The sequence below is a fragment of the Ammospiza nelsoni genome, chromosome Z (assembly GCF_027579445.1).
Source record: "Ammospiza nelsoni isolate bAmmNel1 chromosome Z, bAmmNel1.pri, whole genome shotgun sequence".
NCBI classification, from domain to species: domain Eukaryota; kingdom Metazoa; phylum Chordata; class Aves; order Passeriformes; family Passerellidae; genus Ammospiza; species Ammospiza nelsoni.
Genome location: NC_080669.1, coordinates 23,038,035 through 23,163,025, shown reverse-complemented (window position 1 = coordinate 23,163,025; position 124,991 = coordinate 23,038,035). Strand labels below are relative to the sequence as shown.

The window sequence follows — 124,991 nt, the reverse complement described above, 5'->3', positions numbered from 1 at the left end:
CAATCTGCAGCACAGGTGAAGTGCCCCTGCAGCAATGCCCACAGCACGGTAACTGCAACAGCTGGAAACCTCTGTGCAGCTGGAACACCGTGGTCTAATCAGTGCCACTGAGATGTGACTGAGGGACAAACTGCACGGCTGGAGCGCTGCATCAGTGCTATAGGCTGTTCACAAGTGACAGGCAAGGAAGGAGGAGTGGGCAGCAGTGGGGATCATGTTACCCTCTGTGTGGAAAATGGGTGAACTACAGAGAGCTGCCATGGAAAACCAGCAATGAACAGGTGAAATGGGTAAAAATTTATAGGTAAAATTTGGGGTCAAGCCAACAAGGGAAACCTCATGGTTGATGTTTACTACAGGCCACCAGACCTAGGGGAGGTTATTAATGAAGTGTTTTTCCTTCAGCTACAGGAAGATTCACACTCCAGGCTCTGATCCAGATGGGGGATTTCAAATACTCTGACATCTACTGGGAAAGTAGCACAGCAACTTCTGTCTCCCGTAAACACGCCAGGAGACTCCTGGAGTGCTGCACTGAGGTCTTAATCCAGGTGATAGCCCAACCAGAGAAGAAACTTTACCACAATAATAAGAATAATAATGACTTCCACAGGTATGTGGTCAGAAAAGGAGACCAAAGAAAATGTAAGCCTCCAATAAATGAGACAGGACAACTGGTCTAGTACAGAAAACATTTTTTTACCTCAGTTTTTAGTGGTAAACTCTCTTCCCACATTTTTTAAGCCCCTTGTACCTAATCTAAACTAACCCTTCTTTGGTTTAGAGTGACTTTTCTCTAATAAGTTTTGATTTGTAGGGAAAAAATACATGGTTCGAATGAGTATGAGAAATACAATGTGGAAGGGACAGTGCAGTCAAAAGGATAGGTGTTTTCATCATGCATTTTATTTTGTCAGTGGCAGGATGTTTCTCATCCTTTCAGTAGCTGCTGTGGATTAACCCTGACAGTCAGGCTCTATGTAGATTATAAGATTTTTGACCTGTGATGGCACAGGTTTTCCACAAGAAAACCAGGTAAAACAGCTTCAGTCACTCTAAATTTCTTATACTCTAGTCTTCAGATATATTAAAATGCCCATCAAAGAGGAATGTTGTGAAGCTCTTCCATGTTACAGTGGAGAATATGACATTGTTTGTAGTACGTAATGCAGCTTTATCCCACACTGTAAAACACCATTCATGCATCCCTTTGTTTCTGAACAAGCAGTAGCAGAAATACAGACCTGCTTTTTCAAATGACTGTTAGACATGGTGGCTAATATTTAAACCCAATGTGAAGTTTCATGATTGTCATAGCTAGTAATAGTAGAAGAGTGTAGCCAGACTGAAGGGAACATGAAACTGAAGAAAAGTGGACCTGCTATTACAGATTTAAAAGCTAACCTTTAGGCAATTAGATTCCTGGACTATGTTCACTCATCTCCTGCTCAGATTTTAGCTAGTGTGTATTCAGGGGACACTCACGGGTGGTCTCATGGGGAAAGTGGAAAAAGGGGCACCACACCCTTTGACTCACAGTTTGCCTTATGCAAATACATCCCTGGCTGTCAATCTGTTGCGAGCAGCTGCTCCTTTATCCCATAGCAATCTAGTTGACATTTCACGTTGCAAGTTTCCTTCTAATGCTATCCACCTGTGGATTGATGAAAGAATTAGATAATTGAATTTATATTATTTTGAATTTATGTTGATAGAAGAACTGATATATTAATATTATCATAATTGATAAAAGAACTAGAGGTGTGGGGAATTGTTATCAAGTCTCATTGTCCCTGTATAGCTGACGGTAATCTCATGGCACATGGTGACTGCCAGTAGATTACAGAGCCTTGAACAGTGTCCCTGAACTACTCACTGCAGCTGTTCCCAGGAAAAGTGATATAGTTAATATTCTTAATGAATAGGATGCATGTACCGAACAACACCAGCATTATACTTTAAATATCTTGGTGTGATATTCAGGAAATCAGGAGAGGATTCAACACCTATCACTCAAAAAACACAGAGTCACTTTGATGGACTTCAAGGGAAAGGAATAAGGGAAACTGTGAGAATGAAACTAGTCATTATTGAGGCTTGGATACAATCCAAGACTTCTTTCTCCTCCACTAGGAACTGATAAATGAATATGTGAAAGCTGTCATTCGGTTTGCATACTACAGGAAGTAACTGTTTAGAAAGTATACTAAGTGTTCCTTGGAGCTTTATTAATACACTGATGATGAGGTGTTATAACTGGAGACAGTGTTGACAACATCTGAAAAGATAGGAAGCATCATATATCAGACAATAGCTAACCCTTGCATTGAGAAGTCTGATATTCTACATTGTAAACCCACAGAAGTTGGTAAATTCTGCAGACAGTGAGGTCCAAATATCAAAAAGCTCACATCAATGCTGGCAGAATTCTGGACTTCAACTTGGCCTGTAGCCTTAGGACCAATATGGAACACAACATGCTCTCAATTTGAAAAACTAGAAACCTGAAAAAATAGATATTAAAAGGCTATTATGTAACAAAAACAAGTGACTATTGCAATCAGCCATAATACCTGCTAGAATTTTTTGAATCACAAGAGAAATTGAACAAACTGCTGGACATCATTGGTGTGATATTTTTAAGGAATTCACACCATTTGTATCTGGCATATTACATCTTATATGCTATGATTCATTGTAATATTGTGTTCTGTTTTATTAGCTTTTATATTCTTGTTCTGGTATATTTGCATATTGTTTTTCTCTCCATGTCAAAAATATATCACATTTAACACATCAATTTTTAAATGATTACCTGCCAGTGAGAATACTATCTCCTTCCTGATGTTGCATCGTAGTGTCTAAGAAATGTATGTATAATCAATGGAAGACCTGCAAGGAGTACTCTGAAAGCTAGGTTTGTATTTGCTTATTCACTGACAGAGCTTAAGAGCCAGGTTTAAAGAAATAATCAGTATGCAGTCTTGACCTGTGGCCAAATTTTTTTTTTTTTCCACCAAATGCCTTTAAATATCATTGTACCTTCCCTAAAGAATTAAAAGGTATGGGAAAAGAGGGAGGAACGAACAACCATTTGGTTTGGAACAGAGGTGTTATCAATTATAGTGACTGGAGTTTAGTTACAGAGCAAGAAGAGGACAGGCAAGAGTAATAAAGCTTGAGCTAGAGCATTGACAGAATATTAGCACTGGTGTTTTTGTTTATATGTAACAGAATTTATTATCTGCCTTGTTTAATGTTTTCAGGCTTTGTGTGTAGTTTCCCATCAAATGCTCACTGAAGTAATTTCTCCTATCCCAGGCTAAAGTTTCTTGGAGGAATAAAACCAGGAATTTAAAAATAGGTTGGAATGACAGAACCCATCATCAGTGACTGTGTGGGTCTGAGGCACAAAGAGAATTTACAAGATGTCTACATTCAGAATTGACAGGCTCTGTCTCTCAGCGCCTCTGGAGGCTGCATTTCACTCTTAGGCATATTTAGCAAGAAGCAGAGAAATTATTTATTCATCCACCAAAACCAGAAAACACAACTATAGAGACACTGATTACTCTGTGATATTTATCTTCTCACTTGACAGAGCTACATATTTCATTGATGTACATGCTTTTTTTTTTTTTTTTGCTTTGACAGGCTGCATTCGGTGAAAAGAAAGGATTCTGCCAACAGAGCAGGAGAATATCTGTCTCTCTTAAAGGAGAACCTGTACTGAGTTTCCTTCTTTTCTCCAGTGAGACCCCATCATGTCCATGCATACAGAGAAACAAATCTAGGATGAGGTGGCAAAGATTGACATTGCTTATTTTGCCTACTAGTCTTTGAAGGCTTTGCTATTTACAAACTTCTGGAACTAGTGTGGGGTTCTCAAAGCCAGTTAATTTCAGTGGGTTAATTTAGGTTCAGACTAAGGCTCCTGTTGGAGTCTGGTAAATATCTGTAATGGGGGGAGAGGGTGTTGTTGTGTGTGCATGAGCATATGTGAATGTCCATGTGTACAGTCCGGATAGCTATTTTCCATCCAGAATGAATGAAAAAACAAACCTCCTTGTGGATGGAGAAGGAAAAACTCCAGGCAATTCCAGAATCCATTTTTCAAGAAATACAGAGGAAGGAACTAAAAGAAAACTTTGTGATAAAGTATTGGCTGACATATGAGCAAAAAAGCTGATAACCAGTTAAACCAGTTCTGCAGTTAAATCTTCCTGTGAACTATGCCAGGTAATTCCTCTGTCACAAATTGCCATTGCTGAGCAATTTCCATTTGAATTTCTCCTTCATGACAAAAACCCCTTTTGGTTTGATCAGGGGAGATCCTCCAGATGGCCACAGACTGGCTGTTTAAGGTGATGTAAGTGGTGTACAGTTGTAGCCACGAGGTAAGTACATAGTTCTGTGGGGAGGTAGAATATGTTGTCTGCTTTGACTTTCAGAAAGACCCCTCAGGTGCATTCAGTCAACGTGTGGAGACAGTTAAGCAGTGAAGTGTACAATAGGTTAAGTGTGCTGTATCTTACCCAACTTCTTAATGGTTCTCTCTGTGGACAGCCCTTTTTCTTCTGTGAAACCATTTCCAGAGCAAGGTGCTGCAAATACTTCTATTAAAGGAGGCAGGACAAGGCTCTAAAAGGACCCTCACTGGATGACATGCTTGAGATATAATGAATATTTTAATTCCTCTTTGACTAAGATGCCTTTCCCTCCTGATCAGTACAACCCTGTCATATCTCACAATAGTAGATTTTCTAGATGAATTTGGCCAAACAAGTGCCTTTTTTCCTGAGGCAGCTGGAATCACTGTCAGCATGTCTGTTCTTCCACTGAGCCCTTACAAAGCCACTCTGCTTAGCAGATGAAAGGGACACACTGAAGGACCACAACTCCTTGATTAGTACCTAAAACAAAATGTCATTCGACACTTTATCAGCATGGCTTATGAGTAACATAATGTGATAACGGCTGGTGCTGAAACAGATTGAGCAGCTCAACCCCTGTGATGTTTGTTAGAAGATGTTTGTTTGCTGGTGTTTGATTTGCTGCAGCCTTTAGTGACTCAGAGTGCAAGGCAAGGTACTGCAGTAACAGATAATAGATCATGAGTCTGCATGCAGCAGAACTGGGAGCATGCAAGTTTCTGAGAGGGTTTTGTGACAGAACACACGATGTATCCAGACAGTGAGGAGCAAATACTCCCAAGCAAGAGCTTTTACTTGTGTATCAATAGAATACAAATCTTCAAGGGTCTCCAAAGGTCAATTTCCTGTATCAGTGGTCAATAATATATCAAAAGAGACTCCAGAATCCCTGCATCAGACATATTTTTCACAAAGATGAAAGAACCTTGCTGAAATCAGAGACATCGAGAGCTCGCTATGGGGATTGATGTGGGGAGGAGAGCTCAGTTGGTGTTCCACATTTGTGCCAAGAAATACATCAGACCCACTCAGTGTTTGCTATAGTGTCTGCCTCTTACATCATCATGTCCAGGAGACAGAAAAGAAAATGCAACTGTTGTGGTCCTGAATTAACTGTGTTGGGAAGGTGTTGGTGCTTGAATCAATTAAAATTCCTGCAGAAAATGCTTGTCCTGTAAACATCTGCCTGGCCAAGTCATCACAATGCATTAGTGCAAATAACCTCACTTCAGGCTCCAAGTAGGTCTGTCCATAGTGAGAAGGGCCATGGGTACATATAGAGCAATAGACAGGACAGAGAGACAAATCATCCCAGTGGGCAGTGGGAGGAGGTGAAAGGGATGAGGTCACACACAGGTATGATTCGGGCCATTTGATTTGTTTGTGACATATAGCCAAAAGATTCCTGAAGATAGGCCTGTCAGTCATTTGTACTGGGCACTTTATAGAGAGCATCACAGGATCCATGAGGTGCACAAACCCTCACTGGAGTTTTCCACTGAACTAAGGCATGGGCAAGCAAAGAGGCAGAGGAAAGACTGGTGAGTGACTGAGCCACAATCTTGCCAGGCTCAGGATCACCACTATGATTCCCATGCTTGAAACTTGGGTGAAAACCTAGCATCAGCTTAAATGGGAGCAGCAGCATTGGCATTTCATTCTCTGTGTGTGACACACAGCTGAAAGACCTTGACTGAGTCTAGGGAAGAACAAGCTCCTAAAACTCCCTCTGCCCATAAATATGTGCAAGGATTCTTGCTGGAGGGTCAGGATGATGGTGCCCAAGATGGCATAAGAACTCTCAAGCCCAGCTATGAGGTAGAGCTAAGTCCCCCAAATCCAATGTAGCATGTACTTGATAATATCTTCCATTATAAAAGCCTCGCTGTACCTCACTGACTGTAGAGAAGATGCAAATGGCAGGAGCTTAATACTGGAACAAGATCCAGAATCAATTCAGACAGTCCTGCAGGAAGAGAAATTTTAGGAAATCCTCTTGAATTTGATTTAATAAACCGTACTCTGGAACTGCTGCTGTGTTGGCCATGTCTTCTGCAGATCAAGAAATTATGAGACTTCATGTTATGTCCCAGCTGTTTCCAGTTGGTAATCTCCACTCTCCACCCCAGTTCTTCTCTTCTACAATTCAGGAAGATTTACAACATGGAGGACTATGAAGCTCTGAGGGATTGTGGTATAACATTCTTGCACAAACCAAATCTCTCTTCTATTTGACTCCAGCAAACCAACTAGGTTCCACTAGTACGTATTTTTCATCTCTGCTCTCACCTCATTTCTGATGCTATGTGAAGACCTTGCTCCCAGTGAGAAACTTCAGGACCTGTGCAGCTTTACCAAATGGAGCTCCCTGAGGCAACTTAAAAATGTACAGGGACTTCCTCTGGGTTGCAGGAAGTACTGGAGAATTATTTTATTTGCAGCAGAAAAACTGAAAAAGAGGCAGGAGATGTCAAGGCTAGATGGCACAAAGAATGAACTACCACATTTTTAACAGGTGATGTTCAGTTTTTGAACTAGCTTCCAAAAAATCTAGCAGCAATTTTTTTTTTAAGACTCCAAAATTGGATTAGATTGTTTTCCTGAGAAAATTGCAAGACAAGCATTTGCTCCTCTATATTTGCTTCTCTGGTCAAACCTGCAGAGCTTTCTAGAGTTATGCATATGACCACAGGAAGTCCTGGCCTTTTCTTGAAAGAATTTCGCAGCAATCCTGGAATATATGGAATATACTCCTGCTGTGTGTATACATAAATACAGAAATACATATATGCACTTACAGGTACGTGTGTACTCAAATACACCCAGAAGCATAAAAGGATGAAGCAAAGGATATGTAGAAACTTCATAATCTCTGAAAACTTCTCTGTAAGTAAGATGTTAGTTCCTTTTTTGGTTAAAAAAAAAAAAATCCAAAACATCTTTTTCCAATAAGTAGTCATAATCACTGCTAACTGGGTCATAAATTCCACTCTGCTTATTGATGCTTCTTAGCTCATCACTAAAAATGACCCAAGCAGATGAGTGCTGCTCTCTGCAAAATGCAAATTCCAAATCTACAGTGCTGGCTATAGCTTAGTGCTAGGAACTCTAATGCTGTTCATGCTTTCAGCACATAGAAGAACATCAGCCATGAAGACTGTTACAGTCTTCATTTTGAAGATGTGGGCTGATTAGTGCAGTAAAAGTTGCTTACTCTCCCCCTTCTCCTGTCCTCCATTTAGGCCGAGGAAGACCAAGTTTGGATTTACTGATGAGAAACTGGAAGTCATTGGACAACCCTCCTCACATGACAAGTTTATTAGTCTTCCAAACATCAGAAGCAGGTCTGCATATTAGTTGACTAAACATGAGAGGAGTAAAAAGGTCCAGGTAGCTGGAAAAGATTTATGAAGGAAATTTTAATTTATGTTTTGTACATTGGTGATGATTATAGGGGAAAGACACATGATGGAGCTCTGTTTTCCTAGAGCCTGCTAAGGGGAAGTGATGAATGAATACTTTGGTTTTCTTTGCTTGCCCGTGCAGACTTTGCTTTACTGATTAAACTATTTTTATCACAATACATTATTTTTCTGCCTTTAAGACTTCTGATTGTCTTTCCCATCCCACTTGATGGGAGTGGATATTTGGGCTTTAGCTGCCTGCTGGGGTTACTCCATCCCAATCTGCCAACAGTAGGCTCCTGCCATGGTTTCTGAGGTGGGGAGCTTTCAAACAAAGAAAAAGAGCCATAAGACATGGATATGTGATTTTTTTTTTCTCTGATGTTGCTAATTTTAACTTTTAATGCAGGCCTGTAATTTCTAAGCAGGAACTGTGGCTGTTGTCCGCAGACACTTGTGGAGCTATGGTGACATTCTGGCAAACCACTGGTTCCAAATTCTTCAAGCACAGTCAGAGGTGTTTTCCTGAGTAAAAACACAGGTCCAGACTACAAAGTAGCATCTTTTCTTGCTTCTTGTGAACAATGGCACACACACTCACATCTTCTTCATCAGCATTATTAGTTCAATTCCTTCACATGTGCAGGGGACCCTGAAATCTAGCATTTGTGGCACAATGATCTGTTGAGCCTTGAGGCTCAGTGTGATTGTTAATGAAAATTCCACAAGTAGCTCCATGTACCTAGTGGGATTACTTACTCAGGATTCACCAAGAGGGAGCTCTATAGGCCTGCCTATCTTTTTCAAAAGTAAAAGGTTTAGATGGAAATGCTTAAATGCCTGCATGACTCAGGCATCAAAATCCTATTCAGAGATGTTGTGGTCCAGATCTTCAATGGCTTTCATGTGCCAAGCTGAGATTTGAGCAGTGATTGTGCCAAGCAGGAGTTCCTCCCACTGGCTAGATGAATGCACAGCATTAAAATTATGCCCTTCAGGAATCTAACAAGACTTTGTGAAATTGGCATTCTCAAAGTAAAAAAAAAATTAACCTTCTTCTAGTTCTTTTCATGGTTATCTATAAATTATCAGTATTTTAAAAATCTATATAGGACCTCCATTCAGCAAAACAATGTTAAATGTTTACTACCTCCAGAAATCATACTTTGAGGAGCTGTAACAAATGGAATTAATAATGTTAATTAAATATTTAATGCCTTTAAACAGATTGAAAATTCAAGGCATGATTAAACAATTAATGACAAAATCCTGCAAAAATGAGCAGTGCTAAAATTTGGGAATTGATCTTTGCTAGCCTCAGCATTATCATGGAATCATAGAGTGGCATGGGTTGGAAGGGACCTTAAAAGATGATTCAGTTCCAGACCTGTCTACCATGGGCAACAATGCCACCCACTAGATTAAGGTGCTCAGGGCTACATCTGACCTGGCCTTGGGATGGGGCATCCACAACTTTTCTGGGCAATCTGTTCCAGTTTCACACTACCCTCTGAATAAAGAATTCCTTCCTACCATCTAATCTAAATTTCCCCACATGCACGCTTTTTTTAAAAAAAAGTATTTCTAAAGTTTCAAACCATTTGTCGTCCTTTCACTACTTGTGTAAGTTGCCATTAGAAGTGTGCTCTGCCCACCACTGACCTTTCCTTTGGCCCTGTACAGAAGTACATTGCAGCCCTGTCTGTCACTATGAGGTTTTTTCTCATAGATGAGGTTTTTTCTCATAGACCATTAACCTTCCTCATCATATATAATGGACATGCTCTGGGTGTGAATAGTGGTTTCCCCACCCCCCTACCCTTTTAAAAAAAAAGCTTATGACAGCATGTTTGTCAGTTTTTACCATTGTTACACAAAACCTCAATTCTCTTGTTAAAAATATTAACAACACAATGCAAAACATCTGCATTGTCTTAATCAGCAGAGATACTTTTACACTTTCATTAAACAGAGAACGTCTTGGAGGCAAAGAAATATTGTGACATTTATATGTAGCTGCTCAGCTGGCACTGGAAGCTGTGTAAAGCATTTTGCATTTCCTCTCCATCACCTTCACACTCCTTACTAAGGATGAGTGTTGATTATGCTGGTACAATTTCCCCTGGTACTAGGGACTGCCTTTTCCCTGTTTCTTTCTGTTTCTGGATTCTGATTTTTTTTAACATCTAGTGTTGATTACGGAATAATGTTGTGTGGGCCTTCAGCATATAAAAAACTCTTGTGGGTGCCTTTGGTGGAACTGTACTTTTCCTTAAGTGGGAGCCCAGAGATGAATTAATGAAATTATACTAAATGGGAGGCTGAATCAGAAATATTATTGAGCATGAACACACCTATATACGGAAGTACATAAAGCTATTATATACTTTCCTCTACAGTGGTCAGACTTGACCTAAATCCATTAAAAGTTTATTACTACATTTTCTTCAGCAATAGAGTAGAAATGCCTTAGACTGTGGTTTACACGTTACAGGAGGCTTTTGAAGCCACACTGTTATTTGGATGCTGTAGTAATATAAATGAAGATCTTCAGTGCATGGCAGTTCACAACCCCTTGCGGTTTATGATAAACACAACCAATCAGCAAATCAAAGCCTGGAATAAACCACAAACTTTTCTACAAGCTGTGCTTGGTAAGCTGAAAATTTGCTTCAAGCAACAAATAGTTGTGAGCTGCAAGTGTAAGACAAGAGTTCAGTTCTTAGAAGATATGTTTCCAAAACTGGTCTGCCTGTTGGATGTAGTACCACAGAATGCAAGAGGAAGTGGTAAAGAAAGGAGAGGATCTTACTGGTGAAACAGTATTTTACCTGAGCCTAACATTGACTACAAGATAGACTTTTCACTCTAATAGCAGCTACATTTATTCTACTAACAGCATTCAGGGGGAAAATGAGATATTTGGCTCAAATGTTAAACAGTTGGTAATTTCATTAGTCTGTTAGAGTATTTCTCTATCAATAGCTGTACAGCAGTATTTTCTCAGAAATGTCTCAGCATAAGAGAAAACTGCAACAAATTCTTGCACAAAATAGGCATGCATCAACAGTCAGAGATCATCAAAAATGCAGGTTCAGCACAATATGATTCTGTGCATCCTGAGATTCTTATCGCAAAATAAGTGAAAATAAGTAGCTATTGATATAAACTAATTGCCACTGTTCTTGTATTCCCACTGCCAATGTGCTGTTTAACATTAGATGTGAACACAGCAGTCAGCCAGACGTGACTGTAAGTCTGGAGCCTTTTTAAAAAGATGCAAAATCTACAGTATCCACACTGGTATTATAGACCTGGGTAAGCCATCTGCCAATGTATTAACTTGAAAGTTAGCAGTTTTCACTCCAGTGGCTGGTGCTTGCCTTGACGGAATAATGGTTTGGTATCTTTTGCTCCCAACCTGGAGGCTTAGCACCTTGCTAGACCACATTCCTATCTTGCTGTCCAGAAGAGGAGATGAAAAAGACCTTCTTCTGGCAGCAAGTGCACTGTGCTCCATAAATGGGAGACTACTAAAGCCTGGAAACCATGGGTTTAAAACCAGGCATAGACACAATATGTGTCACAAACACCTCCGGGCAGATCCAGCATCAGAGTCAGGACTGGTATCTGCTCACAGCCCTGGAGCAGACGCTGTCACGTACTGGCAGTGGAGACTTTGCAGGAAATCATGCAGACTGCCCTAAGCGCTGGACTGGTAACTGCCTCTGCATGGTGCAGAGGCTTCCAGCTTCTCCATCAGCTCGTGGACCCCTTGGCACGTGAATGTTGTGTTTCTCAAAAATGTGCCTGCTTTTTCAAATTGGACCTGATTTTTTTTCATCAGGCCCTGGAAGCTCAGGATTTCATAAAATCATAGAATGGTTTGGGTTGGAAATGCCCTAAAGATTGCCTTGTTTCAACACCCTGGCATGGGCAGGGACACCTCCCAGGTGTCTCAAAGCTCCATCCACACGGATAAAATGGGGCATCCACAAAATGTCTGGGCAAGCTGTTCCAGTGCCTCACCACCCTCATGGTAAAGAATTTCTTCCCCATATCTAATCTAAATTCACTATCTAAATTTACTATGTAAATGTAAAATTACTATGTAATATGTAAACTTACTATAAATTTGAAAGCCTCTCATTGTCCTGACATTGAATGCTGTTGTAAAAAAACCCTCTCCAGCTTTCCTATAGGGCCCTTTTATGTACCAGAAAATTCTGTAAGATTTGTTGGGAGAACTCTCTCCTCCAGGCCTAAGAAATGCAACCCTCTCAGTCTATTTTCACAGGGAAGGTGCCCTATCCCTCTGATAATCTTTGTGCCTTTGCTAGTCTCATTCCAACAGGCCTGATTCTTTCTTGTGTTGGGGGTCTTGTGTTGCATGAGTCTAATGGTTGTCTGGCAGTTTGCTGCTAGCTAAACTGACCTGTGTTCTTCTGCCCAATAACTCAGAACCATAAATTTGAATCCACGGTCAGATCTTTTAGGAAGTCAGCTGGGAAACAACTCCAGGGCATACCTTTAAGTCAGGGATTCGTGATTCTCCACCTTCTCTCTGTAGGCAACATCACTGAAAGACTTATTCTTCCAGCAAGAAAAGTTAAGAACATCAGGTATATTTTAGACTTTTGAAATAACAAGCTCTTAGACAACACATTAATTTCAGACCAAGGATTCATATGTTAGAGAACTGAGTTTTTAGGAAACTGAGAAGGTGGCAGATTGTATACTGCATATAAAGTATTGCATACTTGGATATTTATTTGTATAAACCTGTACTTTCTAGAAGAGATGGTACTCTTTGCAAACTTTTTCATTATCTGCCTCTTAAAAACACAAATGTCATCACCTATTTGAATGCTTGTCGTTCGGAAGAAGAAAGCTTGAAAAAAAAAAGAACAAAACCTAAAAAGGATAATCCTGTTTAGGACTGTAGTGCTGGTTTGAACTTTTTCTCATATATTATGGTTTTTGGAAGAACATGGTTTAGATGTTGAAGAGATGCTACATGTTAGACTGAATTTTAGGAAGCTGAAGAATTTTAGATGTTGGCATTCTTGTGGGAATTTTTGCCATGCAGGAGCAGTCTGCCTTCAGAGAATAATGATCAACAGTCATCTTGGTATTTGTTTTAAAATTTGGTCCTTCCTGAGTTATTGTCCACCATTATCTGAACTTCTATCAACTAGATAAAGTCAACTTTTATAGATGCTTCAGGCTGGTCTTACTCTGGGATATGTCTTTCATCCGACCATAATTTCCATTAGGGCACTATTTCTGTATTGTCTACCAAAAAAAATTGATTTGACATTTTCATTTTGTTGAGTAATTCCTTTTACCCCTACAGACTAAACTTGGGCTGTTTTAAACCTGGGCCTTTTCTCCTTGAGTACAAGTCAGTCAGAGACTCTCCTGTCATATCATGGTAACTAAAGAAGAAACTGAAATGTGTAGTGAAACAAAGTGCTCACAAGAAGGCTTACCTGTTCAGTCTTGAAGAAACTCTTGTACTAGATCTACCTATATGAAGAGCAACACAGAAATGTTCCTCAAAATTCAGAGTTTGGCCAAAACAGCTCCTTCTCATTTATGCATGAATTGCCATGATTATCCAATTGCAGCAAAACACAGCACTGTAAGTCAAGTTTCCTACACCAGGAGATAGTGTTTTCTCTTACTCTAAATAGATGTGGTTGGTCTGCTCACCCGTTGCAGAGCAAGTGGCTTTATAGCCTGAGTGAGGGCTATCAGTACTGCATCAGTGAGTGTGGCTGTAGAGACTGTAAATTACAGGTAGCAAATGAGGCTGATTAAAAACATCTGTTTGCATATAGATACCAGTTTCTGGCAATAAGCAACAAAAGAAGTAATAAGTTGAGTGAGGTTTGGTAGCTGTTTGCCTGCTTGTGGTACTGGATCTCCTTTTGTGCTCATGTTCCAACTTTGAATAAATATTTAGATTCTCTCTCTAGTTATAAGAAAAAAAAACTGAATAGAAAATGGCACAATATCTCTGATTTCCCATATTGATACTTAGGATTGAACTGCAAGCTGCACAGTCTTCCAGAGAAAACAGGAAATAGTATGAGTCCCTTAGGAATGAGAAATACATGTTGTCTAAACTATCCATAGTCTGGCACAAAACCTGCAGTACAGCTCCTTTTTTAATGTGAATGCCATTGAAAATTATAAGCCAAGTCAATTTTGCAATATTCCTCTGTTTTAATACAGCCATGCAAAGTTTAACCCAAAACCTTCAATCACACAACAGTACGCCAGCCTTCCTCAGATGACTGTCACTTTACACAGAACCTCTTACACATTTCTTCTAGAAAAATAGCATGTTCTCATAAGAATATTAAATTTTTTCTTCTCCTTCTAGAGCTTTTTCTTCTCCTTCTTCTCCTTCTCCTTGGCTATTAAATACATTCCAGGTGGGATTTCTTTATCTATATGAACAATATCTTTTTTCCTAGTACTTGTGCAAAAACCTTTTGTTACAATAATATGATCAATCAAATACTGCTGCTGTAGATAACTTGGAGCAGTAAGAAGTTGGAACTTTTGCATTTCCTCTTCTGAATGAAAATACCACTGCTTTCTTTTATCAAATCCCTCACTTTCACATTTGGAAAGTCCTCAGAAGGGTAACATCCTAGTCTCAGATGAGTGGCGAGTTTCCTATCTCAGTTTTTGCCTTATTTTTTCCCTAGAAAAAGGAAAATTGGAACTTCACCTTATTTTTTTTCTCTTTATTATAATCTGCTGGTTCTGTCTTGAAATATTCAAACAGAATAATCAATCTTAGAACTGAGAAATTATATTGCTAAGGTCTATATGTAAGAGTGTAATTGCTGATCTAGTCAAGAGGATATTTACTGATTACTGCCATGGAAATCGGCATAGATCTGAAAGGACCACCTAAGGACTATTGCTGTTATTTGAGTCTGAAAATTTTCCAATTTTTTTTCCATCATTCCAGATGGTGGGAGAAACTCTGATTGCTTCAGGACTGCCAAAAAATTAAAATGGAAAATATGTGACCAATTCCTTGGTGTCAGCCTTTGCCCTGCACATTCTAATTGCATTACTTCTGCTTGGGGTGGAAATATCTGGTGGTGGTGACTTTGATCTTGCAAGCTGGAGATTTTACTCCTGATTGTGAGATTAATTTAGAAACTTTTTGCATAAAGGTCTATCTTCATCTGTCCTCCTAGCCTGGTTCTCACTGAGGTTCATGCAAACCCTTTCCTGAGCAAGAGGAAGGAGGTTCCCAATGTAAGCCTTCTTAGCCAGTAAGTTCCTTATTACACATTACAGGTCTGTAAGGAAAAACAACTTAGGGAGAGCTAGTTTGTAAGTAGAAAACTAACATTTCTGTCTTTTGAGATGAAAAATAACTATGATTACTCAGCCAGGGCTGGCAGAAAGGGCACAATGCCTGAGGAAGTGAAAAGTGTTGAGGTAACAAGCAGTCAGATGGAGAGAAAGAAACTTGGAGCTTCTCCAAGCAGTTTCTAAACTGCTGTTTCTCCAAGATCAGCCTAAGGACCCAGGATCTGGTGCCTGCCTGAGGTAAGCACAGTTCCTGAGTGAGGCCATCTGGTACTCTAAGGACACAGTTTTCCTCTCAGATTCATACTGCCATCCTGAGGACGTGCAGTCCTCGCACATGACCTGTAAGAAAAAGTTTTTAGAGGCAATGTTTTTTGTGGAAATCTCTCTTTTAGAACGTGATGAGAAACCTGCACCATGAAAGGGAGTGTGAGGTGAGCTGTACCCTGTTATGCCTACATTGCTGCAGAGAAGAGAGGCAGACTTTGTCTACACACTGATCAGCATCCCTTTCCTTTCTTAATACTGAAAATACGCAGTTGAGCCATGCACACAGGGGCATAACAAACACTTTTTCACTCAAATGGTGAAAGAAATGTAGTCCTTTTACCCAGGGAGGTTTCAAAGCTTACATCAGAGAAACTGTCATACTTCTTCTCTTTGTTTTCCCTTACAGATTGATGGTATGAATCCTGTAGCTACTCTGACAGAAGATTTGCAAAATAACAGTGTGTCTTCAGTGTGCTTATCCTTCTCTAAGGATAAGCACATCTCTGTGACAGAAAATATGCCTGACCTTTAGTGATGTCAGCTGCAAGCATTGCCTCATGGCTGATCACAGTAGCTGGACAGACTACAGGCAGCAGAAGTGGCCAGAGGTCTGCATTTCAGGCTGCTATTAACAATACAACCTAGGACAAACCATGTGTGAAAATCTCTTGTATGTGTCATATCCAGTTAATAATTCCTGAAAAATAAACTTGCTATTTCAAGTCCTCAAATTGAGAGCAAGGAAGCAGTGTCTCATCTCCACTTTAAGTAATGTATTCTGAATATAGAAATTGCCATATATTGGAGTGCCAAGCAAATGATTTATAGTCAAGAGATGCCTTTGCTGATAAGCTTTGAGGTAAAGAACCCAGACTGGCACTGGTTCCTGGCTTAGGAGGCCTCATTCCTTCTGGCACCTCATCAAACTGCCCTCTGAAAAATTCAGCTCTGCTTCTCTCAAAAGCCAGACTGGCAGCCTCTCTCTATCAGTTCTGGGGGCAGGCACTGCTGGAACCTTGCTGCTCCAGTGACCTTCCCAAATGTCTGTTCTAAACTTAACTGATAACAAATCTGTATCCATTTGTTCTTAGACCAACATCAGGTTTTAGCTCAAAAACTTTCTCATACAACACTGCATTTTGTAATCGGATATTTTTACAGAAAGTAATCAAGTGTCTTCAAGCCTTTTCTTTACTGGGAGAAACAACCATGCTCTTTTTGTCTTCTTTCAGAAGATCTGTGGGTCTGCCCAGAACCCTGGCTGTAGCACTGGGCAGTACAGGAGGTATTAGGAATTGTTTGAGACCAGGTTTGCTTCAGGCTGTAAACTGAGGTTTCTGAGCCTCATGCTGTGTCTTTCAATTTTGTAACTGCCTTTTCCTCCATTGAATTTTTCCGTCTTTTCTCATATTTCAGTATCCAGGATACTCTGAGGTGTGTGAGTGGCATGAAGAAACAGTTATATCTCCATTTTGAACAAGCTGTTTTCTTTCAATGATGTCACAAATGAGTCCTTTAGGTCATTTAAGGAATCACCATTGAGGGTATTGGCAAATTCAATACAAATTTGTGAAAGCATGACTTAAAAAATTTGGTGGCAAGGTCCACTCTATGTCCTAGCATATAGATGAAGCATACATGGAAAACTTGCATTATTGGATTAATTGGATCAGAATCCAAGGCATAATTTGATTAGAATCAGTTTAGAATGATTCACACATAGTCTGAAGATGCAAAATGATAAGGATGCAAAAGGGTAAGTGAGACACCACCCCTGTTGAGCCATGAAGTTCAGTGAGGACCCCGTTGCTTTCTAAACTCCTGATGGAGCCTAGGTGCAGCTGAGCACACTCTTAGTCCCAGGCCCTTGGCCAATGGTTTATGTATAAAAGATTTGGCAGTGCACAATAATTGATAAATTTAACATTTAGAAAGAGAAGCAACAGGGTTTACTACAGTTACAACAGTGACTTGATAATAGATTCAAGATGGCAGACTCATGCTATACTTCATAGAGGATATTTAAATGAATTCAGACGCACACAAACACAGATGTGTATATGGATGTGTAAAAGGTACGTGTTCAGATTGACACAAAATGTGTTTGCATCTCTGTGGATGAAGGGTTGAGCCTCAAGGAGCTGGGTACCCACCTGAGCCCTGTTCTCAGTTTTCACTTACTGTTTTTAGTTCTCAAACCTGTGAATTAGGGAACTACAAGAGACCCTGCACAAGACACTGGAGCAGCCACTGCAGCCCAGGGGAGCTCAAAGGGCCTCACTTGGGACTGTTGTTCATGGGGTTGCGAGTTTCTTGGCTTCAGTCATCAGTCAGTCTCCATCCTGGCCTCAATCCAGACCAGTAATTTTCCTCAAAATTTTAGTAACAATAATATTATTCCACTTGGGCTATGATTCAGGAAGTTAAGTTCCAAGGCATTCAGAGTTATCCCTTGTCCCCTTCCTTGGTTAGGCAACAGAATTTCCTGCTATGGACCAAGATAAGATGTTTTTGATAAGTTCAAGGGAAGATTCATCACCCCAGAGCAATTTATCAAGGACAAAGCCTAACAAGAATTCCTGAGATCTCAAAGCAATCTAGGAGATAGCAGGAATGTACACCACACGTGGTAGAAGTCTCTTTTAAAATGGTGAATTTACATGGGCTACTGATTAGCTGATCTGAAAGTAGACTGAAAAACTAAAATACACTGCTTCACACCTGGAAATGTATTTTGTATAAATAATCTGGTATATTGGCTAATAACCTTATTCATATGAATAATCTCTGGTTTTATCCTTTGTACAGTGTGAATATGGAATAAACAGAATGAAAATAAGGAAAAACAAATAAAATAATTTATCAGTGTAGTATTAATTCCCTGGTATTACAGGTCTTCCATTCCTTACTAAGGAAGATACTGTTTCGGAAAACAGTATCTTCTCTCCTACTCAAGCAATTGCAATAAAAACAATAACCCGGAGATTCATTGACATCCAGATCTTAAAAATCCTGGCCATTATAGTATCACCTTTTCTTCTCCTGAGAATGGGGGAGGAAGGAAGAATCTCCATTGTTTTGAGTGGGAGCTGCTAGGTTCTGAGTTTAACACTGTGATGTCAGTTGAGTTCTGTAAACTAAGAACTTTTTTTTTACGAGTGATTCCCTGGCCCTGCAAATACATCCACTAAATTATCCCAAAACTTTTGTGATCCAGGAAATGCTACAGCGCATGCCTCTGCTGGAAAGTTTGCCCACTGAGCTGGTCATTCATACTGCTGTAACAAAGGGGACAAGAGGCAATAAGAAAATTTCCCCACAAACGAGGTGCACCTGGCAGGAAAGCTGCTCTTTTGATACTGTCCTGGCGTGAAGTTTCACTTGAACTTTTCTGTAACATAGCTCAAACTCAAGTCTTCTGATTGCATTATTCAAAGCAGAGTTCATGCGCGTAGCAAGGGCAAAGGCTGACGGGGAGCACCAGCAGCAGCAGCAGCAGCAGCACAGGCAGTGCCTCAGCCTGTCCAGCTGGCTCTCATGCTTCTCCACGGCACCAAGACAGCAAATAGCTCACACAAGCGTTGACTGGCTCCAGCACTTTTGTTAATTTTGTGCCAGGTTTTTTGCCTTCCTAGGGAAGTTGGAACATAAAGTACCATTAAATGAGTGGAAACTTGAGAATGGGAATACAGGAGCTGAACTAAGAGTTTTCACATGGAATTTGCTCTGGGGAAATTCACTCTCTTTGGCTAATTTCCTGGGTTTTATATTATTTCAGGATAAACAACAGTTGCTTGGGCTTTGTCAGCTATTGACAGGGTTTTGTTGCTATACTAACTTCTACCTTCTGTATTTTCTTGTTCCATACATAGGTTTTCCACTATGTTATTCAGTCCTATTGATCATCAGATCCTACAGATCTAATGATCATTAAAGCAAGAATTATAATTTTTTTTTTTTTTTAGTTTTATAAAGTACAACAATATTCTGGTTTGACCAGCCATCCAAGAAACAAGTGATAACAGCAGGTAAAAATTTAGATTGGAAATAGAAATGGTAAATATCAATAATATTTAATTAATTATGTTCACATTCTTGATTCTATCCTACAGCTCAGATCCTTTTCTACAGCTATGTGCTTAGGTAAATTCAAGATGTGTTCAGTGATATGGAATGAGCCACTGTAGTGATCCTGAACAGAAGATTATTGTTCAGAGCTAATGATCCACAAAACAACTATCTTGAGTAGATCCTGGACAGCGCTATGTTTCACTGTGCAGAATGGATGCCTTGGCCTTCAGTCCTTAAACAGTTTCACTTTGGCACTTTGACTTTTTCTGCCCAGAGCTCTGCAACTATTACATCCTTGCTGATTCTGGCAGCCTTTAGTGAAGGTACAGCCCAAGTCATAAGATACTCCTGCAAAGCTGAATTACAAATCATGTCCCCTTGAACTTTTCCATAAATTAGCCACTGCAAATTGACTCTCCCCTTCATCCTTTTCTTCCTCAGAATGATGAAAGACAGAGTCCATGTCCAGGTCTACAGTGCTAAATGATTAAAAAAAAAAAGAGTTAGGCATGGGAAACATAGTTTGAGTTCTATTGAAAGCCAAATTCTAATCATAAGCACTGAGTAGTTAAAGAACTCAATCATGTGATATGGTTAGTGAGTAGAAAATCCCATTTTCACTGTTTGCCCTTTCCCCTTTGAAGCTGTCCTGGTTCCATGCTGGCCATAGTGCTTCTTGTTAGGCTGAGAGTTTTGAACTTAGAAGACAGCAAAGATTCTTGTGTTCCCGATGCTTAAATCATCTTAGGTCAAGAAAAAGCCCGAAGAAAGAAAACACAAACTTTAAGCATATGTGCAAAACAAGTTATACAAATGGAAATTAACCTGAGAGCATAAATTAATGTCTGGGGATCCCAGCTGATAAAATATACCTTCACTGGGCTCTAAATGTCACTGAAGTCTTTGTTTCAATTAATTATAAATTATTCTGATTTCCATGAAATTTGGTAATTATGTATTGCTATTGGTCACATGACTTATGAGATAATTTTCAGTTTCATGACTGCTCACTTTGCAAATGTCTTGTTCTCAAGATCAGTCAGCCTCCAACATGCAGTGAGTCATGCAGAAATGGCCCATTGCAGATGATTGCATGATCCCTTTTTGGAATTTCAAGCAATTACAGGTTTTTCTTGCAAGGAACAGCTCTATTATCATTAATTCTAGAGCCAAAACTGTAAAGAAGTTCACTTGAAAGCATCTTTCTACACTTCTAAAGGCAGGAGTTGCAATTGCTACTTCCAAGTGGGATAAGCAGCAGTTCCAGTTGGATGGAACTGAGTTTATGCTGCGGCCCAGGGATTTCCACATCTGTGGGGCTGTGCCATACATACCGACCAAAAGGGATAATGTAACAGTTTGGGTTGTCCCTGCCTTTGGCACAGGCAAACCCATCTGTGGGAGGCTTTTCTGAAGACCCTAGGTGCACATGGTGGATAATGCAGGAGCATGAGGAAGTCCAGTGTGTACCTCAAGGGGGTTTCATTTTGGGTGAGGATAGCCAATGAATTAAATGGTATGATGTCGCAGACATCTTTTTATGAAAATCCTTTATTAGGATTTTTTCTTCCTGAGAAGCTGAGAGGCTCCAGGAACAAAATGTTAACAATGGTTATCTGCTGCTGTGGAATGCAACAGGTGGATCTGTGATTGGCCCATCTTGGATGTTTACCACTAATGGCCAACCACAGCCCAGTTAGCTTGGACTCTCTGTCCAAGACACAAACCTTTGTTATTCTTTCCTTTCTATTCTTAGCTTAGCTTAGCTAGCCTTCTGAGATGAAACCTTTCCTTCTATTCTTTTTACTATAGTTATAAGTAATATATATATAATAAAATAATAAATCAAGCCTTCTGAAATATGGAGTCAGATCTACGTCTCTTCTCTCATCCTGAAAACCCCTGTGAACACTGTCACAGTATGATGTTATTTGCTATATGCATATATACAGATAAATATTTTATATATATATATATATAGATATACATGCTGTATATTATAATTTCTATGGCTGCTGTCCACCCTTCATCACATTGGGTGCCTCACAGTTTCCATCTCCACAACTCTAGACTTTCAATCGCCATGTTAGGGAGGAATGGACTTTGGTGGAACTCAATGAGCACAGTGGTGATGGAATCAGAGCTGTCTACAACATGCACCAGCTGGACACTACACACCATCTTTCCTGCCTGATTGTTGTGATGGTCCAGGGTCACAGACTAAATGAATTCAACAGACTCTTACAGGGAAGCTCCATAGACTTAAGGAATGACAGCAGTGGGTACATCAATCAAAAGATAGGAAAGGTGATGGGCAGCATAGGACCTGGCATGACAAAAATAGGATAAGACATGGATCCTCACCTGTTTTTTGCTGGGATGGAGTTATTTTTTGTCTTAATAGATGGTACAGTGTGATTTGGATTCAGTAGGAGAATAATGTTGGTAACACATTGATATTTCAGCTTTTGCTAAGTAGTTCTTGCTCTAAATCAAAGACTTTTCAGTTTCCCATGCTCGGCCACATGAGCAGGTGCACAAGAAACTGGGAGGGGACACAGCCAGAACAGCTGATGCTAACAGGACAAAGGGATTTTCCATCACAGAGTGTCCTGTTCAGTGTATAAACTGAGGGGAGCCGAGCAGGTGTCACCAGTCACTGCTGAGGGACATGCTGGGCATCAACCAGCAGGTGGTGTGCAGTTGCATTGGGCATCACTTGTTTTTCTTCAGTTGCATTCTTTCTTCTCTCTCCTATTTATTACTGTTGTTGCTTTTGTTGTTTTCATTGTTGTTGTTGTTGCGACTATTATTTTTGTCATTATCTTTACTTCATTTCAATTATCAAACTGTTCTTATCTCAAGTCTTGCCTCTTTTTTCCAATTCTTATTATCATCCCACCATAGGGAGGGGTGTGAGTAAACACCTTCTTGGTACTGAGTTGCCTGCTGGGGTTAACCCACTACAACTGTTTGACACAGGTTGCACCTGCTCAGCTGAAGTTATCACAGGAAGATCCTATGCATGCTGCAGATGTGGTGCTGGTTCATCAGTGAACCAGTGAACTACCGTAGGCAGACAGAGCCAGAAGCTTGCAGAAAACGCACTTGGAAAATGGGTACCTTTGATTGTAACAAAGGCAAAATGAAACAGAACATTCAGAGTATTCTGAAATATTGTAAGCAGATAAATTATATGCATATTCGTCCCTCCAGAATTAGTAAGAAAATTTGTGGTGTAAACTCTGACTTCTAGAAATATTAATAGAAAAAAACCCGGGAAATAAGAATATCTGGGGGAAAAAAAAGGCAAATAATCCAGGAATCTAACAATTAGTACTAGTAATCCATAAAAATGCATATAGAACCATCCACTCAGTCATTACTGAAGTATAAACATCTATCTCTAGAACATGCCATAGTATTTAAAAAAAATAAAACCATCAATCAAAACCATCCAGAGAACTTCAAATGCTAAATGAGGTTCCTTTCAGGTGGTGTGGAGGATAAATTCCTCACCACTGCTATGTGGGTGACAGGATATATGGCATGAGCAGTTGCATGGAATTCCTTAACAATTTTTTTCAACAGTAACACAAAAAAAGTCAATCTAATAACTTCTTTGGATCTCATTTCCATGCCCCAGTTCTGCAAAATGCATAATCATTGTATAAATCCAACCCATATACTAAGACTCAACTTTAATCTGTGCAAAAGCCACCCTAGGAAAGACAGACCAAAAGCTGTGCTGAAGCTGTTCTGAGCAGAAGGAGGTGCTCAGTCAGTGGTGGTAATTCTATTTTCACCCTTTGTTTCTCCTGCCTCTTACTGCCCTAACGATGCTGTGCGTGGTTCATAGCCTCTGAGGTTCAGAGGACACCTCTTTTTGAAAACATTCTGTGCCCAAGGCTTTCAGATGCTATTGCTAGAGGATGTGTGAAAATGCTATTCATGCAAATATCTAGCTTTGTGCTCCCTGAAGCTTTCTCTCACAGCTGGCCTCTGGGGGGAGCAGAGGGGCCCGAATATGATAATAGTTGATAGAAGTATTGTGACAACTATAAAAACAGGACTAATTTTACCTGGAAGATGATTTCTTCCACAGCTTTAAAGCATTTCAGAGAACACTACCATTTGTCCTCCAGTGGCTTTGGGAATATTTTATTCTCCATTTCCTAATATTATCCTGGATCTCATCCAGATGAAGAAATATCTTTCCTTAGTAAAGACATGGGCACATGCATTTGCACCTATACTGCTTGGTTTACAGCCAGTTAGACTGGCTGCATACATAGGAAAAATGACGAAAATTACATAATCTAAGTAAGATAACATGCAGAAATCCAGCATCAACATTGTTTTTCATTGAAGAGACATAGCACACCAGACTCCGTTATTGTCAAGAAAAGAAAAATACCTGTGAGCTTTCTCCAGTGTATCCAATGTGTTGCATTGCATTTTGTGCCACTAAAACAACAATGACAACAAACAAGCATGCTTGTCAAGCACTTGTTAATGCTTGTTGAAATCACTGCTGTATGCCTCATTCCATGTTAGAAAAGTATGGATAACTCACTAAAAAGTTTTCCAACAGTAGCATTGAAATGGGAGAAAGAATGTGGTAAATTGCAAATCTGAGATTTTGGATTATGACTGAGTGCAATCATAGATGTGGCAAACCCCTGGATCTGTTCACCATTACCTGGCAAAGTAATTTCTATGATGCTAGATTTCTAATTGCAGGGTATCTGAATGCTGTACAGAGGTAACAAATTTAATCATTCTTTGCAGAGCTCTGAGGGGTGGCAGTTGTGTATCACTTTTTAGAGCAGTTACCTAAAGATCCATTGCATCTGATGACACACTCATCAGATTCCTCATTCTTTGCTCTTCTTGAGTGAAAAACCCCAAAGAGATACAGATTTCTGGTTAAATTTAGTGCTGAGATACTTCCCCATTTGTTTTCATTAAAAGTTCCCTGATCCTTTTCTCACATACTTTGAGAAAGCAAGCTCAGTGGAAATGTTGGTGAACCCACACTGATCACTAATGAGCTGGAGCTGACCTCTCCATTTCAGGGAGATGAATTTTATCTTGTATTTATTTAATTATGACCCAGATCCTTAGAAAAAAAATTAGGGTCTTCTACATAAATAAATGAAGGCAGTAAAACTTTTAAGTATATTTCATAAGTCCTTGGATGAAGTTTTTTTTTTACACCCCTTGTATCAGGATTCCCACTGAAATCTGAAACTCAAGGCTTAGAAATACAAGGTCAGTATTCTAACAAGAAAAAAAAAAGGAGATAATTATTATGTACAATTGAAGGAAAACAATCTTGAATGGGTAAAGGTGATGCCTGGCCTTATAACAGATCCAGTTTTCACTGCTTATGTAGACCTGCCAGTGTGATCCAAAACACTCCTGTAAGATCATCAGATGGAAGACTTCTACCTAGTTTGGATTAATTTTATCTGACTGAAGAAAACCAAAGTTTATGAGAACTTCTGTCAAAGCTCTGCTTCTTACTGGTATCAGTGTCCTGGTTTCCGTGTGGCTGAAGCAGCCCTAATTACAAACCATACTATTTAGGTAACCCTGCACTGCCACCAACCCCATCACCCCCATTACCTGGGATGCTTACACGGTCTAGCTCAGTCCAGAATATGGTATCAGGTATGTGTCCTGAACGGCTTTGACAAAACTGACAGCTCACCAAACAGGCGAGAAGGCCGTGTGACAAGGACTTGGCACAAAAACCCACCCTGGAGAGACAGACACACCCTGGAGAGGCAGACACAGCCCGCGCTGCGAGGAGCAGCGATGCAGTTAACAGAGCAGCGATGCAGTTTCGTGCTCCCTCTTGATGGCAGCACGAAAGCACTTTGCTATCAAGGGCGCTATCACTGCAAAATGACAACAAATTGGGAGCGGTGTCCCCTGCACTGACAGCGTGATTTCCCTCTGGAAGGGACAATTTTCCATGGGTTGTTTACTCCTGGTGAAACAGTTAAGTGATATCCATGTCACTTGCAGACAGGCCTAGATGAAGTGGTCTTTCCCTATACAAGCATGTAGTAGCTAGGCAGATCCATATACCCTTTCTCCCTCACAACAGGGCCTGAAAGCATTAGTTAGCTAGAAGCCCTCTTTCCCTTTTTCTGCTGCTATCTCTTCAGTTCCAGCAGTGCAATGGGGTTTGATGAAATTACAGTAATGTAAATTTGATAAGGTGTTCCTATGTTTATTGGGATGCAGAAGATTTTATGAGTTTTCCAGAGTTGCGAGGCATTTAATAGGGCAGGCATCACTCCCAGGAGAAGGTATTTTTAGTTCTGCAGAATAATGCAGTACCTCCACTAGTCTGATTTATACCATTCTTTAGCCATCTGAGCTGTCATGTTTTTCTCTTGCACTATTGCTAACTGCATGAAAGGTGCTGCTGTACCTTGGACATTGCATTTGTCCAAGGTACAGCAGCATATGCACTTCTCCTTGGCATCTATCTCTGGCTTATTTTTTTATATCTGTTTGTTGTCATTCAGAGCCCTTTCACATTTAAATGCATGTAGCCATCAGGAGCTAATCACCAAAACTTGCCTGGAGTGCCATTCTAAAGATGGAAATTGTTGGATGGGATACCCTTCCAAACAGGTTATTGGCCACATTGCCATGAGGAAAATCTCACAAGGAAAAACTCTTCTTTGACTATTCTGCATGACTTTCCCTTTAATGTAAATTTTAGCTGTCATTTTCAAACTTTTTTGCACCTTTTCCTGTAACATTCCATCTTGATATCTTCCTTCAAGCACCAAATCTTGTGAAGCTCTCACAACATCTGAACTTCTCTGTTACATCATTGAAGTACCTACTTTTAAAAAGCCGTTCTTAATGAAACCTTAATTTTCCACATCTTCTGTATATACGACTGTAACTATTCTTTTACATACTGTAGTTTTCTAGGTGGATTCTAGAGTCTGGGTTTTTAAGCTAATATTATGCTAGAACCTTCCTGGATTCACAAAAGTCTCTGCTAAACAGGGAGACCTTGTAACAATCCTCCCTTAAACCCCTTCTCTTACCTAGCACTTTCATATGTGTATTTTTTTATTCAGACTACCTTCCCAATTTTAAAACTCATTATTAGAGTTTTTTTGTTAAAGATTCATCTATTTTGATAGAAAATCTTAATCTGGATACATTTTTATTATTGCAAATAACATTTTCACTGATTTTTTTCCCCCCATGATGCTTACAATAATTTAAACTGGAAAAAAATATTCTAGCAGAAAATGAACTGCAAGTAACAGATTTTTGATGAAAGAGGAAAGGATCTATGGCTTCATGAAAATTTCTTTGTGAAAACAGAGTGTAAAAATGAAGACAGTTGTTTTCCCATAAAGAAAGGCAACTTTCACCATCTCAGCTAAATCACAGTCTTCAGTTTGGAACATATTCTCCATTCTATGTTTTTAAAATCAATTCACAGCATCATAAATCTTCCCTAATGAAATGACAAGCCCTCCAATATTTCAGACAGTCACATGACCAAATTCCACTTAAATTAATCACAGCTCAAAGCCAATCAAATACAGCATTTTTATTTTCTTTCCGCATTGATTACACTGTGGGACTCAGGAGCTATGCCTGCATACTCGACAATTTACTCAAAACCACAAAATTTCAAAAAGATTTTTCCAACTTCAGGTACTGTTGAAATTGAAACAACTGTTCTAAGTATTTCTGGTATGCTTGAAGTTATCTGGAATGCTACTGTAGAGTTTCCAGAAGATTTTCTGTCTGAAATTGACTTACTTTATGTAATAACAAAGATCTAATTGTAATTACAATATTGTGACCCATTCTAGTTCTGCAAAGGATCTTTAGAAGAACCTGCCCACATTGCAATGGGTAGCATTAGGTTACAAGGACCACAGGGTAAAATGCTCAACAAAGCAGCTCCAGGACTAGGAAGTATTTTTTCCTGGCACAGCAGGTGCTGTCACTATTTCCTTCGCGGCAAAACTGGGACTGTGAGGTGGGTGATGGAGTCAGCATTTACACTGGAACTTCAGGGGTTCCTTTTAGGATCCAGGCCCTGATCCTTCAGCACATCTAGGGCTGGAATCACAGCTTTGGAAGACCCAGCTAGCTCTGTAGTATCCCAAAGCAGCTGGGCAGTGGCCCAGGCCAAAGAGGGATGCTGCTTGTTGGGCTCTCAGTGTGCTCCTGTGAAAATGCTGCCTTCACGGGCCTGGTGGCAGTTCCCAGAAGAGGATGGAGAGCGGAGAGAGAACCCACAGAGGCAGGGCTAAGGCCTGAGCTTCAGGGCACTGCCTGGCTGAGCTCCCTCCCCTCACCTGTGCCCGCCTGAGCCTCCTTCCTCAGGGGTGCCCAGGGTTGCGGAGCATTCCCTGGCACGGGAGGAGGCACGTGCAGGCTGCCTGAGTGGAAACGCCTTCATCGATGAAGAGATGTCAGGGCCTGACCGAGGCAGGTGAGCCAGCTCACAGAAGGGTCACAAACAGCTGCTGGCTGTACCTCAGCAACGAGCAACAGAGCCCAGGGAGAGAAAATCTGCCACTTTGTCTGCAAGCTGGCAGCCGCTCCAAGGCACACCTCTGCCGAAAGCCTGGCCAGCTGCACAGTGAGTTTCCACAGAGCAGATACAAAACCTGTAACCCACTTCTCACTGCTACAGCTGCTGGCAATCATGAGGATTATTGACCTGCTGTGGCCTGTTAGAGAGCCAGATCCCATCCCTGCTGTAGTCTTTGCATCTTTCGAAAAATGGCTTGGGACAGAAGGCTCTTGGGCAAGCAGACCTCTGATGAAGACAAGCCTAGGCCCTTTAGGAAGCAGAGGAATAAATCTTCATGGCTGGGACAGCAACCTAGTGGGTTGCTGCCCTATTCCCTGGGCTTGGGGAGCAAAGCACAGTGGAGAGTGGCCAGCAGTGCCAATTGTCAGCTGCGTGGAGCCATGGAAGGAGGTTTCAATGCCTCCTCCTTTGCTATGGGGAAAGGGAAAGTTTAGTGCGAGGGTCAGCCTGGAATGGCAGAGGACAGGGCTTTCCCTAACATTGCAGGGGTGAAATGGAGTGAGATGGGATTCTGATTGCAGCTGGGTGACACTGGACTCACAGACGAGCATGGTGAGTGGGTCTGGTTGGGATGGAGTCAACTGTCCTGGTAGCAACCATTATAGAGCTGTTCTCTGTACTTACAGCTACAATGGTGTTGATAGCACACCAATGTTTTGGTCATGCTGAACAGGGCTCACACAGCATCAAGACTGTTTATTCATACTCCATCCAATGGCCAGTAGGCTGGAGGTTGGCAAGAGTTTGGGAGCACACATAGTCAGGACAAAACAAAGAGGGTATTTCATAATCAAAGGGGATATTTTATACCATGTGATGTTGTACTTGGCAAAAAAAAGAAGTTAAGGGAGGGATTTGTTATTAAGGCGTTTGTCTTCCAAAGTAATCACTACACATACTGAGGCCCTGCTTCCCAGGACACCACCTGAAGATGAAAACGAGAGAATAAATATTTTTGTTTTCTTTGCTTCCACACACAGCCTTTGGTTTTCTTCACTGAACTGCCTTTATCTCGACCCATGAATTTTTTCATCTTATTTTCTCCCCTGTTCTGTTGAGTAATAGAATTGCTCATGGCACTTGGCATCCAGCCAAGGTCAACCCCCCACATCCTTTTTGGCAGCCAGCATGTGAATTGAGCCAATGGGAGCTCGGAATTGAGCATGCCATATCTATAGCAGTCATCAATCGGCAGGTTTCTGTTTCTTTGAAGCTGGCTGGCTGCACTGAATACCTCTTCATTCTGTTGAGCTCTGGAGCATGTTAATGCAGTGCACTTAACTATGCTGGGGAAGTTGTCTTGCAGACAGAATGAGAGAATACAGCTCCTCTTTGTTGAGACTTACGTTGGTGGTTTTACTGTATAGACTTCCATAGATTTTGTTCACCCTTACGTGAGTTGTTTAATACTACTAATTGATATTTTTGGGTTTGTGGCAAAAACACCCTATTCTGGACAGTCCTGGAGGCCTCATGTATCCTTGGCATAGACTACCTGAGGGCAGTGAACTTCAAGGGCTCAAAAGGGCACCAATGAGCTTTCAGTGTAGCCATCATGAATATAGAGAAGGTTAAACAGCTGACTAGCTTGTCTGGCCTCTCAGAACATTTCTCTGTTGTGGCCTTACTGTGGGTGGATGAATGGCAGGCTGATTGCTACCATGACAGTGCACCAGCAGTGATACTGCAGTAACTGAGATTCCCTGGCTCCCACCTGCAGGCTGATTCACCCACTGGAGACCCAAAGAATGATCAGTTTATTTTAAATATCTCATATGGCCCATGCAGAAGTCTGGTGGAAATTAAGAGGGACTATTGTGTTCTGAATGAAGATGTTATGTTGCTGCTGAGTGCTGCTATACTTGATACGCCGGAGTCCTATGCCAACTGGAGTCCAGGACAGAGAAGTGGTATGCTACAACAGATATTATCAATGTTTTTTTCTCAATTCCTTTGGCAGCAGAAGCATGTGACAGGGTGTCAGTACACCTAGAATGAACTACACCAGGCTGGAAGCACAATCCTACCATTTGTCATGGACTGATCAGAGCTGACAGTCACCAGAATGATCCCCCTGAACACTTACCATACACCAATGACATCAACAGGTGGGATAAAAAAGCCTGCTGGGTGGGCAGCAGGGTTTATAGGAGTGGGAGTCTATAATTTGATTTCTAAGGAATTAAGTAGTAGAGTCTTTAGAGTATGGCAAAGAGGTGAAGTCTGGGTTCTTTTGGTGTTGAGAGAACAATTGGGACTAGCAGTTAGAGCAAAGCAGGGCTAGTGAGCAGCAGGGCACCCGGGCTCCCTGGAAAATAGCAGGATCTAACCCTCCATTTCCCAGCCTCACCTCTTAGAAGACACATCTTCTGCCAGTTGCGCCTGCGCTGAGATTTGATGGGTATGTCTGCTTCCTTGGTACTGCAGGTGGTTCTGCAGCAATATCCCATTCCTTAGATGAACCTGGAGCCTCAAACAGCCCTGCTGAAGTCTGCCTCACGAGGGAGCTGTGTTCCCAAGAAAAGAGAGCGTGAGTTGATTTCCCTCTGTACATCAGTCCTAGAGACCCAGAATGGGATCGAAGGAAGAAATCTCTCTTTCCTTTTCCCGTACTGCCTATCGAAGGAGTGCATCTCTACACAGCCCCAGTTGTGTCCCATAGAGACACAGCAGCAGGGAACAGGAGGATTTAAGGCTGTGAGGGATGGGATAGGGGCATGTGAGACTACAGAAATTAGGATCACTGCCTGCCTGTGGGAGGGATCCACTTCTGGAAGAGTTTCTTTACGCTCTGTCTCTATATTGAAGAGGGCCCCACCTCAGGCCAAGCTGGGTATGTTCAGTCCTCACAAGGCTGGAGGACCTTCCCTGTAATCCAGTAGTGCCTTGGCCACCAAGACTTGGAGAGTGTTGGCAGTTCGGGGCAGAGAGAAAACATAGCCCTATCCCCTTCTGCCCTTTCAGAGTCCTGGGGATTGCACTGTCTGACTGGCTGCATCAAGACCAAATATGCTGGGAGTGGCCACAAAATTTCATTTTGCCTCATAATTTTTATAATTTTCCAAGACTCAAACCAAAATGTTTGACAGAATTCCAAAAATAAAAGGTTTTCAGACACAAAAGATTTCAGCTTTTCAAGTAGGTAGGCAAAAGGAGGAGGAATGAGAGATTAAGATGAAGAAAGGAAAGAAGAAATGCATACAGAGAGACAAACATAAAAAGCAAAATGGGCACAAGCAGGCCAAACACATTTTCCATTTTCATTGTTACTGTTGTTCAAATAACCAAAATTCTAGGATTCAGTAAAAAGAAAATTTAATATGTAGAAAAATCACGATATGATGAACTTTAAATTAGGATTTAGCATAGATTTTAAAAAATTAAGAAATCTTGATAGTCCCCACTATAATTGATCTGGATTTGGTTAGCATGTCATTTCTTTGAAAGCAGGAAAATTTTGTTTTGCTCATGAACCAGCCTGCTTCTGCAGACACTGGGTGGCCACAGCTGTAAATGGAAGATGTAAAAACTGAAGGAAGGGTGTACATGCAAGCACTCAGCAGCTCAATGTGTAAAAAACAAAGCAATTCAGCAGCTTTGGCCATCCCAGAATATTATCTCTTGCTGTCAAGCTCCATTTTCACGTGACCTCTATAGAAACAAAACCTACAGGTGGAGCAAGATGCAGTGTTATTTTTTGTTTGTCTCTCTGTTTGTTTTTCTGGCATGATTCTGAACAAGCAAGTCAGTCTCAGTCCAGCAGTAACACAGCAGGTGCATAGGAATGTAGAAAGCCTGAAGCTAAGCCTGAAAACCATGGTGATATGTCAGGATTAGGGTCAGAATCAACGAGATACAAGGCAATGTATTACAGAAGCAAAGATAATACAGAGGTAGGGGTCAGTAGCAAAATCTGAGCTTAAATGAAGCTTCCAAGTGAAAGAGGAGCATGGTCTCACCTTTAGTTTTCTTCACAAGGGCTCCTATTAGCGACAGAGCAGACACTGGACTCTGCAACTCAAACTCTTTCATTCAGATAATTCTCAGTACCCTGAAATCAGAATTATTCAGGCAGTCACATGGTGACAGTACAAAAGACAAGTAAGGGAAGGGACAGTTTAATTTGTTTAACAGAGGTGAAGAACAGCCTTAACAGCAGTAAAATTGGTGCAGCTAATGGCTGGAGGATGTCTGGGCTGTGGTAATCATGAAACGATAGAATTAAGGAATGTGGTTAGAACTACCAGCTTGGACTTCTGTCAGGAAGCCTTTGGCCTAGTTGACAGAGTCCCTTGGAAGGCACTTCAAAGAAGGTATTGAGATGCTGGGGTGAGTCCAGAGAAGGACAGTGAAGCTGGATAAAAATCTAGTGGATAAGTCCTAGTAGGAGAGGCTGAGGGACCTAGGGTTGTTTAGTCTGGAGAAAAGGAGGCTCAGGGGTGACCTTACTGCTCTAAAAATGTCCTGGGGTGACGTTATGATGCTTGTATCCCCATTCATCTGTTCTGTGCCTTTTAAGACTGTCTTTAAGACTGAAGAGTGAAAGTTTTGTTTGGGTTTCTCTTATCAGGGACACAGAGACGGGCAGTACCTAGGGCTGTTTTCGCTTTTTCTTTGGGCTTTTCTGCTTTGCTTTCTTTTGCTTCTGCTTGCTTTTGCTTCTGCTTATTAGCTAGTTCTAGATAAACAGTCCACATTCCTTCCTGGACTGTTTCTCCTCTCCTGTTTCTGTGGCCATCTCGAGCCTGCTCTGGACTGGGACCCGGGAACACCGAAGGTTCGGCTGCAGCAGCTGCCCCAGCGCCGGAGGGACTGAGAACAGAGCAACCACCCCCGAAAGAGACTTTCTGATTTTGTCATCTTTCTCAGAGCGGTGTCACCGGGTATTGTTCATTTTGTGTGCTGGGGGGTGCTGTGCCTGAAATAAACAGGTTCTTTCCACCTCTCTCCAAGGATTTTTTCCCGAACCGGTGGGGGGGAGGGGCCGTGTAGGTTTTGCTTTCTGGAGGGACCCTCCTTTGCAGATTCTCTACCAAATTTGCCCTAAACCAGGACAAAATCCCAGAGAAAGTTGTAGCTCGTTGGGGCTTGGCCCCTTCTTCTAGGAAATTAGTTACAGGATGAGAGGAGAGCCTCAAGCTGTGCCAGGGGAGGTTCAGACTGGATATTAGGAGGAATTTCTTGATGGAAAGGGTTGTTAAAGGGCAGCCTTTCTTGATGGAAAGGGAGGCAGTGAAGTCACCACCCTTGCAGGTGTTCATGAAAGGACTGGACACAGGACATTGTGCAATGGTCTAATTGACGAGGTGGTGATCAGTCAAAGATTGGTCTCAATGGTCCAGAGGTCTTTCCCAGCCTAAAGGACTCTGTGATTCTTGAAGGACAAAGGAATCTAGGAAGGCTAGCAATTTTTGAAGAAAAAACTCTTAGAGCTGCAGAAGTACCGTCCCTGAATGCCAAAAGACGTGTGGTGGAGATGGGGGTGGGGCAGGGTGAGGGCGAAGAAAACCAGTCTGGACAAGAGTTTTGGCTATAATTAGTAAAGAAAAGAGTTTATGACCTTTGGGAAAAGTGGGTCTCCACTCAGAAAGACTACCAAGTTCCAAATTTGCATGGAGAGAAAGTTTAAAGGGCCAAAGCTCAACTAGGACTTAATTTGGCTACCACAGTAAAAGACAAAATGTTTCTATCAATACATCTGGTGATCTGGAAGGCATAGATGGGAAACAGAATGATGGCTTAATAATCCAAGAGGAAAAAATTAACAATCAAACATGGCTTAGACACACACAAGCCTATAAGGCCAAATGGGCTCCTCCCAAGGGTACTGAGGGAGCTGGTGGAAGAGCTCATTGAGTAATTTTTAATCATTTAGTAGCAGTCCTGGCTAACCAGGAAGGTCCCAGGAGACTGGAAGGTGGGCAATGTGATGTCCTTCTACAAGGGCTGAAGGAGGATCTGTATGGAGCTGGGGCACTATAGATCTGTCAGCCTGGGGAAGGTCATGGAACAGACCACACTGAGGGCCATCACACAGCACATACCAGACAACCAGGGATCAGGCCCAGCCAGCAAGGATCTAGGGAAGGCCGGTGCTACTTGACCAACCTGACCTGTGAGAGGGTGACCCACTTAATAGATGAGGGAAAGGATTTGGATGTAGTCTATCTTGACTCGACCAAAGCCTTTGCCATTTTCTCCCACAGCATTCTCCCAGAGAAACTGGCTGTTCATGACTTGGATGGGTGCACTGTTTATTGGGTAACAAAGTGTCTGGATGGCCACATCCAGAGAGTGGTGGTGAATGGAGCTACATCCATCCAGTCACAAGTGCTTTCTCCAGGGGTCAGTACTGGAGCCAGTTTGGGTTTGGATGAGGGAACTGAGCGTACCATCAGTCATTTTTCCAGGCTGTGTGGGAGTGTCAACCAGCTGGAGGGCAGGAAGGCTCTGCAGAGGGATCTGGACAGGCTGGATTGATGGGCTGAGGCCAATGGTGTCAGATTCAATAAGGCCAAGTCTCAGGTCCTGCCCTGGGGTCACAACAACTGGAAAGTTGCCCAGCAAAGGACCTGGGGGTGATATGGCCAACACATCTGGCTGAACACAAAGAAGCAGTGTGCCCGGGTGGCTAAGAAGGCCAATGGCATCATAATAGTGTGGCCAGCAGGACCAGGGCAGTGACTGTCCCCTTGTACTTGGCACTGGTGAGGCCACACCTTCAGTGCTCTGTACAGTTCTGGGGCCCTCACTTCAAAAAGAATATTGAGATGCTGGGGTGTGTCCAGAGAAAGGCAATGGAACTGCTGGTGAAGGGTGTGGAGCACAAGTCCTGTGAAGAGCAGCTGATGGGACTGGATGTGTTAAGCCTATAGAAAAGGACACTCAGGGAAATTTCAACTCTGCAACTACTGGGAAGGAGGCTTTAGTGACGTGGGGGTGAGCCTTTTCTCCCAACAAATGAGGGGATGAGAAGAAACAGCCTCAAGTTGCACCAGTGGTGGTTTAGACTGCATTAATATGGAAATAATTCACTACTGAAAGGGCTATGAGTCACAGACCAGGCTGCTTAGGGAAGTGGTTCATTCCACTGTCTGGAAATATTTAAAAGATGCGGCATTTAAGGACATAATTTAGGGGTGGATTTGGAAGTGTCAGGTTAAATGTTGGACTCGATGACCTAAATTATTCTACATAGATATGTTTATATGGAGATAAAAAATAGTCTTAATGTGTAGAAAAAACAGATGGATGACAAGATTTTATAGGCTGCCCTCTCTATGAATTGATCTAATTACTGGAGGTAAATAAAAGGATGATTTCAGAGGAAAGTTTACTACATTAACACTGAAAGGAGATTATGAACAAACAATAAAAATCAAAGACATTGCTTACATGACCCTTATTTTCACTGAAATAGAACTGGTAATATTCAGGTTGAAACCATGATCCATCCTGGTCATACAAAGTTACTAATTGGAATCCTTTTATTATAATAATTTATCACAATTATATCACATAACTTTATATTTGAAAATAATTAGCAATAGTTAATTAATAAGAAATAGAGAGTTCAGGGCTGTTTTTTGCAATACAAGTTAAAATGAAAGTGCAGAGTCTAAATGAAGTCAGATTCAAAAACATTTTATACATGGATATCTGTGATGACAACCATGAGAAACATGACCTTCCTGTTCCACAGGGCAGTCCAGAAGAGAGGTAAGTTTGATCAGTGTAGTCCTTGTCCTACGTGGTAAACCACACAATCTGGGAGAGAAATCAGGAGGGTCAGTGTAGCAGTTCCAGCCTTACCGTGTGCAGTCTCTAAGGATGTAGAGTCCCTAGTATTTCTCCCAAGGTATTCCTGAATTCTCCCCTTTTCCTCCCCAGTGTTTTGTTCGAGATCTCTTCTGAATCTCTCTGGATTCTCATCAAGTTGTAGTCTCTCCTCATAATCTCTTTGTCTGGGTTACCTCCTGTAGGTACCTTCTGTATCTCTCTTGAGACAGCGGACAATACCCATTACAGACTGCTAGTAAATGCCTGGTTCCAGTATTCAAATTCTCTCAGTATCTCACACATGGCTCCTGCCACACTGCAATTCAGTCTGCCCTTGCTGAAAGTATCTCCACACTTTCTCCATGACACTTTTACAACTTTCACAGCAGTTAACAAGCTGTTTACTTGTAAAGGGTTACCTTATCCTTCTCTACTCTTTCATAGCTAAATTTCAGCCAGGCCCCGCCCATACTGCCTGACACAATCTAGCCATTATTCTATAAACAATCCTGTAACTCTTCCCATGTATTAATTTCATACAATCATCATGTTTCAGTCATCCCCATGACTTATGCAACTCAGCAGATTTCCAGCCATCCTCTTGATATTTCTCCCGTGGTTAGAACCATTGTTTCTTGGAGGCAGACTTGGGGAATGGGTTAATACAATCAATTTGCCAATAAGCTTCACCAAGCTTGTGTTTTGGAATTGTTAGCAGCAACAAATGCAATTCGGGGACCCTGAAAACAAAGGCAATGTTTGGTCTAATCTTATCACTGAACTAAACACAAGGCTCAGATCACTGAAGTCACCACATTATCTCTAGATTGTGCATACCTAGTTCGCAGAAGAAGCTCAAGGCTCACGATGGGAAATCACATGCTGCAGAAAATTGGATTGTACATGGTCATCCCTTGCAACATATGAACATTTTTTTTCAGCAAGACTTCTATTTGCTTCATTTCAGATCAACAACTTGGTTCAGCTGCTACAATTTCCTTCCTTTCTTTCTTCTTGCCTTCTTATTTGGGCCTCCAAATATAAGTAATACAAGAAAGCAATATGCAGCATTTTATGTGGGATCATTGCTAATCATTAAAAAAGAAAAAAAATGTATGAAAATCAGTTGAATCTCCTTTCTATTTCCTTTACCCCTTGCTCATATCAGGACTACAAACAGCTCTGCTCCAAATCTGTTTTGTTTTACCCTCTCTGCAGGGAGAGAGTATAGTGTGTGGGGTGAGGTCTTTAATCTGTTATTTAAAATTCTGTTAAGACCTTGTTTGTTTTGCTCAGGCACCACTTGAGGTACCACCCAAGGACAGCACGAACAACTTGCAGCAGCAGAGGGCCAAGTCCACCAGAGTACAGCTTAGTTGTGTAGCAGTGTCGAAATGGAATCAGAGCCTGGATAAAACATACTATTTGTGGACTCCACCAACATTGCCACATGATGTTTGTGTTGCCATCTTGAGCCACGGCATCAAGATAAAGTGCAAAACCCAACGGGATGCTGAGGAGAAGCACACAAATGTGTCATCCTCCAAGCAGTAAGCATTTTCCTCAGAACATAGAGGAATACTTACTTCAGGTCAGGTTCTTTGAGAAGCCGAAAATGTCTGTTTTGTACCTTTGAACTTAATTCAACCCTGTGCTTTGCATCCTGTCTCTGAAGACTTAATTTCAAAATAAGACAATAATCTGTAATCAAGTAGAGAAACCATGGTGATGACTGTACTTCCACAAACCTAAATGATTTTCCAATTATGGAAGGAGCTGTGAAATGCAACCTTGGCCACTAAAGCTCTCCTACACATCATACAGATGTTCACAACCTTCACCATGCTGTGAAATACTCATCAAAATAGAAGCCAAATTAACACGTCTTACAAAGACTGCAAAAAGTGACTCACCAGTGTTATGCTGTTAGCAGCAATAACTGGATTCCTTGGATCATCAGCAATATCATTCACACATGCACCCTTGTCAGGCCCTTGCAAAGGTGCACATTATCAAGAGAATCAGTCAGGGTAGAACTGAGATATATGATTTTCCAGACTCCAAATTACAACCTAGTGATTACTTTCACAACACAGTTGAGACAAATAAACACAAGTTGTTCTAAAAGGCTGCTTCAATTATTAGCTATTAATGACAATCTCAGTACACAAGGCAATCAGAGGAAAAAAAGGGAGAGGTTTATATATATTTTTTTAAATAAACTTTTAATGTGCAATATAGGCATGATCACTACAAGATCTTCCACCTATACGCAATACTACACACTGTTAACACACCGCATTTTCACTGTACATTAAAAAATCTGGGAAGAATATTCCTTCACTGGAAAAATATCATACAATCACTTAAATAAACAGAGACAACATTACAGTGCAAACAAAATCCTGGTTTTATTTATTCTGCAATTATTGAGTACTTTCTAAAAGTCTTTTAGAAAAATAATAAAAAAACCTTCCCATGGAGAACCAATACGTTCTGAGATGATTTCCTCTTCCTGAACCAAGAACCTTGATCTGATCCTTGAAGCTGTAATAAGCAGGATACTCATGTGTATGATGCACATTCACATAATTTGTATGAAACAATGGATCCCAACCCAAAATTCGCAGACAGCAATAAAATGGCACTTGCTGGCTTCATCTGACTTTTGATCAGACCCATGACAAGAAAGGTCTGGTACAATAGTTATCCCCATGAATAAAGACAAAGTGCTTAAGGAAGCCAGACAAGGCCTTGGTTAATGATGCTATTGGCTTCTACTGGTAATTGCTGTTAGAGTAGGGGTATACTTTTTTTTTCCCCTTTAAAGAAGAAAAACAGACTATGGAACAGCAATCACGCCAGATTCAGCGCACAAAAGAAATAACATATATTTCTGTCCCAAAGGGAATGATAGTTTTGCTCGAGCTCACAAAGGCCAAGATTCAGAGCAGATGTCACCTGATTCCTAATTTGTGTGAACTCTGCAACCTTCATAAACTCCTACTCCGGTGAGAGAATATACTAACTTAAAAGTGCCTGTACGCTCTTGTCAGTTGAGTGATGTTAAGACAGTAAAGACTTTAGGGAAATACAAAAAGCAAGCAGGTAATATGATGCCTAAAGTTTCAGCTTTCATATTTTTCAGATTCTGTGCTGTTTTAGTGTGTAGCTCTGAGCTTCATATTAAGTGTTGTCAAGCTCTCTTCACAGGGTAGATAGACAAAACAATTCCTTTTCCAGCTTGACCAAGGACAACTGTTACAAGCTGCAGGCCCAAAAAGTATAAACAATGGTGAATTGAAGAGAGAAAACAAGGAGAATGGAAGTTCATAACCTCAATCTATAACTGGACAATTAACTCCAATATGCTAATGGACCAAAACGTATAAAAGTGTGACACCTTGTGACTGGTCATCCATTTTGTGACCATTTTGGGTTCATCTTGGGTGTAGCCCTGGCCAGGCTCTTACACTGCCCACGGTGTATCCTTTAAGGCCTTTTAATAAATACCTACTTCATTCTTTAACTCTGTCTAGCCTCTGTTCTAGGTCAGCCTTCTAAAGGCATCAAGTACACAAAAAGGGGATAATTGTTTTCACTTGGAAAGGAATGTTGTCTCTTTGTCCTCCACTGAGCCACCCTCCTCGGAACACTGGAAAACCTATTTCAATGCAACTTCCGATTCTGGGTAAGACAGATAGTTTGACCCACTACCACTGCTGCACAAAATGACACTGGGCTCTTCACACACATATGATCAACTTCTGTTCAATCTGCATTGGAAGCCATTTAAAGAATAAGGCAGGCTTAAAAGCAAACAATATTTAGCACCAGTGAGAGTATATGGGTCATCCTTGAGGTTCTTAACCGATTAAACAATACCATGAAGAACTACTTTTACAGGCAATAAGTGGTTATTCCATCACAATTTTCAGATCTGCACTTCTTTCTAAGCATACATAAAAAAAATAGTAGTAGCTAAGAAAGCTGAATTAAATAGCACACAATTTCACAGTCCTATTGCTGTCTGTAAAATACATAACCTGCATATAACCAGTTTGCTACTATACCAGCTGATGGGTTAATGCACAACATTCTAGACGTATGTGGGAGATGGCACAACATGAGGACTATAAGGCTATAGATTCCCCAGTTCCAGCTTGTGTACAATTATAATTTTTCACTTATCTCACTGAATGAGCACACAGAGCATGTAAAAAATATGTCCCAAGTACATGGGCACCGAGTTGGCAGGACTAAGATACAGAGCAGCTTCCACAGTGCTTCTGGCTGACAGTGACTGAAATACAGCAGGAGGCAGGCTTCTGGTCATGGTGAAAAAGAGCACTGGCCAGAAGGTATATGCCAACGGGGCTATGGCTTAAGAATGCCTTGGTAGACCAGAAAAACAAAATTCTGCTCTACTACATACTGCAATTCTCACAGCTGCAAAAGCGATCTTGTGGAAAGCCAGTGTGATACACATTAGCCTGCTACATCAGTAGGACAGCTGTTTGATCCAGATGAATGAGCAAGTGAAGATTTTGCCTACTAAAGCTTTATAAAAGCCTTTGACCCTCATGCATAAATACTAACCCACATATCAAAATTACTTATCCTAACTACTTAAAACATTATGGTGCAACTGTCCCAAACAGAATTAGCTGCCTGTACCTACAAATGAAACTTGCAAATGAAGACAGTAAACATTAAGAGATTATTGTACCAAAAAGGATAAAAATATATAACAAACTACTGTTTAATTACATCCCCTATTCATAAGTAATTGACCATGATTTGCTCTCACAAAACTATTTTAAGATTTTGTGTCTAATAGAAGTTCAATATTTGACTACCACAAGAAACTGTATTAAAAAAATCCCAAACCCCTCAGACTATGTGACCAGAGCCAGAGACTTGCTTGCTAAGCAGCTGCTTCTCAGGTCCATCAAGAATATCCTAGGGTCCCTCAGAGTAAGGTTACTCTTTCTCATGGAGAAGTTTCTCAGGGTAGCAAGAGAATACGAGTTGTTGGTTTTTACTGCTGAGAAGAACTTGTTGATTCTTCTCAAAGCATGAAGGAAGAACTTTTGTTGGGAAGCACTTTCATTCACACATAAGGTCTGGGAAGGCTATCTGCTCTCCTAGCATTAAAATAAGTGTTCTTTCTCTTACGCAGCAATACAATTCTAGAGACATGCTGCAGCACAAGTGTATCACACACACAGTCCCACAGACAACTCTGCAGAGCGCCCACATTCACAAGACTAAATGCTGCTTCTCTCCGTTATACACTCAGGCTCCTAATTCTGGCAATGAATTCTGTGCAACCCAGCTTATCTCTCACCTCCCATCCACAGGAAGGGGTGAGACTAGGTTATTAGAGAGTCCGTACAGCCACAGGGTAGAGCAAGGACAAGTGTTCTGCTCCTTTGATAGGCAGCTTTTTGGTAGTGTAGTAGTGGATGACTTCAGGAACACTGTCGAATGGAGGGCTGTTCTGGCCCAGGATGTACTTCTCTTTGGTTTTCGTCAGCTTCATATGCATAAAACCTTGACTGCTCCTGCAAGGAAAGCAAAGTGTAAGTTCATGCTTGTGCATAGGGAAGAGGGGTGCAGCACCACGACAGGCTCTCCTCGTGGAGGGGAAAGTAGGAGAACAAAATGCCAGTACCTCTGGGTGGCAGGCCAAGACAAGTGGACTGACTGTTTCCAACTGCTAGTTGCAACCCCCATGGACAGTTCACCACAAAGGCAACCTAAGGCAGTATTTAGTTTTCAGCACTTGCGCTGCCTTGATCCACATGCATGGCTGTCTCACACAGAAAGTGATCCAGAGGTGTACCAGTAAACAATCCATTTCCTTCCCATGGCCCTTCTCTCCAGCCCCTTCAATATTTTCTGTGAACACTTATTTTCACTATAGCTAGTCATTATATCTGGACCCAAATATCTGTGGTGTTGGCCTGTCAGAGGCCTGACAGTCCCTTCACAGGCACAAGCAGGCCATGCACCTTGCTCAGCTAGGCAAGACAAGACCTGTGCTGTTCTACCCTGCGGCTGCCTCAGGGCAGACCTCACCCATTCCACCCAGGCAGTAACTGCCCAGAACAGATCTCTGTGCATAATCTAGTGGCTTCAGGTGAGAAAGCTACTCCAGGTGAGCACGTTCCCAAGGTTCATGGCATAGTAATGCTTCAGACTGCACGCTATACTGAGCAAGGGCTGCTGTCCTGTGGTCTTTCTGCAGGCACTCTCTTTGAGGAAGGCTCATTATTACACAGGCAGGAGAAGAGTGTCATGGAACTCATGGAATTGCACTGCCTGCTCTTGGCAAAGCAACCCATCCAACAGAATTCCACTCTGATAGAAAGCACCCACACTGCCATGCAGCACCAGAGGTAAAGCTGGCCTCAGCTCTTCCCAGAAGTGACCTTTCAGTGTCTGCAGTCTTAACATAACATATAGGCTACTTTAAAAGTGTAGAGTTCAGCTAGGGCAACACAAGTGCAAAGAACAGCTCCTACACATCAAGACGTTAAATGAGGCTTAGAAGGTTTTTACAGCTTGTTTGATGTCCCAATCCCGAACTTTCTGGCTCCAAGCCATTGTTTCTTCTAGGTGTGTCCAAGGGCAGAGACAGTAGTGCTAAAACCGGAGTTGGTCTGTGTCAGCAAAAAAACCCAATTCAAGATGACACAGAAAGCTGCAGCAGAAAAACAAAATTATGTGAAAACCAGCTTCTCTAAAATCTGCCATATTCTAGTTAGCAGGTGCAAAGCTCCTTCTCTAAGTGCCTGTACCATAACCAAGCTCATATCTTTCAGATGTATTCAACAATTGCCTGATGAAGAGAAACCTGGTGTGCAGAAACTATGGCAGGCACTGTAATTATGGCTCTAAATGCTTAAAGTTGTGCTTTAAATATCAATTTCTTAGTGGGAAAATATATCTTTCAAGTCATAATTAATCTCTAAATTATTTTCCTTAAATAAGAGCAACATCTTTAAATACTTATTATGAGGACAGATGTATTGCTCTCTTTCTTCAGTTGACTACGAATCTGCTTTGCCACAAAAGGACTTGAAAGTGTGCAGATACATTAATGGAATCAGGTGCATGCTAATTTCAGAAGTATGACAAGGACTGAAGAATAATCTTTTAAGTGCACTTTAGTGCAGAGAAGGGAAAAGCACAAGCCTTTTTTGAACAGGAGGACAATGCACAGAGTATGAACAAATTGCTACAAGCCATGTATTCATGACAGCTGTTGCTTCCCCAGGAAGGACCTATGTATATATTCATGCTTGTGTAGCACATAATCATTGAGCTCACACAAAAAGAATCCTGGAAATATATCCCGAGAGGTGAGCCTTCTGGAAGGCCACACTGCTTGTGAGGGTGAGGGAAAAAGAATGTGAACTAAAAGTTATGAATAGCAGGCTAATGGAATGTAGACAAGGCATATACATAGCTTCTGTGCTTGGGATGGAACAAACCCAAGCAGCTGTGCAAGCTGGGGCACAACAGGCCAGAAGAGGAACTATGGTAGGGAGGACACATGGTGGGAAGGAGAATGATTCAATGGTCTGCCCATGAAGACCTACTGCAGCCCTGAGTTCCACAGCAAAGTGCAGCCAGCTGCTGGAAGACAGTGACTACTACTTCTACAGAGCGCTCGTGAGGCTGCACCCATATCTGGTGAGAGAGTGTCCCATGATAAAAGACATGTCAATACTGGAGCATATCCAGAGCAGGACTACTAACCATAGTCTGGGGATGGGAATATCTGACATACAAGGATAGGCTTGAGGGAATTGTGTCTGTTTTGTCTTCAGGAGAAGGAAAGGTGAGATGGAGGGTGTCAGGTTGCAATCATCCGCTGCCTAAAAGAGAGAGTTACAGAGAAAACATAAGTTTCTCTGTCAACAAGCACAAGCTGCAAGGGAGTTCCCACTGGACACAGGGATTTCTTCCTCATAGGAGTCCTAGAGCCCAGAAACCAGGATAAGGCAGGTCTGAAGGGTTTCATCCTCACAAGTTTTCCAAAGCACTCAGCAACCTGATAAGCATGTATCGGAGTTAGATCCCAATATTGCCGGATGGAATGCGCCGGGGCTCATCTGGCCCTTGCTGCTGGACCAAAGGCAGCACCTGTTGTGTTTCACCTCAGAGACACCTTTGGCTGGCTGGATGCTGCAGCTAGGCACTTGGAACAGGTCCAGGCATGCAGGAACTCAGTTTTACTTCTGGTGGAAAGGCTTTAGGCGATGGTGAAGGGAAAAGGAGACGGGTCCTGCTGGAGGGTTTGATCCAGAGCTTTACTCCAAGCACACAGACCTCTGCATGTTGCAGCAGCTCCAACAGAACCACGAACCACGTGGTCAGCGTGTCTTTTAACTCCAGGGAGAGGGGAGGGAAGGGGTAGGTATGCCACCAACCAGGTGAGGGAGGAAGGCTCAGGAGACAAGTGACACTTGGATAACCCAATGTCCCCAGGGCTGAGAGGCATCTTTTGAACTTCGACAGTCACAGTCACACAACAACACCCTTGCTGGAATACTGAGATTGATGGACAGCTCTCAGCAGGAGGCAAGGGGAGGGGAAGGGAGGGGGTATTGGCACACCTGGGAAAGGAACTGGGATAGCTGAAACACGGTATTACATCACACTGCAACAAACTTGGAGCAGGGGATTGGACTAGGCATCTCCAGAGATCCATTTGCAACTAGATCTCTCTAGGCAACTGGAAGGCATGTTAAACTGACTTCAAAGCTTTGCAGTGTCTCACACACAAATTTTCTGTTCATAAAAGAGGAGAACTAAGAGGCAAAAAGAACATTCAGTCAATGAACTGGTTTTGCTTACTGCTAGTGTTTGCAGCCAATACCACATTGTTAGTGATAGACCTGATTTCTATCCTGGCTACTTTTCTGGATGTTCAGAACTCTTTAAACTGAGCATTGTTGCAGGCTTACTGGAGGATGAAAGCAAAGATTATGTTTTCAAATATTTTCCTTCTTCACTCCCTTTCCACCCTCTTTTAGTTGTCCAAAAATTACACTGTTGAATGTGCTATCTGCCCTTCCCCATTTCAAATGAACTATCACAGGTTGCAATTAGACATAGCAAAACAGACAATTCCCATCTTCTATAATGTAGAACAAATTAAGCTGGAAGAAAGTCAACTCAGCACCTTGTAATCATGTCCTTGAATTAAACCCTTTCAACTGTAAACTATTCTGTGAAACTATTCACATCTACACTAAGAATCTTTCTGTGCTGTCTCACCTTCTCTATTTGTCCTTAAAATCCGTCTCACAGCGTTCTCTCTTTTGGTATGCCTGGATTCAGAGAATCAGTGCCTTTAGTGACAGGTAAGGGCAAGATGCATCTGCACTTGATAAACACCACCAATGCTGCTGGATCAGTGACTAGAATTACAGGACCACGTGAAAAAAGAACCTGGAAGTCTTATTCTCTCTTCCTCTCCTCCAAATGCTGATTTTTGTATGCAAAGAGATTACTGAAATTTCAGGTAATGGCAGGGAAAAAAGCTCCATGGTTGAAGTAATTGTAAATAAGTTTCTGCTTAGTTTTTGAAGCACTTTTGGAGTCTACCTGAACAAGTGCCTGATTGAGTAGTCCTAGTTTTGAAATGCCTATTTTCAGCTCAGCAACAACTATTAGAACCTGTCAGGCCCAAGGTTTTCAAAGAAAAGAACCTAAATAGTGATCCCAAATTCACATATGTGAACACTGGTAAGAGCCAGTGCCTTGAAGAGACAAGACATACACGTTTTGTAAGAGAAGGTGCTGGGACCTGAACTACAGCATGTGATATTGTTATATAGTGTGAATTCTAAATGTCATTGTGGTTTTTTCTAATGTTGCAACAACTCTTCACCACTTTTTCATTCAATTGACAGCGACAAAACAGTGGTACTAGAGACAATATTCTATCCTTTCTTTCCTTTTTGCAACCATTCCCGTGAGTTTCAAACACAGAAAAAACTGCTAATTGCTGATCCCTGCACCAAATTTCTTTGGAACTCTCAAGCACAGATGTTTACACAGACACAAACCGGATACATGACTAACAGTCGGTCACACCTTGCTTAAAATGTTTGGCAACACAACCATAATACCAAGAGACTTGGGATTGCAACCTCCCCACATATTTTCTTTCAGTTTTCAAAACCCAGTGAGGATGAGAAAGGAATTGGGCAGACAGTTAATTAGAATGTGCTTTTTTGATCTTATGCAGGAAGTGTGATAAAAGCAGCTGTAATAAATATTAATTACATATTAAACCTACTATTTTTTCCAGGAAATATCAATGGCTTTGAAACATGATTCAGTGCTCACAATCAGAAAGCTTGGCCTAGTCTTCTGAACCCTATTTTTGCTGAAGAAAGCACTGTTTTGTCAGAACAGATTTTTCTGCATTAATTTTGATGAAACATCACTTGCATAAAGAAAAAAGCAACAACTTTGCAATATCATCAGAAAAAAATTCTAGCAATGTAGGAAATATATATTGTATTATTTTTCCACTCTAAAAATATTTTCCCATTTCATAATTTTAACTTGTGTTACATGCTGTAACTTTGAACAAAGCCTATGTACAGCAAAAAGAAAATATAATAAAACCTCACAGCTTAATGCCTGACCAAGAAAAAAAACCAACCCCCCCCCCCCCCAAAAAAAACCACCAACCAAAAAAACCCAAAAAACAAACCCCAAAACCACTGAAAAATCATTTACCAGAGACATTAAGAGGCTGGCCTCTTAGCTGTTTTCCCTGCTTCAGCTTTGCTTTGTCAAGCATATTATACACAACACTGTCATTCTACACTTGACAGGCAATCTCTCCATGATAAAATAAACATCTCTTCCTCTACAAACAAACAAGGTGTACAAGTGTTCATTTGCACCCAGTGTGTGAAAATCACTACTAAGACTGAGCCCAGGCTCCATCCTCTATAACCAGTTCCCATCGGCTGCTTTGAAGGTAACAAGAATCCTCAGCTTGTTGGGTTGTCCATAGAAGTGACAGAATCCATACTTCTTGCTAACAGCCAGGACCTTATCTTTATGGTTTAGGCTAACAATAGACTAATATTACACTTTTAAATACTTTTATTCAATTGCTACTTTAGAGACCCATCAAAAATCCCATGACCTCTTTGTAAATTATACTGACAGGAAAAAACTTGTTATTTTTACAATATTATGAGATTTACTTCCAAGAACAAAAATCAACAGAAAGGTGCAAGTCCAGCATTTATCCAGAACCCAGAACTACTCAAAGTTTATGTACTCAGCTTTAGAAATCAGGACCACTTCTACAGACTGTAATGACAAAAAACCCCATAGCTTGCAGTTTCCTTTGCTATTCAGGGAAACCACATGCCTGTTTACGAATCCACAGAATCAGGATGTCAAAAGGCACCACCCTCTCTGAATTCAGCTCTGTACTTCCAGTGGCTGTGATTGTGCAGGAACTATCTGACAGATCAGAAAGCAATGCCTGTTACTGTTTTGCTCATGGACTGCACATTTAGTTAATTTGTGAGATAGTCCTTATTTAAAATTGAGAACAGCCACATTTCTCAAAACTGAAATGTGAGTCAGGAAATGAAGTAGTGTGGGCACGGTGCACACTGCTGCAAGAGTCCTGGGAGGGGGAAATCCTGACTGAAAGGACTAGCTAGTAGAGCCCAGCTGGTGCCTGGTCTTTACTGACCAAGACTGAAATATGATAACTCCATCCTGAGATCCTGTTTTATTGCTATATCAGAAAGGCATCTCTGTGAGCTCAATGTTATAAAGTAATTGCTGAACACCTAAAACATTTATAAGTAAGAAATGGCTCTCCCTCTTCATTTCCACACATACTTCTACCTTTTTCACCACTGTGCTTGTTAGTAAAAAACAGGTCTCAGACAAGGAATTTAAAACTAGGCATTTCAACAGCAGCCAGGAATTTCTTGTCACAGCACAGTTACCAGGAGTATGGGTCTCCAATTTTTACCCAGCCTTCTCCAATTACAATTGTGTTTAAAGAAAGAGTGGGTGGGTGTGAGCAAGCCAAATATGTACAGCCCTGAAGGAATGCAGAGAAGAGGAAACATGGAACAATCCAGGGCTGACGAGGAGATTCAAGAGAATGTACAGCTGCTCCTCATGCCTTTGCGATAATTTTGTTCTGGGAAGGTAGATCATTTTTTTTTCCTCTTCTGCTGTGCAGAATTTAAACAATGCTGACAAGAAGGCTTAGGTCTTTGGAACCCAATCCATAGAAAGATGCTTTTAGCTTCAAACACTTGTCACTAACAATACCAATTCCTTGTTTCTAACTGAGGTGGGCAACATAAATGTGTACTTCAATAAAACCTTCTCTGATGCCTGCAGAGATAGCTAATCCACATGCAATTAAATTTGACTGGGTAAACGACATCATCTCAAAGTGACAAACATTGACATGAGCAACTTAAACTACCTCAATTACTGTTTTATACACAGATACATTTCAATTTAGCAATAAAGCTATTTTCACACTCATTTCATTATATTTGGAATGATAATTTTTGGATTTTGAACCAGACAGATATCTCACACAAACTACCCATGCAAGTCAAGCCTGTCTGACTATCTCAATGTCCACAGAACATAAAAAGACTTCCTGCTATTGGAAAAAAATGGTCTTCAGAGATGTCTCCATTATGAAATATTCAACTATATTAAAAGAAAATGAGCAAGTTCTACCATCTTTTCACTTTTCAATACAGGTAATATTTGGGTAGATTCTCATTGCTGTGTTTTGGGAAACAATCTTTTGATATTAGGGAAAAGAAAACTAAAAAAATAGAGTGAAGTGGTTTGAGTTTGGTTTTTGCTTTCTGTTTTGTTTTTAGAAAAAGCTTGTCACATGAAACAGAAGAATAGATTTTAAATCACTGTTACTTAATCTCAGTACAAAATCAGGGTGTGAGTCTTACTTTTTCCCTAAAGCAGAAATGAAACATTTAACAAAAAAAAAAAAAAAAAAAAAAAAAAAAAAGCAAGCTGACTCACACATCATGATACTAAAGGTCCCTAAGAAGCACAAACACACCTTATAGGCAATGGAAACATCATAGTTCTGTCCAAAGAGACTACAAAAGGATACTAAAGGCATGAATACAGCTGTCCAAAACAGCAAAATATAATTTTAACTGCCACCTTTCCTCTGGATGTGTGCTCTGGCAGAATAACAAGAATCACTGGGCTGATGCAAGAATTAAGTGAAATACTTTTAAAAATAGGCCATATTCCAAGACTTTGAATTTAAGGGACAGTTCAGGCCTGAGGGAAAATTTATTCCAAAGCTTGTGCCATTAATGCTTCAGTGTTTGAAAATATCTAGAAGACACCTATATCGGAGTATACAGAGATCAAATTACAAAGGAGATAACAGGAACTCAACCACAATTCTAAAGCAGATGTGTTCCAGCTCAAGGCAAACTTCTGCATTACAGAGAGATCCCAAAAATAGTAGCAGAGGAATAGTGATTTAAAATACACTCCTACAAAATATTTTTCTTCTCAAGTCCTAGAATGGAATTTTAAACTTATAAAAAAAATGGATCCACTTTGGTGCTACTTATAAAAGTGTTTGTTACAACCAGGTATCACCATCATCCCAGCAGTAAAATGTATTTTTAGAACACACCTGCAAAGAAATGGCATAAAAGCCAATCTGGCAGGAGTAATGCTGGTGAAAAGGGTAAGCTGGCCTGTACCCCAGCCCTACATGGAAGGTTGGGTTCCACATCAGACCCTATCCTGCATGAAGGAAAGAAAGGAAACATTTCTCTTTGCACCTGTACAGCCTATACCAAGGTAAACGGGCTTCTTTTTCTCCTGCACAGAAAACCTTGACAATCTTCCTCAGCTAGAAAATGAAATTAACTCATTATCCTGTTATGGGTGGGAGAATTGGGCTAGATGATCTTTGATCCTCCCTTCTAACCCCAACAGTTCATCAATTTGTATTATGATGGGTTGAAGACATCTGTAATGTATCCTACTCACCCTAAGCTAGGTAAGGCAGATTCAGAGCAGTGCTAAGACTAGAATACTGCTGATTTCCTAATTCTGTAGATCTTTCATCCTCAATCCTGGGCTTTTGACTTCCAAGAACTGTAACAATGCTGTACAGCTTTACTCCAGTAAAGCAAACAAAACAAAAGGAATAAAATTCCCTAACAATACAGTTCCTTATTCAGCCAAAAGCAGAAGCAGCAGGAGCATTTCAAATTAGAACCAGGAAAAAAGAAATAATCCAAGTTTATTTATTTAAGTGGACACCAAATGAAGACTAGAAATCTATTAACATCCCCAGACAGGAAGATACTAATTCAGTGACTGTTACTATACATCACGTGGTCCTTCAGAGCTAAAACAGTGCAGCAACAAACTGGATAATTTTCTCGTATGGCACCAGAGAAGTTAGGCCTTATAAAGACATTTACTATTTTTTACTGAAAAGTACTTACTTCAGTGAAAGTGAATAGTCATGCTTGCTTGTTTGACTATTTCTTACAAGGTAGCTACACTCCTTACATAAACGCAACAGGTTTTCTGCATCTGTCCGACTTATTGCTCCATGATACCATCTACAAAAAAGCAAAGAGGTTAATTAACATACATAAATATTCCCACGCATGCTGCTTTAACTACATAACTTTTTAAGGTGTGAATTGCTACCAATAGCACATGGATACCTTTAAAATCTAATATATTATGGATAAAAAGCTCCGGATGAAGTTATTACAAATTGTGGAGGCTTCTCATTCCTGTCAGCTGAGGGGAAAACTCAGATCAGGAAACCACACAATGAGATTGGTGTACATGTTTATGTAAGAAATTCCCATTTAGAGAAACACATTATAATCTGTCTTGAAAACAGATCCATGATATACAATTTGCTCTATTTCATCCCTGGGATATATCAGTTTTAAAACTAATACACAAAATAAACAACAAAAGCAAAGAAACTGAAGATCACACATGGAGAATATGGACAGTTAACAGTGGAAAAGATTTGCTAAAATAAATCTTTGTAAAAGGAGAAGAGTGTGAAAATCTATTGAAAAGGCTCATTCTAAACAAAGCTGAGGCAATTCTGAGAGCTTTAGATAAATCTCTGGTGGATCTCTAGAGTGGATTGAACAACTCAGGTTAAAAAGGGAATTGGGTGAGAGAGGTGGGTCCTTCATTGAACTTAGCCACTGCAAACAAAGAAGCTTCTCAGTGCATGCTGCTCTGTATCAGCTTTCAAAATCTGAGACTCCAGGAGTAAGCACTTTGACCCTTCCCTAAGTTTCCAGAGCAATGTAACGTGTCTGGCCCTGTGTCAAACGTGATTCTGAGGAAGATGTCTCCCTCCCTGCAACTGCCAGGTGCACTTTGAAACATTACGTGACACTACCACGTCTGCCTCAGCAAGAATGAACACATCAGAAGTCCTGTCTGTTCTTATCAGGAACTGTTGCTTGCTTTGTGTAGAAGAGTTTAATTCCATTTGTTCTTACTCTAAGAAAGATGCTCCAACTAAAAGATAGGTGACTAAAGACCAGATAAGCCTTTTTGACAGAAATCATTCCCTTAACTGCCTCTTGCTGGTGACTCCATTGTCAAATCTGATGAATATGCTAAAAAAAATAAAGTTGGTGCCCAAATTAAAATTCATTGAGTGCTTGATTAAAACCAAAGTCTGCATTAGAGGGAACTAAAGAGAGGTTATATTTGTATAGTCAAGACAGACTAGAAAGGGAGGTCCTGACAGCTTCTTCCCTTCACAAATAAGATGGAGACACAGATACAAATTATTTCAGGCAGGCTCCTCCTCATCTCTCATTAGATATTTACTGGTGAAAGATATTTCTTAACAAGGAATTTGAAGACTAGACTGTGTTTTGAGTGTGACAGAATAATATTAATACAAGTGTGAATCAAGACATGTATTTGGGAGAATTTAAAAACTTTTCCTGTTAGCTACAATTATCTTTATTTTCTTTTCTCCCCAAAGGGCCAATAAAACAAAAGTGAAATATTACCTTACCAAAAGAAGGGAGATACTGAACTCTGATATTCAGAGAGAAATAGAAAAAGAACACAGGGCTGGTTTGAGGAAGAAAAACCTGCTTTTAAGAGTTGAAAGTAAACAGTGGATGAGACTCTGATTCAGATGTGACGCCTGGAAGCTGTTTTGGCTACACCTGACAGTAAGCAGCAGTATCCAGAAGTGTAATTGTTTGTGAGTCATAGGCCCATGTAATTGGGACACTCTGATTGCTCCTGTTCCAGCTACCTAGTGTGATAAGCAAAGTGCGATAATCAGCTTTAAGTTCCTGAGAGATTTGCTGTTCAACTGCATTGGGTCTGTTTGTCCTGGGTGTGCTCATTTTTTTTAAATGTCAGCATACAAGCATTTATGAAGAAAGGTCAAAAATTCAAACATCAGTGATGTGGTTTTAAAAAAGTGCAATGACAGCTTGTGAAAGACATCAGCGCAAAAGTATGGAATAACCTGAATGTCTTCTAAGATATCCTGGAAAACACATGCACACAATGCAAACCTGAAAGCAAAATTCTAACATAACCACACACTTTGACCCTTAACAGGATCTCCTCCCAGGTTTGTAAGTACCCTGACTGTGGTTTACAGAATGCTCTTCCTGACGTCCCTTACTTTGTCAATGGTCACGTTTTGGCCACTAAGGGGCCACAACTCCACTGAAGACAGGAGAGCAGCATCAATTATACAGTAAGTATACTAAGATATTACAGCTTATATAATGCACAGTACTACTCTATTTCTGCGTTAGAGCAAAACAGGAAACCACAAGATCTTGATTATAAGACTGGGAGGGATTCACTTTCAATAAGACAATGGAAACAGCAGAACACACTTTTTCTTTACACTGTTATTAAGGAAATAGAACAAATTACTTTGCTTCCCCTGGGTGCGTGAGCTAGTAAGTTCAGAGTTACAGATTCCTCAGTCACAAGTAACTAAAAATATTTTCTTAATATACTAACTCACCTTGGTATTTCTGCGTGTTTGGGGAATATCCTAACCTACCCATCCACTTGTCAATTTGTGTGCATCCTTTACTTTAGCTCTTGTATTCCTTTCTGCAAAAACAGACTCCACTTTTGAAGAAAAAGAAGGAAGGGGTTGGCATGTGCTGTGGAGAGGTCTCACACTACTAAAATGAGTAATATGAATTATTATGAATATTCTATGGTAAAATGAATGCAGACTCTTTCATTTTATGATGCATCATTCTTAACTGCATTCGAGGTTTGATCCATCATGCTGAAGAAACAAAAAAATCCCTCATGTCACTGACATTTGAATAGTTAGGAAGGAAAAACTAGATCTGCAGTTTTCAATTGTAACATTTAACTGCAGTTATACTAAAAGACAGAATGACACCACAGCATATTTGTGAGTCAAACAGTACGTAACAGACACTCTCCTTCCTGCAATTATTTTTAATATATTTGGGACTGGGCGAGCGACTTTGGCAAGCTGGAACTACCCAACTTGGAGGACCAAACCTACAGTTAAATTTACAACCTTTTACTTATTTACCTAACAGTATCAGTGACTGATTTCACAATAATGGTTGGTACTTCCTCTACTGGAGATAAGCATACAATCAGTGAATGGGCAGATGGTTCAAAGGCTGAGGTTGATTAGATGGAACATGACAACATGTGGATGATATTATCTGTTTCAAACTTATGCTTCCAAATACTGCCTGAAAAATAGAATGTCAAAGGGAAAGCAATTTCTGGAACTACCTCCTCTCAAACCCTCCTACTGAGGGTTCTAAGCAAAAGGATTCTTAATCTTTTCAATACCACTAGCATTAAGGAACAAAGCATTCTCACAAAGCACATACTCACATCCATGCTAAGTTATGCCCTCCCTCTCCAGTGCAAATAAATTCTGCCTCTAACCCAGAACGAGAGTTTCTGGAGTGGACTGCCTTCAGGGATTCAAGACACAGCTTCTTCACTTAATTGCATGAATCCACTGGCTTCTCAGTGACCAGGAATATCACTCTAATTTTTGTAAATTGCTCTACTTTTTCACTTTTCAGGATTTTTCTCTGTGTAGCAGGAATTCTGGGCCCCTTCTCTGAGGCTGCACCTTTGATATGATACAGGACAGTGGGTCATTTCACCACATAAGCCAATCTGTCCAAATTGTTCAAGGAAGGGCAACAATAAGGCAGGACAGAGGCCACTCTTGTGGATACCAGACAATTTACTACAGGGAATTTACCTAGAACCTGAATTAGATAGAAGTGCATCTAAATACCACTCTCAAGTTTGATAGCACAAGGGTAGAAATAACAATCTCTTATCTGAAAGCTGTTTAAGTGGTTTTATCATTCTCTCCCTGGAGGAGAATCACTGCCAGATGGAAGATGTATTAGAAACATGCTCCTCTGCAGGCACAAATATATTTGTTTCATGTAGCTTTAAACAGAATTTGGTTACATGTGAGATACAACTTTTTTTCCCCTAATGCAGTATAAACAACAAGGTTGAAAATGGAATAACTGAATACTTGACAGATAAAAGTCACTGTTTCTGAGATGAGTTTCCTGTTTAACACTATTTTGCTCCCCCACAAAAATTACTTACAATTTGCAGGACTAGTAAGAGTAAATCTTTGGAGCTTTGGGGATACTGAGGAGGGAAGCTGGACAGTAGGATTTGGGTACTTACTGCTCCTTTAAGTGGGGAGGCAAAGAGCTAGAGAGCAATTACTGTGCTTACTTACATCTGCTTTTCCAGTTGAATAGTTGGATCTATTCTCTCTCCCAGGATCCCACAAAATTCTGGACTGCCATGTTTGATAGGTTTAAAGCCTCCTCCAGGTGCTCTTAATTGCCTGTGCTGGTCATTTGAGGGAGAAGGAGATGCTTGCCGTTTCCCACTTCCATTAAACTGGGCTGCAAGATACACAATAATTACCTCTCCAGGCAAGGTTAGCAAGGACCAAAAGAGTTGTAGCACTTACAGAGGTTGTCACACCCCACAGAGAATAAACATATACCCATAGATGCTTTATCTACAAAGTTATAAGTATCAGGTAAAGTGTTTCTTACTATGCAGAGTACAGTCCTAAAATTCTCTTGTTTTCCCAGTAATAAAATTCACGCTCTTCTAAACCTTTTTATAATAACTACTGCTTATCTTGACATGTGATACTTTGATCCTCCAGAGCTGATGCTATTAAACAAGTAACAGTAATGAGCCTTAAGTCACCTGCCATAATTCCAAAGGAAATAAGTGAGAACATCAGTTTGCCTCAGGTTATGTGGTATCATCCAGACAGTGATTTGGGGGCAAATCAGGCAGCTAATATCCATATCAGAAATACTGTCAAGCAGCAAAGAATTAACAGTGCATCCACTCACATGCTGCTGGCACAAAGCTTTTGCTTTTAAAGTCTAGGAAACAGATGACAAAAGGAAGATATTCTTTCATCATTTCTCTCACTAGCTACATTATTCCAAGAAAAGAAATACAACTTATTTTGCAAAGCTGTAATTTATTACAGCAGTGCAACACCTGTAGCTAAGCACATACTAATGATGTCAGCATTCTCATTCTACACTTACAGATTCCACATAGCTACAATTTAAAAAAAAAATACTAAAGGACAGAATGTTGACAGAAACAGTGAAAGAATCTACCCACACCATATTCCTGACTCTTATTGCCTTCTACAATTTGCTGCTTCATCAAAAATTAACATTCCCAGCTGCAAATGATTGTGTATTAAGGCCATCTAGTGAGGACCAGGCAGAGAACCTTGACTGTGTCAGGAGGTAAAAAGCACAGTGCTCACAAGCACAAACAGCTCCATCAGCCCCTGTGTGAGTTTCAACTACAATACTGGAGAAAAATGTTACAAGGAAAACTGAAGGAACTCCCTCAACACTTATAGGCCTCATGCACTTAAAAGTGAACTTACTATAACAAACAGCCAAGTAGGCATGTGGCTGACAGTATTAGGTGTTTTAAAGCAGACACCTGCAATGTTCAAGTTCAAAATGATAATGCACAGAGACATGTTGGATGAGGAAAATGTTTTGGAGCTGATTTTTAAAAATTTGTTTATGCTTTTGTCATGAAGCTTAGGACACTTCCAAATCGCCCCTCTACTCAGAGAAAGTAGGCACAATTTTTTTATTGTAAAATTTAGGCAAACGTATTCGCTCACATTCCTAAGTATACATAGTGGAAATATGCTGATTCTTTCTTAACATAAACTCAGATTTAACCTCATTACTGGATAATGAAAGCTGATTAGCATAACAAGGAGAAACACTGCATGTGGATACCTGCCCGTGACATATACAAGCAGTATTATTACTTTAAGAAAAACACCCGGATGTAACTTGGGTACTCTCTGAAACACAGTGAGCTTATTGTCACCTTCCAAACAAGGAACACCTTTCAGATGCCAAAAAACTCCGTTCACATAACAAACTCAGTTCTGACTGTTAACAACTTGTGATTTTAACACAGAATCACAGAATGGCTTGAGCTGAAAGTGATATTAATGATTATCTAGTCACAAAACCCTAAGAGCAAAGAGATGCCACCACAGGCAGTGATTTTGTCCACTAAACCACATTATTCAAAGCCCCATCCAACCTGGCTTTGAACAGTTCCAGGGAAGGACCATCCACAATTCACACACAGCAACCTGCTCCATTGCTTCATCATCTTTGACTAAACAGTTTCTTCCTAACATCTAATCTAAATGTCTCCTCTTTTAGTTTAAAAATGTTTCCACTTTTTTTATCTTTACATGCTTGTGTGGAAAGTCACTAACATGATGATAAGACATAGGAACTATTCTCCAAAACAGGACAAAGTCAAATTTCAGATGCTTTTGAATGTTGGGGCTTTTATCTCTGTTTGAAAAGTTTAGACATGTGTCTGGACTTCTGGCTTTTTTTTCCCACCCCCCCCAGGAAGAAGCAGTCTTGAAGGGCTATCCAAGCAGGTTAAAGTGACAAGTGTGATACTCAGTCAGGTATACCTCCCTACCCAATGCTGTAATCTGAGTTTTGGCTGCTATGAATCCTCTCTTAAACAGAGCTAAAGTGTATCCAGCCACTGCAGTTATGGAATAGACTGCAATACTTTACTTCCACACTCCTCATGTGGCCTCTCTTCCACTGCCCTGTAATTCCCGCCCTACCCCTGTGACAGTGGCATGCCAGAATTCCCTTGCTTTAGGTCACTCAGGGTCCGAGGCAGCATCTTCCATTCAACAGCAGAAGAAGCCAGAAAAAGTTTGGCATTTATAAGTCCTTCTTCCATAAGCCCATGATCAGTGCTGGAAACTGCTACCAAATGGCCCTCTTGACCATTGAGACCCTCTTTGTAAGTGAGGGTCACACATTTTGTAACGCAATACTAAGACTGGCTTTACAGACTTCACAAGCATTTCCTTTACCCAATGTTTTCTGTGCCCACACGACAGTTTGAAGAGCACAGATTTCTCACAAACTCAGTGGAAGCCAGTCTCAGTGTGACATTCTTCAATAGGTGCTCTGGTACCCATGCTATCTTCTGTCTATCCAGTGGGCTCTCCCTGGTGTTATCTCTTTTTCTAGCCAGACTTGTGTACCTGGAAGCTACTTTGTTCCTGTTGCTTTGCCAGCCTCAACTCTTCTGGGCAAACCAGTCTGCCCAGCTCAGCGGGAGTTCTAACAAGACCTGCTCGCTTCCCATAAAAGCCATCAAAAACACATTTTAGCTTCAGCTGAACAGCCTCCAATAAAACAACCCCAAAATTGTTCGTAAAAGAACTCCAGCTGCAGACAGTCAAAATGCAGCATTCCAGCTCTGCTACACAGAGCCGTATCTTTTAACACAGCAAAATCCATAGGCTATGTACATCTTGCTCCATCCACAATGCCAGCATGACACCAGCCTCAGCCTCATCCTTAGGAGTCAGAGCACAGACACACTGCCCTCAGCCTCAGCACACTTCATAGCTTGTGCACCCTTTCATTCTGACAAATCCCAAAGTCCAGGCTGGAAACAAAAAGGTTTTAGCTATGCTTCAGCAACAAATCTTGAAATCATGGCAGAAGAACAATTTTTTTTTCCTTCAAAGACCTGCATGAGTAATTAGGTTCATGGTAATTCTAGTGTTGCTGGTGATTTTGTTTTGTTTCTACAGTCTATCACCTGACAAATCAAAAACATTTGCTTCATAAGACTCTGTGTCTGCAACTCTCATCACAAATGTATGTTGTTTCCTCCAGATGAATTTCACAAAATAGGAAAGTTTCAGCAGAGGATCCCTCCAGGATCTCCACAGTTCCACAGAATTGGAAGATGGTAATTGTGGGCCTGTAAATGGGACTTACCCATTGCTAGAATTTTTAATAGTTAGACCAACACTGCACTTTTCAGAAAAATCCACCTCAGCTAAGAATTGAAAAACCCCTTTCCAGATCTATACTATGGAACCACCAACTAAGTCAGAAGAGCACTTCATACATGTCAGCAGGGGATCAACACTTCTCCATTGCAAACTTTCCACCATTTCAAACCTCAGAGCTGGACCTCTTCATTCCTTATTTTAAACATTTACTACTCCTAGGACAAAGATGATTTCTAGAGACACTAGATGAAACAGCAACTTGCAATCAGGCTTGTGGCCAATCCTTAGACATTTCTTTGTGACAAAAGAAATTCTTGTACCTAAAATAACCTTGTACCTAAAACAAATTAATCTATAATGAATGGCAGCCGTAATGAGAGAAATCTAATTAATCTCAAAAAACGTTTACTCTTCTTATTTTAAATAACAATTCTCTATGCTGAGCCTGTAAGTAAACCAATCATATCATAATACCATTTAATTAAACCTGTCTTTAGTCTATTAATTCAGTAAAGCAATATTTTGCTCCATGTGCTTTCGTAACTGCATAGTACTTGAAAGAATATTTACACATAAGCCAATCATAAAATCTTGTATTGGACTGACCTTGTTAATTTACAGTTACATATAAAAACTGAAAAGTAGATATAAAGAAAAAAAACCCACTAAGATTCTTTATTTTAAAACAACTCAGAAAAACCCTATTTCAGATTTACCTCATAAAGACCAAAAAAGTGGACACAAAGATGAATACAGAGGTTAAGACAAGATCCAAATTAATTAAAACTCATAGATTTCATATAATATGACCAATGCATGAAGGACAATAATTTACATATGCCCTTATATGACTCTTTAGACTTAACTTTTAAAATCCAGTCTCTGTAGTTGCTCTATTACAATTTGAAAAATTTGGGAAATGTGATCTCACTGGAGACAGATGCATACTGGTCCACAACTTGCATCTCATCATCATTAAGCAGTGAAGTTGCTGGTTTTTGAAAGAAAAATTACTTCTGGTTAGCACACAATCACTGACCTTGTGTGGGAAGTTATGTGATCAGATCAGGTCGTTTATCCAGTCATTTCTTCCCACAGGATGAAAAAAAACTGAATATGGAGACTGCAAGAGCTCCTTGAATAATTGTTTCCAATACTTGACTGTTCTTGCAGAGAAAAAACCAACTTGAGTCAGAACCTCTACTGATTCATCTTATATCTCATCTTCCCATCACACACCTGCTCATTTGTAAAGAAAATGGCTCCATCTTATAGAGGATCTCCTCACAGGCATTAGAAAGTTCCCACTATGTCCCACCCAAAGTTTTCTCTTCTCCAGGCTAAGCAAGCCCAGGTCTCTCAGCATCTCTTCACATGTGCCGTCATGTGCTCAGTTTCTTGTCATTTTGTTGGCTCTATGCTAACAAAAACGTTTATCAACATCCCTCTTATATCAGAATTCTACCACTGCATTATGAATAGCTCAAGAAATATGAAGTGAAGAGGAACAGTCACTTTGCTTCATCCACTAGCTTGCTCCTATTCGCACAGGCTAGCATGCTACTAGCCTTCATCATGGTGAGGAGTATTGCTAGCCACATTTAGTCCACTTCCCCTAAGACTGTTTAAGCCCCTTCTAGCAAAGCTGTAGCCCAGCAAGTCAACCACATCTAGGTCCATATCATTGCAGGGGCTTAGTTTGCTCCAGATGCAAGTCTTTAGGTCTGTTCTCATTAGGTTTTGTAAGCTTGTTGTCAGTTCATTTCTCCAGCCTGTTCAAGTCCCTCAGAATGGCAGCGTTGTACGTACCCTCCCCTCCCTTGGCTTTTATTCCAAGCTTGATAAGGGGCATTTCCTCTCCTTCTGCTCTTGGTTACTAATAACTGTGCTAAACAGGAAGGGTTTCAGAACATATCCTTGGAGGAATCACACTTGTAACCAGATTCCAGGAAGAGTATGAATCACTAACACTACCCTTTGAGGTCAATGACTCTGAAAGGGTTTTGCAGATCTACTAGTCCATCCATCTGGGCTACAACATTCCAAACACAGCTGATGCCACAGCACAACATCCTAAAAGCTACACAGATGAGACATACTTCTCTCTTTCCATTAAGAGATCTAGTAGTTTTAACACAGAAAGCAAACAGGTTTGTCAAGCAGGATTTACCTAGGATAAATGCACACTGACTACCCAGTAATCATTGCTCTCAGGCTTCTTCCATGTTCAGTCCTGGAGTCACTCCTCTTTTCTTCCTGCCTCACCCCCAACACTTCATCACACTGTCCCTTTGAGAAGAGCTCCACAGTTTCAGGACCCTGCAAAGCAACTTCCTCACCACAGAGATACTCAACAATTAACTCTATCTACATCCCATCCATTAAAATGAAAGAAGGGAGAAGGAGCAGGGGAATCAGAACTTTTACAAAATAAGTTGCTAAGATGATTGACAACAGGTTGGCTGAAATACCAAACAAAAAGTGCAGTTTCGTATTTCTGCAGTAGGTAAAGATTTAGATGACCCACATTCACTTTACAGACATTTCTTCACGCACACATACACAAAAGAGCATAACTATTTGATTTACCCCAAAGGCAAGTGTATATAGTACAATTGTGAGAGGGAATTTTGAGGCTGGGATCTAGGAATCCTACCTGCCAAAGCTGGGATGCTGACTTTGTTCCACTCCCACGGCTGATCATACTCATCTGCAGGCCTGTCATCATCCTGTGGCAATTTGCTTTCTCGTAAACGGCGACTCACCACACTTTCAGAATCAGATTCCACACCACTGCCTTCTGGTTCATAGGGTGTGTCATAGAGCTGCATGTTTTTCTGATGGGACTTCATGCCTTCCTGCTGTTGAAACTCTGTTGGCAAGGAGGAAAATTGCATCAGAATCACTACTAACCATGTCTTATCATTACAGTCTATAATTTTAGAGCATTCAACTTCCACCCATTTCTTAATAGCCACGTAATTATAGAGATGACAAGCTTGTACAAGACTTCTAAATTCTACCTCTACACTGGTAACTGGCTGGAAGCAAAAGTTTGCTCCAGTTAACCACCACAGCTTCAAGCCTCCACCAACATTTCCCAGCTTGTGCAGAGCCAGATTGCAGGAAGCACACAACCCCTGTCAGCTGCTAAAAAGCACACTCACAAGCAACTGTACATAGATTCCCAAGAACACTGAAATTTGTGTATAGTTAGCTCTTCAGGAAGAGATGGTTCCGAAGTGAAATTTGAAGACACAAAGAACAGAAAAAAAATAAATTCCACAGTACTACTGTATATGCTGATAAAAAACAAGTTGTCTGCCTTTACACCTACAGAATATCAGCAAAAAATGAACTAGAACTAGAGTAAGAACTAAAAGAACTAAAAGAAAACTAGAACTAGAGTAAGAACTAAAAAATTAACTAGAACTAGAGTAAGAACTAAAAGAAAAGCATTAGTGCTTATCTCACATCAAAGCAGTCATAACAGCAGCTCTCGGCTGCCTGAACAGCCGTCAGAACCAAACCGTTTTGGGCAAAATCAGAAGAAGCAGTAAGGAGGAACAGGCACAAGAGGTAGCTCAGGAGATCCAAGTGATACACTGTGGGTACCTTCTTCCCCTCATGCGAGGTGCAGCCCCAGGACAGATTACCAGGTAGGTCATGGGAAGTGTCTTCATTCTTTTGAGTTTACAGAGCCTTGGTTAGGCAAAGCCACAGTCCCCGCATCTACTCATACAAAACTGGGTGAGTGAATGATAGACCAGGTGCCTGTGCTACCATTCAAACAGACCTAGGAAGGCTGGAAAATGGCACACTAACAGGCTAGAAAGCTGCTCACCAGAGAAGGACTTTGGGGTCCTGAAAGGCAGTAAGTTAACACAAGCCAGCAATCCACCCTTACAGGAATGAGGGACAAGCCAACTTGAGGTGCATCAGGAGTGCTGAATGCAGATCAAGAGATGGGATTTTTCCCTTCTACTCAGCACTGAAGAGGCCACATCTGGACTGCTGGGTCCAGTTCTCATTTGCCCAGCACAAAAAAACCACAGAATACTGCAGGAAGTTTCAGCAAAGGCCATGAAGCTCAGTAATGGGACTGAACCATTTTTCATATGAGGAGAGACTGAAAGAGTTGAGACAGGCTAGCTGGGAGAAAGCAAGTTTTAGTGGGGACATTATCAATGCATATAAACACCTGATGGAAGACAGAGAAGATGGAGAAAGACTTTTATTGACAGTGCCCAGTGACAGGCCAAGATATAACAGGCACAAGTCAAAAAATATGCAATTCCATCTGAACACAAGAAAACACATTTTGACTGTGATAATGGTCAAACAAAGAAATAGGTTGCCTGGAGAGCCTGTGAAGTATCCATCTGTGGAGATATTCAAGATCTGACTGGTCATAGTTATGGGCAATCTATTCTAGCTGAATCTGCTTGAAGAGGATTTTTTTTTATTATGTAATATCAAGAGGTCCCTTCCAACTTCAGATGTTGTGTGATTATACTGATCACTGCAACAACAAAATAAGAACACCAATAATATAGCAAATTGCAAAGTTATGAAAAGACTCAGAGAACTTTTAAAGCTACAAATGAAGGAAAGATCTAGAGCAGTTCTCTGTTAAAACAACAAAAGTCATAAATCAAGTAATATATCAACAAGAATATTATAATCAAGTAACTTCTCCAAACCCCTTCAAAGCACAGTGAAAAGTCTGCAAAATGACAGTGCCCTTATTCCTTGAAAAAAATTTATTTCATTTATGCATTAAAAATACAGTAATTTTGAAGAAATATACACCAAAATTGATGCTACAAGCAAGACACATCCTCTTCACTTCTATTTATGAACAACCACATCAAGAAAAAATGCTGCATTGAGAAAAAAAAAACTGTAATAGAAAGAATACACTGCTCTCTTCAATACTTTGGTTCAGAAAGTGAAACATTTTGGTTTTTTCAGAAGTCAGAAAACTGGTATGTATCTTTTTGTCTTTCGCACTGTGGACCCAGTCAATGCTGCACCAAGAAATGTGCATTTCTGAGGAACAGAAGCTGAATCAGTTGAAAGTGCCAAACACAAATTTGTGTGCCAAATACAGCTATGCAATTGGCTCTTTGTGTGTGAGCATATTTCAATACAAGAACTCTTGCCTGACATTTTTCTTTTATCCAGAAAACCAAAGCATCAGGCGATACACAAAAGTTTACCAGTAAATAGAAGGTGGTTCATGTTCAGGAAGCATAATTAGAAAAATTATGAATATTTGATTCTAAAACAGAAGTCTTTCTAGGAAAAGCTACAACCTAGATGGAGGAAAGTGCAGGGCCAGGAACTGGACTTAATAATGATCCTTGTGGATCCCTTCCAGCTCACCATAGTCTGCGATTCTGTGATATATAAAAACATATGCATGCATGCACACACACTTCTACACACATCTCCAATCTCTTTTGTAAAGCTTTGTATAAATATGCTTGAAAATTCACCTTTGAGAGTATTTGTAAATAAAAGCAATTTTACTGAAAGCTAAATCAGAAAAAGTTCCTTTCAATAAACGACAGAACAGCTGAATCTGTACCATAAGCAGTGTTAGCAAAATACAGACAGATAGCTCAATGCAAACTTGATATTCAAGAATCAAATAATAGAAGACAACAGCACATTTGTGATGAAGCCTTTCTCGTGGTAATTTTACAGCCTCTACCAGTGACAGCTCTAAGGGCTAAAGTCTTTGGAAAGATTAGGAAATAAAAAACTTTGTTAATTTAACTTTTTGTTTAGAAATTTACTTTTATGAACTATATAATTAGAATTCTTATTGCTGATTAAAAGTACATTTGTATACAATTCAGCATTAAGTTACTAGCCATCAGAAGAAGTAACAATTTAAGTTTTGAAAGCAGTAATTTTGCTAGCAGTCTGGAAGACTCCCACAGACAATTCTTTTTCTCACAGATCAGCAGTTATTACAGAATCAGGCTCCAGAAGTTTGGGCTCCTGCGTAAAACCAAGAACTTGACTAGGAGAGGTACCAAAACAGAAACAACACTATGAGATACAAGACTCAACTTGACATTGTTCTTCCCACTTGGTGAACAATTCTGAATACTCACATACAGAACAGAGCTCCACAAGACATGAAGCCACATCAGCCACACCAAACACTTTAATAGCCCTAAAAAACTGAACAGGATTACACATAGATGCACTATATTTCTGAAAATAGTTTGAAGAGAATTAGGGGATATATCATTAAGGGCAGAGAACAGCTATGAAGCCAATGAAGTAGTGTTTTCAACATTTCTTTACTTCTTTACCAAACCAAACAGGTGAACTTCTACAGCTTGCCTTCCAAAAGGTTGCAACAGACTAAAAAACATATAATGGCCAGATGCCAATGCCTATTTCCTTCATCTCAAACTCAAGCATGCAGTAACAAGAGGTCAAACAATGTAGTTGCACTGTTAAAAAAAGTTCTGATAATATAAAAGCCCATTTTCCCAAGTAAAGCACATCTGTAAATGTCACCAGGCAGTAATAAACTCAATGCCATTTACAGCCCATTTTTAACATATCTTTTGATGAAACACTAGACAAGCAAAATGCAGGAGTCTTACTGCCACAATCATGTAAGGAATGTTAGTTACAGAGATGTTCCCTGAAGTTAAAGGCTTGCAAGAGTTTTTGTTCTCCTGTGTGGTGAAAGACAATGACTCTGTGCAGGTTGGGGTTCCTGCATCACAGTAACAGCACATCTTGCTTGTCTACATCTAATATGCAGGAAGAGTCTAAACCTGCAGGAGACAAAATCCCTGCCTTATATCAATTGCCTGATTTTTTTCAACCCCTGCTATTCTATTGGGAAAACTTTTAAACAAATTGCATGGAACCAATCACAGCATCAGTGGTAAGACAGACATAGGTGGTTCTTTATCAGTCTGACAGCCACCTGTAATTTACTGAAAACCGGGGAAAACTACAGTGGAATTGGATATAGTTACATTAACTTACAGATTGATCAACAGAAGCACAATAAAGCTGTTTTTACTTGCCAGTATGTCAGATTTCAAAGTGCATGGGCTCACACATATCAGGCGCAAAAGTGATAAACCAGACCCATGTCCATCTCAGCTACTGCTTTCAAGACTAATGCCAAATTCAAATGACAGTCCTTCCAGTTCCTTAGCTGCTTTCTCTAGCCAAAAGCCCTGTCCTAGTGAGGCAAATCCGACTATGAAGTTCTCATGCTGGAAACAGTACAAAGATGCAAGCTCAACTTTTGAAAAGGTACCACTGAAATTGACTTTCAAGAAAAGTACAAGGGTTATCAAAGCCCTTTGTATCTGACAAGCCTAAGAGCAATACTCAGGACAGAGAACAGAATTCTATTGAAGGGATTTTATAGAGGACATTTAGCTGCACTCAACTCCATTCAGCAGTACAGAACTCACAGAGTTTATCTGGCCAAATTGTTGAATAAATCTTCATCCTACTTCAGAAAGCATGAAACAAAATACTTGGAAATACTCCTAACTCCAACAGGCAGCTGTTGCTAGAAGCCCTTTAATGTAAGTATGATTTTCAAGGTCATTTTGGCATGCAGTCCTGCAAATACATAGTTATTTTCAGGAAGCCCAGTAGATTCATCTATTTAATCTATTCATCTATTTAATGCACATTAACATGTAAACACTATGCTAGAATAAGGTTGTACAGAGGACAGCTGTCAAGCTGTCAGCTTGAAGAATTTCTATCCTTCTACCTTTGGATTCAGATTACAGATGGTTGCTTTTTTTCTGCTCTCTTTCCAGAAGTCAGCATTTAAACAACTTCAATCCCACTGACCTAGATTTAGTTTCCCACTAACCAAATAAAAACACAACCTGCTATTAACTACGAGCAAAACTGTAACCAGCCTGCAGTGAACACCATATACTGTGCTGCTATTCACCATATACTGTGCTGCTATTCAAGGCACACAGACAGACCAAAGATTTATCAGAAAGATACAGGTATGTAATTAAAGCAAGCGAGCAACTATAGCCTTAACAGAGTCAACTTCTTGCATCTTTTCCTCCTAGGTATACAAAATTCCCTATAGGGAGAGGGAGTGTTTCTGCAATGGCAGAACAGGCTAACCTGTCTTTAACTAGGATAGTCAAAGCAGAATTATGAACAGCAGAACTTGTGGAATGTGGATTCAAATACTTTATATTCAAAAGCCGTAAAAGGGCAGTCCATAAAGTGTTTGGAGAACTTGCTATAAGCATACTGGCTTTTTGCGGATAAGTCTGGGGAAAAAAAAAACAACAAAGTATGTGAGAACATAACTCAGGAACAAGACCTGTTTGAGGACAACAGCCAATTGCATTTCTTGTATTTTCACCTACCACTGAAAACCAGAAATTATCAGTGGAAGCAGAAAGAAACTTGAGAATGCTCAGGTTCACATTGAGAGGCATTGCTGAGCATCTGATGCATTTCCCCCCCGACATTATCCTGACAGCCTGGCAATCTCTAGCAGGTAAAGGTCACATCAGGGCCAGATCTGATCACAGACAACAAAGACCCATCTGCAGGAGTGCTTGCTATCAAGGCATAAGTTTTTCTGAAATGCTCAAACCTCTGCTTTACACATGTTCTGCTCTAATGGAAAATCACTGAACTGGCAAGTAATCACATTGAAGGGCAGTGAGCTGTTTGCTCCAGGTGTATGGGCAGGCAACAATCAACCACTAACTTGCCAGTTTGCCGCAGGCATAAGACAGATTAATGCAAAGATCACCCTGATATGAACATTTGCTTCCATTGAATTAATTCCCAGATAAACAGGTCAAAATACTCAGCCAATTGCTTACTTATCCAAGCCTCGCCATTACTGCTTCTTTTCAAATCTATTTTGGAAAGACAGTATGAAAATATTTTAGGACTTGTGATGCAGAATTCTCATTTTATTACTACAAAGCCTATTCATTAGAAAAGCTAAGTTTTACCTCTGTTCAAATTTTACCCTCAGGTCACCAGAAATCAAACTGCTTTTCCCTCTGCTTCCAGATCCAGCTGGACGCCTCCAACTGCTGCGATACAAGGGAGCACCAATTATATTCCAGTGGCAGGGAGAGCTGTTTTGCTTTGAGACTGCAGCAACTACCATCCAATGGTAATTATTCCAGATTTTGCTACAGGAAAAGCTGGATATGAGAAGATCTTCCTTCCCTCATCTTTTCTTCCAAAGAGAAGCCAAATGACTCAGAAGTGAGCCACTTTCCAGGAATGAACAGATATTTGTTCCCCTGTTCCTTGTGAGGGCTTGGCATAACCACATGATGTGAAAACCAACATCTTCACAATGCCTGCATCACGCCGGAAATACTACTAAAGTCCAAGAATGACTCATTACTCCAGGAAAAAGCATTCAAAGCAACATGACATTCCAGCAATCCTGATAAAGAAAAGTTGTTAGGCTAGTCAGAGCAGGGGTAGGCAGGGAGAAGACCGTTTATGATAAGTATCAATAAAACAGCAAAAAACCCCCATTAAAATTTTCCACAGAAGGTATGTACTGAATTAAAACAAGCAACCACTACCCTGCCCAAGAGGACAGGAAGTACACATTTGTCTTTGTGTGTGGGAAGGGTGAGGAAGAGGAGGGGTGGGTGTTGGTGGAGTCAAAGGATGCTGATTAAAAAAACAAAACACATGGCAAGAACACCTAAATCCTGGTGGCCTGGAAGGACAGCCATACTGTTTCTAAAGGACATGAAAATTATCTTTGGAGATGTATTTCTCTTTTGGCAGAGGCAAAGAAATAAAAAGATTAACTTTCTCCAGTTCCCTGAAGGCAGAAATTTATTCTATAAAGCCTTCCACCTCAACACCATATTTTCTGATAAATAAGCAGTGTTTAACTGTCAGTTTTAAATTCTTGATTTCTGCAGACTTTGACTCTTTGGAGGTGCTTTGATGCTGCTGACCTACTTACTCCTTGCACATTTTTCAGTAAGACAGAAGAGGAGTAGGGATGCCCTTTTTATTTAGATAAGGGAACAAAGAATCCAAAAAACTCTGCAACTCTGTACATTTAATGCTGCTTGACCAAGAGCCAACTACAGATGCTGCTACAGACAGTTACATCACAGCGCGATGTTCCTGGTTCGTTTGTAGTTTTTCTTGACCTCCCTGGAGTACTGATCTTTGGGATTCAAGAATCATTGTTTCACGGTCTAAATAGAGCAATCCAAGTGGCAACAGTGCAAACCAAAAAATTCAAGATCCCCATTCCATACTCTAAAACTTCTAAGCTGCGTAAAAGATGATTCATTTCTTGAGGTAAGAGAGAACAGAAGCCCTCTGGGAAACAGAACGCTGTGCTGGAATTTCCATGTACGCCAGTTAGTACAAGAGTTCTCATCGGCCCAGGACACAAACTACAGTGTCCCAAAATATTTGTTTTAAGATTAGCACAAACAGAATAAACTCTCCTTGAAAGCCGTCCTAACACCAACATCTAAATGAGTATTTTAAACAAGCTAAAGCTGTCCCATGTCAGGACAGAGAAGTTTATAGTGACAATGACTGTTTCCTGCAGTTAGATCAGTCCTGCTGCTCATGACTGCTACCGATGCCCTCCTATGCCCTTGCCAGTGCTCTTCAGAAAGAAAAAAATCTCACCTTCACAGGAATTACCTCGAGAGAGGGCGGGAGTGGAAGAAGAAACCATTCATAATTTAAATGCTCTTCAAGACTGACACAGAAGGAAGATATTTTCTTGCATCATGTCTACTGTCTGTGAGAGTATCTGTTTGCTGAAAGCTTAGTCAAAAGAATCAAATTATCAAATGAGATCAAAATTATTTTTAATGAGTATAAATATATATATTTATATATTCAGGATGATATTGCAAGGAGTGACCAGATGGGAGCAAAAGGGATCAAGACAATATAGAGAACTGTTTCCTGAGAGCTGGAGGTTTAATTCTATGAGAATTATACAGAAAGGAGTAATCTTTTCTGCATGTTACTGGCTTTGAGCACAGCCTACTAGGGATGTGGGAGAGGGCACAGAAGGATAAGTAGATAGAGGCCTCCCTCCAGACTTCCTCCCTTTGATAGAAATAGTAGGAAGAAGTTCCCTACAGGTACAACTTACATGGTACAGTAAGGCAATAGATTTTTGTAGCCAGAAGAAATGCCATATCTGATTTAACAAACTCAGATGAGGTGTATTCTCAGCCAGATGAGACATGCTATCTTCTTTTAGGCACCTGCTAGCATTTGCCATAGAAGCAAGGAGAAGAACTGCTACTTAATAATTCCTACAACAGATTTATTCCATAGACATGGTGGCCATATCATCAAGCAGAACACAGAAATGTGAATTGTGCAATGTTTTCATCCAGCCTGTGAATGATTGCATCACCATGATTAAAAAAGAATCAACCAACCAACCAAAAAAACCTCAAAACGCCCCAGCTGCCAGCTGAAAACATAGCCTGAAACTTTCCTGGTAACTAATGTCCATTATTTTATCTTTATTAGTAATTTTTAAAAAGAAAAATGCTAAGAAAACAAACAGAAGTCAAAGCATTGGAAGCAGTATCTGACGCATTTGTAAGAGCTCTTTCCCCAACCAGCATTCCAGGAAGAGCAGGCACTATCAGTACTGTTTCCTCCTTTGGCAGGACTTAAAAGCCACACAGCATCTGCACGCTAAACCATCTGGTTTTTCTCCTGTTCACTGCAAGGAACAGCCACAGTGATTATTTGCCACAGTGATCATTTGCAATTTTCCAACTGGCAAACTGCAAGAAGCAGAGATCAGCCACTGTGGTCATTTGCAATTTTCCCCACTTTTACACACTTTCCCCAAGGGAAGTATTGTCCTAGTTGGAATCTTTCTGTTCTGTCATTCAAACTGAGTTATGGGGATAATCTAGCAACTGTATTCAGCACCTAATGAAGATGAATCACCACCTCTTGGACATACAAGCTTCCAAATATAACTCCAACTGTGTAACTCCAATGTAAATTCAAAATCTAGCACAGTTCTGCACATACATGCCATAAGGATCATTAATGTAGAAATAAAAAATGGTTTGCATTTGCTGTTCAGCCCTGGAGAAAAAATGGTTTAGTTTAGACTTCTACCTTCGCATGATTAGATGAAGAAAGCTGCTCAGTTGTCATTACATGCAACCATTGATTTTACTTATCACAATCCAAGGCCTTGCATGCATTAAATGACAGCTGACAGCACAGAAAAAGTGACAGGGATATGAACACTGAAATTACTGGGAAAATTCATCCTCTTTGGCCTATGATCTCTTCACTCATTATGTCAAGTAGGTCAGCAAGAGATTGATGGAAGGAGAAACTTGTATCTAGCATTTGGAGGTTTCAAATACTCTGTGCTGAGCTGTGCAGCTGCTAATATTCAGTACCTTGCCTGTATTTCCAGATTTATCTGTAATTATTATACTAGTCAGGTAAACCCGGATTGGATGTCCATTCCTAGTTAGAAGCCCACCTGCAGAGTAATCTGTCATTTACACAGTGTTGGGTTTTCCTCTTGGACAAGACTTATACAACAGTACAGAACATGCAGCAGTGTTTGCATGTATACAGTCTATCACATCATCACTCAAGAGTATTTGTGCTTACACTGATACATAACAGCAAACAAATCTGGTTAGCATTCAGCACAGAATTGTTAAGAACAGGTGCTTTAAGAAAGCAATTAAGAGTCATGTGCAAACATCATAAATGAGTACTTTTTCACTTCTTGCAAAGGAAGTATCACAAATCTGGAAGAGCAATATTTAATATTTTCCAATTAGATCAAGGGAGAAAAAGTCACATTATAAAAATTCATTGCAATCCTGATGCAACTGAGTCAACACTTTCTGATAAATTTTCCAGTTACACTCTCACTTTTCAATATGCATCTCTAAACGATCAAACAGTGAACATGGAAACATTTACTATGCACAAAACGACACCCATGGAAACAATTGTGGAAGGCTTTATTTTTTGCTGGTTTTTTTATCCCTTTTAAGAGATGGATACAAAAAGATCCTTTAAGAATAGTTAAGAGAGGCTGTCTTTTGTTATGCTCTATTATTCTACCATGATGCCAGGATCTCAGTGATGGATGCATGTCACAGTCAAAGGAAAGAGCTATAGCATGTCCTACTCTACAAAAATATAATGCAAAATCAAAGTATATATGAAAGACATCACCTTTTTTTAAACTTCTTCTCACTCTTCCCCTTCTATTTCAACTGAGGCAGCAGCACAGACACCTTCATGGTAATCTCAGGCTGCATTAGAGCCATAACTGCTGCTGCAGGACTTGCCTAGAAAAAGCTCGTGCTTTTCTGTCTTGCAGCCCATCCCAGACAAGCACAACTGTTGTTCAACTGAAGAACCAGAACTGCAGAAACCCCACTGCTTCATCAGTGAATTTTCAAAATATCCACAGAAAATGAATGCAGAAAGCAAGCCGAGTTCCTTCAGGCAAACCTAATTTCCCCCAGGTTTACCTGTGTTGCTCTTAATTGTTAGTGTAACCTGCTATAGCATCAGTTTTGCATGCTTACATCCTGCTTCATAAAACCAAGATGTATGTGGACTCTCCCAAGACACCTACACATGAAACTGAACAATGAATAGCCTTGTTCAAGCCCAGATGAAGACTGAATATTTCCATCTTCTATTTGTACATTGGTATTATTCAACAAATTTAATCACAGTAGCACAACACAGTCCATCACAAGCAGAAACACACTGAAGGTGTCCTAGGTCTTTACCTGAGTAAGGATAACAAAGATTAATGGACATATCAGCACACCAACACACACCAAAACCAGATGAAGCTTACCTGACCTCAGCCAGAAGGAACAGGCTGCTCCTGCAGACAACTGCCTCTAATAATTTTAGCAGCCAGAATGATCATGAACAGCTGGGTTTGCATAGATTTTTGAGCTCCTGCAAAGGAGCATTTTCAACCAGAGTTCTTCATAGCCAGAAATCAGAGAAAGAGAGAAGCTGTATGGTTTTGCCACCCAATATAAAATGCAAAGAGCACAAAAACTGTTTCTCACCACTTCTCACTGAAGTTTTAAGTTTGTTTTATGACACTGCTGTGAAGCCACATTAAACTGTTGGTAAACTGATGTAGCAAGATGTACAGTCTCTGTGGCAAAAGTAGACACAGAACTGGCTGAATCTTCAAGTGTCATTTACTTCCAAGAATATGAAAGCACTCATCTGGTTTGGATTTCCTAACTGAAAAAGGCATACTAGCTACTACATTACAGCTGATGTCAGAAACAGACCTGATTTACTAAAGGTTTCACTCAAATTTTTGCCACTTGGGATTTCCAGAGTCTGGATGCAAAAACAGCAGGCAAAAATTTTAGTCATTTACTTGCAAGCTAAGCACAATAAAGATGACAACATATCAGGGCTGAAAGGGTATCTTGTTCCTTCAAAGAACTATTCTGTTTACCTCATGCTTAACTAATACTTCCTGTACCAGCTTTTTTGAGCCTACTTAACTCTTCTGTACAGGGCAGATAAAAAACCCAAAGTGATTTGAGTAACTGAGAGTATAATATGAAAGAGTATGATTAAGAAAGTTCTTCTGAGAAAAAACTCTCACTAGTTTGTGGGGGGAGGGGTGGAAGGACCCCCAAGCAGGACCTTTGAATTGAGCACAGCTAGCTGGGGAAATGGTAGAAATTCCTTCTGGCTTGATGGCATGCATAAAGTCCAGTAGTTGCCTTTAAAATACAACAAATCAGGGTTAGGCTAGAAATATCTATTCCCAGGGTTGTCATCCTGACACTAGCTTGTTTATTAACGTGCTGCTCTTAAACATTTTCACATTTCCTTTGGCTAAAAGCCTCTTTGCAAAAGGATAAAAGAGAAACGGAAAATAAAGCATAATTGAAGATACATACAAGAGTGACAAGGCATTTTTGTATCACTTTTTGTCCCTAGTGCATGTCTCATTTTTTATTTTAATATCACTATTACATCTCCATATAACAAATCCCTGTAAAACTCATCAGCAACAGTCTACATCTACCATACAATGTTGATTATTCATGTAACAAATTCTCCACATTCTGCTTTTGAGCCATGTTGCAAGAAGCAATAGAGCTGGCATCAGCTTGAGAAGATTGAGAGCTGATATGCTGGCAAGATGTACCTCTGATGTCCCCCTATCTAATAAAATAACACTCCTCCCAGTCAGATCAAATATGAGTTTAGTGTTCCTTTGCTGTGGTCACAATGGCATCAGCCACCTATGCTTCCATCATAACCTCCACCTGGAAAGCACCCACAATTCCTGCCAACAGAGTCCAGAAGTGCACATACAGGCTGAGTGCAGTCTGGAAACCCATCTGTTCAGCCTCTGCTCCTTCCCCCCCCACAAACTGATAGTGAACAGCTGTCAAGAGTCAGACTTCCTTGCTTCAATAGCATGCTTTCAGCATGGAGTCTGCCCATCTAGGGTTACCTCCACAAAACCAGAGTATTTGTGCATAAGCCCCTGCTCAAACTACATCTCAGAAGACTGTTTCCTTGTGCCTCACAGTCACCTGTCTGGTCTTCCCAGAGATACAGTTTAAAAGGATCAGTATTGGGAACATACTGTCATGGTATGAAGCTGGAAATCAACTGAGACTAAACAAACATGGGTTCCAGCAATCTAGTCTGGGATATGCTAACTCTCACAGCCACTTCTCACTTTCACAAATCAGTTGCAGGATCATAAAATAAGCTCGGTTAAACAAAATCTCAGGAAGTGGAAGCAATCCTGTTCAATGTCCAACTCAAAGCAGGTTTTAGCTACGGAGTCAGACAAGGTTACTCACATTCTGGTTTTTCAGTCCAGTCCTGAAGATTCTGAAGATAGAGACTACAAAATCTCACTAGGCAACCTTCTCCACAATCTGACTGTCCTCATAGTGAGATTTTTTTTCCCCTCTGTATTCAATGAACCTGTTATTTCAGTTTCTGTTTACTGCCTCTAAGTCTTTCCAGGCATGGAAAGAACAGATGGAACACTGATTAAATCAGAAGGAATCACAGTCTACAGAGGTCTGATTACAAGGGAAAATGCAGAACAGTTTCATTTTTTATTTACTTTATCCAATTTAAAGGTTTATACAACTCACACCAATCTCTACAGGGCAGGCAGAGGATCCCTTCATGGCAATATACTTTCACATTCAGGCATATTCTACCTAAGAGAATCCTTTGTACCAAGATCAAATCAATGACCAGAGAAGTGAGACACCTCCAAATTCAACATACGTGGTACTAGAGGGTAAGAGCTGGGGAGAGGAGGGTAGAGGGGAGATGGGAGGGATATGTAAACAGGTCAGCAGGACACAAAATGAAAAAACAGTAGCTCTTTCACCTTTGTAACCAAAAGAGTTCCAATATTCCAATTGACTGAATTATTTTCACTCTAGGGTCACAGTTCTCTTTTTCATATTTCCAAGACACAACTGTTGGAGTGCTACAATTAAAGATCCTCTAGGACCACAGAGACCTCAGTGCTACTCAAACTGCTGCCAGAAGCATTGCTGTCCTGAAAGGACAGGCAATTCACATTCTATATTAAAAGTATCATTGTTTTTAAGAAGAACAGTCCAGAATCGTGAAACTTACCTGGGGATGAGAAGGATGGAATAGAAGGAAGCCCTGTGGTAACTGGCAGGTGAAAACAGATATAGAATCAAAGCAGCATATTAAGAAACAGAAACCTAACTCCCTATGCCACAGGCAACGCTGTATGCAAAGCACAGGTAGGCACCAAGGAAAAAATACTTGCATACATTACACACGTTGCTTATATTAGGAAAGCAGATAGATTTTGTCAAACTAACCATCTTCATCAAAAGTGTCTTGAAACGACTCCTTTGCCAACACCAGTCCTCCAGATTGCAGGCAAAGGTTAAATAGCACCTTGACCTCATTGGTCTCTTTTTCCCAAACATCCATTCCTTCATTTTGCTTTTTATGCAAGTACATGTTCATCAGACAGTGAGCAAGGAAATTGAATAAATGAAGTTACAGTCCATCAACATGCATCCTCAGATAGTCTACTATAATTCTGATGTATGTTTCCAAAGTTCTGGACATCTTGTTTCCATTACTTTGGGCATAAACTTTTGTCTTAATGAGAACAAGAGTCAAGAAACTGTGAAAAACTCAATTTTTATTCAGTCTTGTGATTCAAGTTTCACATTTAGTCCATTTCCAAACTATATCAAATCAAAAGCGCAAGGTGAAGGTGTAGAAACACAAACAAAACCAACATTAAATTAAGCTTGTAGCATTAAACATTAGAGAGAACACCTTAAATCTTTCTAGGGGAGGAAGCGTCTTTAAACATAAAGAAATTGTATTAATTTTATGCACAGCTGGTTTCCAGCCCAGTGATGCACCCAGCTGCAGCAACGACTGCACATCACAGTCTCTCACTACATGAGAAACTAGGCTCTCCCCTTTCTGGCTTTATCTTCTCACAGTCACTGATGGGGTACAAGTGCTCATGAAGACAGGAAGAGAAGTACTGATGATCTTGGCAACTGGACATGCTTCTAAACTGGTAGGGTTTCACGGCACGTGTGAGATCTGCTGCTTTGCTCAGAGAACACAAGGACTTGTGTTGAAGCAGGCCCAGCACTATTTCAAACATCACTCAATTCATGCACTTTAGACCTAATGCCAAGGAAGATGTTCTCTTCTGTAATTGTTCTTAGACAATTTCTTTCCTTTAAATCATTGCCCAATAGAATGTCTGTCCAAATTCCAAATTAAGTAAGAAACAATTTGAAATAGATGCTGAAGCCCAGGAGGTTTCTAATTAAAATTGCATCTAGCATACTTTAAAGAAGAAGCACAGCTGTTCAGAGCACATGTCCTCACTTCTCATGAGCCGCAGGGAGTTCTGCACTACAGGATGGCAGCAGGTGACAGTAACACTAGCACTATGCTCCAAATGATGGGGAATGCTCAGAACATATCAGACATTCCTCCTTTGTCACTTCTAGGAAGAGCTCTCCAAGATTTCCAGTGCTGCTCTAAAGGAAACTCCCAACACCAAATAAAACCATCTTCTTATCAATCACAAACTTATTTTTGTGTGCTACTGATCTTTGATCTTGAAATCCTACCCAGTGGCTCTCCACATTGCAAATGTTGAGATGAGAGCATATGCACATTAAATTTCAAGAGTGAATTGTTACCTTGCACTTTCCCACACTTTTAAAGGAAAAAATAAAAATCTTAATTTTTTTACTAGAATGACCAGCATGTGGTCTATTCACATCATCTGGAAACCGGATGATAATAGTGCTAATGAGGAATTCACAATAGATCGATTCTCATTTGGGGCTCATTTTCAGTTATGGCTAGCCTATTGTCAGACCCTCAAAGAGAATTAGACTTGAAACACATAAATGTAGAAACAAAAGAAGGAGCTTAAAGCTTTTTGAAAATGATGCCAGCTGTTGAGCTTAGTGGACAAATACACTGCTTCTCCTGTGTTCACTACAGCTGTCTGCCATGCTCAAGTACAGACAGACAGCAAATTTTACACAGAGCCACTACAGTGCTTAGAGATCTGGTTAGCTTGCTAGGCTTCGTGATTTTCAATAAGCCAAAAATATTCTTCCTAAACTTCCCATCTGTATGTGCTAATCCAGGCATTCTAATCAAAGCCTTTATCAAAGTAGTTATCATTGCTTTTCTTATATTATTTGCAGTTGCAAACCCGGTGCCAACAAGCAACACGCCAGAGGCCACCTGGTAAAGAATTTTACAAGATCTGACTCACCACCAATGTGCTCTAGTGACTATTCAGATGAAGTTACATGTCTGAACAAAAAACAGCCTTTCTAGTTACAAGGGAAACTGACACCCAAGACCTTTTGAAGTAGGTCCACGTTCATGGGAATCCTGTTTTCTCCATATTCCCAGCATTTCTGTGATAGCTTGTATGAAGACTGAGCTACTTCTCCCAGCATGTCTATGGGAAGCTCCCAGTTAAGGCAGGTGCACTGTTTTTGCTAGGCCACCTGTCATGCATTAGAGATTCCATTGTGATGCAGCTATGGGCTCTTACCTCAGTCCATAGAAAGAAGTAGTGAAGTGCAAGAAGGCATTTACTCTTCTAGCATTGTCTGCACCTATAGAGGAGTCTCAGCTTTCTGCATCCTCAGAGAAATAAGCCCAAGCACAAAATTTCTAAGTATGAGCTAGTTAGACTTGATCACTGCTGTTCTATGGTACAGGCAGGATGATGCATATGGAGTCAGGATGATAAATACAAAGAAAAAGAAGAAATAAGAGGATGCTAATATTGTGAGCCTACGAACAAAGCTGTGATTTTTCTTTTGGAATTCTCTCTAATAACCCCTCATTTAATTTTAAAAGAGCTCCTGTTGACAAAATGCTCACATTCATTAAAGCCCCTCTGGATGAAAATCCTGCCCTGCCTCATCACACACTTCGCTTAGTTTGTGCTCACTTTTGCTATTATGTAATTGCTCAGGTTGATGAAAGCATTGAACAACACAGGCAAGAAAACAGGTATCTCTGTACCATGATTCTAATGCTCTAGAGAATCCCTAGGAAAAGCTCTAGGGATTCCCTAGGTCTTCAGTCCAGTACACAGATCCTTCTGCTACATCACTCACCTATCCCTGGAGCATGCATACAAGCTTATCTTTTCAGTTTGAAACTTGAATTCAGATTTCCATTTATGGCTAGAAGCCTTTTCATGACTTAGATTTTCCAGTGTTCAAGGAGTAGTGGCAGCATGCTTTTGTGTCAATTTCAGACTCACCAAATGCACATTGAGCACTTTCCCTGATCTCATGGGTTGGCACATCCCACCTACAAGATCTAACATGTCCAGTACCCAGACAATTGTGTGACTAGACTCTTGTGAGAAATACATCAATAACAAATTGAATTCCTTCCTCCTTTAACACCTACTTTCGGCTGTCCAAAAGGAGATCTTTAATGCCCTGAGGAACCTCTCAATTTACCCAGATCAGAACAGAGGCACAGCGTATGTTTTATCAATAGTGCTATGGCAGCCTTCTTAAGTCTGCACATAACATAGCATTTGCTCCATGAGGAATACCACATGGTATGTTACATCTCAGGGAAAGCAACTGTTTTCAGTAATGCTACCCATTTAAATCTCCAGAGTTCTGAGACACAAGAAGAGTGTCTCAATGATGTGGCTACCACATCATTGAGGCAGATGCATGAACTAGAGGCCAGAACCTCGTAAAGAGGCTGATGTCTCTGGCACAGCCCCAGGTCATATTTATAAAAGCAAAGGAAAAACGTGATGTACATCAAGACTACCAGGGCACGGACCTGAGGCATTCCTAGATCTCTAAGTAATCAGGGCACTGATTGCAGCACATGCTTATCTCACCTTTCAAATCACTGTTCTAATTCAAGGGCTTAATTTCTCCTTCCCTGACCATTCTACAGAACAGAAGATACAATTCCTGATCCAGAAAAAAGAGAAGTGATTTTGCCACACACTTTTCTGAGGGTAGGCCTCATATCCTGATAATGCTTTCTACTTCCTCTCTCACCAAACACCCCCACCCCTCACCCAGCCATTTTTCATTATGTTTCAAATTATTTTGAGACTTACAATGACCTTAATTTTATGGTGGTTTGAGTAAGCTGAATTATATATTATAGTATGTATCATGCTAGGTGCTTCATACTCAAGAGATCATAACTTGTTCTGATGAGGGTAACTTTAGAGGTTACACAGGGCATAAAATATCTCCTTTTGGAAGCAAGATGCTCTCTTCAAATCCAAGGACCAAGTAGGACAACAGATGCAGTTTATTACCTCAATTTCTAAAGGCAGTACTCCTTATCATACCTTAAAATAACTCAATTGTTTGTGCAACAATTTGCCTACCAGCATATCTCCATTTGAATGATGATCCAAAATTGGATCTTTCTCCAAAGACAAGTTTTAGATGCACTCTATGATGCGGCACACAGAAGGCTGTGGTATAGGCAGCCTTGATCTAGCATTTGATGGCAAATGTTTCATGCAATCTGAGGACTGGTGTTAAATCTTTCTGAAAGGCAGAGATGCCTGGAAGAGTTATGTCAACATGCACAGCTGTCAGGAGAAAGAGGAAAGGCGTGGCTGTAAGGCTATAGCTGGAACAGGGCCTTCTGCCTTTTAGGGGATTTTAAGGGGAAAAAAAGAACACATTTTCCCCAACCATTGCCATAGTCATATATCCATCAACTAAGGAAACCTCTCTCCTCTCAGGTAAGGGATTACCACAGAAAACAAACAGACCTTTCTCCAGGATTTGACATTCAGTGCAGGCTGATGAGAGTAAATATTCAAGTGGAAATAACTTCTCTTCCCCTACCATTCCCTGAAAGAAATGGATGACAGAGAGGCCTGGATATTATGACCACCAGCACTCTAACCTGACAGTGTCTCAGCCATTCACTTCTGTTCAAATGCAGCATCTCCAGCCACTGCTCGTCTGCAGAGCCCTCTCTCAAGCATAAAGAACATACTACACCTGATCCAAGCAGTGATGCTTGGCTACAGCCTAGGTAAAGCAGCACAGGCTTGTTTCTGTGACAGACCTCATGCCACTGCAGCAGCTACAAACTGATGCCAGGGGAGAAGTAGGGTCAACCTACTACTCAGGATCCTTAGAAATCAGCTATCTCTGTTTGCTGTCACTGGTAGCATCCAGTCCAGAATCTTCAACCAATTCCATGCACAGTCCAGGATACTTAACATCATATATCACAGAGAACTTCCTTTATATTCATGTAGTTACTCTGGGACATCAAATCTCCAAAGAGGTTGTGGTCAAGGCAAAGATGCAACAACTGTTGCTGTGGCTTTGGATGCACACCTAGCCACGCTGAGATTCCCACCACACAGCACTTCAGGAACTGGATTGCCAGGGATTCTCTTTGAACCTCTGGCATGGATTTCCTGAAGACAAGGACAGACACTTAGGAATGGCAATACCACAGCAGATGTGTTCAGTTGACAAAAGATGATAGCTTCTTATCAACATGCATTTATCATGTTGTCAACACACTCTAACTTGGCCTCAGGTCAAGTCTTTCCTTGAGAAGTCCTTCCAAACTTTGTCATAAAGGTTGTTCGTTTTTTCAGTCATCACAACCACAAATCTGCAGATTTTTGGGGAACATTATCAGCAGAAGAAACTTCAAGTCTGACCGAACCCAATTCTAACCACAGACAGCATGGGAACACATAAAATTATTTATTTCAATAATTAATTGAAATAAATCAACTCAGGGACTGCCTATTCTTTTAAATTAAACATCAGCTCAGAACAAACTGCCTGACAACTGCAAGACCACAGAACTTTTAGGAAGAAAGGACAAGCTCTGAATAAAAATATTACTTACTTCAGACATCATACATTTCTATTCAGATATAAGCTTACTTTCTCATATTGAAATCACAAGGTCTTATTTCATATGGACACCTGCTTTTGCCTAATCCTCTACTAACTCAAGGAACACATAGCATGCACAAAAGTTTTAGGGTCATATTTCAACAACCCTTACACTGGGTCCCCAGAGTTCAAGAGTTAAGGTGCACCAGTAAACACGGAATAACTGAAAAAAAGCTGTTTTATTTTCTATCTCTCCTACAGTGCATTCCGCTGGATTATGCAAATTCATGCTCTCTAGGATTAAGCCACTTTAAATGCAATCAGAAGAATTTAATCAGATTAGTCAGGCTAAATGGATAGCCATCTGATGTTCTTCTATTCATCAGACAACAAAACTAACAAATGTAATAAAGCAGTAAATATTTTGAGGCAAGTCAAACTTCAGTCAAAAGGTCTTCTTCAGTAGCAGCACGTACATAATAGAACTCACTCAGTAAACAGAACCTTTAAAAATTCTCCAACAAGACGCCTTTGGATTTTCATTTATCAAGTAAAGTGCAAAGGCAATACCTGAGCAATTACAAAATCCCCACACATAAAACTATGTGCTTGAATACAGTCAACATAGCCTGATGCCATGGAGGTTTATGGGGAGATCTTCTCTATCCACATTAAGACAAGTTGACTGGAAACTAAATACCCAGATCTCAAAACACAAAACATCTTCACAGGTATATCAATCATCTTCTACTTGCTCAGTCACATGAATATTCAAAACACTTGCTCTATCATTATAATCAATTAAACCCTATTTTCAAAAGTGCCTTTAGAATCTTGAAGAGCTCCTCATGTTTCCTTTATAATGACATGGAGCAGATATAACAGCTTATCAGTTGCACCAAGTAGCAATTAGGCAAAAGGATGTCTCGTAATTGCAATGGCTCACGAACCTACTGTCCCTTTCTGCAGATAAGTCATCCAGTACCTACTAAATATCTCATTTGTTATGACTAATCTGAAAAAGAAGAGAGAACAAACTCCAGTCCTAAATGCAGGAAGAAACAAGCCAATGCACTATAAGCTTAATAATTTAAATTACAAGTGCTCACCACTGCTGTATAAAGAGCAAGAAATTATTTGGACTAATATGATTTGCTGAGAAATTCCTTGACTTAAAATTAATAGATTTACACTAATGAGAAGTAACAGCTCCTAGCCCTTCTATAAGGTACTGAAAACTTCCAAAGAACTGTTTCCATGTCATTTCCTGGGTCTCTCTTCAGAAATGCTTTAAGAAAAGAAAAATAGGAACACTTGCATGAAAAAAGGATCTTTGCATCCAACAGCCTCATCTTCCCCCACTGATTAATCTTTCCTGAGGGCCCAAAACAGGAGCTGCCAATAGAAAAGGAAAGCACACAATCAACTTAACTGGGCACAAGACTGACTTATACTGCAAAATGAGAAAAAAAGCACCTGCTGTACAAATCCAAGAAATGTACATTTGATCTGCACAAAGATATGTATTGACTGGTTAAATCATCACAAATTAAAAACATATGGCCCAATACCACAGAACATTTTGCAGACTGCACAGCCAACGAGTAGGATATTGATTCTAATAAAGAAAATACAGAGAAAATAGAGTTGCACAATGCTGGTACCAGAGATTTAAATAGTTCAAAGGCATACAACATCACCACCACTGGCATCCTATAGTGTCTCATTTTGACTGCTGATAAAAAAACATCAGAGAAGCAAGGAAGGAAGAAAGAAGTTACAGAACGATGTAGATCTGCAGCCCTCCTCCAACACCAAGACCAAATCTGATTGAGGAAAAAAGTCCATTAGCAAGCTGTTCAACTGTTTTTAAGTGGAATAACACAATGTCATGCTTTGGCCATCTCACCCACATACACAGATGACAGCCTTCACATTGCCAAGAAGAGGAATACAAACTCCAACTCCCATTGCTCTTAGTTTTTCATCTTATTACCTGACAATACAAAACTTCTACATTTAAAAGCGAGGTACAGAGTGGTATTTTTTAGGTATAAAGGCATATGCAGGAAAATGCAGTGCTTCTATGGAATTTGCTGCTGCCTGCCTAAGCATCTTCAGAAACATGGTTTTCCATGACAAAGGACATTTCTGTTTCACAGCAGCTATAATATGCATGCGAACTGCCATGCAACTGGAGCTCACACATGCAACTGTCTTTCCTTACCAGCCATTATTCTCTGGGCTTCGTATGGCTCCATATAGCCGGTGTTCTCCCCTTTTCCCATTCTGTTCAATTCACTTTTGGCATCAAACGGATCTGAGTAGTCATCAGCTATCAATACCTGAAAGACAGGAAGGAGACTGTTACTAAAGTCTCCAGTGTGCAAAGCAGAAGGCAATGACATCCTATCAGCAAATAAAAACACCTTCACTCGGCTGCATCCTATGCCATCTTCAAAGTACAGTCTTGGTTAAGAGAGGATAAATACACAATTGCCACAGATTAGTTACTAAATGGTACTGAAATACAAGTGTGCACCAGAAACCTCATGAAGGCAGACTCCATGTCAAAAGGATTTCTGACTAGCACAAGCAATGGAATGATTCAGATGGACAAATTAGAAAGAGCCAACCAGTCACCAAATTCAATCCAGTGCGAATCTTATTAGAGAAGTCTGCTAATATTCAGGAAAAAACCCACTCCTTCCCTTGCACATACTTCATCTCCTCTGCTTTTAAGTTTTATGAGCTACAATTGAAAATATTGCTAGAAACTTTAAAAATAAACATTCTAAAGCTACTCTTTTCACTGCATTAATAAGAAGCCTTTTAATTTTAGATCTTGAAAAAAGCAAGACAAAAACTTCTTGGCTAAACTTAAACCCTCAAAACCATCTGTGCCATTCTTTCGCTCAAAGGAACATTATTTTTATTTATATTTTGTGGACCAAGACAAAAGATAGCAAAAATAAATTATCTGTCCGAAAACATTTTCTTCTCCACTAGGAGACTAAAAACATCTGAAGATTTGAAAATCTCACATTTGACCTTACATTGCTCTGCTTTCCTGACAACTGCAAAATCATTGTATGCTGTGTAGGACCTATCTATAGGTTTTTTATCAGTCAATTAAAGTCACAGGAATCATTCCTCCCCATAATTGAAGTGGTAGAGCTAATCTTTGTTTCTAGGATGTGACAAGCAGACTTGGGGCAAAGGCAGAAATCCTCCTATGAGAAATACTGCAGAGCACAGAGATAGAATCTACAGCAGGCAAAAGAGTCTGAAGCAAACAAAAGCAGGCAGAGGCAGGCTTCAACATCAGAATCCCTATGAAACCCTAAGATTATTCAGGTGGGAGAGAACCACAAGAGATCACCCTATCCAACTCATCACTCAAAGCAAGGCAAAGGGTTTTGCCTTGGGGGTTTTGCCCTGACTGCTTACTTTATTTACAAGGGATTTTTCAACTGAGTTACTTCACATTTTTAAGACAAGCACTAGTAAGACTTACAGCACAGTGCTATTCCAACAGTTTCAATATTTTCAACAAAGAACCTGGAGTACACTGCCAGCTGAGAGACTGAGGCGGCATCTGCTTCTGTCTCCTGCTGCCAGCATATCCCACCAGTCAGAGAAGAAAAACAGGACACACAAGTATTCACAGATCAAACACCTGCACAAGTGCCATGGAATAAATGAACACTCTATTAGGAAAGACAGATCTCCTTTAAGATTAGGAAACAAAACATCTAACACACTTCAGAGTCATTACTCAGGCCCCATAACACTGGCACATAGCAATTTTATACTACTTATTTTGCTTATTTTACTACCAAGACTGACATTTTAATTATGGGTTTTTCGTGTTTTCTTCCACTCAGAGCTTAAAGTGACTGGAAGCTTTTTTTTTGACCAGAAATCACCAGACTGACGTGGATCATCGAGAGAGGAAAACATAATTCTTTCTTTCGCTTGGTGTCCAAAATTACTCCCTCATTATTTCGAAAACAGTTAACACAAAGGGAAAAAGTCCCCTCCCCCCTGTCTGGCAACATATGCCCAAGGAGCAAATCAAGTGACAGCAGCTGCACACCCTTGAGACAAAGAGGACACGTGTATAATGCAGCAGTAATTTCTCCTAGTCACAAGGGCAGTTTTTTTTCCAAAAGTGATGCAGCTGAAATGCCATCCATGTTGCCTTCTGCTCTGAGCCTGTCAAGAGCTGCTAGGTGGCTGCATGTGCTCTGTGCTGCTCTCCTTTGCAAATGTTGACACATAGTACTTGCCAATCCTTTGCACAACTGTACTAGAACATAAAACAGAAAGCAGACTTAGCACAGCTATTTGACATTTCTTCTTCATTTGCCCAAAGTATACTAGGAGGAAAATTATACATAAAAGATGCTGTCAAACAAGACCACCCCCCCCCCCAAAAAAAAAGCCACCCAAAAAACTCCAACCTAAACAACATCCTCTCACAGCAAATACCAAACCCACCTTTCAGCACTCCGGCAGAAAGAGCAACCTGCTTTACCATTCCTGGAACTGTCTGTCTTATTACAAGTGGATTTACAATGCTGAGCTGTCAGAGGACTCCCCAGCTGACTGTTACTGTTTCCATATATAATAAAATTCAGTAATTCTCAGCCTAGATGTAGCAGCTGGCCAGTGCCAGAATTTGATTTCTTCTATACTTGCTAACAGCTATAAATTCTCCACTTCTAGGAAGTCTCAAGTATTTCCATTTCTTTCAAAAAAAACCTCAAATGAGTATGACTGCTGGTTTTGTTATACTTACTGTAAATGTCTGAACTACTTTTGACAACCCTATTTCAGAGGATTATTTTTCCTGTTTTTAGAGATCTCAAGCAGAAAAAGAGTTCCTACTCTGCAAGTCTTTTTGCCATCTCCACATAAGCTACTTTTAGCTTAAAGAGCTCACCTTCCAAGCCTCTATGCTTGAGAGACAAAGTATAGACAAAGTACAGACAAAAACTTTTGATGAAATAGAAGGTTCCGAGTACACGAATTTTCTAGTCAAACAAAACACTTGCTTCATGACAGATGGTATCAATACACTGTTCTCATACTCCTTTCATGCTATCCTGAGAAAGAAAAAGCATTCTAATGTTAAACAAATATCACCGGTACATGCCTTGCATATGCAGTGGGGGCTCTGCAGATCATTATCTTGATCACCTCCATGCCACATGGGGAAGATCCACTGTGAGAACACCATGCTGTCACCTCTTCCCCACAGGCATGTAGGAGCAGGTCTTGTGACAACCAATGTGCTCCTGTGCTCACCAGAGCTCATTAGCTTTCCAGAAAGAGGCATTGTGTTTGTTTATATTTCTCCCAACAACCTTTCAACCACTGCCCAGCAAACTGGTCTCAGACAGGCATTTCTTTTCTACAGTCCAGAGGCCAAGGAGAGCACAGGAGATCTCAGGTTAGGGCCTGCATGCAGTGCCCCTTCCACAGCTTTGATTTAGTGCACTTCCAAGGCAAATGGCTAAACTCGTTTGACTGGTCTCCAAACTGATCCTTCATGTTACTGACTGACAAACACTGGACAGGAGGTAAAAGACAATGGACAGCATCCACTGTCTACAAATGCATCCCTCCAAGAAGTCTCAGCTAGTTAGACTATCCAGGATCTAATTCTGTACTTGCCACACCTACCCAGGACATAATCAGAGGAATGGCAACATGTTGAAATTTTCTATGCACAGCTAAAGACAGCATTCATACGCAGAGGATGACCTTTGGAGCAGGACATATTTAATTTGGCTCCCTGCTCTGCCAAATCCAGCCACCTTCCTCACAGGTCCAGTCTGTCAAAATGAAAACACAGCTATCAGGAATCCCCAGAAGGCAGTCATCCAGATTCCAAAATAATGTCAAAGTCAGTTGCATTTGTCAGGGTTATTGTCAAAGACCTATGGCTTATCTCTTGAGAGAATGCGAGATCTACATTCTGAGTGTGGGCTAGGAGCTCCTACAACTACCGATCCCTGCTCTATTCAAGCCTGTTCTATGACATCCCATACATATATGATACTATTTTCTATTTTTGTATATATGTAGATGTAGTACTTCGAGGCATCAGTAACATCAAGCAAAAGAAACTAACACATAAATAGAAGTACAGTTATTAAAAGAAGTCAATAACCATTTAGAGAACACTTGCAGGGGCTCTTCCTTGCAGGTTGCTAGTTAAAAGTCAGAAGACAGAGAAAAAGAGTACAGCTCAGTTACCAGACAAGTTGACAAATTAAAAACCATCACTCTCGCTAAAAAGTTCATCAGCAGATACAAGATCAAAAGCCCAATAATCACTCTACCTCCCAGAAAATTACATATAAGCTGAGATTGAGGTTGGTTTATCCTTCTATTATATATTAATTAAGTTGCAAGCTTCACTGTTGATGCATAGTCTTTGTTCTTCTACAGGCTTAAAAAAACTCTGACAAATATTATCATATTAAACACAAGTTTAAATGAGTATTTGGATATACAAAAGCATAATGTGCATATGCAGGCACAGGAAGAAACCAAAGAACACACCTAAGTACATAATTTCACAGGTATCTCTATCTGACTAAACCAAACATTTTAAAGGGAATGAAAAAGAAGGAAACAAATACGAACTCACCACACTGAAAAAATAGAGGTAATCTCTGTTTTTAATTGAACAGAAACACAGAAGATGCAATAAAATGCAAGCTATCTTTAAAACACTAACATCAGCACAGAACTGTTAGCTATTTCACTAATTTAGTGGCTATTGTGATTAAGGACACACTGTTCTAGAAGAATCCAAGAGAAATTATAATACACAACATGTAGCAAAAAATCTAAAATACTTTTTCTGTCCACCAGACCTTTGAGGAATTTATTAGGGGATATTTACTTTAAAGATTTCTTTTTATTAAATAATATATATTATTATATTATCAGTATTAAATAATAGAATGGTTTGGGTTGGAATGGACCTTAAAGACTCTCTAGTTCCAAACTCCTTGCCATGGGCAGGCACATACTTAAATAACTGTATAATGGCAGACCATATATTCCTCTTTCAACTTCTGTGAGTTGCAATTGAGCCCACCAATATCGCAGATAACAGCATGTGTCTATCAGCAAAGATACAGAAGACAAGGGCACTTAAAAACTGTGAATATATCTCTGAGAACACCACAGTTAACACATTTAACACAATGTAATGAAAATTCTTCATCCTCTCTGAGAATTTGTATTCACAAAAGACTAGTCCCTAGCTACAGTAGAAATCACTCTAAATTATCACAGAATGGCCTGGGTTAGATAGGACCTTAAAGATCATCTGGTTCCAACCCCTCTGCTGTGGACAGGGATGCCTTTAGATAGACCAGGCTGCTTGGAGCCTCACCCAACCTGGCCTTGTACACTTCCAGGGATGGGGCATCCACACTTTCTCTGGGCAACCTGGGCCTCATCAGCTTCACAGTCAAGAACTTCTTCCTAAAATGTTATGTAAATCTACTTTCATTACAAAGCCATTCTCCCTTGCTCTGTCACTATATGCCCTTGCAAAAACGTCCCTCTCCATATTTCTTGTAGGGTCCCTGCAGATATTGGAAGGCTCCATTTAGGTGACCCCAAAGCCTTCTCTTCTCCCAGCTGAACAACCCCAGTTCCCTCAGCCTTTCCTCATATGAGAGGTGCTCTATGCATCTAATCATCATGGTGGCCAACGGTGATTAACAATATTAAATGGGAGAGTTGTGTTGTTATTTTGTTTGGTTGGTGTTGTGTTGTACTGGTTGCAGATTTTTTGCAGGGTATGTTTGGCGTTTTTTCACAACATGATATTTTTGACAAATACCAGATTTTTCTCTTTGACCACAAGGAACCTCCAGGTCTCACATCCCAAATATGCCCTAAGCAGATGTTTCCTAAATAATTATATTTTCATGTAAAATTCAGGCAACTACACATAAGAAACATCTCTGATGTTGAAACCTGAACAAAGCTCAGCCTGCATACAGCAAGACTGTGAAGTTTGGTCTTGATCTATTTTCCATATTAATAAAGATTTCCACTTTTCTTCCATGAAGCACTACATTCAGGAACCTGTTGGATAACGCTCCCTGTAACCAAGTACCACTTTTTATTAAAAATAAATTTCACAGCCTTGGAAAACATGCTAATGGAGTCATCTATACATGACCAGATTCCTGAGAGTATCAGGAGAAATATATTGAGGGCATTTAATACCTTGCTACCAAGTCAGAAATTTAGGGTATGATTCTAGAGGACTACCCTACAGATAAAATGTATATAGAGTCTTTCCTCCTAGTCCTAAATTTGGGTATTAAGAAAGACCAACACTAGCTCTAACCCCGGAAAGAATCACAGACCTCATTCGTAGCGGTGACTTCCAAAGAATGATACATCTCATCTAAACGGTAATTGAAACACAGATTAGGAAATGTGGTGCCTAAATTTCTCAGAGAGTTGTGAACTGATAGTGAGATGCTGGGGGAAAAATCCACAGTATTTAATAACAGGATTTCAAGAGCTATTCTTTCACATACAAGGTTTGGTGCTCAGTGAAGGTGAATTGTTCTTGAGTTTTTATAAGTCCACACACTCACAGGGACAAAACTGAACTGCTAACAAGTTGATACAAATAACAGTTCCTGCCTTCTTGCCCTCCATTTCTCTCCTGTATTCCCAGGCAGTAACTGAAGTCCCCTGCCATCCCATATGTGACACACTGCTTCACAAAGGGCAATGCACACCACTCTACACATGGCAGGCAATGCAGCACTTCCTGCTCAAAGTTTAAAAATGTGTTTGTACCTTTCCCCTCAGAAAGAAACAAGTGCTTCCTTGACCCATCCATTAAAGTATTTTAAATCTGAAAATACAGCTTTGAAGATTTTGCAGTAGATCTAAGAGTTGTTGAAGGATAGACTAACAGAAAATTTAAGATATATTCTCTTTAGAAAACAAAGTTTTTAAAAATAAGCTTAAAAAAATTGTACCCCTTTTATGTCATTAGCAGAATATATTTTGTAAAACAATTGAACGATTTTCCACACTTCCTGACAATGCACAACTACTCCAAAACCACACCTTATGCCTGTTTCCTTGCAAATAGACTGTCTAACAGTAACATTTACAAAAACAACAGCCTATCCAGGAAGATCTGCACCACAGTCCTTTCCTATCTCTTGCTAGAATCCATCATTATGCTATTTCAACTGCTTATTCTCATATCACTTCCTCCACTTCCAAACCATGCCTACCATACTGTTAGTTAAGGATACAACCACAATGACACAGAACAGCAAAGGAGTAAAAAGTCAAACCATATTGTTTGCCACCAGGCAGTGGTTAGCACAAGCAAGGACATATACAAAGGTGTTTAGAGACACAAACATCTCTCTTACACCAGTCAGTGAGCCTGGGGAGCAAAGAATCTTATAAAACTAGACATTTCTTCAGTGATCCAAGAAATAAAATGGTAAACTGGCCATAAGATCAGATAGCAAACTACAAGATTACATGCAAACTTAATGTTTAAAAAGAGAAATACAGCTTCATCTTTTTCCTTTCTAGATCCTTTCTCCTCATTAATCAGGCTAAAATACTTACTTGAATTCCCATAGAATTTTTGCTGTTCCTAATTTCTCATTTAGAGTTAGAATACCCTTTGAATCATAGTAAATTGCATAACCTTATTTAGCCTATAGAAGGTTTTACTTACACATATACATTACAACAGTCTAATGCTAACAGTTGGTGTGCAAGTTGGATATGTAAAATAACATAGTACAGATGTCTTTCCTCATCTGGACAGTTTTCAAGGAAAGTCTGCAGGTAACATGTGTGCTATCATGCAGTAGTAAGAAAGCTGCATTTATGGTGACCCCAGTGTTGCAGCAGAACAACAAGTCCATCCCCTTGTTCAAAGGCAATATCTGAGGAACTTTCTTACAGTGGAGTTAAGATGCTTACTGCAAAGGTATACACACGATACACTCTTCCAGAAGTCTACCACTCCCTTCTTAAATCTTCACGTCATCCAACTCCTTCATACTCTTTCCTGATAGTCCCTCTCTGCTTGTATCTCTTTATGTCCAGAAGTCTGACAATTTGGATAGCTTCCAAAGCCATGAGTGTTCCAAGCAGTGCATACAGTGCAGATGCCAGGCATACTGGTAACTGAACAGCCTACTGCATCATTCCAAAAAAGTTCTGAAGCCAAGACTCCAAAGTCTCAGGCTGTATCTAAATATCCTCCTCTTCACAAGACTGTTGTAGTCCCTTAATCATAAGACTGACATATGAGAAAAAATTGCATTTCTAGCTGCATTATAGCTGCCCTGTAACAACATCGATACGCAGAAAAACTATAACTTCCTGCCTTTATGTATGGCCTTGCCTAAGCAACTAATGCACAACCAGCAGCCATGACTATTTCTTTTCTTTTACTCAAAGACAGAGCCATATAACAATGGGAACCACATGTAGAGAGGAGGACTATTTCAGAACCAACCATATGGAGGCAGCTTGAAACTCTGCTGCAATGGATGAAACACGGGAATAAGACGCTGAGTTACATTTGTAGTTTAGGATCTCTAGAAATAATATTCTCTGATACAAATAACCTCAACACTGTTTAGACATTTCAAGTGTTTTCTCAGTATTTCACCTTGAAACACCAGCTGCAAGATTGTTTTAAATGCACGTGATTTATTCTCAATTTAAAGATCAAATAAAATATAGACCTTCCATATACAAAAATAAGACAAGCATCTGCTCAAACCTAAAACAGTGTTTTAATAATATAAAGATCTTAATAATGCTGTACAGAGTCTAATCACTTCTGTGCAAGATGTCAGAAGTTAAAAAAGGTATACTACTTTGCTAGTCTACTGCAAAGGCACATGTTTCTTACGCATACATAGTATTTTCAGAACTTTGTACATACATCAAGTCAGCAGCTCTGCTGTCCTGAACAGTTGCCTGGTTGATTGCTGCTGCTGCACAACATTCACATGATTTTGCACTAGATCGACTCTGTGCAGAATCAAGTTATTCTCTACTGCTTCAGATACATCCTGTCTTACCATTCAAGACTATTTGTACTATTTGAAAGTACTGAGTGCTTGCTTGACAAAAATATCTAGAATAGCTAGAATTGTTAGGCTGTAGGTTGAACTTTATTGGAACTATAAGGTTATGTTGTCTAAGTTGAACAGCAATTACAGTACAGCCTGGAGCTAACAATATATACATTAATAATAATTAAACTGGACAAAACTAGCATTTTAAATATTATTTAAAAAATAATAGATCACAGCTCGTGGACTGCAACAACCATATTACAACAAGGATGGCAGAACCAACAAAATATACAGCAAGCAATTGGTAACAAAACAGAAAACCAGAAGTAAGAAGACCCCAGACCCCAATGCTGCTGTTTGTCCAGACTGTCATGTGAGGGATAGGGAGTTTGGACTGTAAGTGTATAATTGCCTAGGGATTTATTTGTTCAGAGTCCCTGTGTTGAGGCACTACCAGATATATAACTGACCTGTGCCAACAAACCTATCTAATGAAGAAGGGAGATTAATGTCAAAAATTTCTTTAACACCTGTGGAAATGGATCTTGCAACTTGCAGCATCTTCTGCATTCAATATGAAGAATTACATTGATTGTTACATTGTTCTGTCTCTACTGGACAGAGATAGTGCAAAATGCTGCTCATTATGAAATAAATGTCTTTTAAAGGACAATGTGCTATGAACCCAGGTTTAAATCTTAAGAACCTCCTGTGATGAAGTATGACACAGCTGTTTTTGGGAAATATCTCAGGTTCTTTAGCTGCTAAACCTGGCAGAGAAATGGTTAGGTTCAAATACATAATAGGTGAAAACATATCTGAAGTATTCTTCCACACAGACATTTCCCCCTCAGTTATTACTTCATGGATTTACACACACCAAGTGTGTGTAAATCCAGATAGAAGACAATCACTCAGAAAGATTTCAGCTTATTTCTTTTGATCTCCATTCACAAGTGGTTTGCCTAGTGAGCTGGTCTTAAACAAAGTCTTGTGTTTATGCTTACACAAATACAGGAGATGCCAGATTCATCTAGAATACAACCACATGTTGTTTCAACTTGCCCACACTCCCTAGCTTCTTTGTAGCAAGCCAATAAATTAAGCTCTCACAAACCAGCACTAAAGATAGGAGTCAATAATTTCCTTATCCACCATACCAAAGGACCTGAACTCCTTCAGCCATTAATTGTAACACACCCTGCTCTCCCTTGTCTGAAGGTAAACGCCACAGTTAAAGTCCCCAAACCCACCTAATTGTATTACCTACATAATTAAAAAAAAAAAAATAAATCCACCCAACAATATGAATTCAAACACATCTGGAAATGATGACTCTCACTGCATCTGTTGTAGAGGTTAGTCACCTCACTACTAAAAGGTGCATGGCAATTTGGATTTGTCTGTTTCAGCTTTAATTGGTATTTCCACTGCTACATATCAAAACTTCCTGAATCCCAGATAGATTACATCTCTCTGGCTACTTTACCAGCCTTTGTCTAAAATCTTGCATAATATAATCATGTCTGCCACCACTTTAAATCTCCATCCCCTTTACTCCCTGAATCAGCTAGTTTACAATTTTTCTTTTCCTTTGGGAATTTCAGCTAACCAATCTGCCACTCTCTGTACTTTGCCATTTGCCCTTTATAAGTAACCACACCAAACAAGCACTTCCATGAATCTCCTTCCCATTCCAGTAACTCTTTCAAGTATGACACACAACTGAGATTTTCATCCAGTTCTTTACCGATGACAAACCACAGAAGATATAAAATTGCTCACTGAATATGCTAAAATCCCTACTTCTCACTTCTCCATCAACACATAAAGGAAAACAGCATTCTATCCTTGTAAATGAATTCAGAAAAAAACCCACCACCAAAATACTGAAACAGTGATGCTGGAATGAAACACAAACATTTAACAGGCATTACTGGATCATTAAACACTAACATACTTCTGTGAAGACAGAACTATATGGCCCTTAGTTATTTTTTTATTCCTAAACTGTTTACTAGCTTATGCTATCTTACACACAGCATAAAAAACCCAGTTTTTAAAATGTTTTTATCATGTCTGTGAATTCTTATGAAGCAGACCTCTAGCTTTGGGGGGTTTTATTCTATCTTTACTGTCTTCCTATTATATCTTAGAGAAGTTTATTTTCAATTGCTTTGTTCGCTAATGAACTCTCAGTTAACTCTCAGTTAACTAAATTTCCAATTTTTCTTCCTCAGTGAATCACAGGTGTAGAAGAGAAGCAGTTCCTTGCTGGCCCACTATGATCCCTACTTACCAAGTTCAACTGTCAAACTCTACATTTTGGGGCTGCGAAATAAATGAGATTTCACGTCCATTGCTGGGATGAACTAACACAATTGAACAAAAGGCAAGCTATGTTGCATAAAAATGCTATTGCAGGCAGCCACAGTTGGCTTTTCTCAGACGCATTTAGATTTCCTGCTTGTCACATATAGTTTTCTCTTTTAATAATTGGGAAAAAAACCCCTAAATATGAGAATTTTTGCCTACAAGCTTCAGAACCTGCAACAAGGCCTTGGGACAAGCATACCGATTTATGACCGTTACAAAGCAGCACGTTACCTAGCAACAAATACGTATTTTCTGATAAAAATTGCTTCAGTATGGTCTAAAACTGAACAGAGATTTTTTAAAGAGAAAAAGAAATACATTCTGCCCCAAGCACTTGTTTTTGCTGAAAGGCGTTCCCTAAAAGAGGATACCTAATATCAGTGTAGGAAATTTAAAGAAAACTGAATAGATTGTAACATATAGTGGAAAACATAGAGAGATGCTGGCCTTTAATCAATCAGTTCCACAAAAAACAGTTGCTTCCAGTCAGGAACACCTACTAAGACAACAGAATAAATCCTAGATTTTTCACCCTATATCATCACCATCATAAGCAGATTTCTTTGGAATTCCACCTGGACAGATATAATTTATCAAGTTGTCATGGAAGTGTGGCAATGCAATCATGTTGCATATTTAAACATGTACACAGAGATCATTCAGACAGATAACATTCAGAACATACCTGACATTCCTGTGATGTGACTATTATCCTGGAGTTGAAAATGCCAATTAACAAAATAGAGAAACATTTATTTCCAATACATGAGAGAAACTGAACTATACTCACAAGACCAACACAGGCAAGAGGATGTGCTGTTCTTAAAAAAAAAAAATTAATGCTATTCCCTCTCTAACTTCAGTTCCCAAGGCCAGTACTTTCCAGGGTTGTGTCTAGAATGTTTTGTTAAAATTTGAAGAGAAGGACCAGTAAAAGACAGGATAACGTTTGCAACTGGGCAAGTAGCTATGGAATTTGCTTCAGCTACAAACCAGTTGGAAACACAGCTATCATGGAAGTTGCCCTGCTATTGTAACACAGGACTTTGAACCACCTTAAACAATGAACTACAGGTAAGAAGTTTATAAATAAACAAATGACAAACTCTCTCCATAAAACCAGTTCATTTTTCATATATGACTGTCCAATACCACACGCAGTGTCGCTGAGGCCTCTCTCTGGGGTCACAAGCGCAAGGCTTTTCAAGGGCCTCTAGCACTCCCCAAGCATCCCCCTAACGATTCATATCCTGTTCTGCAGGGTCACAAAAAGAGCTTTGGTACCCATCATGAGGCTGGCAGTGAACTGTGTCTCAAAGGAGGGCCAGACACACCTGGGAACATGTCCCCATCAGAAGGAAAGTGAGCTTGAAGCCATAAGGACAGGGCACCATCACTTCACGTGCTACTCCTGCACATGCCCCGCATGACCTAAAGCATTAAAGAGGGCCAGGCCACCCAATGAAGGATGGCTGAGAACAGAGGCAACTCCAGATGTGCAGCAGCTGGTCCCCTGGCCAACAGTCCTTCCAGGGCCTAACGTAGCCCCAGCCCTACCACCTAGCCTACAGGGGCAGGAACAGGAACACAACACTTACTTTATCTTTCATGACAGAGGGGGCAGCAACCGTCGGCTGCTTGGAGCCCTTGCTGAGCTTCTTGCCGGCGCCGTCGCCACCTCCACCGCCGCTCTCCACCTTGATCAGCCGGTGTTTGGGGGAAATGTACTTCACTTCGGGTGGCGTCGCCGGGCGGCGCTCGCTGTGGCTGCGGAAGAGGTGCGGGGACCCGGTGGTGGGAGGCGTGGCACAGCACGACGAAGAGGAGGAGGAGGAGGAAGCCTTGAGGGCTCCCTCGCCCAGGTCCTCGGACGCCGAGTAGTCCGGCCGGCACATGGCGCGCAGCTTGCGCAGGGACGAGCCGGGCCCGCTGTAGGGGTCCTCGAAGTCGCGGTCCTTCTGGGCGCGGTAGGCGCGGAGCAGGTCGCTGGTGTCGTCGCGCGGACGGCGGCGCGAAAAGCCGGGCGAGGTGTGGTGGTGGTGGAGGTGCGGCGGCCCCTCGGGGCGGGGTGCGCTGCCGGCACCGTTGCGCTTCTCCCGGTAGTCGGGCCGCGGGGGCTGCGGAGGGCTCTTGGTCTTGCTGTTGCCCAGGCTGAAGTACTTATTCAGCCATTTGGCCATCGTCTCTCCCGGTCGCGGCCTCAGCACCGCTGCGCGCTGCCCCCGGCGCCCCGCGCCCCAGCCCCGCTCGCCGCCCGCATGGAGGAGCGGGTCGGCGGGGCGGGCCGGGCGCCCCGCTCCGCGCACTCCCCGCTCTCCCGCTGCCAGCGGCTGGAAGGGCCCCGCCGAGCCCCTTGGCTTCCCAGCGGGAGGGAGCCGCTCCCGGCCCGAGCCAGGCGCTCGCCGTAGCTCCGCGCCCGCCCCCGCGACTACGGGTCTGCCGCGACCTCAACCCCGCTGCTCCGCGCTGGCAGCGCAGCCCAGCCTGACCTCAGCACGCACCGGAGAGGCGGGGGACGCATCTGCATGCGGGGCCCGCCCACCGCCGCGGCCGGGCGGGGCCGCGCCAGGTGCCGGCGGGGCGGTGCGGATGGGCCGGCCCTGCGCGGGGCGGTGTCGGGGCCGGTGCCGCCGCCGGTGCCGCCGCCGGTGCCGCCGCCGGTGTCGCCTCAGCCCCGCTTCGCACTCCGGCGCGACGGGATCCGCCGGGGCTTCTCCGCTGCGCCCTCTAACGGGCGGGGGGGGGGGAGCTGCCGCCGTCAGGAAGGCGTTGGTGCCTTCCCGTTCCTTTCCTAGGTGCCTCCGCCTGCCGTCTGGAGGGGCCGTGGGACCTGCAGCCACCACCTGCACAGTTTGAACTCTGAATTCTCTACTACTGCTACCTGTGTGTCCCCCTTCCCCTCCCCCTGTGGTGGGGTAGGAGGTTCCAGCTTGCGCCTAAAAACGAACCAAGCCCTGGTTTTGGCCAGGGCTGAGCCTAAAAAACAGGATGTTGCATATTTTTTGGTAGGTACTTTTGCCATGTGTGTTCCTAGGTAAGGGATACAGTAAATCAAATGCAGAGATGATACTTGTGCGGATCATGCTGCTCAGCTTGTGTGTTGCCAGAAGGATTTGTCAGCTGCGCCACCACAGTCGCAGCCACTTAGTATTGCTCTTTTAATCTTTTTCCATCTGCCCAAAGGTAACCATATACTACAGGAGGTTTTCCTAAGTTCTGTCTGCCCAGCTGTTATAGTCTCACTATATCTTTAGTCCTCATCCTAGTGCTGACTTGGTCTGGTTTTAAGGAATGCTGGAGGCATTGAATGGATGTTCAAGTGGGGATAGGAATACCTGCAGGCTGATCTCTCCAGGCCTAACTCTGGCCTCTGCCACAATGAAAAAGTTAAGCAAACAGAAGAACTACTCAGATGATAGCTTGGCCTGTGGTGCTTCAATTGTGCATTATGATCAGTGACAGGAGAGTTTGTTGCAGTTTTGTTCTGTCTACACTGCATAGTGGAACGCAGTTTCAAATGAAGAGATAGAGAATGCCTCACAATTGCATTTTAAAAAATCTTCTGCTAATCAGATATCAGATCTATCAATAAAAGAAATAAAAAATTTTTAATTCCCCCAATGCAAATCTGTGACAGAGTTTTTCAGAGCTATACCTTCATGCAAAGCATCATTTCCCCATTGCTTTATAAAGTCCATCAATGCAGAGAGATGAGCAAGAAGGGGAACCCTATTATATAGTTCAAAAATTTGCACAACAACATTGCTGTTTCACTAGGAGCTGTGGACATATTCCTAATATGATGTTCTGGTTTTGGCTCAGGTACAGTTAATTTTCTTCACAATAGCTATTACAGGGCTATTTGTGCTGAAAACAGCATTATTTATCCAGGGCGGTTTTGGTTACTGATGAGCAGTGCTTACACAGAACCAAGGCCTTGTTTTCTCACACCACCCCAGCAGTGAGCAAACTGGGGGTGCACAAAAGCTTGGGATGGCACAACCCAGGACAGCTGACTTCAACCAACCATATGATTCCATATCATATGGCATCACACTCAGCATATAAAACTGGGGGGAGAAGAAGGAAGGGAGGGATGTTCAGAGTGTTAACATCTGTCTTCCCTAACATGCTTTCTGCACAGAAGGGTGGCTGAAAATTAGACTTGAGATGCAAACCTGTTTTGAAGATAAGAAAGGCAATGTCATGCACAGTTTGGAGAGGGGTGTGAAAATGTCAGGCACAGTATGTTTGCACTGTTGTTTTTAATCATTTGCAGACTTGCAGCTCTTTTAACCTTTTTATAATCAGAATAGTGGAGGGAAGGGAAGAGGAAACCTTTATCTACTTATTACTACAAGTCGTCTTTGTATTGCCCTGTTGCATTTTGGCAAACACCTGTCTAGCTCCCTGTTGGGATTATTGAAGCCCAGTATCAGACACATACCTGCAATGTATTTACACATCCACAGCCAGTCATGAATTATGAGGGCAAAATGGACTCAGCTATATTAATGAGTTAATTCTCTTATGAAATAAAGATAGACTAGATTTACATATGAAGTTTTTATCTGGCTTTATGTACCCTTTTAACCTTGCTCTTGGCTACACATTTCTCTACAAGAAGCCTCATTCTCTCTGAGTTTGGGCATTATTCTTGCGGTTTGCTCAACATAGGCACATCTGTATGTTTTAGTGAGCACCTGAGAACAAACCTCCTTCCCTGTAAGCACAGGCTTCAATTGTAATTCCTTCCTCCAGTATTTTCATCAGGTTGTGTGGAAAGGAGGGCTGCATGCTCCCTTTACTGCCATTAGCAAATTTTTCTTTTTACATCCTTCGTGTTGGTCTCCTGTCTCTGCTCAGCATATTCATCCTGTCTGACTACGGAGATTTTTTTTCTCAGAGCAAGTTCTCAGCCTGAGCCTGAGCAGTGAGTGTCCTGTTTCTTGACGGGCTAGTACCTGGGTCTCGCAGGGGGTTACAAGGCTCCCAGTAGCTGCTGATTCAGGAATGCTATATTTTAGGTCCTTTGTATGAGAGCGATTTTTTTCCCCTGAGGCAAGACGAGTGTCAATTTCTTTAAAACTCAAAGGATCTCATTACCCAGAAGTCTGGCAGATCCCTAATTCCTGTTCTGCCAGTCAGAGGAGGGGCAAGAAAGCCGCGGCAGTGCTCCAAACCCAGCCTGATAGTGTCCCTTGTGGCTCAGTGAGGAACCACGTTCTCTTCCCTGCATTTACAGGCGCCTTGTGAAGTGACAAGCGAACAAACGCACATCGATGCAGGGAAGCTTCTCTAATACTTCAAAATTTGTCTAAAGTTGCCACTCAGAAGTGTGAGAGGATAGGAACTATGGGTGTACAGGATAACCCTAGGAACACCCAAACCTACAAATGAATAATATGAATACCTACAGAATAATCTGTAAAACCGGCATAGCAGAGAAGTAAAATCAAGAATTCCATTGTCTCTCTAATCTCAGAGATTGTTCCAATACAAATCTGCAAGGCCCACAATATTTTTGCATGTGCACAAGATGCTTTCTAAATTCAGTCTGCTCATGCAGGGTACATCTACACCTGCAGGATTCCTGTCCCTGCTCTGAGTCATTTTCACACTTATTTTCGAAGGAAACAGGCTTTGTCTTTTTTTGTCTAGAACTTTGACCACATTTTTAAGTTCTGCTTGGCAGATTTCCAGCTTGGTTTTTTTTTTTGCCAAACATTAGGAGGAAGGGGTGATTAAGAAAGTGAACTTTTTCTGTGAAATAACGAATCCTAAAATGTTATTATCTGAATAGAAAATCTATTTCTTCTCAGATCTGCATTTCTTGAAGCATAGATAATTCACAGTTTCTTTCAGCTTAGGGAATTAGTAAAAAAGAGTCTCTTACCTTTTGATACAGGCATATCCTTGCACACAAGTCACTAATTTGTGCTAATGTTCATACTCCTAATCATATTCATTTAATGAAATAATGAAGTTAAGTAGCATCTAATCTGGAATTTATAAGGTCCTGTTTCCTCTCACACTCCTGATTTCCATGTATAATAGGAATTGCAGTTCATGCAGTGCATTTTAAATTAGGATAAAGAAGAAAAAGTAGCAAGTAACGTGCAGAGCAAAATACTTTCTGTATTAATAAACACTCAAGCAGTGCTGCAAAGTCTAACTTTACAGTTATCTTTGAAGAAAATAAATCCAAAATTTTTAGTATTGATCAATCTTTCACACTGAGATATCCACAAGAAACATAGAAAGCAGATAATTCATGTGGTTAATATGGCTTTAGGCGATGCAAAAAAAAAAAAAAAAAAAAAAAATCAAATGCACCATGTTAAGCCATTACAAAACAGAGAAATGTTCTCTTTTTTGAAGCACTTCTTTCCTGGTGACTGGTGTCAGATAGTTCGGAAAGCATCCATAACACATTTGGATTCCTCCTATTTGTGTATGTTGCATCACAAAAATCATACCCATGTAATGATTAGAGATCAATTTGTTGTCCACAGTCTGTAAGAATGCTGAACGTTTTCCTTCTTTTTCATATGTATGACTAAAAATAGGATTATTAAGATGTTCTGATTTTTCTACTTTCCAGGATGACATCTTCCTGCAATTAGTTTATTCCCAAGTAAGGAGAAATTCTTATACTGTGAGCATGTGTTAGTTATTTAAGTCCAACCAATTTGTCCCATATTCTTATGCTGCAGGGAAAAAACCTAACCAGACACTCCTCTTGAATTCTGACTACAGTTTTTTTTCTCACAGCAACTTCTCAGCCTGAGCCTGAGCAGTGAGTGTCCTGTTTCTTGACTGGCTAGTACCTGGGTCTCTTGGGGGTTGCAAGACTCCCAATTTGTCCCATATTCTCATACTGCAGGGAAAAAAACCTAACCAGACACTCCTCTTGAATTCTACTTTTATGATGATTGCTTTGCCTCCAATAACAAGTTCACATCAATCATCTTTAGTTTTCTTAAACCACATGGGCTGTACAAAATCAGATTTTGAAGGGTTTTGTCACCTACAGATATCCTGCAGAATTTGCAAAAGCAGCTTCATAAAGCCAGCTGGATTTAGAGTACAGCATTCCATTTGTCATTTTCTTGCATTTTTCAGTGCCTCTCTGGAAAGCTCTGGCTCAAGTGACCAGTATGATCTGCATCATAGATGTGCTTTGAGCACCAGTGGTGTGTAGCCATTGGAATTATGTACTTCAATCCCAGCTACTCTTCAGTAGCAGGCAAATGACAATGGCAAATTCTGGCAAAGATGCAGCTGTAACAGCACAGTGTTCTCCACTGATTGCAGATTTTGTCTAGGGCCTTGAATTAGCTTGAACTCAACGAGATAAATGATGCAAGGAGTCATTTCAGTGCAACCAATTTTCCTTGCTGTTTTTTGGTTTTGGGTTTTTTTTTTTGTTGTTGTTTTTTTGTTTTTTTTTGTTTTTTTTTTTTTTTCCTGCAGTTACACATTGCAATGTGCAATTATCTCAGTATTCTGACCTTCCTGCTCTGTGTTCCAGTGCAACACAGAACCTCTGGGTAGCAACAGGGCCTCCTGCACAGTGAAGAGAAGTTGAGGACTGGTACAGAGGGGTAATGTGATCTCCATTGTCAGAAATTGAGACCTCAAATAGAGAGGGCCCTGAATACCCAGATTTAGACTGGCCCAGCTTTCAGCAAGACAGTGGTCCAGAGACATCTGGAAGTTCCATTCAAACTAAAATGAAGCTGTTGTCCTATCCATATTCTTTCCAGTTCTTGTGTTCCTGTGCTGCATAAGGCAAGATACAGACCAAAAGCCCTCACTGGCACAGCAGGACAATTTTCCATATGAATATGCCTGATTTCTACCCCACTGAGATGCCACTATTCAACCTTAAATTGAAAATGGTTGTCCTATAATTCCCCTTACCAACTGTAAGGACAAACAGATTCCTTTGGAGAACCTCAGGGAATGATGGCACTAGATTGTAATTACAGTTAAATATCTGGTTTTTAAAAACGTCGTTTTATGATCAGCACAGTATAGAATTTTATGATCACAGTAGCACAGGATTTTTTTGTAAATGGTATCAGTGTAGCACTATATAAGTAGTATAGCACCAAATTTAAAATCACATCTTAATTGATGTTTCTTAATCGCCTGGGCTCTCTACAGATCGGGTGGCTGGCTTGCAGTGTAAATAAAACAATCTAATCTGTAGTCAATCTTCAGAGGAAGCAGACAACAGTGGAGGAGTCCCTGGCCCCTGGGGGACCATGGGTTTTGCTGTCAAAAAGCAGCTGTGGGCCAAGTCCCACTTGGGGCTTGTAACTTCTCAATTTTATAGTTCTCTCTCTCTGTGGTATTACATTTCATTTTTCTGTGATTGAGTCATTACAATTTCTTTGTCCAGGTGCCTGAGACCTTCAAGGCTGTAAGGAGGTGAGAAGGTGGCTTGTGCCCAGGCACACTGAGGATGACATGGAGGTGGATAAGTCTGCCTGGTGTGTGGTATCTTCAAGAGTTGATAAGGGGGAAGAAGGGAGCTGACACGTGACCAATCAGTCACAGGAACAGCTCTTTGCCATATTAAATGGCATGAGTCATGCTAGCCATATTGCCATGTGTCAGGAGCACAGGAGTGGGGCACCAGAAATTGTGCGGGGAAAAGACAGACCCCTAGATTCAATAATGAGGGAAAATTTTGATACAGCACAGGAATAGATGTAAAATCCTGCTGACAGTGGTATTGTTGCATTGCTTTAGGTACATTGTTCAGGAACCATAATTTTAAAATCATTACAGTTAAATTCCAGAGCCTTCTGGTAACAAAAAATTAAATTAATTTATTAAAAAATTCCCCTTTGTTCTGAACTTATTTCTAGTTTCTGAGGACTAAATAGGTTTTCTAATTAGGAAACACATCTGGTTTAAAGGATTTCATATGATATTGTTGGAATCTATGGAAGCAGCAATTTGGAGACTCACAAAGAGCTTCCAGATTTGCTGAAAAAATTCTCCATTCCTTTTAACTCTTGTTCACATCAGGCTTGGAATACCTAATTACTTTTTCAATATGATAATGAAGAAGAAATAGTACTTCAGAGGCATCAACCTGTGTACTTCTCAAGAAAATTATCAGAATAATATCAGACCATCAGGATAATTCCTCGTCAGGATAATCCTTATCATTTATTAATGACCAACTTTCACTGGTCAAAGATTGGAAAAATTTCTCCATAATAAGTTTCTCAGCAGAGGATTAGAACAGAAGCAGAGACAGTTCTGCATGCTAAAAAAATATTTAACTGCCTTGATCAATTGCAGGGAACAGAGGTATAGCTCAAATACAGAGACTCCAGGAAAATAACACATGCACCCATAAACATTCCTCTGAAATGTTGAACCAGACACTGCAGCACAGTGAGTACTCACCAACTGGGCTGTAATCATGCCTCTGAAATACATTAGTGGCAACTACTGTGACAAGAGATGTGAGAAATTTCATAATCTTCTTTTCAAATTGGTCTTTATGAAGCAGGAAAGTAATATTGAACACAGGCTTCCAACAAGCAATCCATACAGCTGGTGCAGTAATTGAGTCTGGATTCTATGAAAACACAAAGCATAATTCTGAAATTAAAGGCTAAATCATTGCAACTGCAAATAAGATATTGAATTAAGTTTCTAACATTTCCAAATCTACAGTGCAGACAGAGTATTTCTTATGTTATTGGTTATGTTGTAACATTTCCCTATTTCAAGCAGAACAATGAATTAATGAGTCTCAGAAGTCTTGTCCTACCTCATTTTTATGAGGTTTTCATTATCATAGAAAGAGGAACAGTTCTGCAGTTCAATTTTTCAGATTGGCCATGTACCCTAATACTGATATTGGAAGATGGGCCTGCAGATTTTGCTGTTAATTTCTTGCTGTTTGTGGATTTAATGAAAAAGAATTCTATTCCAGATAATCTGTGTCAAGTGTTGCTTCTGCCTCTGAGGGCCAGCAACAGTAATTTACAACACGTTTGTCTGTCTTTGTGCTCTTCTGAGCAGTAAAAAGTTCCTATTGTCTTTCTCTGGTTCACAAGTTCCCTGATGCACAGTTTTCCTGTCAGGTTCTGAATATCCATCAGGAACACAAACCGTGTTTGTAGCTCCTGAATGCACTGTGTTGACAAAAAAGACTTTGCCTCCCAACACCTGCACTTTCCTATAAGTACATTTTGTAGGTCATTTTTCTTCTGTAGTTTGTACAAAAGAGAAAAATTATCTGTAACCAAACCAAATACTGAGGAGTTTCATAATAATCAAGCTCCTACAGTGGAAGCATACACACAGTAGTTGCTGAAGCCTGAAATTCTGACTCTATGGAGGGAGATAGTTTGGTGACTTGTATACTGGCACATGCTGCAAGGCAACCAAGACAGCTCTGATTTTTTAATAAATTACTCCTATGCCTTGAGTCACTGTCCTCTTCTCTGACATTTCATTCCATTGGACTCAATATAAGGTTAATTGGTCCCATTTAATGTCTGCTGGCTTATGGATGTCCAAATGTGGCCATTTTACACAATGAGAGATTTTGCAATTGCCTTGTGAGTAATCCAGATGCATATTTGCATTTTAGCATGCTTGGAAACCATAAAAGGAGCTTTAAACAGAGTCAGATTGTTCAAATGCAGTCAAATGTCTGACTTGTCAATTAGGATAATGTAACTCACACAAATAATAAAGCTCACCCAGATGCCAGGGACTTCTGCACACACCCATTACAGCCTTTATACTTGCGTTTGGTCTGGCTGAGGTGGAGTTCATTTTCCCACAGCAGCCCCCCCAGCTCTGTGCTTGCATTAGTGCTGGGAAGGTGTTGTCAACACAGCAGTGCCTTGGCTGCTGCTGAGCAGCGCTGGCACAGCACCAGCCTCTCTCTGCAGCGTTCCATCCCACACAGGCAGGAGGCTGGGGGCGGGCAGGGTGCTGGGAGGGCACGGAGCTGGGACAGCCAGCCCAAACTGACCAAAGGGGAATTCCTCATCAGAGGATGTCTGTGCAGGTACAAATCCTGAGGGAAAGGACGAGCAAGGTGTGGCCTTCATTGCTTATGGTATTTGCCTTCTGGATCATCTGCTGTGTGTGCTGAAGCCTTGCTTCCTAGGAAGTGGCTGAATATCATTCACTAATGGGAAAGAAAGAATAAAATCTTTCTGTTTTTTTCTCCCCTTTGCTTGCACACATGCAACATTCTCTTTTGTTTTATTAAACTGACTTTATCTCAACCCATGTGAGTTTGTTTACCATCTTATTTTCTTTCTGCTCCCACTGTGCAGAGGAGAATCATAGAGAGGCTTGGTGGACTCCTGCTCCCAGACAAGGTCAATCTACCATATCACGGTTACCTTGAAGCCCCCAGAGTTCACCAAGTTTCCAAATATTCATAGTTTGAACCACAAAGAGACAAGAGGCTGCTGATTATCTACTGAGGACTTCTTAACAGTCCATATTTGGCAAAGAAATATTTATTTTTGAGAAAAAGTGTTGGTGACCCTTGCTATCTCCCTTTAAAACTTTCATTACAAATTTGAGCAAAGAATGTCTGTCAGCTGGTGTCTGTGATCACTTTTAAAAAAGAATGGTGAAATGCAGTGGTCTTTTAAATATAAAAACAGTTCTAGGGTGTTTTATACTTTCACCTCGAAACATAAATGATACCTTGAAAGAATATAGATTAGATGTTCCTCTTCAACAACACAACGTGAGGTATTGAATAATTTGAATAGTTAAGGTTCGAAGGGACATTTAAAGGTTATCCAGTCCAGCTCAGCCCTGCAACACATCTGAGCAGCAACATTCTTCAACTAGATGAAGCTGCTCAGAGCTATGTCCAAACTGGTCACTTCTGAAATGGACCAAAGCAAAAAAAATAAAAAAAACAGTGTTTGCAAAAATTTTCCTGAGGACTGCATCTCTTTAACTATCTCAATCCCCTATAAAATATTATGTGTGGAACAGTAAGCAAGAAGTATTACATCAGCTATTATAACTTGGCAAAATTCCATCTTGTCAGTGCCAACAGTCACTCACTTTGAAGGAACAGACCTACCAAAACTGGAGCTCTATCTACCTATTGCTAGCCATGAAACATAATGCTGTGTGGACAGAAACTATGAGATAAGAGTGTACATGTACTCTGCATTGCTCTGAAGCAGCAAATATTTACTCATTCTTAGCTTCTCAAACAATCATTCATCTTCTGGAAGCAGAGAGAAGGTGCAACCGAAGCTTTCAAAGTGAACTGAAAGAGAAATTTTCTCTGCAGGCTGTGAATCTCATGGAGCCTTATCTGTGACACTGGTTCTGACATTATTTGACATCTGCTGGCAAAAAGAATTAAAGAATAGACTTTGCTACTATTTCCACATAAACAGACAGAAGAAATGTGCCATTTGTTGCCCAGAGGAGACACTGTCACAACTGTGGTCACAATGCAGCTGCCTGGAAGAGGGGATCTCAAGTGTATACAGATGGTTCCTCAGTTTTCAGTAGCCAGTGTGATGGGTTGAGCCTGGCTTCATTCATGGTGCCCATCAAAGCCATTATATCACTTCCCAACTTCTCAGCTGAAAAGAAAAGAGAAAACTAACCAAAGGCTCATGTGTCAAGATAAGGACGGGGAGAGATCACTCACTAATTACCATTAGAAATAAAATCGAATTGGGGAAATTTGTTTAATTTATTTCCAAACAGAGTAAGATAAATACAAATAAACATAAATTTTAAAACACATTCCCCCATTCTTCCTTCCTTGCTGAGTTTAATTTCACTCCCTATTTTCTCCACCTCCTCTGTTTCCTAGCAGCACAAAAGGACAAGGAATGTGGGCTGAGGTCAGTTCTTCACACATCTCTTACACTTCTTCTTCCTCACAGGAAGGACTCCTCACAGTCCTACACTGCTCCAGTGCAGGTTGCCTTGCAGAGGAAACAGTTCTTCATAATGTCTCATCTACAGCTCATCATGAGCTGTTCCAGCATGGGTCCTTTCACTGGATGCAGTCCTTCAGGAAGAGACTGCCCCAGCATGATTCCACCATGGGGTCACAAGTCCTGCCAGCAAACCTGCTCCAGCATGGGCTCTTCTCTCCACAGGGCCACAGGTCCTGCCTGGAGCCTGCTCCACTGCACATTTTCTGCAGGGTCACAGCCTTCTTTAGACATATCCACCTGCTCCAGCATGGATCTGCTGTACTCCAGCACCAGAGTGAACCAGCACTGCTAAAGAGAGGCATGTTCTGCACCCACACTGCGCTTTTCCTCTCCTCAACAACACTTCTACTTACAGGCCACTGGAAAGCTGCCTGACCACGTGCTCAGCAGCACAACAGTGGTGGCTGGGATTATGAATCTGCTTTCTGTCTGTCACAAAGGTTTTGGTAGGGTTTTAGATTATGTATGGATTGTGGACCACTACTGAGGTTCCTGGCACAGACTTTCCTACTGCTGAAAAAAGCATCATATGTGCAAGTCTCTGATGACTGAATCCAGCTTTGAGGAATAACTCCTGTCATAAAAATTAACTAGAAAGTATAGATATATTTATTTTTCAAGACTGCAACTTGTAACTTTAATGCATTAACCAATTTGTTTATCACTCTTTCACTCATGAAATTACATTCCCTCATGAACTTGCCTTTTACACCAACTCAGTAAAACATTATTATTTCAGGTACCAGAGCTTAATATCCTTTTAATTCCTGGCCCTGAGTCCAGATGGTTGTTTTCCAGGAGTTACTCAGTTATGACCATAAACTTACTTAAGGCATGTAATAGCCTTTATGTCTTTAATTTGCATTATTTCCCAGTCATTCTAATAGAGTCTGAATATTTGTTTTAATTTAATAAAAAAACCAAAGAAAATCCTGTCTCATTATAATCTCATATGGTCATCTGCTGCTTTCCCAAATTGTGATGTGGTATTATGAGAGGAAGAAGTATCCCCATATAATTGCACAGCTGCAACAGTATATGTGTTTTTGCAGTCAAAGTAATTGCTGCTTTTCTAGTAATAGAACAGTAAGGAAAAGAGAAGATTTTTTTCATAAGAAACAATGACGTTTCCTAATTATATAATTGGTGAATCATCATTAAAAGTCAAAGCATTCCTGAAATATCAAAGGTGAAAGATGGGTTATTTACTTTGCCATGCAAGGTCCTACACCTGGGTCATGGCAATACCAGCCGCAACTACAGGCTGGATGGAAAAGTGATTGAGAGCAGCTCTGAGGAAAGAGACTTTGGGGGGTGGTAGTTGATGAAAAACACAACATGACCCAGCCATGAGCACTCCCGGCCCAGAAAGGTAATGGGATCCTGGGCTGAATCCAAAGCAGCATGGCCAGCAGGGAAGGGAGGGGATTCTGCCCTCTGCTCTGCTGTGTGCTGGGGAGACCCAGAACTCTGCGTCCAGCTCTGGGGTCCTCAGCACAAGTCTGGAGGAGGGCCATAAAGTAGGAAAGAGGACTGGAGCACCTCCCCCAGAAAGACAGGCTGGGAAATATGCACCTGTTCATCCTGGAGAAGGCTGTGTAGACACCTGATGGCAACCTTCCATTATCTCAAGGGTCCTACATGGAAGCTGGAGAGAGATTCTTCATAAGGTAGTAGAGTGATAAGACAAGAAGTAGTAGGTACAAACTGAAAGAGGGGAAATTTAGGTTAGATACTATAAAGAAATTCTTTACTGCGAGGAGATGAAACACTGGAACAGGTTACTCAGGGAGGTTGTGGGTGTTCTTGGCACTATTCAAGCTGAGGTTGGATAAGGCCTGGAGCAAACTGGTATATGGGAAGTGTCCCTCCCCACGGCAGCAGGACTTGGGACTGGATGATCTTTAAGGTTGTTTTCAACCTTAACATAACTAGCAAATTAAGTAAGTAAATATATTTCATATGGCATAACTGGTGTAAAACTATTTTCAAAGAGTAATAATATTAATTGAAAAAAATTACAGGGAAAAGAAAGAGACTTAATCCTGCAGAAGTTTTTTCTTCATAGAAATTGAAGAAATTATGTAACATGATTATCTTTTTTAGCTAAGAACTGGACTTTGGTGACCTCAGGAACTTGCCACAGTTCACATTTTTATATATATCTGTCTGAATACCACACCTGGCTGGACAACATTTTTGCCTGGGAGACTGGTAAGAATGAAAAGGTCTAAATGTTAGTAGTATTAATTTGAAGTTTTTTGTAATGGATTTACCCTAGCTGGATGCCAGTCACCCACCAATGCTGCTCACTCACTCACTTCTGCAGCTGGACAGGGGAGAGAAAATATAACAGAGTTTATTACTTGAGATAATGTCTGGGAGGGATCATTCATCAAATACTATCACAAGCAAAACAGAATTGAATTATAGATATTAATTGAATTTATTACTAACAAAATCAGAGCACAATAATGAGAAATAAAAAAAGACCTTAGAAACACCTTCCCTCACTTCCCTCCTTCCCAGCTCTAACTCCTCCCTCTCAGAGGTACAAGGAGACAGGGAATGGGCGCTGTGGTCAGTTCACCACATGTTCCTGCTGCTGCTCAGGGACAGGCATCCTTTCCTTTCCCTGCTCTAGTCTGGTGTCCCTCCCACAGAAGACAGCTCTCCATGAGCTTCTCCAATGTGAGCCCATCCCACAGGCAACAGTTCTCCACAAATCACTGTAATGTGGGTCACTCTTCCACAGGATGCAGTCCTTCAGGCACACCCTGCTACAACATGGGTCCCCCATGGGATCACAAATATTGCCTGGAAACCAGCTCCAGCATGGATTTTTGCTCCACAGGTCTGCAGGTCCTTGCCAGGACCCTGCTCCAGCATGGGCATCCCACAGAGTCACATCCTCCTCTCAAGCATCCACCTGCCCTAGCGTGGGGCTCCTCCATGGCGTGCAAATGAATCTCTACATTCCCATGGATCTCCATGGGCTGCATGGGAACAGCTCCTTCACCATGGTCTGCACCATGGGTTGCAGGAGAATGTCAGCTTCAGTGTCTGAAGCATCTTCTACCCTTCCATCTCCACTGACTTTGGTGCTTTCAGAATGGTTCCTCTCACATATTCTCACTTCTCTCACATATTCTCACCCCTCCCTTCTCTATCCACAATTAGATCTGCATAATAACTTTCTTTTCCTTCTTAAATATGTTATCACAGAGGCATTACCACCATTTCTTATTGGCACAGCCTTGTCCAGGAGTGGATCTGTCTTGGAGACATATGGCTTTGGATCTGTCCAGCACAGGGTAAACTTCCAACAGCTTCTCACAGTGCTTCCAACAGCACTGACTGAATCAAAACCAATGCAAGTCTTCTCACACCAAACCTCTGCATTAGAGGTTTGGTAACAAACTGTCTCCTGAAGGTTTGTTCTGACATTTCTCAAGCTATTCAGCTCTGCCAATCTGATTATGAGTTCTTGTCTTTCTTAATGACAGGCTTTCTGGGTTACAATATCCTCTAGCATATAATAAATTTCTGGGTGTGCTGCACCTCCACCCCATCCCTCACTCTCTTCTTTTTCCCCTGCCTTCCACTCTTCCCATCCCCTCTCCTTTCCACTCTTCCCATCCCCTCTCTCCTCTCCTCTCCTCTCCTCTCCTCTCCTCTCCTCTCCTCTCCTCTCCTCTCCTCTCCTCTCCTCTCCTCTCCTCTCCTCTCCTCTCCTCTCCTCTCCTCTCCTCTCCTCTCCTCTCCTCTCCTCTCCTCTCCTCTCCTCTCCTCTCCTCTCCTCTCCTCTCCTCTCCTCTCCTCTCCTCTCCTCTCCTCTCCTCTCCTCTCCTCTCCTCTCCTCTCCTCTCCTCTCCTCTCCTCTCCTCTCCTCTCCTCTCCTCTCCTCTCCTCTCCTCTCCTCTCCTCTCCTCTCCTCTCCTCTCCTCTCCTCTCCTCATTCTTTTTTTAATTAAAAAGTTATTTTTTCAGTAAGTGGATTGGAAATTGTGGGAAATAAGGCCTTCTACTAGTTGGTTTACTTTTCAAGCAGTCATAAAGATGTGTTATTAGGAAACAAATGAGAAATACTTTTGTGTATGTGTCTTAATTACAATTAGATCAAAACTTCATATATTATTATAAAATACTTTTTAGCAATTTCCCTGTTTCCATTCATAATTTTTTTCCCGCTTTCCAGTGTTCTGGAAAGCTTTTCCAGATTATTTGGAGTACTTGACTGGAAAGAGACTACACAGACATCACACGTGACTCTTTGGAGTTGAACCAAGATCTGCTACCTCAGTCCTGTATCTGCAAACTGCAGCTGCATCTTAGAAGTCATGCATTCTTGTATTCCTCCTCTTAGGTATTTTTCCTATGGTTTGTGGATTTTTCCGTTAAGGTAAAGTACATGGATTTTAACCATATTGCTACTCTTCTCATTACTACACTATGGATTATGTAACAGATGCCTGGCAAAATAATCACAAAAGGCAAAGCAAGTAGAAAACTACTTGTTAATAAGAATTTTAAAAGAGAAAAGAGAAAAATTAACATCTGGTCAGCTAGGCAAGGAAATAATTTGCCTTCTGTTAGAAGGTAAACTGAACTTTCCCAGAGTGGTTAGAGTAAAGGAACTGACATTTTGGTTAATATTTAATAACAGTTTATCCTTAGGTATAGTCTTATTTTGTCCCATCTGCTGCTTGTCAGCTGTAATAATGTCAAACAAAGCCGCTTCCAAAGTAACATATCTCTCTGATTTGCAGCTCTTATGCTTGCCATGTAGTATAGGAATGCTAATGCCTTCACTGACCTTTCTTATTCCTTGATTCTGCTGGCTGGTATGTTTATACCACTCTGTACTCTGTACTCTTATAGTACAGTGTAGCAGTTCTGCTTCTTGGTGAGTGATGAAATCTTATCAGGTATTTTCTTCTGTCCACCACTCTGTTTATGGACCAGAACACTGTTTCCTGCTCCTGTGATCTCATGTACTGAGAGGCTTTAGCTCACGTGTTAATATGTGCTACCCCAGCTCAGCAGTGAGTGCCATTGCTGGCTAACAATTAGCCTGCTCAGGAAGGACAGATTGCCAGAAAGGCAGAGCAATAAATGTCCGGTGAAATCATCTCTGTCTTGTATATTGGGCAGAATTCCATCTGCTTGAACAAATGCAGTATGTGTGTTCATTCAGGTATTGACTTGAACTGGAATCGTCAGCTCCTAACATGAAAACTTGGCTGCCTTTTGTATTAGTCAAGTGTAAATGCAATGGAAGATTATTAATGAGTGAAAATATGACCTTGTTATATACATGTGAAATATTTACTTTGCAGATTTAAAATTCTGAGTATTTTCTTTAGTTTTTATAAAATCCATATTATTTTCATGAAAAATCCTACAAAATCATAGACAGTCATCTTGCTGCAAGCTATTTTCTGAATGCAAAGACGGACTTTTATAATGCTTCACCATGAAGTCAATATGAGAGAAAAATATCAAGTACATTAAAGTGCATTAAACAAAATCATAGCAAATATTATGTAAATGGTTGTCACAGACACTTGACCCTCAACCATGCCTTTGTTCAGACTGACTAAAGACTGAAGCAAAGTGAAAATTTTCCAGGATAGAAATCCATTTTAATGTAGGTGAAATGTACATTTTTTGAGTCTGTGGTTAAAAATCATAGTTATTTAGCCAGACTGCAAGGCCTAAGCTCAGTGAAGTTACTTCAGTGAAGGACAGAGATAAAGGGGAGGAGACAGAAGATGATAGAGAGAGACAGGGACTGCTGTAAGGGCAAGTCAACCTGACCTCAGAATTCTTTCTGATAAAAAGGAACTAGTGGTAAAGGTCACAAGAAACCCATAAAAATGAATATGTATGAACCTATTGTGAAACTGTATGCATATGTGTTTGAGAGGGGGATAAAAGGAGATCTGAAATTCTCAGAGTAACGCCTGCCTTTTTGAGGAGAGTTTTCTCCACATGTGTCCGGCGCCGTAAATAAACATACCGAGCTTAACAACTTTTATAAAGTTGTGAGGTTTCTTCTTTTCTCAGCAAAACAGGAGCAAGAGGCCTCACGCCCTATGGTGAACTTGAATGCTGTTAAGCTCCTGGCCCGTGTATAAAGGACTGAAAATGCCTCATGATAATATTTCCAGAGATGGTTTCAAACCCCAAAATTACATGTCAGCTAAAGCACAGAACAAGATAGTACAGCCAAAATGAAGACATCTGTCTTGTCTTTATTACTGACTAGGAGCCAACTACTTCGTTCTGCAAATACCACTGTCAGGATGGGCCCAGTTTGAGCTCTTCCTGAACTGTAGCTGAACTGAATGGCAGGTGACTCCCCTCTTCAGCATGGATGCCTCATGAGGTTTGAAATTCCTTACCTTGGACTAGGATAGCCTTTCCTACCCAAGTTGGAGAGATCCCTTATATTTGACAGATCCTTGGTAAGCAATTGAAATAATACTGATTTAATAGCAATGAAATGTTGCTAATCCATGTAGCTGACTATTATTATTATTATTATTACTGCTACTACTACTATTACTACTACTAATGTTGCATAGGTTAATTTCATTGCACATAAACCCAACACTAAGATTGGACTTGGCCCTCCCTAGGATTCATAAGGAGTTTAGAAAGGAAGGTGACCTGTTCTGAAACTTGTGACTTAACAAGGGGAATCTCCCTTTTTCTTTGTGTCTCTGGTCTCTGTGTGACTTGGTTACAACTCAATTCATTTATATTTTAGTAATTTTTTTTTTTTTACTTCCTGACAGATTTTCTACTGTAATACTGTACCCTTCTTGCTCCTTCAGCTCAAAAGAGTTAAAAATGCTGGAGATGACTAGTACCAACAAGCGGCCTGTACTTTGAACTGCTCAGTAAGTAGTCCTCAATGGCATATGCTCTCACCCGATTTAAGTGATTTGCAGCTCTTTGAACCTTCAAAGGAAAAATACACTTGCAAATACAGGTTTCTAAAATTATGTCAAATCTCTAAAATCCTGTCAACATGATAATGCTCTGATTATCACAGATGGTGTTCATCTCTCCAACGAAACTCTGAGGAAGCTGTAGGTGCTTCTCTTCTCCTTACATTACCTCTGACAAGCAATGTAGTGTAATCCAAGTTGCATCAGCCTTCTGGGACAGACAAATAGCTGCTGAGCTAGCTACTAGCCAGATTTACTACTGAGAAGTGCTTCTCAATGTGATTCTAGCTTTTTTTTTGAGGTAAGTCAGTTTAATAAACTGTATTTTAATCTTTTTTTCTTTTGCACTTTTAAAAATATCAGTTCATAATGCAAACAGCTGTCAGGACCAAGGATCTGTCTCTATTATAGAGGCAGAGAGAAATAAAATAGAAAGTATGGGTGATTATCTACTGCAACTGCAGAAGAAACGTAAGCATTCAGTCCATATATTCTTCTGGGAAATTAACAAAGAATTAGATAAAGGCAACAGTTTCAACTTAATTTACAGGGAGATTAAACTAATACAGAGTAATTATTCTAATAACAAAAAATTAATTTATTTTACAAAAACTTTGTCTGACAAGTCACTCTTACTGGCTGTCATGGTAAAGAAGTGCTTTTAATTAGAATTATGTTGCTGTGTATACAGGGAAATTAAAAAGAAACTCAATTATGAGAAACACTGCAAGGACACAGTTCCAATATTATAATTATTGCTGAAAAATATTTATATTCAACTTCACACATTTGAATCAGCTTTTTTCTCTGTTAGAACTAATTATACTGGGAGTGCTTTTACTTTTTCTGGGGGTGAGTTCAAAGATGTCTACACACACCAAAAAACCAAAAGCCCAGAATACCACAATAATTCCATTAAATTTGTGTCTAAAAGTATTGGAGCATGACTGGATGATTAGAGGAAAGATGTTTGGATATTTAGCTAATCAAGGGTAACAGTTAAGCACAAATTCTCTATTGGTTCAGTCTTCATCTCTGCAGTATGATATGAGCTAGTGTCTTCCAAATGTATTGCCATAGCCAATATTTCCTACTACTGCAGTATGTGTAGCCCTTTTTAAATTATACAGAAAGAAATTTAGTCTTCTGATAATTGTGTTTGTGCTCAGGCTTTACTTTAGAAAACATACATAGCTCACAAAACAGACATGCATATGATCAATAATCACTGTCTTGCACAAGTTTTCTGGAAGCTGAAAAAGTCATGTTTGTATTTATTCCTTTGTTTTCTATACTTATTTATTAAACACTGGAAATAGGCTACCTTTAGGGACCATATGCTGTGCCAAAGGATTTAAAACCAAATGTAATTTTTACACTAGTGAGCTCTTATTAAAATCAAAGTGAATTTCTTATTGAGAAAACTGCCCCAGAATGAGTTATTTTAATCACTATTAAAAAGTTATACAAAACTCAGTAGGTGCTCTGTTGCATGACAGGATAACATCCTCTGTTCTTTGATATAAAACCTATCTTTAGAACGAGGTAGTCAAAAGACATGAGCAGAACTTAAAAATTAGAGCCATAATGGGCTGGAGCATTGCTTTGCAGAAAAACAAGCTTACCTTACTCCTGTGATCTTACAAATTTTCACAAGTCACTGGTTAGGAAAATGCACCCTCTCCACATGCACAGCCTTAGAAGTTAGGATAAGGAAAACTCACAAGTGTGGTTAAATATTTTAAAGTCATGGTTTACCTTGTCTACTGTATTTGATAGAAAATGTTCTTCTGGTAGAGGTGCTTGACTAAAGCTGACCCAGATCAGGCACAGATTGACATGTCTTTATTTAGTTGTCTGTAAGCCTCTGGAGAACCGTGGATTATGACTGTAAATCAATGGGATTATCATTAGATATCATCATTAGCCACATTAGATAGCAGGGCAAAAATCTCATCAGCCTCAGACTCGCTGCTGAATCCAAGTTAAAATCTATTGATACAATGCATATATATTATTTAAGCACCATATCTCAGTAACATCTTGATGGATCAGATGACTCTTTAGATTTATAATGAGCATTTTGTGAGTTTTTTACAGGCATGTCCTAAACCAGAGAACATGGCTGATCCAAGTTCTACAATTCTCTGTCTCCAGTTATCCTGGTCCCCAGTTTCTGCCCATAGTGATACGACAGAGAGAACAGAGTGGACAACCTAACACGGACAGAACAAATCATTGGTACCTCTTATTCAGCAAAGACAAAGACTGCCTTCTTCAGGCTGAGTTAAATAGCCAATGCAGAAATATCCTAAGACACTTGGATTTTAGACGACTATTGTAACTGCAAAGTAATTAATTAGATTAATTTATCTTTAAATCCATCTAGGAATTCCACATCAGATGTCAAAACACTTTGCCAACTAACATTTTATTGCTAACAGCACATTCTGGGGGAAAATTGCAGTTTGGCAAGCAGTACATTTCCAAATGATATACTGTACTCTAAAAGCTCTCAACTGGTTCTAGGAAGTGCCTGAGTTTTCCTCTCATATTTGGCTATTTATCACTCCCAGTATTTCCAAGCATAAAGGTACAAGACATATGTCAGTGTACCCCAATTTTTTAACAGCTGAAGCCTACAATTTTTTCTGTAGCTTAAATAAATTGTCCATAGGATGAAATATACCAAATAATTGGATCTCAAAAGTAGTTAGGCAAGTAGAAATATTTCAATATTATCAGGCACGTGACACATTAATTTGTTCTAAGAATATTGTACTTCTGGCCTGCAATTCATCAGTCAGCATTTGAAAGGGGGATATTAAAAACCCTGATGTGACATCGTGATGTCACATCATCTTGCTAGCATAACCTCAGGGTTTTTTTTTTTAAAGTTTCTTTAATCCAACTTCTTGATGGTGTCTTATCACAACTGAATGAAGAAAAAGTTCTGTGCCTTTCCTTGGCATCTGTTTTTTGGTAGGATGGTATTTTCTGGATGGCATTTTTTGCAATCGAAGTAAAATTTAATAAAACTAAGTATATTCAAATCTCAAACAAATACACACTGTAAAACCAACTAACATCACATATAAAGAGTGCGTGTAAAACCACCTCATCATACATGGAGAGTTCAGAGCCTAAGAACTTTTTGTCTTTCTACTTGACTTCTTTTTCACTTGGATTTGTAAGAAGCTAAACACCTGTGTTTGCCAGACTCTTTCGAAGGGGAATCTGGATGAAAGAAAATTCCTTTGTAGTAGACTCCAGTGCCTTATGAGGAATTTTGTCCAAGGGTTTGATTCAGCTCAGGTGCCACATTAGTGCCATAAAGCTGACTGTCTTGGGGAGGCAGTATGCTCCCACCGCTTCCCAGCCCCAGCCTCGCTTGTTTATGATCAGCTCAGATTTCTCCTCATGTGGGTGTGCCCACAAACCTTTGCCATAGAAAGAGATCGTGTGAGGCAATGCTATTATTAGACACCAGCGTCCTTCAGGCACACACTCGTCTCACAGTATTTTTTTTAAATATGGAAGTGACATCTTGTCTGCTGCCTATGGAGACTTTTTTCTCCTTAGTAGCCTTCTCATATTAATGTGAGTCTTTTTGTTTGCAGTTTGTCTTCACATTTGGCAGTTGTAAAGCATTATCTATGTTTGAAACATACTGCTGTGAATCAGAACTTAATGATTCGAGGCAGTTGTTGGATGTTCAGTTCACTACCCTTGACATTGTTATGTGCTGATTATATTGCATATTCCTTGTGTTATATCTCTTCACAGAACACTGCTGTTTCAAAATGCATGCTCTGCATTCCAGACAGACTTCCTATCAAGCATTATCCTGTTCTAATACTGCATGCATCTCCTGGTATTCATAAGGGTTTTGTAAAATTCCCTCCAGACATGCAAAGTACTTTGAAAGTTTCACATACAGCATAGTCTTACAAGCCTTCTTAATAGCCTTTACACAGTTCTCCTTCTTCAAGAAACTGATATTTTTCCAAGGCAGCACTGGTGACTGCTAAACTTATCAGAACAGTGAGCACAAACAGGCTACTGCACTTAAAATCCAAGACATGTGAATTTCTCTGGAACAGGACTGCAAGATTCTTGGATGTTACTCACAACCATCTATCTTATTTTCAATAGATACGCTCTTCATAAGACTGTTGAAGTGACTATAACCACTATTTGTTCACCGTTGTTGCTGCATCACTGTGGATGACTCGGGGTTAAGTGTGAAAAGCTCAAAGTTGTAGGCTTCAAGTGAGATGTTCTCTATACACCATACTTAGGAGCTTGGTCCAAGGTTTCTGAACAGTATCTTAGGTTTTCTGTCTAGTTTTCCTATACTCTTGGGGTTAATGAAATGGGTGAAGAGAGTACGATAGAAAGAATGGCATTTTAATTATGATAGGGACTGATAAGTGTAGACATGCCGTGGGTATTTTGGAAAACAAGCTAGGATGTTGCAACATCAGCTTAGTAATTGCATAAGTACACTAGCAGTTAGTTGTTCTAGAGAATGATTGCCTTGCTTTGCCTTGCCTTGCCTTCTCCTGAGTTGGAAATGTACTGGTGCAATGGACTATCCTAGTTCACCAAATCATGACAATTAAAAATACTGTGAAATGTAGAGCTCTGTTTCTCCTCTCCCTGGCTGGCAGCTATCCTGGAGACATGTTATTGCTAGATCATAGTGGTGATGATTCTACACTTGCATAGAAATTATCTGAGTGAGAGCTGAGCGTATCTTTCAAGAAGTGTGCAGGTCGTACGTTTTATTCCCATGGCTTCATTTTCAGGAATAGCAATTTTCAGGATAGTAATTTTTTTACTCTCCCATATCAGTCAATGCGAAAGCTAGTCATCAGTCTGGAAATTATAGAGTTAAATCATTAGCTTTCATAATTAATTGTAAAACTACTGGGGGCCAATTGAGCTACATCAGTATACCCAATCATATCATCAGTGTGGCCTGTTAACACTATAGTATACACACACAGTCTTTCTTGAGAACTGCGGTCTATCCAACAAGTTTTCAAAAATTGATATATTTAAAGTATTGCATAAAGGAATAAAAGTAGACAGGACTAGTTAACTCTGAGTGCTTAGGCTGACATTTATTATTATTTGATTCTTAAACAAGTTATGCTCTATTTCTTTCTTGTGACTTTTTTTTCCCTCTGCAACAATATCTTTTTTTATCGTATGACTCAGTCTTAAAGGAACTACCAAAGTGAAAGATGTCAAGAAAATAAAAGAAGCACCAACCTCTTTATAGTGCATGAGAACTTCAGATAAATCCCCTCAGGAAAGCTGAACTACAAAATTACTTGGTTTTTTAGTTCAAGGGCTTGTCAATACTTGAAAAGTATTCCAGAAAAAATGTCATTATTCGGTACTATGTCTTATGCCCAGAAACAGTTTTGTACATTAATGGTGCTTTCATTATTGGTAATTATTCCCTGCATTTGGAGCCAGAAGTGGGAGGATTATGAGTTTCTAATCCATATCAAGTTTTTCTAACTGATAGTGGTAGCTGTCCCGTAAATGATGTTACTTTTCAGCTATTTGGATTGTCTATCAGGGCACATCTATATCACCTACTGGGTCAAAGTTAGCCTGACCAAATGGCCAGTTGGTTTTAAATTAATGTTTTTGTACTCTGCCTAGAACTATCATTCCCATCTGCCATCAGCTGTAAATTTCACATACCTGTGTGTGTGAGATCATATTTCTTACCCATGAGGATTCATGCCATTATTTTGTTTCTCAGACTGCATTTACTTTCTCTGCAGAAATCTTGTAAACATACTGCTATGAAGAATCACATGAAACCAGTATTTCTTAATGTGGTTGTGGATAAAATGCGTGAACAGAGACTTTTCAAAGGACAGATGCAGACTATAATTTTAATATCAGCAACTATTCTATAAGTAGTTTCTCACAATAGCACATAACGTCCATCAAGCAGCAGCACAAAAGCCCCATTAAGTTCAATCTACTGCTTAGAATGGATAACAGGAATAAAAAGGGGCTAAAAGCATTAAGATTTAAGCATTGGCATTAGCATTTAGCATGAAAGCATTACCATTTAAGCATTATTCCTTAAAAGAAAGAAAATAAAAGGATTGTATTAATACTTGAAATTGTTTTCAATTTTTATGTAAAAAGTTAGTAGAGTAATTACAATGTTTGATCAGAAGCAAGGATATGTCTCTTCAACACAGTGTTATCAAGTAATTTCCTACCTGCCTTTCTTGAAGATTTGCTCTTAAAGGAACACTGCCAACATGGGGATATACTTACAGTGAAATAAATACACCACTGAAAAATTCACCACAAGCAAATGGAAAGAACTCTAGTTTCTGAATATATACTTGAATTAGAGGTCAAACACATTGGCCAGAATTTTGTTCCTTGTTATCTTGAGATGCTGTAAGTTAGAGTACCGCAGCTTAATAGATGCCTCTGGCATGTGCACCGCCTTTAGCATATGGTATGTTCTCTATCTTTTAACATATGCTATGACTGAAGGCTACATTTTTGTTTCAAGTAAAAGCTCTGCAGTTTACTAAATAATTTAAGATTATGAGAGAGTATTTTAGTACAGAAGTATTAGTCATACTGTTTTTGCACAATTTCTTTTTATAATCTTTTTAATGGGTGCAAGGGGTTTTGCCATCATTGGCCTGAAAGCAAATAGAATCAAATTAGGGGTGTCAACACCGAACACTTCAGAGAGGTATGTGTAATAATATGGATGTTTTGAACTGACCATTCCACTACACCTTGTGCTTACTTCTGCTCCATGGAAGATCGAGAACACATCAACTAGCTTAGTACCTTATGGTAGGCGTGTTCACCAAACCCAGTGTATCAGGAGCAAAGTTACTTTGGATGGTTCATCAGTCTCATATTTCTCATATTCAATACTTGCCTGGTTCACTAACTTTGTAGTACCAGACAAAGATTAACAAATACATTAATAAAAATACATGAAATAGATAGTGCTAGTTTTTCACTGCATCTGATAAGTGCCTGATAATTTAAGATCATAGCTCTTCAGCAGCTCTCCAGTTTGAAAAGGAGAAAGTAATACTATTCAGTTGCTAAATGGAGTACTTCGGATATGAGTCATGAGCACAGATGACTTCTCAAATTTCAGTGTTATCCTGGTTATAAAAAATGGGATGCTTATGCTTGTATCTTATTTATTAATCATCCTGTTTATATCTTATTCACTAAGAACAGTAATTGAAGCTCTCAAAACTCGATAACCATTGTTGCTTTACTACTGTTTATGTCATTTAGTGTTCATTTTAAGAAGAAATAAGTCTTGTCAATACTAAGTGGTTTTAAAATGCTCAGTGTGGATTTATTCTGGGCAGACTTCCTACTTTATAAAACTTCTGTCTTAGTGAATCAATTTGCTACCATTTTTTCTCAGTATTGAAGAATGGTTATTTTCAATACTGTATAGCTTCAATTTATGGTGGATAAGAGGAAATGACTGCTTCCTGAGCTGAGCTGAGAATGGAATCACTGGAAAGAGAGACAAATCTAGGGATGATCCATGGATCAGCTGACAAACAGAGCCTCAAGAGGCAGACTGGCATAGACAGTTTATTAATGGAAGCAAAGGAGAATTCTGAGCTGAGGTTGCTTAGCTGCATATTTATGAGCCCTCCTGCTGCTATTGTTATCCAGATACTTTGCAGATTCCAATAAAACTCTGTGACCCAAAATTAAATTATCTACTATTTTGGTGAACTAGTTTTCTGCCAGATTAGGCAGCTGAAAAGTTGAAATCAGCCTGTAGAGGAAGATAACAAGCATTAGAGTTGGTGTAAGGTAAGCAGTGAAACATGAGGCAAGAACTGAGCAGGGGAAAAGGACTCTACCGTTTTGGGAAGCGGCAAGCTGTTAGATCTGCCTAAATCATCACACATAACTGTATCCTAAATTCTCCTGTGGAAAAAGCAACTTTTGAATCATGCCGCATAGCATTCCAGCCACAAAAACTGGCAAATTACTTCTGAGCTACCTGGTGGATATGTTTACACTACATGATAGTTTCTAGCTAGTACATGCTTTTTAAAAGAAATGAAACACTAGATGTAGGTCTTTAGAACTGAGATATAAACGTTAACAATATTCCAAGAGAAAGATAAAAATACATTGGCTTAATTTTAAGACCTCAAAGTTCTTACAGTAGGTTATTTATTTTTATGACTTAAACAAAATCAGCAAAGCAAGAAAAGCATTTATGGTGAAGTGACTATACTACAATAAAATGCTCCAGTGTTCTAGTCCTGCTATGACTCTTCCTTACAATAGCTTGCAGGTTTTTTATCTGTATTGTAGCATTACAGATGCAGAGGCAAGGTAACAGTGTGAACTTAAACACATTCTATTAAGAAGAGAAGCGTATATCTAGGAAGTATTGCTGAAAGGTAGGTTGTAAGACAACACAAAGCAGATAGCAATGACACTTCTGTGGAAGCAGCTGCTTCTCCCAGCAAGAATCTGCAGTGAGTTGAGATATGTGAAAACAACCATGCCTCATTTAGCTCTGCCATTTACAAAATTATTTACTTTAATTATTTAACTGGTTACACCTGTAGAAATAGATGGGCACATAGATAAGGATATTTATTTAGCAAACAGAGTGCTATGGATTGCTTGGGACAGTACTCTGTGCAAAAAGTGGTTACAAGTGGCTGTAGTTCCTGCTGACAGGGGATGAGGGTGTCAGGTTTGTACTTTGGTGTGCACACCAAAGAAACAATTTTGGCTGTAAATACAAACCTCACATTCAGGAAGAAGTTAACAAATTAATCAGTAGGATTAACCATTTCAGTCAGTGAACAGAAAGAACTTCCCTGTTCTTTATCTCTCAGCTCAAGCTTTAGGCACAAGTATTTGTTGGGACAACTTTTTCATCGTATTTTAAGGTTGTTAGACAAATGATTCACCAGTTCTATGCCTAAGTCTGTGCTACTTCTGACATGTTTTAGCAAGACTGATGAACCCTCCTCTCCTTCCAACCCCCGGAGGCCACGCAACTTCTCAGCCACAAAGCTTTACTGTGTGTAGTTGCTTCTGATGTGCAGATCTAGTTGAAAACAATTGAAGACTTTCCACTGGGTCAAAAGAACCTACATGTCTACTGACACTTGTACTGTTCATGAAATCTCTGTGCCTTTCACGAGAAAAATAAACTGCAAAAAGACAGCCTGAGTCATATTTCCAGGTGTCTAAAAGCTGGAAGATCTAAAGCATTCTTTAGAGATGTCTTGTCTTCAAAGTTAAAAAAGGTGCAGGTTTGCTGGCAAACATATTTTAACCCATGGAAAGGTCTCACTTAAGATATTGTTGAATGGAGGCTACCAAACTAATGCACAATACAGGTTATTGCAGATACTCTAAGGATATATTTAGGGCTTTAAGCAATAACAGAAATGTTTTATTCTGCATATTAAAAAAAAAGAGAGAGAGAAATTGTGGTAATAGTTGACTTAAAATCTGAAGAAGAAACAATTTAAAGTTCTTCACTTCTACAAATCACTCACAAGCTATAACTAAAAACTGTATATATTTTGTAGTGGAAAGGACCTGTAACTTTTAGGCACTTTTAAGAAAATATTTTTGTAGAAATTCTAGCTTTTTACCAACACAAGTAAAGATGGACCTTCAAATCCATTAATTTTTTTTCTAAATGATGTTATACAAAACTATAATGAAACCCTTATTCTTCTACTGTAGTACAAACAGTGCTACTGTGAAATGAGCTCTATACCTGACTTATTCAGTATGCCTAATTCCCATTGTATTATCTTAAAACTTGATGTTAATAGGAAAATCTCGATATGGAAATCTCTGCACATGTAATAGAGCCTGATCTTATTTTAGCTTTTTAGCTTCCCAAAGATGTATTATACTAATTAAGGATTTTTGATTGGCAGAAATGAAGAATGGTGAAAGCATGTGATGAGGTGCTCAATAAAACACCATTCAGGCCTCTCTGCAGCCTCTGTATGACACTGTGTAGAAACCCAGCAAAGTTAGCTACATAGGTAATGTTTCTCTAATATATTTAAATATATGCCAGACAGGGTTAGTGCTTTGAAAAAAAAGATCTAGAGAGTGTCATCCTATTGAAAGAAATACTTTGGTGATTTAATAATTTAAAGAAGTTTTTCTTTAAATTATTTTTTCTTTTTATGATTGGCTGTTGTGATATGTTAAGAGAATATGTAAATGGTTATTAAAACTCACCTAGCTCTGTGCTTACATTAAAGCCGGTGTTAAACTCCAAGGATTTCGTGTGAAACATGACTTTGACCTAGATTGTGCTACAAGGTTGTCACCATAACTAAGTCTGTGAAACACGATCATGTGTGAAAAAGGGCACTTCTCGGTTTGTGAAACACAGAGAAGAGGTACAGGGCTGCACAGTGCCTGGGCTCTTGTGGATCCCTGGACAACTAACCTCAATTTCTTTTCATTTTTAAAATAAATATGGGACATTAAATTTGTGTTCTTTGGGAGTAATCAGTTTCCATTTTCTCCTTTCCCAAAAATCATCCTGTGTTAAGAAAAAAACGTGACCAGTCAATTGATAACAGGAGCGTAGCTGTA

General features: G+C 40.3%; 1 protein-coding gene across 2 annotated transcripts; it reads right to left on the bottom strand.

The window, feature by feature from the left end:
• Positions 1–38,101: 38,101 nt before the first annotated feature.
• On the bottom strand, positions 38,102–96,598 carry SHB (SH2 domain containing adaptor protein B). Of its 2 annotated transcripts, none has more exons than XM_059492943.1 (6): positions 95,992–96,598; positions 83,116–83,233; positions 61,052–61,267; positions 54,760–54,931; positions 50,450–50,569; positions 38,102–41,470 (listed from the first exon to the last, which is right to left on the bottom strand). In XM_059492943.1, the coding sequence occupies exons 1-6, from the start codon at positions 96,571–96,573 to the stop codon at positions 41,287–41,289; spliced, it is 1,392 nt and encodes a 463-aa protein (XP_059348926.1). In that variant the 5' UTR covers positions 96,574–96,598; the 3' UTR covers positions 38,102–41,286. The 2 variants fall into 2 exon arrangements, with proteins under 2 accessions (XP_059348926.1, XP_059348927.1); XM_059492944.1 differs by lacking the exon at positions 38,102–41,470 and adding an exon at positions 44,514–44,728 and having other exon boundaries at positions 95,992–96,582.
• Positions 96,599–124,991: the final 28,393 nt, after the last annotated feature.

Coding starts and splice junctions, on each gene's coding strand:
- SHB (XM_059492943.1), bottom strand. CDS start 96,573: ATGGCCAAATGGCTGAATAAGTACTTCAGCCTGGGCAACAGCAAGACC. Junction 61,268..83,115: donor AGCCCAGAGAATAATGGCTG/GTAAGGAAAGAC, acceptor CCTTGCCAACAG/AGTTTCAACAGCAGGAAGGC. Junction 50,570..54,759: donor ATTCAACTGGAAAAGCAGAT/GTAAGTAAGCAC, acceptor GCTTTTTTGTAG/ATGGTATCATGGAGCAATAA.